General features: G+C 39.9%; 14 protein-coding genes, 1 long non-coding RNA gene, 1 other non-coding gene and 2 pseudogenes across 28 annotated transcripts in view; 5 read left to right on the top strand and 13 right to left on the bottom strand.

Moving 5' to 3' along the window:
* Positions 1–7,284: 7,284 nt before the first annotated feature.
* LOC126634119 (UDP-glycosyltransferase 83A1-like) lies at positions 7,285–9,490 on the bottom strand. The gene is made up of 2 exons (XM_050304606.1): positions 8,807–9,490; positions 7,285–8,297 (listed from the first exon to the last, which is right to left on the bottom strand). Exons 1-2 carry the CDS (start codon positions 9,294–9,296, stop codon positions 7,372–7,374), a joined length of 1,416 nt encoding a protein of 471 aa, XP_050160563.1. The 5' UTR covers positions 9,297–9,490; the 3' UTR covers positions 7,285–7,371.
* Positions 9,491–21,038: 11,548 nt separating this feature from the next.
* LOC126634081 (UDP-glycosyltransferase 83A1-like) lies at positions 21,039–22,429 on the bottom strand (annotated as a pseudogene).
* A 480-nt stretch (positions 22,430–22,909) lies between these two features.
* On the bottom strand, positions 22,910–25,232 carry LOC126634080 (UDP-glycosyltransferase 83A1-like). Its single transcript, XM_050304561.1, has 2 exons — positions 24,595–25,232; positions 22,910–24,016 (listed from the first exon to the last, which is right to left on the bottom strand). Exons 1-2 carry the CDS (start codon positions 25,079–25,081, stop codon positions 23,133–23,135), a joined length of 1,371 nt encoding a protein of 456 aa, XP_050160518.1. The 5' UTR covers positions 25,082–25,232; the 3' UTR covers positions 22,910–23,132.
* Positions 25,233–28,630: 3,398 nt separating this feature from the next.
* Positions 28,631–30,896, bottom strand: LOC126634079 (UDP-glycosyltransferase 83A1-like). The gene is made up of 2 exons (XM_050304560.1): positions 29,976–30,896; positions 28,631–29,827 (listed from the first exon to the last, which is right to left on the bottom strand). Exons 1-2 carry the CDS (start codon positions 30,496–30,498, stop codon positions 28,938–28,940), a joined length of 1,413 nt encoding a protein of 470 aa, XP_050160517.1. The 5' UTR covers positions 30,499–30,896; the 3' UTR covers positions 28,631–28,937.
* A 619-nt stretch (positions 30,897–31,515) lies between these two features.
* Positions 31,516–33,573, top strand: LOC126581889 (30S ribosomal protein S9, chloroplastic-like). The gene is made up of 2 exons (XM_050245819.1): positions 31,516–31,988; positions 33,155–33,573. Exons 1-2 carry the CDS (start codon positions 31,638–31,640, stop codon positions 33,440–33,442), a joined length of 639 nt encoding a protein of 212 aa, XP_050101776.1. The 5' UTR covers positions 31,516–31,637; the 3' UTR covers positions 33,443–33,573.
* Positions 33,574–34,454: 881 nt separating this feature from the next.
* On the top strand, positions 34,455–39,069 carry LOC126581885 (isoleucine--tRNA ligase, cytoplasmic-like). The gene is made up of 4 exons (XM_050245814.1): positions 34,455–35,071; positions 35,484–36,182; positions 36,563–36,898; positions 37,129–39,069. Exons 1-4 carry the CDS (start codon positions 34,538–34,540, stop codon positions 38,875–38,877), a joined length of 3,318 nt encoding a protein of 1,105 aa, XP_050101771.1. The 5' UTR covers positions 34,455–34,537; the 3' UTR covers positions 38,878–39,069.
* A 135-nt stretch (positions 39,070–39,204) lies between these two features.
* On the bottom strand, positions 39,205–40,094 carry LOC126582553 (UDP-glycosyltransferase 83A1-like; annotated as a pseudogene).
* Positions 40,062–42,079, bottom strand: LOC126581886 (UDP-glycosyltransferase 83A1-like). The gene is made up of 2 exons (XM_050245815.1): positions 41,444–42,079; positions 40,062–41,105 (listed from the first exon to the last, which is right to left on the bottom strand). The coding sequence occupies exons 1-2, from the start codon at positions 41,922–41,924 to the stop codon at positions 40,225–40,227; spliced, it is 1,362 nt and encodes a 453-aa protein (XP_050101772.1). The 5' UTR covers positions 41,925–42,079; the 3' UTR covers positions 40,062–40,224.
* A 1,066-nt stretch (positions 42,080–43,145) lies between these two features.
* LOC126581888 (transcription initiation factor IIB-2-like) lies at positions 43,146–77,512 on the bottom strand. Its single transcript, XM_050245818.1, has 3 exons — positions 76,656–77,512; positions 75,556–76,254; positions 43,146–43,259 (listed from the first exon to the last, which is right to left on the bottom strand). The coding sequence occupies exons 1-2, from the start codon at positions 77,473–77,475 to the stop codon at positions 76,118–76,120; spliced, it is 957 nt and encodes a 318-aa protein (XP_050101775.1). The 5' UTR covers positions 77,476–77,512; the 3' UTR covers positions 43,146–43,259; positions 75,556–76,117.
* Positions 46,041–50,970, bottom strand: LOC126581887 (transcription initiation factor IIB-2-like). Of its 2 annotated transcripts, XR_007609185.1 has the most exons (3): positions 50,111–50,970; positions 49,259–49,720; positions 46,041–46,080 (listed from the first exon to the last, which is right to left on the bottom strand). XR_007609185.1 is itself a non-coding variant. In XM_050245817.1 (2 exons), exons 1-2 carry the CDS (start codon positions 50,928–50,930, stop codon positions 49,584–49,586), a joined length of 957 nt encoding a protein of 318 aa, XP_050101774.1. In that variant the 5' UTR covers positions 50,931–50,970; the 3' UTR covers positions 49,219–49,583. The 2 variants fall into 2 exon arrangements, 1 of the variants encoding a protein (XP_050101774.1); XM_050245817.1 differs by lacking the exon at positions 46,041–46,080 and having other exon boundaries at positions 49,219–49,720.
* Positions 62,755–63,857, top strand: LOC126581890 (uncharacterized). 2 transcript variants are annotated; one of them, XR_007609187.1, is made up of 4 exons: positions 62,755–62,805; positions 62,889–63,167; positions 63,251–63,348; positions 63,524–63,857. It is a non-coding gene; the product is annotated as an uncharacterized LOC126581890 (long non-coding RNA). The 2 variants fall into 2 exon arrangements; XR_007609186.1 differs by lacking the exon at positions 62,755–62,805 and having other exon boundaries at positions 62,821–63,167.
* A 773-nt stretch (positions 77,513–78,285) lies between the features above and the next one.
* On the bottom strand, positions 78,286–78,930 carry LOC126582555 (transcription initiation factor IIB-2-like). Its single transcript, XM_050246689.1, has one exon. It carries the CDS (start codon positions 78,928–78,930, stop codon positions 78,286–78,288), a length of 645 nt encoding a protein of 214 aa, XP_050102646.1.
* A 1,428-nt stretch (positions 78,931–80,358) lies between these two features.
* Positions 80,359–88,423, bottom strand: LOC126582201 (uncharacterized). Of its 7 annotated transcripts, none has more exons than XM_050246247.1 (11): positions 88,158–88,423; positions 87,023–87,302; positions 85,106–86,821; positions 84,954–85,024; positions 84,565–84,815; positions 84,205–84,301; positions 82,505–84,069; positions 82,310–82,358; positions 81,962–82,203; positions 81,717–81,824; positions 80,359–81,289 (listed from the first exon to the last, which is right to left on the bottom strand). In XM_050246247.1, exons 2-11 carry the CDS (start codon positions 87,174–87,176, stop codon positions 81,061–81,063), a joined length of 4,482 nt encoding a protein of 1,493 aa, XP_050102204.1. In that variant the 5' UTR covers positions 87,177–87,302; positions 88,158–88,423; the 3' UTR covers positions 80,359–81,060. The 7 variants fall into 7 exon arrangements, with proteins under 7 accessions (XP_050102204.1, XP_050102203.1, XP_050102199.1 ...); XM_050246246.1 differs by having other exon boundaries at positions 82,505–83,322; positions 83,389–84,069; positions 84,565–85,024; XM_050246242.1 differs by adding an exon at positions 87,411–87,493 and having other exon boundaries at positions 84,565–85,024.
* A 1,852-nt stretch (positions 88,424–90,275) lies between these two features.
* On the top strand, positions 90,276–90,348 carry TRNAA-UGC (transfer RNA alanine (anticodon UGC)). The gene has a single exon. It is a non-coding gene; the product is annotated as a tRNA-Ala (tRNA).
* A 423-nt stretch (positions 90,349–90,771) lies between these two features.
* Positions 90,772–96,950, bottom strand: LOC126582689 (uncharacterized). The gene is made up of 15 exons (XM_050246861.1): positions 96,760–96,950; positions 96,069–96,223; positions 95,844–95,904; positions 94,254–95,751; positions 94,140–94,171; positions 93,834–93,966; positions 93,353–93,450; positions 93,008–93,052; positions 92,738–92,843; positions 92,293–92,419; positions 92,036–92,151; positions 91,819–91,895; positions 91,517–91,651; positions 91,287–91,355; positions 90,772–91,182 (listed from the first exon to the last, which is right to left on the bottom strand). The coding sequence occupies exons 2-15, from the start codon at positions 96,215–96,217 to the stop codon at positions 90,910–90,912; spliced, it is 2,919 nt and encodes a 972-aa protein (XP_050102818.1). The 5' UTR covers positions 96,218–96,223; positions 96,760–96,950; the 3' UTR covers positions 90,772–90,909.
* Positions 96,951–102,247: 5,297 nt separating this feature from the next.
* Positions 102,248–107,318, bottom strand: LOC126583271 (ribosome biogenesis protein WDR12 homolog). The gene is made up of 14 exons (XM_050247605.1): positions 107,042–107,318; positions 106,811–106,911; positions 105,979–106,085; positions 105,502–105,537; positions 105,299–105,384; positions 104,904–104,962; positions 104,715–104,825; positions 104,483–104,608; positions 103,812–103,955; positions 103,551–103,659; positions 103,283–103,419; positions 103,144–103,179; positions 102,948–103,043; positions 102,248–102,627 (listed from the first exon to the last, which is right to left on the bottom strand). Exons 1-13 carry the CDS (start codon positions 107,202–107,204, stop codon positions 102,951–102,953), a joined length of 1,308 nt encoding a protein of 435 aa, XP_050103562.1. The 5' UTR covers positions 107,205–107,318; the 3' UTR covers positions 102,248–102,627; positions 102,948–102,950.
* A 1,316-nt stretch (positions 107,319–108,634) lies between these two features.
* Positions 108,635–115,094, bottom strand: LOC126582029 (uncharacterized). Of its 2 annotated transcripts, none has more exons than XM_050245993.1 (10): positions 114,779–115,094; positions 113,832–113,926; positions 113,649–113,746; positions 113,479–113,528; positions 113,274–113,369; positions 113,087–113,176; positions 112,907–112,999; positions 112,684–112,779; positions 112,516–112,581; positions 108,635–108,813 (listed from the first exon to the last, which is right to left on the bottom strand). In XM_050245993.1, exons 1-10 carry the CDS (start codon positions 115,055–115,057, stop codon positions 108,685–108,687), a joined length of 1,092 nt encoding a protein of 363 aa, XP_050101950.1. In that variant the 5' UTR covers positions 115,058–115,094; the 3' UTR covers positions 108,635–108,684. The 2 variants fall into 2 exon arrangements, with proteins under 2 accessions (XP_050101950.1, XP_050101949.1); XM_050245992.1 differs by lacking the exon at positions 108,635–108,813 and adding an exon at positions 111,234–111,580.
* A 215-nt stretch (positions 115,095–115,309) lies between these two features.
* The window catches only part of LOC126582028 (protein RIK), a 7,202-nt gene continuing 524 nt past the window's right edge, over positions 115,310–121,987 (top strand). Inside the window, exons 1-12 of one of the 4 annotated variants that reach the window (XR_007609240.1) lie at positions 115,313–115,490; positions 116,137–116,377; positions 116,661–116,762; positions 116,874–116,908; positions 117,004–117,079; positions 117,467–117,571; positions 117,652–117,729; positions 118,193–118,286; positions 118,391–118,508; positions 118,884–119,412; positions 121,386–121,584; positions 121,754–121,979. Coding sequence is in view for 2 of the 4 variants with exons in the window: in XM_050245990.1 (XP_050101947.1) it covers positions 115,423–115,490; positions 116,137–116,377; positions 116,661–116,762; positions 116,874–116,908; positions 117,004–117,079; positions 117,467–117,571; positions 117,652–117,729; positions 118,193–118,286; positions 118,391–118,508; positions 118,884–119,412; positions 121,386–121,584; positions 121,754–121,878 (1,770 nt within the window). In the remaining 2 variants the exon portion in view is untranslated. Of the gene's footprint in view, positions 115,491–116,136; positions 116,378–116,660; positions 116,763–116,873; positions 116,909–117,003; positions 117,080–117,466; positions 117,572–117,651; positions 117,730–118,192; positions 118,287–118,390; positions 118,509–118,883; positions 119,413–120,433; positions 120,671–121,385; positions 121,585–121,753; positions 121,982–121,987 lie in introns of those variants that run through there. The other 3 variants (XM_050245990.1, XM_050245991.1, XR_007609241.1) reach the window with 3 other exon arrangements.

Raw genomic sequence — 121,987 nt, forward strand, 5'->3', positions numbered from 1 at the left:
CTCTTCATTATGAGAGATTCTTATATAAAACCCCAAAGATTCCTCAAATCTCTAAAATGAGCTATATCCACCACTTTTCCAGCCCTATATAGAGCCCGGAGATGCTCTAAGCAGTAGAACTCACTCAGCTCTCCTCTCCTTTCTATCATAGAAAGTGCAGCTGATCATGATCTAGAAAAAAAAAGAAGATGTTACATCACATCTCTCTTGATATAATTTGCTTTGTATCTGAAAACAAGTATTCTTTATTGCATTTCATCATCAGCATAATCATCTTGTCCCTCACACAAGTACACATATATTGGGTAGTGTTTATAACACACTTCCTACTTTTTACATATATTTATTAACTTTTGTTTATTGATCTTCTTAGTACATTTAATCAACAGATGAAAATTGTGAGAGATGTGTGAGAGGTAAAAATGAGTGTGTGGATAGTACAACCATATGTATATATGTTCATTCTCTTCTTCTAGTGATACTACAAAGTGAGAAATGTTTAGGGGACACTCTTCAAGTGGAATTCTCTTTGGATTCTCTGCCGCCTCACAATTTAACGCCAATTTCATATCAACATTATAAAATATTGTGTTAAACACATGAGGTGACATAGTCTATTAAAAGTTCCATTTTAAGAGAGATCCCTTAACATTTCTCTTGCAAAGTATGTGGGAATTTTGGATTGGACCATTCATATGATTAATTTAAACATATAAGCAATTAGCACAGGATGATCATCAAATTTAAAAGACCAAACCAAAGTTAACTTTTTACTCTGTCAAGGTTTTTTATAATTAACCCACAAAAATAAAAAAGATAACAAACCATTAGCGTGGGAGAGCGTGTGAAGACTATTCAACTTTTTACATGTAGAGAGGAGTTTATGCTTATTTACTCATAAAAATATAACTCACTAAAATCACGAAAAGAATTTATGTTCAAACATCAAAGTGTGATTATTATCAACAACAACAACAAACTAAAATCAGACACAGGAATACTTTGACCTCTACCTCCTCTTCACAAGCTAGGTATTCTCCTATCACTAGGCATATCCCATTAAATTGAGTTGGCTGTATAAATCATAGATCGTCACTGCACTCTATTTTACGTTAGTGATTCATAAAAAATTGCTAACTTTAGGGCAAGATACATAATTACAAATATATGATGGCTAAACCTCATTTCATTATTTTGAACTTGTAGTACACATCAATTGTTTTCGCATTAAATGGATAACGTTAATTATTTGTTGGAAGTTTGCAGTGGTAGCTCAACAAAAGTCCACCTACGAGAAGACAAGATCTTCTGTTTAGCATATTAAATTCAACAGAATGATACTTTTATTATTTTTAAATAATTGACAAGGTATATTATAGGAATGACGTCACTGCTCACACACCCGTGGTACGAGAGATATTTTAGTATGACAGTCACATAAAATGGTACACCACGTGTCTTTATATAAATAGTGAATTATGTGTGTTAAAGGGTTAATAACTTAAAAATTAAAATTTTTTACCACTTACATAAAAACACGTGATGTACTATCCGTACTTCATTCACAACTAAAAATTTATCTTGTACGTGCCCGATTGATCAACTAGCTTCTAAATCAAACCAAGTCAAAGCATGCATGTGCATAACAAGAACCAATTAGTAAACCCATTAATTAGTTACATGATAAGGGCAAAGTAAACTCTAAGGGCACATAGCATGAAAAGAAAATCCGATTTTGGTAAGACTTGATCTGGATTGTAGTTTAGTTTCGAATCAGTTCACTTTTACGAGTATCGTGATAACTAATTTTTCAATTTGTATGGTTTTTGGATCGGTCGCGATTTCATTGTAATTTTATTATTATATTTTCAAAAAGAAAAAAGGAGACGATGAGCATTGGCGCAATATAAATGTTGTTCTTTTGTGATCAAGAGGTTACGGATTCGAATCGTAAAAACAACATTTTTGTAAAGCGAGAGTAAAGTTGTATACGATATATGTTTCTTCCCTGACTGTCACAAAATGAGAAATCTTGTTGGCTTAGGTTTGCCATTTTTTAAAGGAAAAAAGGAAGGAAGGAGAGAGAGAGAGAGAGGAGAAAAGGTGCATTTGCTGCCGGTTGATCAGTTCCATGCAGGGAATGTGCAAAACATGCTGTACATTTCTTGCTTCCTCACTGTCTCTCATTTGTCACATGCCCTTACCCCTCTCCCAAACAACTCTCCAAAACTCCCTCTTCTGCATGTGCTTCCCATGTGCTCTCTTTCTTTCTCTCTCTCAATTAGTCTCTCAGTCACAGCCTTCAGATGGGGCTTTGCTGGCCCATAGCACCTCACATGCATCCTTTAGCAAAACCTCACTCCCACTCCCAATACAACTACCCTAGCTAGCTCACTCTCCAACTTTTATTTGTACCCCAAATGTCCATTTTGCCCCTTACTTAGTCTCACCATCTAAACAACCCAAAGACAAGCTTTGTTTTATATTAATGTGATGAAGAGAGAATAAGAGAAGGTTAATTTGTCTTGATATGATATACCTTCTAGATCACTCCCCATACGACATTTTCTGTAACTTGTTCCATTGGACCTTGGCATAGGATCATATTTGTCCTTGAGTAGGGTGGTGCTATCCACACATCATTTTTTACCTCCTACACATTTCTCTCAATTTTTAGCTTTCGAGTCGAGAGTTGAAGAAGATCACAGGTAGAAATTAACAAAGACTATGTGAAAGATAAAAATAAGTGTGTAGATAGCACCACCCAATAGTGTATTCTAATTGGTGCATTGAACAAGTACTATTTGATCAAATATTAATAAATTGGTTTGTTTCGAACTTTTGGATTGAATTTTTACTTACAATGAACAAAATCATTATGTACAGCTCATACGCATATTAACTACTAATCAGTAATCAAATGTCTATGAATGAGAGTGAAATTTTGCACCAATTGATCATTGTTGGGTCTAAAAGTCAACAAGTGGAAATTCCATCTACCTATGCAATTAAATTTGGATCCTTTCAAACTTTAGTATTCGAAGCCTAAGGACCAAAAAATCGGAATCCTTGTTTGTGTGGACGAGAAATCGAAGTTCCTGATTTGTGTAAGGTAGACCAGCAAAATAAGTTAATGGGAGACAGTCGAATTCAATTTGAGTGGTTCAGATTGCATGATTCTTAAACTCCAAAAGTAAAATCCGAAGTGGATCTATGTCCATGCATGTTGATGTTTATCACTCTCAATCACTAAAATCAAATAACCTAATATAAGGGTAATTTGGGAATAGCGGTATTTTACGGTCCCGCCCCTCACATGTGCCGTTACAGATGGGCAGGCTTTCTGCCTTGTGGCTCGCAAGTTGTGCCGCGTTCCCGCTTTCTTCTTTTAATTGAGATGCCAACTCTCTGTCAATGAAATTACGAAACAACCCCTTCTCTTCCCACAAACATCTCTCTATTTTCCTTTCACTCTCGCTCCTATTTTTTTCTTCTTTCAATTACAGCCCAATATAGAATCAAAATAAGGTAGACCGTATGGCTCACACTGTTCAATAATAACAATCAAGTCTTATTTCGCTAAATCGCACAATACAAAACTTATTTTTCTGTAAGCAAACTGAACAATGCACCTGATTTATCCGTTGAGCACAAGAATTTTTCATGTGTTTAAAATACTTTAGCACAATAATATACCCATTTCTTTGCACTTGAGTGCCAGTTTATTGTTCAACACAAGAACTTCTCGTGTGTTAGGCTAGTGAGCCTGATAATGTATCCATTTTTGAGTTCAAATTCACAAGTACCAATCACTTAAAGTAGTTTAAAACATCGTCAAAATCGTAAGGATCATAAGAACATGGCTAAATGACAAGGAAAAACCAGAAATGGCATTTTCGTAGTAACCAACAAGCCGCGTGTCTATTTCTCAACCCTCCATTACTTAAACCTCGTAAGACCTCGTCTTCCTCCTCACATTCTCTCTGCGACTCTGTTTTTCCATCACACAAAAACACCATGAGCTCTGCTCCTGGAAATTACCTCAAGGCCACCCTGGCCGGAAGAAGAAGAAGAAGAAGAAACACCTCGAGAAGAAGACTTATGCCGCGCCGGTGTCGAGCTCCGGTTAGAAGCTTCAACAGCGGCGACCGCAAACGGCGTTGTTCGAAGGCGGTCTCGGCCAAGCTGGAGACGCTAAAGACCCTCGTTAATCCGACCCACGTCGGAAAATCGCTAAAAGCAGACGAATTGTTCCAGGAAACGGCGGATTACATCGTTCTGCTGCGGACCCAGGTCGTGATTTTGCAGAGACTCGTCGAGTTTTATGGATCTAGTGAGAAGGAAAATGTTGCTGCTGTATCATAGTAGTTCAATATCTTTTAATTTGTCAATGCAAAAAAAGAAAAGGAAAAAATATGGGTTTTTTTAGGTTTTTCTCCTTTTATTTTTCTCTTAATTTTTGTTTGGAAGTTTAGATGTTGCATGCTTTGTTTGGTTGAAGTTCATCCGCCAAATGAGGCTCAACTTAATTAATTAATAGCTAATTTTTTTTTCCAGATCTTTCGTAGCAAAATATGCTACTTTGTTATAGCAGATGTGTGTTAGGCTAGTTAACAACGAGTTCGCATGTTAGATCTCTCTGTTTTTGTTGATCAGATTAGTTTAAAATATCGATCCGTTAAAAAACATCTTAGCTTAAGCAATTTATATCTTGAATAAGACTGAAAGTTTTATACTTTTCCCTCTTTTATCATCATTTTCCTCTGCATGAAATTGGTTAAATTTGAATAATTAATCATATTTTATTCCTGGGTTTTGTTTTTTGTGTCTGAATTAAAATGCATAAACAAAAACTGCAGGAATTCTTTGGCACCCAAGAGCTAGACATCCCTTCTGGCTCTCTCCATATATGTCTCTCTTGCAGTGTGCCTGCACACACATCATTTTCTAAGCACACAGACATGCATTGTAGAGAAAAGAAGAAGATATATACAAATATATATATATATATTACATTATATGTATGATGAATCTATATATTCACATAAATCCAAGGCATGGCATTTTCACAGAGAAGCCTGGAAACCATACGTCAGAATTAACTGTGAAAAGAGAGCACGGGGTGGTGGGTGGTGGTGGTGACAGTCATTGCAGAGGTACTATGCAAGAAATTAAAGGAATGGGGATGGATGGATGTATATAGTAAATTGAATGTGATAGGTAGTGAAATTCACATAACATCTCCATGAAATTGACAGCAGAGCCCCTTGTGGCATGCAGTGTTTTGTGATGATAGGGACATGTTTTTATTTCTCAGCACGGTCAAGAATCCCATGTGCAAAAGCCAAATTTGAGGGGTCTTTGCCTGGAAAAAAAATCTCAGTGTGACAGTCACACTGACATGAGAGACATTGTTGGTCCGAATGTTATAATATATATGGACGATTATGTTGATATTTCGTATAATATCACTGATTTATTCTTTTATTTTTAGGTAGAAGGAGAGATTCGAATTTTGGTACAAATGGTGGAACACACTACTCTAGTCAACTACTGTAATCCACAAATATTAGGATATAATATTATTAGACATATACATTGATATAACATGAGTAGATTGATCCCCGGCAATAATGTATGACATTCACACTGAAGAAATTCATCTTTGCTAGTTTAGATGTCTCGTGTGTTCTATAATTTCCTTGGTTTGGTGATCGTATCACCAATCCACCACGTGGTATTACTAATAATGTGATATGGTTGGGTGGTAAAGTTGACATTCTTGGACTTTAGAGTATAAATTTGCTAAATAGATAGATGTGATATAACATGAGTGGATCGGTAACACGACTGACGACAATGATGTCATGTTTGCCAGTTTGGATGTGTCATGTGCTATGCAATTAAATCTGTATGTTACTTAACGTCCTTTCTGCTATGTGTAATTATAAGTATGTTAAGCTTATAAAAGGAAACCATGTGCAAAAGCAAGAGCAGAGGTCCACAGCAACTCAGTATGCTGTGCTGGTTTTACTGGTTTAGGGAAAAAAATGAGCAACATATATTGGTGAATCTAATTTCGGTTGCTTTTCAATAAATTTTGTAACATGGAGTTCAGAGCTCGAATTAATAACTTGTTCATTTCTCCTTTTCGGGAGCAATTAATTGCCCAAATTTTAGTAGTTTTTGCATTAATTCTTATAGCTTCTTAACCTTCCATGCTCTTATTGGAATAGCGAGGGAGTGAATGCATATGCTAGCGTTTCTACGTGCATGTGGATGATTATCAGTTCTGGATACATTGTGAGGTTCGCTTGCATTAACAATTAACAGTCGTCTCGTTGAAAAGTGTACATATTCTACTAAAGCTAGCTCTAGCTACTAACTAGGGTTTTAGTTTTTAAGAATTAAGAAAGTGAGAATGGCTAGTTTGATATTTTATCTTCAAAAGTGTGCAGAATGATTTTTTTTTAAAATTCCATGTTCTTTCCTTTACTCAAAACAAGAAGGATACTTCGATGACCTTTCATTTGAAAAAAGGGCTCCGTACCTCCACAACCATGACTAGATACAAACATTATCTGTGTCACATCATCAGCTAGCATTTGTCCATACTTTTGAAGCTGGGAGAAAATATTGCCTCTCCTTTTCGAATAGCTCCAATAAAGTGTGTTTTTTTTTTTGCAGGTTCGCATATGGGGTTGTCCTCTAGTTGGATATACCCGCGTTGGCCGTCACTGTAGTTGAATGAACACGGACAAACTCTACCATTTTAAAATGTGCAGTACAAATGCCTATCAATCAGGTAAGATCCGAACTCTTTAATTTGATTCCTATTTCATCCAATTGGCTCTGCTAATCCACCAATAAACCATAATTCCATGATATAATTGTATATTTTCAATGTTAAACAAACAGTTAATATTCAATCATCTCAAATACAAATATGTATTTCTTGAACTGTCATTCATGTAATATTGTAGAATTTAAATGTGTGGATGATTAAATTTTGTGATCACCAGTTGCAGATCCAGGATTCTAATATCGGGTGATCCTAATCAAAGTACGCTAGGCGCTAGTCTAGTGACGGACTGACGTCTAGCCCCTAAATCTTTCTTCTGGCTTCAAGGCCTCTATTATAGTCATGGTGGTGGTCTCTCTTCCACCACTTGCCCAGACCATTGGGTGATCCTCGGAAGTCCTCACATGCGTTTCTTCGGACTTCCGGTGATCTGGGCCGTCATAAATGGATCCACCCCTGGTGATCACGGTTTACGGATATAATTAAGAAAAACATAGATTTCTAAATTTTATTGTATCACTGTATCAACTGAAGCATATAGTATTATATTAATTCGTAAAAACAGATGATTAGCACATTTTCTTGTTTGCTTCTTCCACTTGCATGCCCTGTGATTTCATCCATTCAATAAAATTCTTGAAGATCTTGTTAGATTGGCCGCCTTCTTCGACATTGGCGATGGCCAATTCCTTCAGTTTCAAAACTCTTTCGTTGAAATCTTTGTCTCCGAGCAGTTGTTCCAACTTGTTCTTGATTTCTCCTTTTGTGATGATGCCAGTTTCATTCCTTTCGAATTTCAATCCCACCTTCCAAACGTCACAAATGTAGCTCTCATTAGTGAACTGGTCTGCAAAGTATGTCCAGCACAAGAAAGGAACCCCATTGCTTAGGCCTTCTAGGGTAGAGTTCCAACCGCAATGGCTTAGGAAGCAAGCAATCGAAGGATGAGCCAGAACCTTCTGTTGAGGCGCCCAACCCACCATCCGACCGCGAGAGGCTACTCGCTCTTGATATCCTTCTGGGTAGGGATCACTTGTCGTGTCAGTGATATCTGGCCTCACGACCCAGAGAAATGGCCTCTCGGATAATTCGAGAGCCAGGGCCAATTCTTTGAATTGGGTTGGATTAAAAATTGTGAAGCTGCCAAATGCAACATAGATCACTGAGTTGGGTGGCTGTTGATCCAGCCACTCTAAGCAAGTTAAGTCTTGTGGCCAGAAGTGGCCTGCTGAATTCCCAAGCCGTCTGCTCGCCAAGAGCGGGCCTATCGGTAGAATGTCGGGTGCAAAGGTGAATGTTGCTGGCTCAAGATCATACGCAGAGTTGCAAAGAAGCCAGTCCGCCACTTGCACAGCCTTGTTGCTTTCTAAAATTGATTGAAACAAGATTTTCTGAGTGGTTTTATTACCAATACATGCCCAGATAAAGTTTTCAGGTTTCATGGTGGGCATGTTTGGTGCCAACTGAATGATCACCTGGTTTTTCAATATGGTTCCTGCCATGAGCGAATGAATTGAATGAGCATGGAAAGATGACCATAAAAACAGAACTTAAGAGTTGCATTTCCTATTGCTAATCATGGGGGTTTCAACTGTCTAGAGGATTAGTCACTAATCGAGGCTTCGATAATTGCTTACATATCCCAGATCTATTAGGTTACCGATGTGAGACTCAACACATGCCACACAACCTGAAGTTTCACTACAGTTACCAAAAATTTAGATCAAGCTCAAATAGTCACTAGCAAGGACCAAGTCTACATCCATCTTTGGTAGACCAGTTTGAAACAGCTTATGGCAACGTTAAAAGCATTTTCTGACAAATAAAAGCGCTTCTGATGATGTTTGGATAAAATATAATACTTTTGGGTCATATAAGTGCTTTCTGGACTTCAAAATCTTATCTATCAAGCAAGTGAGCTTGAACAAACCTAATTTAGAACTAGTTGGACTAAAATATTTGCATAACAAGTTAGTGATAGAGGATCTCACATTTCTCACTTACCATCATTGTCAATTATTCCTTCATCAATTAACTTGGGGATGCTAAACTTCAAGGCCAAGACTGCAGCTGATGCCGGCCAAAAGGCGACCACCTTGGTTTTCATCTTCACCGCAATTTCCAGAGCCCACCCGATAGTCTGATCAGCAATGACACAAGTGATTTTATCGCCTTCCCCTCGGTTATTAATCTTCTCTATCAGCTCCTCTAACTTCCCTGGCATGACTCGTCGCGCTGCTTCTGATAACTTTCCTAGGTCATTCCTGTCCTGCCCCGGTTCTAAGCCATCCGGTATTGAAACTAGATCGATGCAATCCCTCCTTATATGACTTTGGTCATCCCCCGAGGAGTTCGTGACGCGGTTGTGATTGAAGTCTGTGTTGACAAACGTGACCTTGAAGCCATGATTCACTAAGCATTGTGACAACTCCATCATGGGAATTACATGGCCTTGTGCAGGAGCAGGAATAACTAAAATATGTGGGCTGTTCATTGGTGTTTCTTATTTTTTTTCCGACTTTCAGAGTGTTCTTATCTTAACCAGATCGATTGACCGAATCTGGGAGGAGATCTGGGGCAGCTGTTGAGGAGCCACTATTTGTTGCTTTTGGTGTTTTGGTCTTGTTTTAATATTCACTGCTTGGATTTATTATGTTGTTGTTTTGTTTGATTTCAGTTTCATTACTTTGTTCTTGATATGTGTGTGTGTGTATATTTATAAATAAATAAATAAATAAATAAATAAATAAAAAAAAAAAATATATATATATATATATATATATATATATGTATATACGGCAAACTTCATAACCTTATCCACTGCATTTGGAGAGGGATCCATATGGAAAATATATCCACAAAAATACCAACTTGTTATCAACAAATATCAACGGAATCCCGCTGTGCCAAATAATTGATATTTGTCTCTTGTTTTTATTCAATAATTCATGGAACAAAGTGTTTCGCAGAAATAATTGTTTCCATCAGTTCATGTGTGATTTTTTTGGTAGCTACTAGTTGACTAAATGTTAGTAGTTGATGTGTGCTAGCGACAATCTTCTAATAATTGTCAGTTTCTTATTCATTATTGGTGATAGGATTTTTAGTACATTCGCAAATAAGTTAAAATTACACAAACACATAAAAGGCTTGCAAGAGTGCAAGATAGTTGTAGTATGAACGCTCATGCAAGGTTGTTCTTCACAGGAATTGAGTGAATAATCTGTGTTTAAACTAATCCTTAATTAACTATTTAAAAATAGATTTTAGAAAAGATTAAAGATTTTGTGAAATTTAAGATATGAAAATCACAAACAAAACAGTTTTAATTTAAGGAAAAAAAATGCAAAAACAGAAAGTAGTAAATAGATTTTAAGAAAATTACTTATGGGAAAGACTAGGGTTCAACTGGCGTTATTAACAATCCTCTATAATTTTACCAACTACATATGAATTTTCACATACATGCTTTGAATGTTATGTTTTCATAATGCATGTTTTCATCGTGATGTTCAAGTGAAAACTTATATCCAACATGCAATCCGTCTGTGATGTTCAGATCAAATATAATTAACATGCAAGACTCATTAAGTTCTGTGAAAACCCTTTCAAAACCATGAAACCCTTAAGAGAGTGATGTTCGCCTTAAGTAAAATTACAATTACTAATCACAAGAAACCCTTTTCAATTTCAGGATGATGTTCCACATAAATTGCTTATTTAATTACCCTGATGGTGGCCAATCACTAAGTCAATTAGATAGTTTATGAATGTGTGATAGCCGCAGTCGTCTACGTGCAAATGAATGATTGTCAGTTGTCAATACGTTATAAAATTCACTTGCGTCAACGATTAACAATCGCTATGTGTGAGCGGATAGTTGAAATGTGTGCATATTACATTTTCTACTAATTAGGGTTTTAGTTTTTAAGAATTAAGAAAGTGAGAGTGGCTAGTTGTTTTTTTTTTTTTTAAATTTAAAATTTTTGGTATAGCAACTTTCATTCAAAGAACTAAAATATACACAAAGCCGACAATATACACAAATCCCTCCTCCAAAGACCCAAACAAAAGGCATAAGCCCCGGCCCAAACAAACCCTAACACAACAAGCCAGAAAAAACAAAAATTCCCAAACTGGAATCCATAAACAGTAGCCGCTGGAACCCCATGGAAATCAGTCATACATTCCCAAGGTTGCCAAAAATGCCCCAATTTGCGCATAATCCGAGTCATCCAGATAAACTCCACACTTCCAGTCATAACATCGTCACCCAAGGTGCTTCCAGATCGAAGCTCAATCACCAAGGAGAACAGTCCCATCAAAACAGTTGCGGCGGAAAGTGGCAGTATGAAGACCCGAACCAAAGTTCTGCACACTTTTCCTTGCAGAATTGAAACTTCACTAGAGGAAATTTCACATTTAAACTGGGTATCGAGAACATGACTAAAAATGGGAGTTGAAACCGGAAGATCGGATAGATCTACACAGGGATCCAAGTCGGAAATACAAGCTATCTAGAAGGGACATAGGAGAGAAACCGAAGGAAAAAGGAGGAGGAGGGACTGGGGCTGCCACCAACACAAGCCACAACTAGGATCGGTAGCAGTAAAAGTGAGAAAAAACTATAGAACCAAGCTTGAAAACTAAAGAAAACTCTCACACGTTGAAGAGAAAACTCTCTCACAGAGAGAGAAGCTCTCACCAAAACGGGAGAGAACTTACAAGTATATTAAACTGAGAGTGGCTAGTTTGATATTGTATCTTACAAAAGTGTGCAAAATGGTTTTTTTCAAATTCCATGTTCTTTCTTTATTTAAAACAAGAAAACAAAGAAGAAGATACTCCCATGATCTTTCATCTCAAAAACATTATCTGTGTCACATCTTCGTCAGCAGCATTTGTCCATACTAGAAGATATTGCTTCTCCTTTTATGAAAAGCTCCAATAAAGTATATTTCTTTTTCTTTTCTTTTTTCAGGTTCGTATATGGGGTTGCCCTCTAATTGGATACTTGCGTTGACTGTCACTGTAGTCAGTAAGCACGAACAAACTCTACTACCCAAAAATCGAATCAAGGAGTTTTTTCAATTAGTTATGACGCAACATGAAACTAACAAGGGGTGCCAACGTAAGCTCTTGAAGAACAAGTTATGGAGTCCATCGGATTTTGGTTGAGAACATTTATTTGATTATTGATTGAAAGATGAGATTACATTTGAAGCTAACGGCTTAAATAACCTAATCACAATGCCATGGAAAAACTCAAGGGCCTTATGAAAATAAACGAGATTAATCAGACGATAAACGAAAAGTCTTAAATTATTAAAATGCAGTTTTGGAAGCCTAAACGGTCTTGGATGACCAAAATCCACCGTATATCAAACCAAAGTGGTAAATCTAAACTGTGACATTGTTCTCTTTCAAAAATGTATCATGAGCCTAAATCGGAACTCGGACGTCAAATCTGCAAATTCCTGATGCGTCCCTTTCACTTTCAGTTCATTTTCTCTTCAATCCACTCAGCCATCTGCTCTACATCAAGTTATATATATATATATATATATATATGTATATATGTATATATCGTGAAATATGCGTGGTACAAATGCTTACCTATCAGGTAAGATCAGAATTAATTTGATTCATATTTTACATGGCCGGTCCCAAGCCCGGATAAAGGAGGAGGGGGAGGGCGTCAGGTAGTCGACAGCCGGCACTCCATGATCACGTCGAATCCTTATGAAAATGAATCCAGAACAAAATCGCGCTAAAGCTAGGGCGTCACCCGTAAGTGGCGCGCTGTGTGGCCCGAGCACAGTGATAAGTGAGCAAGGGTCGCTGTATCTCCATCGGCACCCGGATGCAGTGTTAAATGAGCAAGGGGGCCATAGAAACTTCTTTTCGAACGACTCCACTCAAAGTTGTTTGGGAGCATATGCTCCTATCAACTTTACCCGGGACACACAAAAGAAGTACTTTGATCCTATTAGACGGGGGAGGGTGAAGAAGCTAGGACAGAAGGGTAGAGTTCAAGAGAGCAAAATGCGTTTAGGAACGTGGAATATAGGAACCTTAACGGGAAAATCTATGGAAGTAGTGGAAGTTATGGTGAGGAGAAGGATAAATATTATGTGCCTACAAGAAACTAAGTGGGTTGGTAGTAAGGCAAAAGATCTAGAAAACTCAGGGTTTAAACTTTGGTATTCGGGCACAAATAGAACGAGAAACGGTGTTGGCATCATCGTGGACAAGACCTTGGTACAAGATGTTGTAGATGTCAAGAGGGTAGGAGATAGAATCATGGCAATCAAGATTGTAATAGGACAAGAACTTATCAATGTGATTAGTGCGTACGCACCTCAAGTAGGGTTGGATACGAGTTCGAAGGAGAAATTTTGGGAAGATCTTGGAGACTTGGTGCAAGGAATTGCTCAGACGGAGAAGTTATTTATAGGAGGAGATTTAAATGGACACGTGGGCAGGGAGACAGGCAACTACGGAGGTTTTCATGGTGGCCATGGTTTTGGGGAGAGAAACGAGGATGGGGAAGCTATCTTGGATTTTGCAATGGCATATGATCTCTTCTTAGCCAACACCTTCTTTAAGAAGAGAGAAGAACATGTAATCACCTACAAGAGTGGGTCGTCAAAAACACAAATAGATTTTCTTCTAATGAGGAAAGGGGATCGTATAACTTGTAAGGATTGCAAAGTTATACCAGGAGAGAGCGTGGCTAATCAACATCGCTTGTTGGTGATGGATGTACATATCAAAAGAGTGAGACAAAAGAACAAGACTTGGAAGTGCCCAAGAACTAGATGGTGGAATCTAAAAGAAGAAAAACAAGCCATTTTCAAAGAGAAGGTAATCACCCAATGTGTGTGGGATAGAGAGGGGGAAGCTAGCCAAATATGGGATTCCATGGCTAGTTGTATCCGAAAAGTAGCAAAAGAGGTATTAGGAGAGTCCAAGGGCTTTGCCCCACACCAAAAGGAATCTTGGTGGTGGAATGAGGAGGTACAAACAAAGGTGAAGGCTAAGAAGGAATGTTGTAAAGCCTTATACAAGGAGAGGACCGATGAAAATGGTGAAAGGTATAGAAAAGCGAAGCAAGAGGCGAAGAAAGCTGTCAGAGAAGCTAAGTTAGCGGCTTACGACGATATGTATAAACGACTAGATACCAAAGAAGGAGAGTTGGATATCTATAAACTAGCTAGAGCAAGGGAAAAGAAGACAAGGGACCTAAACCAAGTGAGGTGCATCAAGGATGAGGATGGAAAGGTTCTTGCTACAGAGAACGCGGTTAAAGACAGATGGAGAGGTTATTTTCATAATCTTTTCAATGAAGGACATGAAAGGAGTGCTTCTTTAGGGGAGTTGAGTAACTCAGAAGAGTGTAGAAACTACTCCTTTTATCGTCGAATCCGGAAGGAAGAAGTGGTTGTAGCTTTGAAGAAGATGAAGCATAGAAAAGCAATAGGCCCAGACGATATACCAATCGAAGTGTGGAAAGTTTTGGGAGAGACAGGTATAACATGGCTCACTGACCTTTTCAATAGGATTTTGAAAACGAAGAAGATGCCAAATGAGTGGCGAACGAGCACTTTGGTGCCTATCTACAAGAATAAGGGCGACATACAAAATTGCATGAACTATAGGGGTATTAAGCTAATGAGTCATACAATGAAGCTCTGGGAGAGAGTCATTGAGCATAGATTGAGGCAAGAGACACGGGTTTCGGACAACCAATTCGGGTTCATGCCAGGGCGCTCAACCATGGAGGCAATCTATCTCTTACGAAGATTGATGGAAAGATATAGAGATGGGAAAAAGGATTTACACATGGTCTTTATAGATTTGGAAAAAGCGTATGATAGGGTCCCAAGAGACATTCTTTGGAGGATTTTAGAGAAGAAAGGAGTACGAGTAACATATATCCAAGCTATAAAGGATATGTATGAAGGAGCAAAGACTGCCGTAAGAACTCATGAAGGACAAACCGAAAGCTTTCCCATAACTGTAGGATTACATCAAGGCTCATCCTTAAGTCCTTACCTTTTTGCGTTGGTAATGGATGAGTTAACAGGACATATTCAAGATGATATTCCTTGGTGTATGCTTTTCGCAGACGATATAGTGTTGATAGATGAAACTCAGGAAGGGGTAAATGCAAAGCTTAACCTTTGGAGAGAAGTGTTGGAATCTAAAGGTCTTCGCCTAAGCCGATCAAAGACAGAATATATGGAGTGCAAGTTCAGTGCAAATGGAGGCCAAAACGAGTTAGGGGTGAGGATCGGAGATCAAGAAATACCAAAGAGCGACCGTTTTCGTTACCTAGGATCTATCTTGCAAAAGAACGGAGAATTAGATGGAGATCTCAACCATAGAATACAAGCTGGATGGATGAAGTGGAAGAGTGCATCCGGCGTGTTGTGTGACCGCCGTATGCCACTGAAGCTCAAGGGAAAATTTTATAGGACGGCAATAAGGCCGGCGATGCTGTATGGCACAGAATGTTGGGCGGTGAAACATCAACACGTACACAAAATGGGTGTAGCGGAGATGAGGATGCTTCGTTGGATGTGTGGGCACACGAGAAAGGATAAGATTAGGAATGAGGATATCCGGGGTAAAGTAGGAGTAGCCGAAATTGAAGGAAAGATGAGAGAAAATCGGTTACGGTGGTTTGGACATGTGCAAAGAAGGCCTACTGACGCTCCGATTAGAAGATGCGACTATGGGACAGAGGTTCAGGGCCGAAGGGGTAGAGGAAGACCTAGGAAAACTTTGGAAGAGACTCTAAGAAAAGACTTAGAGTACTTGGATCTAACGAAGGACATGACACAGGATCGAGCACAATGGCGTTCTAAGATTCATATAGCCGATCCCACTCAGTGACTTGGATTTTCCAAGTCTCCAACCAAGAAGTTTTCCTCACTCGGGAAATTAAGGGAACACTACCCCAACCTACATGCTCCACTCAGAAAGCTTCAACATACAAGCTTCAACAAAAGAAAATTCAAAGAACTTAGCGAAGAAGGCTTTGGTGTATTTAACACAATACGTTGAAATGAAGGAAAGCTTATTTATTGATATCCCCGATAAGCTACAAATATGTACATATACATGAGTCAAAATAAACACACAAGAGGGAGCCTTCACAAAGGTTGCTTAGGAGAAGTCTCAGCAGTCGGTAGAGCCCCAGAAAGAGAAGGCACCGGAGGGGGATCACTTGGAGCCTCAGTACTGGACAGAACCCTAGAAGGAGGAGGCATCAGAGGTTGATCATTTGGAGCTTCATTACGCGGTACAGCCCCAGAAGACGAAGGCAATAAATGCCTTTGGAACAAACCCACAAATCTCTGATGATCAAGTAAAACCTGACCATCAGTTTCCTTCATCTGGTCAAGCTTCCTCTTCATGTTTGTAGCATAGTCATGTGCGAGCCGGTGCAACTGTTTATTCTCATGCTTGAGCCCTCTAATCTCCTGTTTGAGACTCATCACTTCAGCCGCCAATGATTCAACTTGGCGGGTTCGAGCAAATAGGCGTTGGGCCATATTAGACACAGAACCTGCACACTGAACACTGAGAGCCAGCGAATCCTTAACAGCTAACTCATCAGACCGTTTGGAAAGTAGTCTGTTATCTTTGGGAGTGAGAAGGTTCCTGGCCACCACCGCAGCGGTCATATCATTCTTCATCACGGAATCCCCAACGGTAAGAGGACCAGTTGGGGAGACGAAGGATGGGCGCCATATGTTGTCTGGAGAAGGCGGGGCTGCCTCTTCAACAAGGTTCAAGTCAAAACGACGGTCGGAGGGGCCAGACATTTTCAAAGGTGTTGAAGAGAGAAGAGGTCGGACAAATCAAGATCTTAGAAGTGCAAGAATGAAGCTTCTACTGGTGGAGATTCAAGTGTGCTTTGGAACTTAATGCCAGCCTCTATAAAAATCTGCACTCGACGGAGCTTCAGAAATCAAAGAGGCGCCTAATCAGAAATCGAAGAGGCGTTTGCTTTCTCAAAAGTTGGGCTGCTTAGAGATCACGAGGGTTGATCTCAGAAATCGAAGAGCCGTTTGCTTTCTCAAAAGTTGGGCTGCTCAAAGACCACGAAGGCCGATCTCAAAAATCGAAGAGGCGCTCGCTTTCTCAAAAGCTGGGCTCCCTAGAGACCACGAGGGCCGATCTCAGAAATCGAAGAGGCACCTACTTTTCCAGCCTTGTCAGCACCTGTCACACGCACACTCAGCTTTGCGGAAATTATGGGCATTCTGTCAAAGACTTCTGGGGAAGTAGAAAACACATGAATCTTACTGTTCAATCACCCACTTCCCACACGCAACAATAGCTCATGGGTACCACAGATAACTTTGCCAAAGTTCTCTGCCAAAGTTGAGCACGTGAAGCTTGCAGCTCCCACTACATCGCTCTGACCAAGAAGGGTAAAAGAATAGCAAAGAAACAGCACTAACAAAGTTTAGACCCATAAATTTTGAAGGTCTAGCTACCATATTATTACCCACAAGGGTAAAGGAACAGTACCACTGCTGGATAATTGGAAAGTCCATGTATGTCAACCTCTGTGCTTCGTGGTAAGGTAGACTAGCAAACATGCCCAACCTTTACTCACATTCGAGAAAACACTCCCAATAAGATTGCTTGCTCCAAAATCGAAGAGGCACCGTCCTCCGAATCTAAAGAGCCAGACTCTCAACATGACTACTTTCTTAAAAATCGAAGAGAGGGTAAAGGAACAGTACCATTGCTGGATAATTGGAAAGTCCCTGTGTGTCAACCTCTGTGCTTCGTGGCAAGGTAGACTAGCAAACATGCCCAACCTTTACTCACATTCGAGAAAACACTCCCAACAAGATTGCTTGCTCCAAAATCGAAGAGGCACCGCCCTCCGAATCTCGAGAGCCACTCTCCCAACATGATTACTTTCTCAAAAATCGAAGAGACACTGCTCCCCGAATCTCGAGAGCCAGACCCCCAGCATGATTGCTTTCTCAAAAATCGGTGAGGCACCGTTCTCCGAATCAATCGAAGAGGCGCTCGCTTTCTCAAAAGCTGGGCTGCTCAGAGACCACGAGGGCCGATCTCAGAAATCGAAGAGGCACCTACTTTTCTAGCCTTGTCAGCACCTGTCACACGCACACTCAGCTTTGCAGAAATTATGGGCATTCTGTCGAAGACTTCTGGTGAAGTAGAAAGCACATGAATCTTACTGTTCAATCACCCACTTCCCACACGCAACAATAACTCATGGGTACCACAGATCACTTTGCCAAAGTTCTCTGCCAAAGTTGAGCACGTGAAGCTTGCAGCTCCCACTACATCGCTCTGACCAAGAAAGGTAAAAGAATAGCAAAGAAACAGCACTAACAAAGTTTAGACACATAAATTTTGAAGGTCTAGCTACCATATTATTACCCACAAGGGTAAAGGAACAGTACCACTGCTGGATAATTGGAAAGTCCCTGTGTGTCAACCTCTGTGCTTCGTGGCAAGGTAGACTAGCAAACATGCCCAACCTTTACTCACATTCGAGAAAACAGTCCCAACAAGATTGCTTGCTCCAAAATCGAAGAGGCACCTTCCTCCAAATCTCGAGAGCCAGACTCCCAACATGACTACTTTCTCAAAATCGAAGAGAGGGTAAAGGAACAGTACCATTGCTGGATAATTGGAAAGTCCCTGTGTGTCAACCTTTGTGCTTCGTGGCAAGGTAGACTAGCAAACATGTCCAACCTTTACTCACATTCGAGACAACACTCCCAACAAGATTGCTTGCTCCAAAATCGAAGAGGCACCGCCTTCCGAATCTCGAGAGCCAGACTCCCAACATGATTACTTCCTCAAAAATCGAAGAGACACTGCTCTCCGAATCTCGAGAGTCAGAACCCCAGCATGATTGCTTTCTCAAAAATCGAAGAGGCATCGCTCTCCGAATCTCGAGAGCCAGATACCACAGACCACTTTTTCAAAGTGCTCTGACAGAGTTAAAACATGTGAAACTGGCAGCTCCCACTACCGTGCTATGACCAAGCAGGGTAAAGGAATAGCATTACTACTTGTTGTTAGGGAGACTCCTATATATGTCGACCTCCATCCCCAACGGACAGGCAGACCTGCAAAAATGCTCAACCCTTCATCATATCTGAGAGGGCACTCCCAACAAAGCCTTTCGAAATATTCAGCTTTCTTTCCCCCCGATAATACCTCTGCAAACAAGCTATACTAGAGCAAGAATATCTCATATCATCAGGGTTAAAAGCAAGAGTATCCCATATCATGCTTTTTCCCTGTTTTTTCTTTTGGCCTTGTTTTTACCTGCAAGACAAGGAGAAAGAGAGCAATCAGTCAGCACTTGGAATCAAGCTTCCAGCCAGGAACTGACTGCCTGGAACCCCTTACCTGATTACTTACCTGGCATTGCTCTCGAGTACTCATCTTCATCATCTTATGTTTCCAGGGAAGATTCCGCATCTGCTTGAGGAACAGATAGGGCAAGTGCGAAGGATACAAGGAAGCATGTGGAGACAAGCGTAACAGCACACGTGCCGATACATCCATTACTCTGTCAAAAGCAAAAGTATCCCATATCAGCAGGGTGGAACGTACTCTAGATTTGATGGACTTGTTTTGACCCTCAAATTCTTCAGTCGGCCTTATACTCTGGAGGAAACCAGAAAACCCTCCAGCTCAGTTCAAGAATAAGCCTGTGGAAAGTTACTTCTTCAAAAGCAAAAGTATCTCATATCATCTCTTCTCATCTTTCTTCTCTTTATCCTTCATGCTGCTGCAAGATGGGGAGAAGGTGAACAATCAGTCGGAGCTCTGATTGCTTACCTTGTCTGTCACCTCTTTCAGCAGACCCCCTAGCTCGGCGACTTGGGGGACTCCTACTACATGGTTTGTATCGCGCTTGACCAAGCCTGAAACTACAAGTAAGCTTCAAGTGAAATTGATACATTACCTTGTGCATCTCCACCAGTTAAAGATACCACCCCTGGATGGAGGAAGAGTACTTCCAGAGAAGATGCCACATCTACCTATGAGACAGATAAGGCAAGTCAAGACGACACCACACTCCGATACTTAGAAGTTTCGTGATTACGAGATCATTCTCCCACAATATTTCCTAATGTCATTTGTACTAAATCATTCACTCGTACTCACTAAAGGAGAGCTTGAACCTATGTACTTGTGTAAACCCTTCACAATTAATGAGAACTCTTCTATTCCGTGGACGTAGCCAATCTGGGTGAACCACGTACATCTTGTGTTTGCTTTCCTATCTCTATCCATTTATATACTTATCCACACTAATGACCGGAGCAATCTAGCGAAGATCACAAAAAGCGACCGTTTTCGTTACCTAGGATCTATCTTGCAAGAGAACGGAGAATTAGATGGAGATCTCAACCATAGAATACGAGCTGGATGGAAAGAGTGCATCCGGCGTGTTGTGTGACCGTCGTAGGCCACTGAAGCTCAAGGGAAAATTTTATAGGACGGCAATAAGGCCAGCGATGTTGTATGGCAGAGAATGTTGGGTGGTGAAGCATCAACACGTACACAAAATGGGTGTAGCGGAGATGAGGATGCTTCGTGGGATGTGTGGGCACACGAGAAAGGATAAGATTGGGAATGAGGATATCCGAGGTAAAGTAGGAGTAGCCGAAATTGTAGGAAAGATGAGAGAAAATCGGCTCTGGTGATTTGGACATGTGCAAAGAAGGCCGACTGACGCTCCGGTTCGAAGATGTGACTACGGGACAGAGGTTCAGGGCCGAAGGGGTAGAGGAAGACCTAGGAAAACTTTGGAAGAGACTCTAAGAAAAGACTTAGAGTACTTGGATCTAACGGAGGGCATGACACAAAACCGAGCGCAATGGCGTTCTAGGATTCATATAGCCGACCCCACTTAGTGGGAAAAGGCCTTGTTGTTGTTGTTGTTGTTGGCTCTGCTAATCCGACCTATTAACCCTAATTATATATAATTGTATATTTTCAATGTTGAACAAATAGTAATGTATTTAATCAATTCAAATACAAGTATATACACCTTGAACTGTCATTCATGTAATATTGTAGAATTTTAATGTGTGGAGACTAAATTTCGTGACCACGATTCACGGATATAATTAAGATATAAATAGATTTCTGAATTTTATTGTATCACTGTATCAACTGAAGCATGAATCTTATATTAATTCTTAAAAACAGATGATTAGCACATTTTCTTCTTTGCCTCTTCCACTTGCATGCCCTATGATTTCATCCATTCAACAAAATTCTTGAAGATCTTGTTAGATTGGCCGCCTTCTTCGACATTGGCGATGGCCAATTCCTTCAGTTTCAAAGCTCTTTCGTTGAAATCTTTGTCTCCAAGCAGTTGTTCCAACTTGTTCTTAATTTCTTCTTTGGTGGTGATGCCAGTTTCATTCTTTTCGAATTTCAATCCCACCTTCCAAACGTCACAAACGTAGCTCTCATTAGTGAACTGCTCGGCAAAGTATGGCCAGCACAAGAAAGGAACCCCATTGCTTAGGCCTTCTAGGGTAGAGTTCCAACCGCAATGGCTTAGGAAGCAAGCAATCGAAGGATGAGCCAGAACCTTCTGTTGAGGTGCCCAACCCACCATCCGACTGCGAGAGGCTACTCGCTCTTGATATCCTTCCGGGTAGGGATCACTTGTCGTGTCAGTGCTATCTGGCCGCACGACCCAGAGAAATGGCCTCTCCGAGAATTCGAGAGCCAGAGCCAATTCTTGAATTGGGTGGGTTTAAAAATTGTGAAGCTGCCAAATGCAACATAGATCACTGAGTTGGGTGGCTGTTGATCCAGCCACTCTAAGCAAGTTGAGTCTTGTGGCCAGAAGTAGCCTGCTGAATTCCCAAGCCGTCTGCTCGCCAAGAGCGGGCCTATTGTTAGAATCTCGGGTGTAAAGGTGAATGTTGCTGGCTCAAGATCATACGCAGAGTTGCAAAGAAGCCAGTCCGCCACTTGTACAGCCTTGTTGCATTTTAACATGGACTGAAACATGATTTTCTGAGTGGTTGAATAAGAAATTAGTGATAGAGGATCTCACAGTTCTCACTCACCATCATTGTCAATGATTCCTTCATAAATTAACTCGGGGATGCTCAACTTCAAGGCTAAAACTGCAGCTGATGCCGGCCAAAAGGCGGCCGCCTTGATTTTCATCTTCACCGCAATTTCCAGAGCCCACCCGATAGCCTGATCAGCAATGACACAAGTGATTTTATCGCCTTCCCCTCGGTTATTGATCTTCTCCATCAGCTCCTCCAACTTCCCTGGCATGACTTGTTGCATTGCTTCAGATAACTTTCCTGGGTCATTCGTGTCCTGCCCCGGTTCTAAGCCATCCGAAATTGAAACTAGGTCGATGCAATCCCTCCGTATATGACTTTGATCATCAGGCAAGGCGTTAGTGACGCAGTTGTGATTGAAATCTGTGTTGACAAACGTGACCTTGAAGCCATGATTCACTAAGCTTTGTGACAACTCCATCATGGGAATTACATGGCCTTGTGCAGGAAGAGGAAGAATTAAAATATGTGGGCTGCTCATTGTTTTTTCTTTGTGTGTGTGTGTGTGTGTTTTTTTTTTTTTTCCCACTTTCAGTGTGTTCTAATCTTAATCAGATCGATTGATCGAATCTGGGAGGAGATTTGGGTCTTACTTTAATATTTTTATTATATTGTGATTTTGTTTGCATTCTTTACTTTATTCTTCAAACGTGTGTGTGTATATATATATGTATGTATGTGTATATGACAAACTTCATAACCTTTCCACTGCTGTTGGAGAGGTATCTATATCGACAACATATCCAAAACAATATCGATAATTGATACAGATCTTGCCTTAGCTACAGTGAAGCTGGATCTCGCTCAAGCTACAATGAACGGAATCCCGCCATATCAATTTGATATTTGTTTCTTATTTTTATTAAGAAATTCATGGAACAAAAATTTTCACAGAAATAACTGTTCCCATCAGTTCATATGTGTGATTTTTTGGTAGCTACTAGTTGACTGAATGTTAGTTGTTGACGTGTGCCAGCGACAATTGTCTAATTATTGCCAGTTTCTTATTCATTATTTTCACTTATATCAACGACTGACAATCAGTGTGTTTGAGTGGCTAATCGTAGCATTACTCTTTGTTGAAAAGTGTCCATATTCTACCAAAGCTCTAGCTACTAGCTAGGATTTAAGAATTAAGAACGTGAAAGTGGCCTAGTTTGAGATAGTATCTTATGACTCTGAAACATTGATCTTAGATTGCTTCTCTATGATTTCATCCATTCAATAAAGTTCTTGAAGGTTTTGTTAGATTGGCCGCCTTCTTCAACATTAGTGATGGCCACTTCCTTGAGTTTGCGAGCTCTTGCTGTATAAATTTCGTCACCGAGCAGTTGATCTACCTTGTTCTTGATTTCTTCTTTCAGGACGATTCCCGTTTCATTCTTTTCGAATTTCAATCCCACCTTCCAAACATCACAAATGTAGCTCTCGTTAGTGAACTGGTCTGCAAAGTATGGCCAGCACAAGAAAGGAACCCCATTGCTTAGGCCTTCTAGGGTTGAGTTCCAACCGCAGTGACTTAAGAAGCAAGCAATCGACGGATGAGCCAGAACCCTTTGTTGAGGCGCCCAACCCACCATTCGACCGCGAGAGGCTACTCGCTCTTGATATCCATCCGGGTACGGATCACTTGTCGTGTCAGTGATATCCGGCCTCACAACCCAGAGAAATGGCCTCTCAGATAATTCAAGAGCCAGAGCAAGCTCCAGGAATTGTGTTTGATTGAAAATCGTGAAGCTTCCAAATGCAACATAGATCACTGAGCTGGGCAGCTGTTGATCCAGCCATTGCAAGCAAGTTGAGTCTTGCTGCCAGAAGTTGCCTGGTGAATTCTCAAGCCGGCTGCTCGCCAAGAGTGGACCTATTGGAAAAATCTCGGGTGCAAAGGTGAATGCTGCTGGCTCGAGGCCGTATGCAGAGTTGCAAAGAATCCAGTCTGCTACTTGCACAGCCTGGATGCTTCTTACCATAAATTGAAACATGATTTTCTGAGTGGTTTCGTTACCAATACACGCCCACACAAAGTCTGCAGTTTTTATGGCGGGCATGTTTGGTGCCAACTGAATCGCCTGGCTTTTCAATACGGTTCCTGTAACAAGTGACTGTATGAATGATTACGAAAATATAAAACATAAAAAGAGAACTCAATAATTTCATAGCCTATTGCTAAACACATAACTAATTAGTCTAATTTATTCACTAATCGAGGCTCCTGACAATTTCTTACATAACTGGATCTATCAGTAGATTACCGATGTGAGACTCAACACACACAACAGAATCCGAAGTTTCACAATAGTAACCAAAAATTTCGATCAAGTTAAAGTAGTCACTAGCAAGGACTAGGCCTACATATTCAGCACATATCTGCCGGACCTATCTGGGACTGCTTCTAGCATAATTTTCTAACATCCATAAGCACTTCTAAGTTCCAACCATGTTTGACTTAAAAATTAAAAAGTGCTTCTGAGTTGTAGAAGCTTTTTTTGGGACTTCAAGAAGCACTTGAATTTCTAGTAAAAATTCCAAGTGTGTCTCAAATCAAAATTTTACGTTTCAAATGAGTGAGCTTGAACACATTTAACTAGTTGAACTAAAATATTTACATAACATGGTTGCATAATATTTCACAGGTTCGTGATAGAGGATATCAGAGTTCTCACTCACCATCATTGTCAATGATTCCTTCATCAATTAACTTGGGGATGTTCAGTTTCAAGGCCAAGACCGCAGCTGACGCAGTCCAAAAGGCGACCGCCTTGATTTTCATCTTCGCCGCAACTTCAAGCGCCCACCCGATACCCTGATCAGCAATGACACAAGTGATTTTTTCGCCATCCCCTCCGTTAATCTTCTCTATCAGCTCCTCCAACTTCCCTGGCATGACTCGTCGCATTGCTTCCGTTAACAGTCCTAGATCTCTCCTGTCCTCCCCCGGTTCCAAACCATCCGGAATTGAAACTAGATCGATACGATCCTTCGTCATATGACTTTGACCATCAGGCAAGGCGTTCGCGACGCGGTTGTGATTGAAGTCTGTGTTGACAAATGTGACTTTGAAGCCATGATTCACTAAGCATTGTGAGAGCGCCATCATGGGAATTACATGGCCTTGTGCAGGAACAGGAATAGCTAAAATATGTGGGCTGCTCATTCTCTTTGCTTTCTGTTTCTTCTTTTTTTTCAGAGTTTCAGTGTGTTCAGGTCAAATCTGGGAGGAGCTTTAGGTGTTGAGGAGCTACCCATTGCTTCTTGTTTACTGTGTTGAGCTTACTTTATAAGTCATTGCTTAGATTCATTATCTTGTTGGTTTGTTTATGTTTTCTTGACTGACTATTTGAGTCGGTTAATACTGATTAAATTAATCGAACGTTTAATGATGTATCGGATTAAAAAACAGACTATTTAAAAAGACAAGAAGAATGATACTTGCATGATCTTTCATTTCAAAAGGGCCCCATACTTCCACAACCATGACTAGATACATACATTATTTGTACCACATCTGACTAGACACAAATCTTTATCAGCTAGCAGTTGAATTTATATTTTTGTCGTATTCTTAGTATATTTTAGTATTTATTTTGATGAAATTTTGATACTATTTATAACTTGTTCATTTGTTTCCTTTTTTTTTTCAGGATCAACTAAAGGCAGGAATCTTTATTATAGATACAATCTTTATTATAGATACAACACAAATTTACAAACTATTGACCTATAGACAAAATAAAGAAACAAAAAAGGACCAATAAAAAAAAAAAGAAAAAGCCCAACCACAGTTTGTTTGTTCATTTGTTTGCCTTTTTTGGTAGCAATTAATTGACCAAATTTTAGTAGTTTTTGTGAGGGAGTGAATATGTTCTCGCGACAGTTGTTTATGTGCATGAGAATGATTGTCAGTTGTCAATATGTTATATGATTCACTTATGTTAATGATTAACAGTCGTTATGTGTGAGCGACTAACTATAGCATTACTCTCGTGGACAGTGTCCATATTCTACTAAGGCTAGTTCTAGCTACTTACTAGGGTTTCAGTCTTTAAGAATTAAGAAAGTGAGAGTGGCTAGTTTGATATTCTATCTTACAAAAGTGTGCAAAATGTTTTTTAAAAATTCCATGTCCTTTCTTTACTTAAAACAAGAAGAAGGATACTTCCTCCATCATCTTACATTTCAAAAAGGGCCCCATACCTCCACAACTATGACTAGATACACACACTGTCTGTGTCACATCTTCATCAGCAGCATTTGTCCATGCTATTAAAGCTGGGACAAAATATTGCTTCTCTTTTTTCTAATAGCTCCAAGAAAATATGCATGTTTTGCAGGTTCGTATATAGGGTTGCCCTCTAATTGGATATTTGAATTCTGGCGGATTCAAGATTTGAATCTTGAGATTTTAGTGTTTGAGGTTGAAGTTTTTATTAGAAAGAAACAGACCGCGAAATGCGCAAAAAAAAATATTCAATTTATTCACCGAGGTATTTCGTCGAATATTTGGTTGGCGTTTTGTCGTCAGCTGAATCAAGTTGCACACATGTCAAATATTGATAGGTGTCAAAGCAATCTAACAAGTGTTTTTGTAAGAATTTGTCGAGTATTATCGATGCAACTTGTGCAAGGCATTTTGTCAAACACTTGGTGTACACAAAAGAACTTGTACCAAACATTTGGAGGGTTCTTGGAAGATCTTCACATGTATATTTCTCTGACTCCGAGTGGTCCTAGGACCACCTTACTTCCAATGTGCATCCACATTTGCCCCCATTGGCTGTCATTGTACATAGTTGAATGAACAACAACAAACTTTACTACCCGAAAGTCATATGAGTCCTTATTAGTTATTTATAAGATCGTGAAATATGTGCGGTACAAAGGAATTAGATCCTTTCATGAGCCCAAACTTAGGAGCCTCCTGACCAACACATAAGGGCCGTTCGATTTTGATCTAACGACTACAAACATGATGACTCTTTAAAAGTTATAATAATTATAACCATTAAATCAAAATCCAACGGCCTTTGTGTGTTGACCAGGAGGCTCCTAAGCCCAAGCTCAAAAGAGGATCCAATTCCTGGTACAAATGCTTACAGTCAGGTAAGATCAGAACTCTAATTTAATTCATATTTCCTTTTATTGGCTCTGCTAATCCGCCCTATAAACCCTAATTATGCAATAATATAATTGTATATTTTCACTGTTGGGCAAATAGTTATGTATTTAATCATTTCAATACAACGTTGTTGTCGAGATGTTACTAATATCGATCTCGCATATTGAGGCAGGATCTCGCTTAAGAAAATGCTTTAAAGTAGGTATTAAATATCGGTAATATCGGAAATATCGGTAGTCCGAAAACACGGAAATATCGATGGAAATATCGGAATAATATCGATATCGATAAAAATTACATGGAAACCACGGAAATTGTAAGAAAAACTTGGAAATTTTTATTGAAACTTTGCAGGATGTTTATTTAGTCAATTATCTATTAGTTTATCATAAAAAATTGGAAGGAAATGCATTGCATGATGGATTTAACTGATTTAAGTTGATTATATAGCGAGCTGGCAAACATTGTGAGTGTAGAAAATATGTAGTAATTAATGAAATAATTTTAAACACATCATAATCATTTATATATAATGAATTAGTACAATATTTTACATTTTATACATTGCATGGTAAGATACATGAGTGACTTATTACCTTTTATTTTTTTTATTTAAGAATTATATGTTTGTGGGGGTTTTATTTAAAATTTATATTGAAGATGCTCTTAAATTATGTAAAATTGTGATTGAAAACAATATTTTATTTTATTTTATTTTCAAAATGCAAAATGGGCATTAAGAAAATTGCAAAGAAAGAGTCCACTTAATTCCCAAAAGTGCAAAAAATCCCAACCCATCATCTTTCTTCATAACCTATCAAAATCCCTATTGCCGTCAGACTCTTTCCCTTTTATTCCCACTTTGCCTTTTAGTCGCCTATCTCTCTCTCTCCATCCATATTCTCTCAAATTCCTCACTCTCCGCATGTCCGACCCCTCCCACCCTCCTCCGTTATCCCTCCCTTCCGCTAGATCTCGGCACCCCCACCTGTGAAACCACCCCCACCCACCCACCCAACTCATCATCATCTATCCTTCTCCCACTCCCACACACACGCACAGAGACCCACATCGGCAGATCGGCTTCTGCTTCTCCCTTGTCGCCGCCGTCGTCTCTCTCCTTTCTCTCTGCACTGAGGGTCCGAGACCCACATACACACACACACACCCATCATCATCAGCAACCTCGTCTTTCTCCCTCTCCTTCTCATCTCTGCAACTCGGCGAACTCCGGCGAGGCCGTGCGTGTCGACTCACTTTCCGAACACCTCCGACGGTTTCACGGCAAACTTCATATATAAAAACGTTCATCTCGTCTTCTATTTCATTTTCATACCTAGATCGGAGTCTAGGGTCCTGTTTTACAGTCGGCCGGAGCTTCTACAGCTCCGACGTTATTCTCCGAGTAGGCCAGTTCCGATATTATCCCAAAAACCATTTGGACATTGAAAAAAAAATCGGTTCCCCTAAAAACCGATAATATCGGCATTTCGGACCATGCTTTAAACATATACGATTTTCTCTTGGGTATATTGTTTTATTTTTTATCCACTAGTTTTTTATTTTGTAAAAATGGATTAGCTTGTGGCCAAGCCTAGACGGTCTATGTTTTTTTAAGGCTGCGAAAACTCACAACTGCATTTCAGCCTCCTCTGGCCACATAGTGTAATTAACCAGCATCAAGAATCGAACCCAAACAAGTCGTATGAAATACGGATTAGGAATTTGTCCCAACCATTGTGCCACTCGGTGATGGAACAACCTTTCATTCTTTGTGGAAGTATTGAAAGAGTTGAACATGTAAACCTGGTAAATTGGTTGATTGACATTGAGATGGCGAAATTTTGTCATATGACGTTTGATGAATCACCACATACTTCAAATTTGACGTTGCCTATGACTGGAGCCATTCAATAAAATTGTTAAAGTTCTTGTTAGATTGGCCACCTTCTTTGATACTGGTCATGGCAAATTCCTTAAGTTTGGAAGCACTTTCTTTAAATTCTTCAACACCAAGCAGTTGTTCCACCTTGTTCTTGATTTCTTCTTTCGTGATAAGCTCGCTTTCGTTCCTATCGAATTTCAGTCCCGCCTTCCAAACATCACAAATGTAGCTCTCATTGATGAACTGATCGGCAAAGTATGGCCAGCACAATATAGGAACTCCATTGCTTATGCCTTCAAGGGTGGAGTTCCACCCGCAGTGACTTACGAAGCAAGCAATCGAAGGATGAGCCAGGACCTTCTGTTGAGGTGCCCAACTGACCATCAGGCCGCGAGAGGCTACACGCTCTAGATATCCTTCCGGGTAGGGATCACAAATACTGTCAGTAGTATTAGTATCTGACCTCACGACCCAGAGGAATGGCCTCTCGGATAATTCGAGAGCCGAAGCCAATTCTTTGAATTGGGTTGGATCGAAAACTGTGAAGCTGCCAAATGCAACATATATCACTGAGCTGAGTGGCTGTTGGTCCAACCACTCTAAGCAGGTTGAGTCCTGTGGCCAGAAGTTCCCAGCTAAATTCCCTTGCCGGCTGCTTGCCAAGAGCGGGCCAATTGGCAAAACCTCGGGTATCAGGGTGAATGCTTCCGGCTCGAGGTCATGTGCCGAGTTGCAAACAGCCCGTTGTGCCAGTTTCTGGCTGCTGTTGAGTTTTAACATCAAATCAAATATCATTTTCTGCATGGTAAAGTCACCTATGCATGCCCACACAAAGTCTTTAGTTTTCATGGTGGGCATGTTTGTTCCCATGTCAACATTCTGGCTCTTCAATACAGTTCCTGAAAAATTAAATGGTTACAAAAAGATCAATCGATAATCTGCTCGAAGAGCTCCCCCATCTTTGCAACGAATTGCTACTTGCGGAAGTATGAAAACTTAAAACCGAGTTGATCTGCTTAAAATGAAAAGTTGTGACAGAGATCTTACCATCGTTGTCAACGATTCCTTCATCAATGTACTTTGGTACACTGAGAAGCAACGCCAACGATGCAGCTGCTGCAGGCCAAAATGCAACTGCCTTGATGTTCATCTTCTCTGCTACTTCCAGGGCCCAGAAAATATGATGATCAGCCATGACACAAGTGACATTTTCGCCATCCCCTCCGTTGATCTTCTCTATGAGCTCCTCCAACTTCCCCGGCATGATCCATTTCAACGCTTCGGATATCTGCTCTAGCTCGCTCTTGTCCTCCCACGGTTCTAACCCATCTGGAAGCGAAACTAGATCGATAAGACTCTCGCCAGCCAAGGCTTTCACTATGCGCTTGTGGTTATACTCCGTGTTCACAAAACTGACCTTGATGCCATGGTTCGCTAAGCTTTGCGAGAACTCCATCAAGGGAATTACGTGCCCTTGCGCCGGGTAAGGAATCGCTACGATATGTGGCCTGCTCATTTTTCGCTCTCGTTTTTTTTCTCTTTTCTTTTCGATTCCTAGATGTTTTCTCATGCAGTTTCTTCACATATCTTATACAGGAGGCATTTGAGGCATGGAATTACTGTATGTTTTGTCTCCAAGGGCATCGGTTTCATCTGAATTCGGAGTTGGGGAATCAACCTTTTTGTGTCTCTTTCCATTATTTATGCGTGCATTTGTTGTTGAGTTCATGCCTGTTTTAGTTCATTCTTTTGTTTTCTTGATGATGCTTTCGGCGAACGGCTTTGGTTACCGCCACGCCGTTGTTTTATGTTCTTGTCTTGGCATTGATGGAACTGCCTTTCATTTTCCAAGTAGACGTGGCTTAGGCCGATTGACTAGGGTTGGCCGTCTCTTGTACTTAGGTTGGAATCTCATTCCTTATAAATTAAAATAGTTTAGAATATGGTTCTGTTGGATTCATTTTACAAACAATAGGAAAAAAAAAAAATGTTACCACATGCCACCATCTTTTCTTGTTTGTGCACTTGTGCATCCTCTTAGCCTGATCCATTTTACACTATCACTCATCAGTTACCGGTTAGGAGGATGCTCAAAACTCGAGCAAACTTGCACCTACGAGAAATTCTCTCGTGCAATTAAGTTTTATCATAGTAGTGTCACAGTTCAATAAATGTTTGTCACATGTTTAAAAACGGTACAACTTGTCTAATAAACGATTGTCACGTGTTTAAATGGTGACATGAGAGAAACTATTTTCTTTCACACTTTCTCGTTTATTTTTATTCAAGTGATAGCAGTCAAATTAATCTAAATATTGGGAGGAAAATTCGGATTTAAGTGCAGAGGGAAAAGCATGCTACAATGTTAATAGTTTGGTGACTTTTTCAAAATCTTCTAGATAAAACAAATTGAAATTTTGAAGGACCAAATAAAATAATCGCAAAAACTCGGGGGAATATTTGTAATTAACACTTAATTTTACTTTGATTGACATTGTTAAATCCTGTTTTATCCTGGGGTTGCAATTCGAATACCCAAATAGTCCAGTTGCTACTCGTGCAATTTTACCAAATAATAAAAACCCAAACTTTCGTTATCCGCTCAATCCCCCCATTTCCGAACGTTATCCCCTTTCATCTTCTTCATCCTCCCACCAGCTGCTCGGTGCTGGCGGCAAAATCCAAATCCGCAGAAACCCTAGGGAAAAAATGGCGGTCTCCATAACAGCTCTCACATCGTCCCTCTCTTCTCTCTCATTTTCCTCCCACGTAGCTCAGAAGCCCAGCATTGCCTCGTTTCCCGGCTCCAAATCAGTGACTTGTTCGCACGTGTGCGGAACCGCCACACGTGCCCCTCGTCTGGTGGTGGCTTCTGTTGCGGCGGCTCCTCCTACAGAAGTGGTGGAGACTGAAAACCTCAAGAAATACGTGAAATCAAGGCTTCCCGGCGGTTTTGCAGCTCAGACAATCATCGGGACTGGTCGCCGGAAGTGCGCGATTGCTCGTGTTGTACTCCAGGAGGGCACCGGTAAAGTCATCATCAACTATCGCGACGCCAAGGTCTCCTCTCTCTCTCTCTCTGTGTTTCCACAAGTAGTTAGGGTTTCGAATTGGGAATTGGGAATTTGGGATTTCCATGTTCATCCTGTTTTACCTTTCTGTTAGCTACATAATTTATTTATTTATTAAAAAATGTAGTTGATTTTTGAATAATTGCTTGTATGATTTTTGATGCATTTTTCAGCTGATATCTCTCTGTGATTATGCAATGTCGTGCTCAAAGTGTGCTTCTTTGGGCAGCCAAAGATGTTTGCTTTTCTTTTTACTTTTTGCATTTTTCGCTGAGTTTATGCGCAAGTAATATAAATGTTGAATGCCAGAGGACATGAGGAATGTTGCGGGATGTGAGTGGCAGGCATGCGGTCTGCTGGTTGATTGGTTGATTTTCGCCGGCTATTCACATCCTGCAATTATCCCTCATCGGAGAATGCCCCCAATAATATTACGGTAGAAAATGCGGTTGTGGGGATGTCCTTAATTTATTTGCTGTGATGTTCTTAGTTATTTATGTTTTACTTTGTTTGTTCTGTTCTTTTCATTTTTTGCTCGAAGCGGCTAGTGATTTTAACTTTTTTCTAGACAATTGTATGTCTGAAACTGTTGGTGCTGTTAAACTAATAATCTCTACGAGGCCTATTCGTCTTCAATGTAACTTTTGTGTACCTCTGTCCGTTATTTTGAACCCATATTTGCCTTGTACAAAATGCCTGACTAGTCTCCTCAATGTTTTGAATTCATACGTTATTCTGTGGATATATTTGTCATGATTTTAGACTTGTATTTATGATGAAAGATTAAAGTGTAGTGGCTAATTAGTTCATCTAATCTTGTAAGAATTTTGATCTGTAATCTGTTTCAAGATATAATTCTGAGTGGACTGCGATGACTTGTGTTAATGGTTTCGTTCATCGTTGCCAACTACTGTGATATTTCTTATGGTCCCATTCCTTTACAGCTTTCAGTATCAGCAACTCCTTGAACAATACTTTCTTTTTTTATATCTCCTGGTCTACGAATATGTGTCTCGTCTGTCATGAATATCATGGTCATGGAACAAGTATAGCAGTAGTTGGAGTACAAGCACCAAAGTTACTCGTTAGGGAATTTTGTTTATTTGTAGACAATATTAACGAAACCCTTATGATTCTGTATTTAACATTGTGTAGGAATATCTGCAAGGCAACCCGTTGTGGCTACAGTACGTAAGAGTACCGTTGGTTACTTTAGGATACGAAAGTGGATACGACGTGTTTGTGAAGGCTCATGGCGGTGGCCTTTCTGGTCAGGCGCAGGCGATTTCCCTTGGCATTGCCCGAGCTTTGCTAAAGGTCAGTGAAGACCATAGAAGACCTCTCAGAAAGGAAGGGCTGCTGACCAGAGACGCCAGAGTAGTTGAAAGGAAGAAGCCTGGTCTCAAGAAAGCTCGCAAAGCCCCTCAGTTTTCAAAGCGTTAGACTTGTCCTTCCTTTTTCTATGCTGTGAACATCGCAAGCCATACAAATATCTTCTTGTGCACTATATGAACAGGTTTCATTTGGAAATGTAAATGTAGATTTAAAGCAAGGAATTTGGTTTTGATTGCTTAGTTTGTTTCTTCCCATACCATGATTACTAGACATATCTAACTTTCTAGTGTTATCCTCTGAGTTATCGGGCATAAATCCAAGTACCGGGCAGAAGGTAGCTCGCTTGCTGGAAGCCTTTTTTCTCTGCAATTTCCGGCCCCGTCTAAGACTCGGATCAGCAAGAACGCAAGCGAACTGATCCCAATTTTATCCATTAATCTGTTCGATAAGCTCCTCGAGTTTCCCGGCCATAACCAGCCGGATTGTTTCAGACAACTTCCCTGGTAATTACTTGGGGTGCATTTCACTCTATACACAAATGTAGCCATGCTACCATGTAAGACTTGTTATTACTTCTCTAGTTGATAGTTACCAACTTACCATCATGACTTGGTGACTACATTGTACACCAAATTAGCTAGTGAAAAATGCTCTACATCCCAAAATTTTCTTTTCCAACCTAGGCATCAAGTGATATGCACCAACTTGAGAAGGACAAGAAAATTGAAACAAAAATTTATGCCGGTTTTCAAGTGAGATAAAGGTCGTTTGAAATTCAAGAATGAAACTTTAGAGCTTTTCGAGAGCGGAGCAAATAAGGGGAAAATTGGAGATATAGTTCGGCTTTAAGGAGAGAGTACCAGAGGTGAGACTTTGAGAGTCACAAACCAGTAAGTGAGATGATATAAGAGTTAGGGCTTTTATATGTCAAATCGAACGAGACATCTAATTTGAATGCTGGTATTGGAAGTTTTTCCAGCCCGTATTTTAGATAACTTTTTATAGATTTAGTATCATAGTTTGACCTATTTTGATAAGTTTTGGATCTAATATTGCATCCTTTTGTGGTACGTTTCGAGTTTTTCTCTAAACCCTGAGGCCCCTATAAATATTTGTTCAACGTAAAAAAAAAAACATTTTCATCGCGTTATCTTCCTTCATTCCATACCAAAAAAAAGGAGCTTCCTTTGCTGCAACTCAGCCATGGAGGAAGTGTGCGAGGGCAAGGACTTCTCCTTCCCCAAACAAGAAGAAACCATCCTCAAACTCTGGTCCGAAATCAAAGCCTTCGAAACCCAATTGGCGCGCACGGAGGGCCAGCCGGAATACGTCTTCTATGACGGCCCTCCGTTTGCCACCGGCCTCCCGCACTACGGCCACATCTTGGCCGGAACCATCAAAGACATCATCACCCGATTCTTCTCCATGACCGGCCACCACGTCATCCGCCGATTCGGGTGGGACTGCCACGGCCTGCCTGTGGAGAACGAGATCGATCGGACTCACGGTATCAAGCGCCGGGACGACGTGCTGAATATGGGGATCGATAAGTACAACGAGGCCTGTAGAAGCATTGTGACGCGGTACGTCGGCGAGTGGGAGAAGGTTATCACTCGGACGGGGCGGTGGATTGATTTCCAGAACGATTACAAGACGATGGACTTGAAGTTTATGGAATCTGTGTGGTGGGTTTTTGCGCAATTGTTCGAAAAGGGGCTGGTTTATAAAGGATTCAAGGTTGGTTTTTGATGGCATTGTGATTTCCTATGAGTTTTGCTCAATTGGGTAGTGAGAATTTTTGGATTTTAACATGTTTTGATCATGTGTGGTGGGAGATGGTAAATGGGGTTTATTAACATAATGCATGATCGAAAACAATTTCGGTTTCATGAATTACTGTTTTGTTGCTTTTTGATTATGCAGATAGCTCATGTCAACTCCAAAAGCTTGTAATTTGATAGAAATGTCTGGTATTGATTTCTAGTTAGGGTAAAAACTCAATGCTAAATGTACATGGAATTCTATTGCAGCTTAAATTCGGAAAACCGAGAAGAGAGGGAGAGAGGGAGGATAAATGTTCTGTTTGACTTGTTGAACAAAAGAAGGATATGTTGTGTTTCTACTGACATATTTTGTTTTTTGTTGGTAGGTCATGCCATACAGCACTGGTTGCAAGACACCACTCTCAAATTTTGAGGCTGGTCAAGATTATAGGGATGTGCCTGATCCCGAAATTATGGTGACTTTTCCAATTGTGGGAGATCTGGAAAATGCAAGTTTTGTGGCTTGGACAACTACACCATGGACCCTCCCTAGTAACTTAGCCCTCTGTGTCAATGCGAACTTTACTTATGTGAAGGTTCGCAACAACTACTCGGGGAAAGTTTATGTTGTTGCTGAATCTCGGTTGTCAGCTCTTCCTAGCGAGAAACCTAAAGAGAAAAGTACTGTAGTAGAAAATGGGTCCAAGTCTAAGACCAAGGGAGGAGCTGGGAAAAAGGAAACTGTCGACAGTTCATCATATCAAGTATTGCAGAAATTCTCGGGGGCTTCATTAGTGGGAAATAAGTATGTGCCACTGTTTGAATACTTTAAGGAGTTCTCTGATGTGGCATTTAGAGTTGTTGCGGACAACTATGTTACTGATGATAGTGGGACTGGTATTGTTCATTGTGCTCCTGCCTTTGGCGAGGATGATTATCGTGTTTGCCTCGAAAACCAAGTAATCAATAAGGGAGACAACTTGATTGTAGCGGTTGATGATGATGGCTGCTTTACAGAAAGAATCACTGATTTCAGCGGGTTCTATGTCAAGGATGCCGATAAAGATATTATTGAAGCAGTGAAGGTACAAGTGAGACTACACACAATCACATACACACACACACACACACACACCATAGTGGGGTGATTTACTTGCGCAACCCCCCACTCAATAAGAAGAAAATATAGAGCCATGCCATTCTATGTTTCAAATAAATGTTCAGTTTTAACTACGTGTTCTAAACTTAATGTTTTGACATCAAATAATATGTAGTCTCATGCGTTCTGATGCTATTTACTATTGTTGCTCTTCTTGTTGTCATCGTTAGTTGAAAAGAATTTAGGAAAAAGAGAGTGGAAAGTAGGAATATGTGTCCCGTTTGTGATGGATTGTTTCTGTACTTTATGCTATGTTGGTTTGTATTTGTATCCTTTATTCTGATATATTTCTTCATATTTTCTCAGGCAAAAGGAAGGCTAGTGAAGTCCGGAACTTTCACTCATTCTTATCCCTTTTGCTGGAGATCTAAAACTCCACTTATCTACAGAGCTGTCCCAAGTTGGTTTATCCGGGTGGAGCAGTTGAAAGAAAAATTGCTAGAAAATAACACACAGACTTACTGGGTTCCTGACTTTGTCAAGGAAAAGCGCTTCCACAATTGGCTGGAAAATGCAAGAGATTGGGCAGTTAGTCGAAGTAGGTTTTGGGGAACTCCTCTCCCTGTGTGGGTTAGTGAGGATGGCGAGGAGATACTAGTCATCGATTCTATTGATAAGCTTGAAAAGCTTTCCGGTGTTAAGGTTCGATTCCTCTTTGTCTACTTTATTTTGTGCAATTATATGTCATGTGGAATATTCCTTGGTGTTTGAATGTCCTGCTTAATTAATTATTATTTTTCGTGATTCAATCTTAGGGGGATAAGACTTTGTTGTTGTTGTTTTGTGATTCAACAATCCAAAATAATACGGTTCTTTTTTTTCCCTTGTGATTTACAAATCTAAAATAATATTTCTTATGTCGATTTAAATAGGTTTTTGATCTGCACCGGCACAATATCGATCATATCACTATTCCATCTGCTCGTGGTCCGCAACATGGTGTTCTTCGACGTATAGATGATGTGTTTGATTGCTGGTTTGAGAGTGGATCCATGCCTTATGCTTATATCCACTATCCTTTCGAGAATGTTGAACTTTTTGAGAAAAATTTTCCTGGGCATTTCGTCGCGGAAGGGCTAGATCAGACTCGTGGGTGGTTCTACACTCTTATGGTGTTATCTACTGCGTTATTTGGGAAACCTGCTTTTAGAAACCTGATTTGCAATGGACTTGTCCTTGCTGAGGATGGAAAAAAAATGAGTAAAAGTTTGAAGAACTATCCTTCACCAATGGAGGTTATTGATGACTATGGTGCTGATGCACTACGATTATACCTCATCAACTCTCCTGTTGTGCGTGCGGAGACATTACGTTTCAAGAAGGAAGGAGTTTTTGGTGTGGTCAAGGATGTATTTCTTCCTTGGTACAATGCATACAGGTTCCTTGTTCAGAATGCAAAGAGACTTGAAGATGAAGGGTTTGGCACTTTCCTCCCTATTGATCTAACCACTGTACAAAAATCGTCTAATGTGCTTGACCAGTGGATCAACTCAGCCACACAGAGTCTTGTGCATTTTGTCCAACAAGAGATGAATGGTTATCGACTTTACACGGTGGTTCCATATCTTTTGAAGTTTCTTGACAACTTGACAAATATTTATGTGCGGTTCAATCGCAAGAGGCTAAAGGGTCGTACTGGTGAAGAAGATTGTAGGATGGCACTCTCAACTCTTTATAATGTCCTCTTGGTGTCCTGTAAAGTGATGGCACCATTAACGCCATTCTTCACTGAGGTGCTTTATCAAAATTTGCGGAAAGTTTTGAATGAGTCTGAGGAAAGCATTCACTTCTGTAGTTTTCCTAAAGCAGAAGGAAAGAGGGATGAACTCATGGAGCAGAGTGTTAGAAGAATGATGACAGTGATAGATCTTGGCCGTAACATTCGTGAGCGTCACAATAAGCCTCTCAAGACTCCCCTTAAGGAGATGGTTATAGTTCATCCTGATGCAGACTTTCTTGATGATATTGCTGGAAAGCTAAGAGAGTATGTGTTGGAGGAACTTAATGTACGATCTCTTGTCACATGTAATGATACATTGGAGTATGCTTCGTTACGTGCAGAGCCTGATTTTAGTGTACTGGGTAAGCGGCTTGGAAAATCGATGGGAGTTGTTGCCAAAGAAGTCAAGGCCATGTCCCAGGAAAGCATTTTAGCATTTGAGAAAGCTGGAGAAGTTACTGTTTCTGGTCATTGTTTAAAGCTTGCTGATATTAAGGTGGTTAGGGATTTCAAGCGTCCTAATGGAATGACAGAAAAGGAGATTGATGCAGCGGGAGATGGTGATGTTTTGGTGGTTTTGGATTTACGTCCAGATGAGTCCTTGTTTGAGGCTGGTGTTGCTCGCGAAATTGTTAGGAGAGTTCAACAGTTACGGAAGACAGCTGCCCTTAAACCTACTGACGTGGTAGAGGCCTACTTTGAATCTTTAGATCAAGATAAATCAGTCTCACAACGGGTTTTGCAATCCCAGGAAGAATACATTACAGATGCCATTGGTTTTCCATTGCGTCCTTCTCATGTGATGCCATCAGATGCTGTCCTTGTCGCAGAGGAGAGTTCCCATGGGGTATCTGGCATGTCATTTGTTATCAGATTGGTTCGCCCGACCAGTTCCAAGTAGAGTTTCTAGAAACGATCGAGTATATTTAGTCAAATTTCATTAGCTAATCATTTAGGTTTAATCATGTTGTTACCTCGTTGGTGCTTTCGGGCAAACAGCATTAGTTTCATCACGCCTTTGTTTTATGTTCTTGTTTTGGCACTGTTGGAAAACTATTATTTGTGGAAGTAATGAACACAAGATTTTGGATTACCGTTTACGTTAGCTTTGTCTCAGTTGAATCAATCAACTGAGCTATTGATCTTATATTATTAACGCTCGAACCAGATCCATTGCTACATTTTCTTTGCTGCCTATTTCCTTCTGTTTATTCCGAAGGCGTCTCGTCTAAGACTTCATCCATTCAATAAGCTCCCTTCTTGAAGATCTTATATGATTGCCCACCTTCCTCGATATTGTTCATGGCCATTTCCTTCAGTTTTGAAGCTCCCGATTTGAATTTTCATCACCGAGAAGTTGCTCCTCCTTATTCTTGATTTCTCCCTGTGTGATCATCCCGCCTTCATTCTTATCGAATCTCAACCTTCCAAATATCGCAAATGTAGCTCTCGTTGAGCAACTGGTCAGCAAAGTACGGCCAACACAAGAAGGGAAGCCCCTTGCTTAGGCCAACACATGAAACCAAAGGAGTTCCAACCGCAATGGCTTACAAAGCAAGCAACCAAAGGATGACCGAGAACCTTTTGTTGAGGTGCCCAACCGACCATCAGACCGCAAGAGGCTACTTGCTCTTGATATCCTTTGGGGTAGGGATCACGTGCCAGTGATAACAGCTCAAGAGCCAAAGCAAGCTCCTGCAATTGTGTTTGATTGAAAACTGTGAAGCTGCCAAATGCAACGTACATAGATCACTGAGCTGGGTGTCTGTTGATCATGATCCAACCACTCTAAGCAAGTTGAGTCTTGTGGCCAGAAGTTGCCTTGTGAGTTCCCGAGCAGGCTGCTTGCTGACAGCCGGCCTATTGGTAAAATCTGGGGTGCTAGGGTGAATGCTACTGGTTCAAGATTATATGCCGAGTTGCAAACAAGCCAGTCTGCCTCTTTCAGACGTATTGTTTCTTACTATAACTTGAAATACGATTTATCCATTTTACACGTGATTTTATTGGTTTTTTGGTTTATATCATGTTGTTTTGCTGATGCTTTGTGAACGGCTTTAGGTTCATCACTCTATTGTTTTATACTTTTGTTCTATAACTGATGAAATTAGGTTTCATTTTTTATTCTGGAAGCACTGAAAGATTTACACACGTAAACTCGGTTTTAATTTTTGTAGTTTACACCAGCTTGATCTCAACTCCTTGCAAGAAGTAAGTCAAGTATGAAAACAATGCTCGAAGAAGTCACTTATCGTTTCATCCAATCAACAAAACTACTGAAATTTTTGTTTGAGCCGCCACCTTCTTTGACACTATCCAGAACCTTTTTCTTCATGTCTAAAACCCTGGCTCCTATTTCATCATTTCCTAGCAGCTGCTCCACCTTGCTTGAGATTTCTCTTCGCGCGACGATACCACTTTCATCCCGTTCGAACCCCAAACCAACCTTCCAAACTTCACAAATGTAGGTTTGGTTTAAAAACTGGTCAGCAAAGTAAGGCCAGCACATAAAAGGCACCCCGTAACTTACACCTTCCATTGTGGAATTCCAGCCACAATGGCTCACGAAACACGCGATTGACGGATGAGACAGAACCCTCTGCTGTGGTGCCCAAGCTACTATCCGCCCACGATCAGCAACGCTGTCAAGAAATCCTTCCGGGAAGGCTTCATTTTTTGTGTGTGCATTATCATCCCTGACCACCCACAAAAAAGGCCTATTGGAGTGTTCAAGCCCCCAGGCCAACTCTTCGAACTGTTTTCGATCAAAAACTGCGACACTACCAAACGCAACATATATGACTGATTGTGGAGATTGTTGGTCAAGCCAATTCAAGCAAGAGTCATCCGGCAAGATGTTTCCGGCAGAGCTTTCGAGTTGGTTGCTTGCCAAAAGTGGACCTATTGGTAGGATCTGTGGAGCCATGGAAAACGCCGCCGGCTCAAGGTCGTAGGTTGAGTTGCAAAGTAACCAGTCTGCTAATTTTGTTGATTGGTTGTTTCTAACCATAAGTTGAAACACATTCTTCTGCAGAGCCTTGCTGCCAAGGCATGCCCACACAAAGTTTGATGTGTTCATGCCAGGCATTTCTGGTGATAACTTAATTACTTGTTTCTTTGTGGGAGTTCCTGCAAATACAAGTCATAGTTGAAGGTTTCAATACAAGGTATATTCTACTTTACACTAATCTAAACTGCATCAAGGAGGATCCAAACTCGGGTGCATAGAGAGAGCACATCTACTCTAGCCAATATGGTACGCCCACGGCTACTAGTCACAATTATGTGCAAATGTGGAAGAGTGGATGTGCTATTGCTATGTACCAGAGTTTGAATCCCCTCTCTATTGTTTTGATTAGTTTAAAATAGAACATATCGTGATTTTAAAAGAAAAAGAAAGATATATTTCATAACTTTCATTTGCGAGTGTTCTATAAATTTAGACATAAAAGAGTGTTACTCCTCACCATCATTGGCAACAATTCCCTCATCAATAAGCTTTGGGATGCTAAATCCAAGCACCAAGAGTGCAGCTGCTGCTGGGCAGAAGGCAGCGCGCTTGATCGCCTTCTGCTCGGCAATGTCCAGGGCCCATCCAAGACTCTGATCAGCAAGAACACAAGTGATCTGATCCCCATTTGATCCGTTAATCTCTTCGATAAGCTCCTTGAACTTTCCGGGCATAACCTGCATGATTGCTGCAGAAAACTTCCCTGGTATTTTCCTATCTTCCAAGGATTCTAACCCATCAGAAACAAATACATGATGAATTTTACTCCCTATTTCATCCTCCACTGCCAGTGCATTTTTCATTTGCATGTGAACATGCTCTGTATCTACAAACGTGACCTCGATGCCGTGTTTTACAAGGCATCTTGAAAGCTCAAACAAAGGAATAACATGGCCTTGTGCTGGATAAGGAATCACCAAAACATGTGGATTGACCATTTCTCCCTCTTTTGTTTTCTTTGCTAGGTTTTTCTTTTGAACACAACGATATCTAAAATACCTTAATTTATAGGAAGAAAAATTCGAACTTAGGTATAAGGAGACAGACACACTACCTTGATTAATTGGTCTAACTCACATATGTTGTTGAAATTCAATCTCAAGTTTGTATCACTTTTATAGAGAGGTTGGATGTATGGACCAAAACATCAAGAATTTGTCTTGATATTAGTTGGAATCAACAACAAAACTAAACCTAATCTTTCGACCAAAAAAAACTAAACCTAATCACTACCATTTTCTATTGTTGCATCATTGTCCTTGTTAATGGTAATTAAATTCATTATTGTCCTTTTCTTTTGTTGTTACTTTACTGGTTTACATACTTTTTGAATTATGCTGAGGTATGCTGTGGATTTATTTGTTTTCTTCCCTTTTTTTTTCTATCTAAATTGCCATCTCTTCCTAATGAATTTACTTATTTTTAGTTACGCCCCCTGGAACTTGATTTTAATCTCGCTTTACTTCCTATAATTCAAAAGTCGTCACTTTACTCCTTGAAATTCAAAGTTTGCTTCACTTTGCCTCCTGAAAGTCGATTTTGTTTCCATTTTGCCCCTTAAAACTTAATAGTCATCTCTATAAAACTTAAAATTGGCTCAACATTGCCTTAGATTTGTTAATTTCTTATGTGGGTTTGATTTGAGTGCGCCAGGCTAATCAATTTTTTTTTTTTATCATCTCTTCAATTTCTTTTAAACTTAACATTCTCCGATTGTTCAATGTCAACGCATAATGAAGATTTACAATTGAGTTTATTGCACATGTGACATAGTCTTATTGTGTGTTGGGTCTCACATACGTTTTAGGAGGCAAACTATAAGTTTTAGGGAAAATAGAGAGTTCACAAGTCAAAGTGGAACGAATTTTGAGTTTCAAAGAGTAAAGTGATGATTTTTTAGTGATAGGAATGGAGTGAGATCAAAATAGAGTTCTAGGAAGCGTAGCTAAGAATAAGCCTTTTTCATATGCTAGCGGAATTATTGAAAGCTTGAACTTTCGAAACGGGGCTTGGGACATACTTTTGAAACTCTGGGTTGGTTCCCATAAACTGTTTGGGCCAACAGAAACTGGGATGGCATGGTGGGGATTAGCTATGCTCCAAATCCACTTCCCTTCCCATCTCGTCTTCTGACGCAGCGAGAAACGGGATAGAAAATGTCAACAAATGTCAAATTTGATAAAGAGACAAACATAATTTCTCCACTTCGAGAAAAGTCTCACATTGATTAATAATACGTAGAAGAATCAAATTGCAACTCCTCCAAACTTGACCTTTCTGTAGGTTTCAAACCCTATCTGTTTGGGTTAAAACTTAAACTTTGGACTTAGAAGGGAGTTGGCCCAAAAAGAGAAGGAAAAGCCCGAAGCTCAGCCCAAACCCAGAAAGCAGAGAAGGCATTTCCCGACTAGGTGAAGATCATTTGCACCACTTGCTCACCTACCCAAAGGCCAAGTGGTATCGACCAGCAAGCTATACAGCCCATAAAGTACTTTATAGTGGCAGTACAAGTAAAATAGCTGCATTCGGGCAAGTTTGTTGCTACAGGAGGCCAAGCCAAGGTATCTATAAAAAGAGAAAGAGAGGTCAGAATCGAGGACACTCAAACAAACAAATACAAGCACAAACTCTGCTCAAAAGCCAGATTTGCCTTCAAAACGAAGCTGTAGTCAGCCCAAGCCTTCATCCCTTTCGGGATAAACCTTTGTAATAGCTCTGCTACCCTGTTCAACTTTTGTTGTAGTATCGATCTCTTTCTTTTTGTAAACTCACTTCCCAACCCTTTTTCTAAGCTTTCAAACCTCTTGATAAACCACAAAGATAGGAAGTTGCAAGACGATCAGCCTTGCCCGACCTTCTTTGTTTTTGTCTTTTCATTCATTAGCCTAGCAATATGTTGTATACTACAAGCTGTATCCAAGTTATTTCTAGTAATATGGCTATTAAAAGACTCTCTCAGCACTTGAATCCGATTTGAATATGTCTTCACAGTTCAAGCCAGATCTAAGTTCTAAGCCCTCGGGCATATAAGATTTGATCATTCTAAAAAGTCCTTGGCCTCAAGGCATAAAAAAGAACCTGATGTGGACTTAACCCATCCACTACAAGCTTTGATAAACAAGAAGTCCGAAGTTACTTGGGGCGCAAGTAATCGACCTGTCACTTAGTTTTATTGTTGTTATATTATGATTACTATATAACGTTCGAGGACGGGATGAATTATGATGGGAAACCTCAAGGCCTACACCTAAGGCCCCACAAAGGCACCTATTTGGATTCATCCTGTTTCTTGGGCAAGAACATTGAGTATAGAAGGGGTTCTGATGGGAAGCCTCAAGGCCTATTCAATGCCCCACAAAATCACCTATTTGGATTCATTCTGCTCTTTGTGCTCTGGCAATCAGAAGTATGATGGTTATAAGACCCATATAACCAAGAAATGGAACTGTATGTGTTCGAGTACTAAGTTAGTTATTTATGGGAAGCCTCAAGGCCTACACCTAAGGCCCCACAAAGGCACCTGTCAAATAACTAATATAGTCTCTCGAATATATAATTAAACTCAAACATCCGTTCTACATCTGCCATGCTGAAGATGGCAGTGGCACACCTGAGCACTTAAAGGTTAATCTTGATTGTGAGCCTCAAGGCCTATACCTAAGGCCTAACAAAGGCACATTTCAAAGTTAACTCTGTCCTTCTCTTTTAGCCTTGCCCGACAAGCTCGTCAGTAAAGCAGGAGCCCGACAGAAAGCATCAACCGGCGCCAACCTCTCGGGGAGCTGTGTGCTCGTCGAACAGGAAGCATCCCCCACGGAAATTCCCGCCACGAACACTATCTCTACTAGAAAATGGAGGTCGAATTAACAAAGGATACTTACGAAAAAAGTCCTCCTTAAATCATTATTTCGGAAGCGCACTTGATCGACCAACAAATATTCAAAGCTGACTTGTTGCCTCTTCTTGCCGAAAGTTGTTCTTGAACGCGTGTTTTCCTTCTTCGTATTTAGCTTTTCTAATCCAAGAGTACAACCATTTTTTAGTTAATTCACAATTTTAAGTTTTGTAACTATGTTCCTCCAAATTTCCTTTCCCACCTTTGGTGTCAAACGATGTGCAACCCACACCAGTAATTGCATTCAAAGGCACACCAATTTGTGAGGAGGAAAAGAATGTTGGAAGAACAAGTTGGCATAAGCGATCATGCCACAAACTTCAGAATACCAGTTCAAAATCTGACTTCAAAATTTGACAACTAGTCAAATCATAATCCCACAACTAGTTGAAAGGGGAAAGCCAAATTAATCATCCCAGCTGTTTGCACTCAAAATATACCCATTTTTACTTATTTGGACAATTTGGGTAAAATATGGCATTTGGAGGATTAATGAGCAAGAAGACTAACTTCGAAGATATTTAACTATCAAGTGGGATAGGTTGGCACTATAATATTGTTTCTCCCATTTGTTTTGGTGGTGGAGGTTTGCCAAGAGAGTTGTTTAATCAAGATAAGTGCATGCTTTTTCATGCAAGTGGATGGAAAGATACCATGCATGCTTTCGGGTAAGAATGTGTAGTGAAAGAAGCTAGTTTGCTTCTTTTAATTATTTTATTGCAAGTGGGAAAAGGCATGTGGTGGAGATGCAACTTGCTTCTTTTTTAATTGTTAGTTTATTACAAGTGGGGAGACATGTGCTAAAAACATGTGGTGGAGATGCAAGTTTCCATTTTAATATTATTTCTCCATGCAAGTTGGCAAGTGAAATACAAACTGCCCAAGTTTCTTTCGGGCAAATGCAGTGTTTTCAGCAGGGGGTTTCTTCCAGATCTTTATTTAAAGGAGCCCAAACAGAAGGATTATGGACACTCAAAACAACCAATCAAAACTCTACTCAAATTAGTTCATCAGCTTCCTTGTAGACATTTATTTTTAGCCAAGCATCCTTTGCTTGTCTTGTTTATTAGCTCTACTACTCACTTGTAGTATCGATCTGATTTGTAGCCTTTATGTACAACCCTCTTTCAGTCATTTAATCTACAAGCAATCTGCAATATATTAGTCACTTTCCTCTGTCATTTATATTTCCAAGCAACCTTGTCATTTACATATTGTTCTATCTCTCCATATAAGTAAAGTCCTTATTTTTAAGGCAAAGAAAGAACATTAATTTGAGCAACTCCCACTCAAATGGCACAATCTCTTGATTTGAAGTCAAAAGGCGCAACCTCAATCATTCAAATCCCGTCTACTAGCGGCATCTAGTAGTGGCACGCCCACACCCACCAATCTCGTATATGAAGTAAATCCCCGGCTTGCCCGCAAGGCACCATGGCGGATTTAGGAAGCGAACATATTTTGGCACGCCCGGTGGGATCCTTATATGAAGATAGATCATGAAAAATCCTTATGTTCATGATTTTTCTACTTTTTCGGAGGATGACGGTGTAGAAGAGTGCCCAAGCTATGGCTATCACATAGAGCCAACCTATGAGTTGCCAACTTATGGGTACATGGCTGGAGAGTACTCAAGTCCCATGGAATGATTGTCAGCCAACTCATGGCCATCAAATAAATAATAATCTTGAAGATTGGCCAACTTATGGCTATGATGAAGGTTATTATTTTTGAAGACAATCGCATTCATGAATACTATGATAGGCCAACAAATGGCTTTGAGTATCAAAATGCTTCCAATGAGTACATAGAGCCAATATATGAGATGCCAACTCATGATCATCCGGATGAAAAGCTCTACAAAGAGGATGTCGGCAAATTGGAGAAGGCGTCCAAACTCCATATGGCAAGCATCGAATATGGTGAAGAGGTGACTAAGTGTTTTAAAAGGGTGGAGGAAAGCTATACAACTTTTGGAGAAACTTTGAGAAAGTTGATAGATCAAATGTGTCAAATCCCCTCTACAAAGCACACTCACCCTACTACAACCAAGGAAGAACAAATCATACATATTGATGAAGGCCAAACAATGGCCCCACCCAATGAAAAATCCATGAAAATGGATATGGTTGTAGAAGATCAAGCCATTGTAGGCCAAACACCAACGCTCGGGGGGCTCGAGCCCACACCTCATGTGGAGCCCGAAGAAGAAGAAAAAAGCTCATACACTCCTCCCTGCCAACACAAGCATGTTATCCATATCGAGATCTCAATGAGGGCAAAGCTCGGGATCAAACATGAATGGTCACCTCCTATGGTTCCCAAGCTACATAGCATGACCAATTTAAATGGTGGGTTTGATCTCTCTACACTCAATTTAAAAAAAAAAAGGAAAAGATTTGAGTGTTGAGAGAAAAATAACATTTGGGCAATGAAGGGGTTTCATCCAATATGCCCGAATATACCCGAATAAGGCTCATTTTTGTTGTTCCTCTTTGACCGAAGTGAGCTTTCCTTTATTTTCCCTTCTTTTTCTCTTTTCTCTCTTTCCTTTTCTTACTCTCGTGTCTTTCTGTTGTCCTCTACCCGAAAGGGCTATATATATTATATGTTGGGCTAAATATATATATACATATTTATATAGTATTATAATATATTTTATAAAAGTATTGCCCGAAAAGGCTAGATATATAGTATTATATAATATATTATAAAAGTGTTGCCTGAAAGGGCTTTTTATATATATTTATAATATATATATTATATTATATAATGTGTAAGTAAATAAAAGAAGAAAAGATAAAAAATAGGGTTGTTTTTCGCAATTTGCCCGAAAGATGCTTCTCTCTCCCTTTCTTTTTACCTTTTTATTATTTATTTCTCTCTCATTCTTGTCTTTTCTCTCTTCTTTCTTTCTCTTTTTCTTTCTTCCTGTTTCTCCCTCAGTTTTTGTCTACCAAAAAGTTCACATATATATGTATTTTATTATATATTATACTATGTGTTCTACCATATATATGTAGTGTTATATTTTATATTATATGTATGTAATTTCTTTGCCCAAAAGGGCTAATATTTTATATATATATATATATATATATATATATATATATATATATATATATATTATATATATGAAAAGAGGCAAAAAAGAAAAAGAAGAATAAAAAGGATAGTTGCCCAAGTTTATTCATCTCTTATCCCTCTTTTCTAGTTTGTCCGACTTCGGGCATTTGTCCAGTTTATTATCTATGTAACCAATAAGGTTGTTCCCATGTTTTTTGGTATTAACAAGAAGGAATACAAGCCAGACAACATTATTTCCAATACTAGTTGTACTACCAATTGCCTTGCTCATCTTGCCAAGTTTATCAACGACAGAAGGACCGAAGAGGTAGACGTGCCTCTTCCTTTCTAGCAGCACTAAAGCCACCAAGGCTTTTTGGGAAGTCATAGCAAACAAAGTTGCCATTTGTGATCAAGTGTTCTTCATGCTCAAATGTCTCTTATGCCTGCTATATCATCAATCTTCTGGAGGAGCTTATTGGAGTTGTAAGTTTCACAAACTTTGCTCAAATTTGTAAAACTTGGGGGGCACTGTTTGCACTCAAAATATACCCATTTTTACTTATTTGGGCAATTTGGGTAAAATATGGCATTTGGAGGATTAATAAGCAAGAAGACTAACTTCGAAGATATTTAACTATCAAGTGGGATAGGTTGGCACTATAATATTGTTTCTCCCATTTGTTTTGGTGGTGGAGGTTTGCCAAGACAGTTGTTTAATCAAGATAAGTGCATGCTTTTTCATGCAAGTGGATGGAAAGATACCATGCATTCTTTCGGGCAAGAATGTGTAGTGAAAGAAGCTAATTTGCTTCTTTTAATTATTTTATTGCAAGTGGGAAAAGGCATGTGGTGGAGATGCAACTTGCTTCTTTTTTAATTGTTAGTTTATTACAAGTGGGGAGACATGTGCTAAAAACATGTGGTGGAAATGCAAGTTTCCCTTTTAATATTATTTCTCCATGCAAGTTGGCAAGTGAAATAAAAATTGCCCAAGTTTCTTTCGGGCAGATGCAGTGTCTTCAGCAGGGGGTTTCTTCCAGATCTCTATTTAAAGGAGCCCAAACAGAAGGATTATGGACACTCAAAACAACCAATCAAAACTCTACTCAAATTAGCTAATCAGCTTCCTTGTAGACATTTATTTTTAGCCAAGCATCCTTTGCTTTTCTTGTTTATTAGCTCTACTACTTACTTGTAGTATCAATCTGATTTGTAGCTTTTATGTACAACCCTCTTTCAGTCATTTAATCTACAAGCAATCTGCAATATATTAGTTACTTTCCTCTGTCATTTATATTTCCAAGCAACCTTGTCATTTACATATTGTTCTATCTCTCCATATAAGTAAAGTCCTTATTTTTAAGGCAAAGAAAGAACATTAATTTGAGCAACTCTCACTCAAATGGCACAATCTCTTGATTTGAAGTCAAAAGGCGCAACCTCAATCATTCAAATCTCGTCTACTAGCGGCATCTAGTAGTGGCACGCCCGCACCCACCAATCTCGTATGTGAAGTAAATCCCCGGCTTGCCCGCAAGGCACCATGGCGGATTTAGGGAGCGAACACCAGCGAACTCCATATATAAGCTGGAAGGATCAGGAATTAGGAATTGCAGTGTTGTGCCTTAGACGTTCAAGGAGTGATAAGTTTCTTGAGGTCCTCCAACCTGCAAAACCAGGTTGGTATTATCTGTGAAGCATAGGGATAAATATCCTTGTATGTCCTTTTAGTTGTCCCTACAGCAACACCATCAGCTGCCTTTGAGACATCTGCAGATCCACATAGTTTAGATCAAATCCATGCAGACAAATCAAGCATGATTGTAAGATAGATTACAGAAATAATCAAATATACAGACCAAATTAATCTCAAAGTACAACAAAAACCGACATTTATTAATCAATGGGAAGATGTTATTAGCACTGTACAAAAATCATAATGTTCTACTCCCTAATGAAACGATAAGGAAGGTATCGAATCCTGAATCTCTAGCCTAGTCTACCCATCATCCTACCCATCTTCCCCAGTAATTAAGTTCTAATATATGCTTCTTAATTACTAAGATTAAGAAGTTAATCATATATAAATTATAGATCCATGCATGCTTAATTTGCTATAAAACATGCATAAATAAGCATACTAGAAAGAGTTTAAAATACCTTGAACAGAACAGTTATTCCCATTAGAAAGCTGAACTACCATGTACATAACCGCTGCCACAACAGAATTAGGGTTTCTCCTAATATCAAAATTTGCCAAATTCTTCAGGGCTCCTTCCACAGCCTTCTTATCTTTACTACTCATACCAAGATTCGAACAATGTCGCGGCCAAAGGTCCATGGCGCTTTTGATCTTGGAAGCAATCCCTAGGCTTCTCTTCAACTCTTCTTTCATCTTGCTGATTTCTTTTTTAGATGGCCCATTGGCAACCATGGTGATTTCCTTTAGTGTTCGCGTATTTGGGCTTTCTTCAAACGCAAGCAAGAGGCAAGCAGCCATTATGGGGTTAGAATTTCTCCCCTTACAGAAGTTCTTATCATCGGCCTTCTTGTATAAACCTTTGGCATGATCCAGTATGCATTTCGGAACGCCTTCGTATATGTCTAGCCGGTCGGCCATCTCTTCGAGGTACTTGAAAGATTTTAGGAGAGAATTGCTAGGGTTTACAGCCCTGTTGGTCCATTTATTAGGAGGAAAATTACCATCGGCATCAGTACCCTTCTTGTTGTTTTTCTTCTTTTCTTTGAATATACAAGTGGAAAGAACACCATTATCCAGCAACGGATCGGAGGCTTTTCCGACGCGAGTCCGGTCTTCTTCAGGGTTCTGATCGGCAAAATTTCGCCACTCGGCTCTTTCATCGATGTAGCGGGCTTCGAGGATCAAACCACAGAAGGTGCAGATTGTGTCACCCGACCTGTGGTCGGACACGACGTCTGTCTCTTGCTTGCAGTCCCTACAGAACTCTTTAGCTTCCATGATTTTCAGAGAGAGAGAGAGATTTGCGGAATAACTTATGTTTTGTATTGTGGGATGTAGAGCCAGGGTATGCCATATTTATAGAGAAAAAGCTTCGGTTAACCGACTCCAATGTGACCGACTATTTCAAATTCAAACACTACACAGCGTGTAGTGCAAAGGGAAAAGGATTCCTAAAGGTGTAGAACCGTGTCGACTGGGGTCCACATTCCACGAGGCAGAAATATATGGACGCAATACAACAAATAATACCGTCCGATACGTCACGTATTGCAAAACAGATAGTTAAAAAGAAAATTTGTTCAAATATTCACTATTATGATAGTTGTGTTTTTTCGGTATATTGAAAAAAAAAATTGATAAAAAATTGGCAGTCTTGTTCTCCAGGACCAGGAAAACTCACAATCAATCCCAGCTGGATTAAATCTAACGGTGAAGCAAAAATTATTATTTAAAAGTACTTCCCTTTCGCTTGCACTTTCTCTCTCCACATCAATCGCTAGCAATTTCTCAAAATCCCAATTAAATACATCTTTAATTTCAATTTCTTAGTGAAAATTACATCAAAACTCTGTAAAATTACTATAGTCTAAAGAAAGCATGGGAAATAGCACTGTAGAAATGAATAGTATCAGTTTAATTACAACAATGCCATTGCTCTAAGGATTTTGCCTGGGTTTTTTTTTTTTTTTTTTCAGGTTTAGTTGTATGGGCTTTGCAGGTTTGGGCTGTGATTGGGTTGGTGGGTTTTGTTTGTAGTTGGGTTTTTCGGATGATGGCCGACACGGGTAGGCCTACCTACAACCATGGCAGAGAGAGGAGAGACGGGTCGTACGATGCCAGAGAGAAGACAGAGAGGATGAGTCGTCAGATGGCAGAGAGAAGAGAGAGGGGTCGTGCGATGCCGGACAGAAGAGAGAGGAAGACTCCTAGAAGGAAAAATTGGAGGAGAGAGGGAGGATACACAGGCCCTGACAGATTGGAGAGAGATGGGTGCTACGGGTTTGGACTAAGTGAGAGAGAGATTTAGGTAGGTGCTCTGCCAGGATCTATGGGATTTTCTCCGATTTTAGAGAAAGAGATGGGCAGGGAGAGAGATACAGAGCGAAAAGCATGAGTGTGTGCAGTCTTTAGGGTTAACGGGTTACACATAGAGGCGGTGAGGAGGGGATGGGTGAGGGACCAATGGCAAGGTGTGGGTTTTCAGCTTTCTCCCTTGATTCAAAAGGTAATGCACTGTATTTCCTTAATTGTTTAGTGTCTAATTTGCCATTTGCTTTGTTAGAATTGCCATTCATATTTGGTTCTTTCATCCAAATTGCAATGCATGTTAATAATATGTTCAGTTGGGTGCTAGGATTAAGACTCATTTTTTGTAAATTAGGGCCTTGCACTGATTTAATTTATTTCTTTCTTGATAAATTTTTGTATGATTCATCAATTTTCTGTTGGCAATTGTTACAAATTTTGTATTCTTTCATTAAAATTATCATAGATCTTTGTATATTGTTTAGGTCACCTTATGGTTAACTCTATTTCAACTTATTGTTTTAAATTGTTGTTCACTGTTTGCTCTGCCATTGCATTTATTAAAATTGTCATAGATATTTTTTTCTATCATTAATGCTCTCATAGATATTTTATATTGTTTAGTTAACCATTAGGGTTTCCTCTTAGTCATTTGTAGGTTGTTTAGTTCACCTCTAGGTTAGCTGGATGTCCAAACTTATCCTACAATTTAATCCATTGTCCTAATAACCATAATGTACATTAATTTCTGGTGCTCCATTGCATATAGGTAGTTGTTACCTGTTAAATACATCAATTTTTGCATAACAAGAACCAACATTTGACAAGTATAAGCAGCTTGACCAACACAGAGAGAAAACACTTGAATTTACAGCAAAATGAAGGGTTGACGCAAAAACAAAAATAATTTAAGTAAAAAAACACCTTAATTTACAGAGTTTATTGTTTGAATTTTGCTGTTCACTGTTTGATTTACCATTCCCTTTATTAAAATTTGCATGGCTAATTTTTCCTTCATTAAAGCTGTCTTAGATATTTTAAAATTGTTTACTTACCTATTAGACTTTCCTCTTAGTCTTTGCAAATAAGGGGAGTACACAGTGTTGAAAATTCTGATATTTCTGTTTTTCAGAATTTTATTTTCCTTTGCTTATACAACAACAACAACAACAACAAAGCCTTTTCCCACTAAGTGGGGTCGGCTATATGAATCCTAGAACGCCATTGCGCTCGGTTTTGTGTCATGTCCTCCGTTAGATCCAAGTACTCTAAGTCTTTTCTTAGAGTCTCTTCCAAAGTTGTCCTAGGTCTTCCTCTACCCCTTCGGCCCTGAACCTCTGTCCCGTAGTCACATCTTCGAACCGGAGCGTCAGTCGGCCTTCTTTGCACATGTTCAAAATCACCGGAGCCGATTTTCTCTCATATTTCCTACAATTTCGGCTACTCCTACTTTACCTCGGATATCCTCATTCCCAATCTTATCCTTTCTCGTGTGCCCACACATCCCACGAAGCATCCTCATCTCCGCTACACCCATTTTGTGTACGTGTTGATGCTTCACCACCCAACATTCTGTGCCATACAACATCGCTAGCCTTATTGCCGTCCTATAAAATTTTCCCTTGAGCTTCAGTGGCCTACGACGGTCACACAACACGCCGAATGCACTCTTTCCATCCAGCTCGTATTCTATGGTTGAGATCTCCATCTAATTCTCCGTTCTCTTGCAAGATAGATCCTAGGTAGCGAAAACGATCGCTTTTTGTGATCTTCGCTAGATTGCTCCGGTCATTAGTGTGGATAAGTATATAAATGGATAGAGATAGGAAAGCAAACACAAGATGTACGTGGTTCACCCAGATTGGCTACGTCCACGGAATAGAAGAGTTCTCATTAATTGTGAAGGGTTTACACAAGTACATAGGTTCAAGCTCTCATTTAGTGAGTACAAGTGAATGATTTAGTACAAATGACATTAGAAAATATTGTGGGAGAATGATCTCGTAATCACGAAACTTCTAAGTATCGGAGTGTGGTGTCGTCTTGACTTGCTTTATCTGTCTCATAGGTAGATGTGGCATCTTCTCTGGAAGTACTCTTCCTCCATCCAGGGGTGGTATCTTTAACTGGTGGAGATGCACAAGGTAATGTATCAATTTCACTTGAGGCTTACTTGTAGTTTCAGGCTTGGTCAAGCGCGATACAAACCATGTAGTAGGAGTCCCCCAAGTCGCCGAGCTAGGGGGTCTGCTGAAAGAGGTGACAGACAAGGTAAGCAATCAGAGCTCCGACTGATTGTTCACCTTCTCCCCATCTTGCAGCAGCATGAAGGATAAAGAGAAGAAAAATGAGAAGAGATGATATGAGATACTTTTGCTTTTGAAGAAGTAACTTTCCACAGGCTTATTCTTGAACTGAGCTGGAGGGTTTTCTGGTTTCCTCCAGAGTATAAGGCCGACTGAAGAATTTGAGGGTCAAAACAAGTCCATCAAATCTAGAGTACGTTCCACCCTGCTGATATGGGATACTTTTGCTTTTGACAGAGTAATGAATGTATCGGCACGTGTGCTGTTACGCTTGTCTCCACATGCTTCCTTGTATCCTTCGCACTTGCCCTATCTGTTCCTCAAGCAGATGCGGAATCTTCCCTGGAAACATAAGATGTTGAAGATGAGTACTCGAGAGCAATGCCAGGTAAGTAATCAGGTAAGGGGTTCCAGGCAGTCAGTTCCTGGCTGGAAGCTTGATTCCAAGTGCTGACTGATTGCTCTCTTTCTCCTTGTCTTGCAGGTAAAAACAAGGCCAAAAGAAAAGACAGGGAAAAAGCATGATATGGGATACTCTTGCTTTTAACCCTGATGATATGAGATATTCTTGCTCTAGTATAGCTTGTTTGCAGAGGTATTATCGGGGGGAAAGAAAGCTGAATATTTCGAAAGGCTTCGTTGGGAGTGCCCTCTCAGATATGATGAAGGGTTGAGCATTTTTGCAGGTCTGCCTGTCCGTTGGGTATGGAGGTCGACATATATAGGAGTCTCCCTAACAAGTAGTAATGCTATTCCTTTACCCTGCTTGGTCATAGCACGGTAGTGGGAGCTGCCAGTTTCACATGTTTTAACTCTGTCAGAGCACTTTGAAAAAGTGGTATGTGGTATCTGGCTCTCGAGATTCGGAGAACGATGCCTCTTCGATTTTTGAGAAAGCAATCATGCTGGAGGTATGACTCTCGAGATTCGGAAAGCAGTGTCTCTTCGATTTTTGAGGAAGTAATCATGTTGGGAGTCTGGCTCTCGAGATTCGGAGGGCGGTGCCTCTTCGATTTTGGAGCAAGCAATCTTGTTGGGAGTGTTGTCTCGAATGTGAGTAAAGGTTGGGCATGTTTGCTAGTCTACCTTGCCACGAAGCACAAAGGTTGACACACAGGGACTTTCCAATTATCCAGCAATGGTACTGTTCCTTTACCCTCTCTTCGATTTTGAGAAAGTAGTCATGTTGGGAGTCTGGCTCTCGAGATTCGAAGGACGGTGCCTCTTCGATTTTGGAGCAAGCAATCTTATTGGGAGTGTTTTCTCGAATGTGAGTAAAGGTTGGGCATGTTTGCTAGTCTACCTTGCCACGAAGCACAGAGGTTGACACACAGGGACTTTCCAATTATCCAGCAGTGGTACTGTTCCTTTACCCTTGTGGGTAATAATATGGTAGCTAGACCTTCAAAATTTATGTGTCTAAACTTTTGTTAGTGCTGTTTCTTTGCTATTCTTTTACCTTTCTTGGTCAGAGCGATGTAGTGGGAGCTGCAAGCTTCACGTGCTCAACTTTGGCAGAGAACTTTGGCAAAGTTATTTGTGGTACCCATGAGCTATTATTGCGTGTGGGAAGTGGGTGATTGAACAGTAAGATTCATGTGCTTTCTACTTCACCAGAAGTTTTCGACAGAATGCCCATAATTTTTGCAAAGCTGAGTGTGCGTGTGACAGGTGCTGACAAGGCTAGAAAAGTAGGTGCCTCTTCGATTTCTGAGATCGGCCCTCGTGGTCTCTGAGCAGCCCAGCTCTTGAGAAAGCGAGCGCCTCTTCGATTGATTCGGAGAACGATGCCTCATCGATTTTTGAGAAAGCAATCATGCTGGGGGTCTGGCTCTCGAGATTCGGGGAGCAGTGTCTCTTCGATTTTTGAGAAAGTAATCATGTTGGGAGTCTGGCTCTCGAGATTCGGAGGGCGGTGCCTCTTCGATTTTGGAGCAAGCAATCTTGTTGGGAGTGTTTTCTCGAATGTGAGTAAAGGTTGGGCATGTTTGCTAGTCTACCTTGCCACGAAGCACAGAGGTTGACACACAGGACTTTCCAATTATCCAGCAATGGTACTGTTCCTTTACCCTCTCTTCGATTTTTAAGAAAGTAGTCATGTTGGGAGTCTGGCTCTCGAGATTCGGAGGACGGTGCCTCTTCGATTTTGGAGCAAGCAATCTTATTGGGAGTGTTTTCTCGAATGTGAGTAAAGGTTGGGCATGTTTGCTAGTCTACCTTGCCACGAAGCACAGAGGTTGACACACAGGGACTTTCCAATTATCCAGCAGTGGTACTGTTCCTTTACCCTTGTGGGTAATAATATGGTAGCTAGACCTTCAAAATTTATGGGTCGAAACTTTGTTAGTGCTGTTTCTTTGCTATTCTTTTACCCTTCTTGGTCAGAGCGATGTAGTGGGAGCTGCAAGCTTCACGTGCTCAACTTTGGCAAAGTTATCTGTGGTACCCATGAGCTATTGTTGCGTGTGGGAAGTGGGTGATTGAACAGTAAGATTCATGTGTTTTCTACTTCCCCAGAAGTCTTTGACAGAATGCCCATAATTTCCGCAAAACTGAGTGTGCGTGTGACAGGTGCTGACAAGGCTGGAAAAGGCTGGAAAAGTAGGTGCCTCTTCGATTTCTGAGATCGGCCCTCGTGGTCTCTGGGGAGCCCAGCTTTTGAGAAAGCGAGCGCCTCTTCGATTTTTGAGATCGGCCTTCGTGGTCTTTGAGCAGCCCAACTTTTGAGAAAGCAAACGCCTCTTCGATTTCTGAGATCAACCCTCGTGATCTCTAAGCAGCCCAGCTTTTGAGAAAGCAAACGCCTCTTCGATTTCTGAGCAGGCGCCTCTTCGATTTCTGAAGCTTCGTCGAGTGCAGATTTTTATAGGGGCTGGCATTAAGTTCCAAAGCACACTTGAATCTCCACCAGTAGAAGCTTCATTCTTGCACTTCTAAGATCTTGATTTGTCCGACCTCTTCTCTCTTCAACACCTTTGAAAATGTCTGGCCCCTCCGACCGTCGTTTTGACTTGAACCTTGTTGAAGAGGCAGCCCCGCCTTCTCCAGACAACATATGGCGCCCATCCTTCGTCTCCCCTACTGGTCCTCTTACCGTTGGGGATTCCGTGATGAAGAATGATATGACCGCTGCGGTGGTGGCCAGGAACCTTCTCACTCCCAAAGATAACAGACTACTTTCCAAACGGTCTGATGAGTTAGCTGTTAAGGATTCGCTGGCTCTCAGTGTTCAGTGTGCAGGTTCTGTGTCTAATATGGCCCAACGCCTATTTGCTCGAACCCGCCAAGTTGAATCATTGGCGGCTGAAGTGATGAGTCTCAAACAGGAGATTAGAGGGCTCAAGCATGAGAATAAACAGTTGCACCGGCTCGCACATGACTATGCTACAAACATGAAGAGGAAGCTTGACCAGATGAAGGAAACTGATGGTCAGGTTTTACTTGATCATCAGAGATTTGTGGGTTTGTTCCAAAGGCATTTATTGCCTTCGTCTTCTGGGGCTGTACCGCGTAATGAAGCTCCAAATGATCAACCTCTGATGCCTCCTCCTTCTAGGGTTCTGTCCAGTACTGAGGCTCCAAATGATCCCCCTCCGGTGCCTTCTCTTTCTGGGGCTCTACCGACTGCTGAGACTTCTCCTAAGCAACCTTTGTGAAGGCTCCCTCCTGTGTGCTTATTTTGACTCATGTATATGTACATATTTGTAGCTTATCGGGGATATCAATAAATAAGCTTTCCTTCATTTCAACGTATTGTGTTAAATACCCCAAAGCCTTCTTCGCTAAGTTCTTTGAATTTTCTTTTGTTAAAGTTTGTATGTTGAAGCTTTCTGAGTGGAGCATGTAGGTTGGGGTAGTGTTCCCTTAATTTCCCGAGTGAGGAAAACTTCTCGGTTGGAGACTTGGAAAATCCAAGTCACTGAGTGGGATCGGCTATATGAATCTTAGAACGCCATTGTGCTCGATCCTGTGTCATGTCCTTCGTTAGATCCAAGTACTCTAAGTCTTTTCTTAGAGTCTCTTCCAAAGTTAATTAAGACTCCTTTTTAAGTTTATTGCTTTAAAATTTGGGTGTTTAGGCTGTTTAGCTCACCGTTTAGTTCACTGTTAAGCTGATATTTCTGTCTTTATAAGCAAAGGGGTTGCACTGTTTTCATTTTTTGTGTTTCTTCATACTTTCCTACTATTTGCTTCTCAACAAATCATCTTCAAGTTCATTTTCCACTTCACATCTTTCGAATATCCATATGTTGCTAGGTTGTTTTTTCATTTCTTGCTTTCTTATATATTTCTGAAATTAACTTTTTATTTCATTCTTGATATGCATGTAGATCCAACACAACCATACAGATCAAACCATCCATTCACACAGCAGCCACAAAACAGACTGTTGATGCACAAAATCAGCGAAGACTTTGGTACAACAGAAAGTGTCAGGTTTTGTGACCTTCGCTTGGTTGCTTGGTTGCTTCAATCACTAGTGAGGATAAGTACGTAAATGAATAGAGACAGAGAAGCAAACACAGGATGTACGTGGTTCACCCAGATTGGCTACGTCCACGGAGTAGAGGAGTTCTTATTAGTAGTGAAGGGCTTACACAAGTACAAAGGATCAAGCTCTCAATTTAGTGAGTTCTTGTGAATGATTTAACACAAAATGGCATTAGGCAATATTGTGGGGGGATGACCCCTATTTATAGAAAAACTTGTAGCTTTGTCACATTGACATGTGTCATGTTATGATTGGTTCTTGATGTTGACACGTGCTGCGCTCTGATTGGCTTCTAATCTTGACACGTGTCGAGTAGTGATTGGCCTCCTGGTCGGAGGGGAACTCTTCTGGGTCCTTGACAGTATAGCGTTGGCCGGTGCTCGGTAGTTTCGGGATTGGTCAAGTATGGTACAAACAGTGCTCCCCTAAGTTCCCGAGTGAGGGAAACTCCTCGGTTGGGGACTTGCAAGATCCAATCCCTTGAGTAATCACGAAACTTCTAAGTACCGAAGTGTAGTCTGATCTTCATCTGCCCTTCTCTAGAAGTACCTTTCCTCCATCCGGGAATGGTGTATTTAGCTGATGTTGACGCACAAGGTAATGTATCAATTTCACTTGAAGCTTAGTTGTAGTTTCGGGCTTAGTCAAGTGTGATACAAACCCTATAGTAGGAGTCCCCCAAGTCGCCGAGCTAGGAGATCTGCCGAAAGAGGTGACAGACAAGGTAAGCAGTCAAACTTCCAAGTAAGCAACCCAGGATCAGAGGTTTGACTTCGGCTTCCGGTTGATTGTTCTCCTTCTCATTGTCTCTCATTCAACTGCCAGGATAAGGAGAAGCAAATGGATAAGAGATGATATGAGATACTTTTGCTTTTGAAGAAGTAACTTTCCACAGGCTTATTCTTGAACTGTGCTGGAGGGTTTTCTGGTGCCCTTCAGAGTATAAGGCCGACTCAAAAATTTGAGGGTCAAAACAAGTCCATCAAATCTAGAGCATGTTCGACCTTGATGATATGTGATACTTTTGCTGTTGACGGAATAATGAATGTGGTATGGAAAGGTGTCGTGCTGTAGTGATCTGTTTCAGCTCACCGTTGAACCTTCTGCTTCAATCTTTTGCATGGCAGAAGTGGTGTGCAACCTTTGCATTTAAATGGTCCTTCAGAACATTCCTTCATAGTGACTCATCCACGCTTGGCAGCTTCAGTGTAAAGAGCCAATATCTGATCAACTGTCATGAGGTATTTGCCGGTGGAATTCGTGACCTTGACAGCAGTTGAGGATGAGTACTCGAGAGCAATGCTAAGTAAGCAACCAGGCAAAGGCTCCAGGCAGTCAGTTCCAAATTGGAGGTTTGATTTCAGGTTCCGACTGACTGCTCTCTTTCTCCTTGTCCTGCAGGTGTGGACAAGGACAAAGACAAAGACAGGGAGAAAGCATGATATGGGATACTCTTGCTTTCGACCCTGATGATATGAGATACTCTTGTTCTTGGTGTGGCTTATTTGCTGAGGCATTATCGGGGGGAAATAAAGCTGAGTATTTCGAGAGGTTATGTTGAGGGTGCCTTTTCGAATGCGAGAAAGGGTTGAGCATTTTTGCAGGTTTGCCTGTCCGTTGAGGAGGGAGGTCAATGTATATAGGGATTTCCCAATAACAAGTAGTAATGCTATTCCTTTACCCTTCTTGGTCACAGCAATGTAGTGGGAGCTGCCAGCTTCACGTGTTTTAATTTTGTCAGAGCACTTTGAAAAAGTGGTATGTGGTATCTGGAAAGCTGATGTTACGTGTGAAGATTACAGACAAGCTTTATCTAAGGAAATCTGGCTCTCGAAGTTCTGAGAGTTGTGCCTCTTCGGTTTTCGAACAAGCAATCCCGTCGAGGATCTGACTCTCGAGATTCGGAAAGCGGTGCTACTCCGGTTTTTTAGAAAGTAATTATGTTGGGAGTCTTTTCTCGAATGTGAGTAAAGGTTGGACGTTCTTGCCAACCTGTCTTGCCGCAAAACACGGAGGTCGACACACATAGGGACTTTCCAGTTGTCAAGCAGTGGTGCTGTTCCTTTACCCTTATGGGTAATAGTAGGGTAGCTGGAACTTCGAAATTCTCGTGCCTAAACTTTGTCAGAGATCTTTGACAAAGTTATATGTGGTACCCGAGGAGTTGATGGTGCATATGGAGAGCGGTGATTGAACAGTAAGATTCACGTGCTTTCTACTTCACCAGAAATCTTCGACAGAGTGCCCGTAATTTCCGCAAAGCTGATTGTGCATGTGACAGGTGCTGACGAGGCTGAAAAAGCAGGTGCTTCTTCGATTTCTGAGATCGGCCCTCGTGGTCTCTGAGCAGCCCAGCTTTTGAGAAAGCAAACGCCTCTTCGATTTCTGAGATCGGCCCTCGTGGTCTCTGAGCAGCCCAGCTTTTGAGAAAGCAAATGCCTCTTCGATTTCTGAAGCTCCGTCGAGTGCAGATTTTTATAGAGGCTGACATTAAGTTCCACAGCACACTTGAATCTCTACCAGTAGAAGCTCATTTCTTGCACTTCTAAGATCTTGATTTGTCTGACCTCTTCCCTCTTCAACACATTTGAAAATGTCTGGACCCTCCGACCGTCGTTTTGACTTGAACCTTGGAGAAGAGACAGCCACGCCTTCTCCAGACAACATATGGCGCCCATCCTTCATATCCCCTACCGGTCCTCTTACCGTTGGGGATTCTGTGATGAAGAATGATATGACCGCTGCAGTGGTGGCCAGGAACCTTCTCACTCCCAAAGATAACAGACTACTTTCCAAACGGTCTGATGAGTTGGCTGTTAAGGACTCTTTGGCTCTTAGTGTTCAGTGTGCAGGTTCTGTGTCTAATATGGCCCAACGCCTATTTGCTAGAACCCGCCAAGTTGAATCATTGGCTGCTGAAGTGATGAGTCTCAAACAGGAGATTAGAGGGCTCAAGCATGAGAATAAGCAGTTGCACCGGCTCGCCCATGACTATGCTACAAACATGAAGAGGAAGCTTGACCAGATGAAGGAATCTGATGGTAAGGTTTTACTTGATCATCAGCGGTTTGTGGGTTTGTTCCAAAGGCATTTATTGCCTTCGTCCTCTGGGGCTGTACCTGGTAATGAAGCTTCAAATGATGAACCTCCAATGCCTCATCCTTCTGGGGTTTTGTCAAGTACTGAGGCTCCGGATAACCACCCTCCGGTGCTTTCTCTTTCTGGGGCTCTACCGACTGCTGAGACTTCCCCTAAGCAACCTTTGTGAAGGCTCCCTTTTGTTTGTTTATTTTGACTCATGTATATGTACATATTTGTGGCTTATCGAAAATATTAATAAATAAGCTTTGCTTCATTTCAACATATTGTGTTAAATACACCAAAGCCTTCTTCATAAAGTTCTTTGAATTTTTGCTTTTGTTGAAACCTGTATTGTTGAAGCTTTGTGAGTGAAGCATGTAGTTTGAGGTAGTGTTCCCTTAATTTCCCGAGTGAGGAAAACTTCTCGGTTGGAGACTTGAAAAATCCAAGTCACTGAGTAGTCACGAACTTTTGAGTACCAAGGCGTAGTAGCATATGGTGGGAGTCCCCCAAGTCTCTAGTCGAGGGAGTTGACGAATGAGGTGTCTTGCTAATAGTCCATGTCGTAAGTACCAAAACTTCATTCTTTTGTTTTCTAAGTGGTAGCCCCGGACTTTTTCTTCATAGATTTTGTTGATGAAGGTTGCTAGGCCCGAATAAGTGGAATTGCAGAAGGTGTAACCGTTGGTGCATTAACATCATAATGGAAGCATCACAATGATGGAAGCATCACAATGATGAAAGCATCATAATGATGAAAACACCATAATGATGAAACATCATAATGATGTTTCTTTGGTGGAATTGTTTTTCATTTCCCCTAACAACCGGAATTGTTTTTCAACATAACACCATCATCTGTAGGTCGAATCACAAAGTTGTATTCATGAAAGTTGTTCGTTAATTCCTTAACTACAACATATCCAAATTAGAGAGCCATCGGAGCAGTACAACTCCAGAAATCCAGGTATGATGAGTGACTGTTTATCATTTGTCTGTCAACCCGTCAGATTTGTTGTGAGCTTTGAAACTCTATTTTCTCTTGCTCAGATCAGCATGCTTTCTTCATTGAAGTTGTTCCTCAGCTTGTGAACTACAACATATCCAAATTTGAGATCCCTCGGAGCTGTATAACTCAAGAAACTCAGGTATGATGAATGACTGGTTATTATTTTTCTGTCAACCCGTCAGATTTGTTGTGAGCTTCGAAACTCCATTTTATCTTGTTCAGATCGGTATGCTTTCTTCATTGAAGTTGTTCCTCAGCTTGTGAACTACAACATATCCAAATTGGAGATCCCTCGGAGCTGTATAACTCAAGAAACTCAGGTATGATGAATGACTGGTTATTATTTTTCTGTCAACCCGTCAGATTTGTTGTGAGCTTCGAAACTCCATTTTCTCTTGTTCAGATCGGTATGCTTTCTTCATTGAAGTTGTTCCTCAGCTTGTGAACTACAACATATCCAAATTTGAGATCCCTCGGAGCTGTATAACTCAAGAAATTCAGGTATGATGAATGACTGGTTATTATTTGTCTGTCAACCCGTCAGATTTGTTGTGAGCTTCGAAACTCCATTTTCTCTTGTTCAGATCGGTATGCTTTCTTCATTGAAGTTGTTCCTCATCGACTCTTTCATAACATATCAAAAATTCAGGATGAACTAACGGTTAAATATTTCCAGATCTTCGAAACATCACAACAGCTTCGAAATCTGCAAGAAGCCGACTATCATGTTTGGAGCTTCAACACTTTAATTTCCGTCGCTCAAACAGAAATGGTTCCTTCTTGAAAGTTGTTCATATGCTCAAGAACTATAGGGTGTCCAAAATTCAGCTTCATTGGAGAAGAGCAGAGGTTGCAGAAATTTGATAGATGAAAGGAGGCGGAAGAGGGAGAGAGAGAAAAAGTCTCTTGGGTTGGATTTCTATTTTGGGGCAGATTCCAATTTTTGTAGCACCTTCATTATTGATGAATTGCTTGTACTTTTGTCCATTATGAAATTTGGGACTTTGGCTTGTTGTTGGATCTATTATAATATGTTTGGGAACATATATAAGTGAATAAATAAGAAGGAAAATTTTGGGCCCTTGTGGGTGTAAAACAAAAAATGTTTATGTTTACCCAAGTGTTTTTGTACAAGTTCAAGGGCATCTTGGGTTTTGTGAACAAAATTTGTTTATTTGGAGCAAGGTTTTGTGTTGAAGCTTTGTAGGTGAAGCTTTGGTGTTGAAGCTTTGTGGGTGAAGCTTTGGAGGTGAAGCTTTTCGGGTGAAGCTTGTTGGGTGAAGCTTTTTAGGTGAAGCTTTGTGGGTGAAGCTTTTTAGGTGAAGCTTTTCGGGTGAAGCTTTTTGGGTGAAGCTTTTTAGGTGAAGCTTTGATGGTGAAGCTTTTTGGGTGAAGCTTTTTAGGTGAAGCTTTTTGGGTGAAGCTTTTTAGGTGAAGCTTTGATGGTGAAGCTTTTTGGGTGAAGCTTTTTAGGTGAAGCTTTGTGGGTGAAGCTTTGGAGGTGAAGCTTTTCGGGTGAAGCTTTTTGGATGAAGTTGTTTTTTTTTTTTTTTTTTTTTTTTTTTTGGCGCTTGACACGGTCTTCATTTGCTTGTTTTGTAGTGACTGTGGAAGACAGATTGCTTTCTGATTGAGAAGGGTTCCGGCATCGCTTGCTATGAATGTAAAAAAGTGAGGGCTGAGTTGGCTAAATTACCTCTTTATTGAATTCATTGCCAAATGGCCTTCATTACATAGGATGCCGAACGGCTATAGCTCAACACTTGTACATCGTGAGTCTATTTGTAGTAGTACTTCAAGTGATCAGCGTTCCATGGATGGCCAAGGGTCTTGCCATCGGAGCTTCTAAGTGTGTAAGAGCCAGGGCGACTGATGCCAATGACTTCATACGGTCCATCCCAGTTTGGACTAAGTGTGCCTTCACTCGGGACTCTGTCGCAGAGTAATCTTTTCTTTAAGACCCAGTCTCCTATTTTGAAAGAACGAGGCTTGACCCTAGAGTCATAATAGTTGGAGATGCGCTGCTTGTAGGCGACATTCCTCAAGTGAGCTTGGTTTCTGTGTTCCTCGACTAAATCCAAGTTGAGGGTGAGTTGTTTGTCATTTTCACTTTGAATGTAGTTCTGGACTCGGAATGTTGCTTGCTCGAGCTCAACAGGGACAACCGCCTCTGTGCCAAAGGCAAGTGAGAATGGAGTTTCTCCTGTTGAAGTCCGATATGAAGTGCGATATGACCAAAGAACTTGGGGTACAAATTCTGGCCAACAGCCTTTAGCTTTGTCCAAGCTGGTTTTCAAAGTGCGTTTGATTATTTTGTTGATGGCCTCAACTTGTCCATTAGACTGGGGATGAGCTGGAGAGGCAAAGCATAAGTTGATGTTGAACTTAGAGCAGAACAACCTGAACTTCTTGTTGTCAAACTGTCGCCCATTGTCAGTGACTATCGCATTGGGAATGCCGAATCTACAAAGGATGTTCTTCCACACGAAGTCTTCTATCTTTGCCTCAGTAATGGTTGCCAAGGGTTCTACTTCGGCCCACTTTGTGAAGTAGTCCACTGCAACGACTGCGTAACAGACTTTGCCCTTCCCTGCCGGCATTGGGCCGATCAAATCAAGTCCCCACTGGGCGAAGGGCCAAGGGCTGATCATAGGAGTAAGAGGCTCTGGAGGGGAATGAGGAATAGCCGCATATCGTTGACATTTGTCACATGAGCGGGATACTTTGATGGCATCCTGGTGGAGTGTTGGCCAGTAATATCCTTGGCGAAAAGTCTTGTGTGCTAGGGACCGAGATCCAGCATGATCTCCACAGACTCCCTCATGTATTTCCCGAAGGACGATTTCCGCCTCGGCAGGCGTAAGACACCTTAAGTATGGCAGGCTAAAACCTCGCTTATAGAGTTGATCATTGATGATCAGGTAGCGAGTAGACTTGTATCGAATTTGCTTAGCCTGGACTTTATCATTTGGGAGGGTGCCATGAGCAAGGAAATTATAGATCGGGGTGATCCAACTATCCCCCCGTTGTAAGTTGCATACTTCTGCGGCCATGGTGCTTGGTGTTGCCAACAGTTCGACATGAATTTTTCTTCCAATCTTGTCTTCCACAGCTGAGGCGAGGCGAGCCAGGGCGTCTGCATGACTGTTTGCCGCTCGAGGAACTTGGGTGATCTGGTAGTGGAAGTGCTTGAGCAAAAGTTGTGTTTGCGCAAGATATGCTGCCATGGAGCTGTCCTTGGCATCAAAGTTGTTGGTAACCTGGTTGACCACTAATTGGGAGTCACTGAAAATATCAATTTGTTTAACCCCGAGGTGTTTGGCCAAACGTAATCCTGCTAGAAGGGCTTCATACTCGGCCTCATTGTTTGATGCCTTGAATTTGAAACGAAGAGCATACTCCATTGCTACTTTGTCGGGCGTAGTCAAGACTAGTCCCGCTCCACAGCCCTGTTGGTTGGATGAGCCATCAACATACAGACTCCATGCTGAGGTCGTTGATTCTACTTTCTGAGCTTCCGATGGTAATGAAGCTACTGCTTCAGATGTAGAAGCAATGTCAACAGGATATGTGAAGTCGGCGATGAAATCTGCTACTGCTTGGCCCTTCTCAGCTGGCTTTGGTTGGTAGGAGATGTCAAACTCACCCAACGCTATTGCCCATTTGATCATTCGCCCTGAAGTGTCAGGACTTTGGAGTATCTGTCGAAGAGGATAATTGGTAAGCACGATGATGGAGTGCGCTTGGAAGTAAGGGCGGAGTTTTCGAGCAGACATGACCAATGCCAGAGCCAATTTCTCAATGTTAGAGTACCGTGTCTCCGCATCTTGTAAGGCTTTGCTAGCGTAGTAGACAGGTCGCTCAATATTCCCATACTTTCGAATGAGAACGGAACTTACGGCTGAAGCTGATACCGATAGGTAGATAATGAGAATGTCTCCTACCTCGGGCTTGGAGAGTAGAGGGGCTTTACTCATGTACTCCTTGAGGTTTTTGAATGCCTCGGCACATTCATCAGTCCATGTAATGTACTTCCTACTTCCCTTAAGTGCTTTAAAAAAGGGAGCACATTTGTCTGTGGCCTTAGAAATGAACCTGGTTAAGGCTGCCACCTTGCCAGTAAGGCTCTGGATGTCCTTTGAAGTTACCGGTTCCTTCATGTCGAGGATTGCTTTGATCTTCTCGGGATTAGCTTCAATGCCTCGTTGGCTAATCATGAAACCTAAGAATTTGCCAGAGCCTACGCCGAAGGCACATTTATTGGGGTTTAACCTCATTCGATACCTCTTCAAAATAGTGAAAGTTTCATATAGGTTGGTGATGTGTTGGTCAGCATGTTTGCTCTTGACTAACATATCATCAACGTAAACTTCCATGCTCTTCCCAATCTGCTCGGCGAACATTGAGTTGACTAGTCTCTGATAAGTCGCTCCTGCATTCTTTAGGCCGAAAGGCATGACTTTGTAGCAGTATAGTCCTCTGTCGGTAGTGAAGGCTGTGTGTTCTTGATCCGAAGGGTTCATGAGGATTTGGTTGTATCCTGAGTAAGCATCCATGAAGCTCAGGAGTTCACACCCGGCCGTAGAGTCTATAAGTCTGTCAATAAGAGGAAGAGGGAAGCTATCTTTCGGACACCCTTTGTTTAGGTCGGTGTAGTCAACACACATTCTCCACAAGACCTTTTGAAGCAAAAGACTTTCTTTGGTCGGATTTTTCTTAACAAGGACCACATTTGCTACCCATGTCGGGTAATTGACTTCGCGGACAAAGCCTATGCCTTTGAGTTTTTCAACTTCTGCTTTCATTGCCTCGTATCGTTCAGCGTCATAAGATCTTCGCTTCTGTCTCACCGGCTTGATCTTGGGGTCAATACTCAAACGATGACAGATGACATCGGGAGAGATGCCTGGCATGTCCTCGTATGACCAGGCGAAGACTTCAGTGTTCTCTTTCAAAAAAGATATCAATGCTAACCGAAGGGGTGGTGACAATGTGGTGCCAATCTTCACCATGCGATCTGGATAATCTCTTGAGATAGGTACCTTCTCCAACTCTTCAGCAGGTTGGGCTTGCTGGGTGAAAGAGTCATCTCGAGGATCATCGGGTTGATTGTTGCTATCAGGAAGATCCAAGTTCGCTTCATCTAGGCTGGTCTTTGTGACTTGGTCATGTACAGACAGGGTTTCCTTGGGTCCGGGCAAGTGTTGTTGCTTAACTGAAGTGTTGTAACATGATCGTGCACTAAGCTGATCTCCTCTGATGTAGCCGTTGCCATGGAGGGTTGGAAATTTCATCAACAGCATATGCGTGGATACCATAGCCTTGAGATCATTGATGCCTGTGCGCCCAAAGATGACATTGTATGCCGTTGGGCAGTCAACCACTAGGAAGTTAGTGGTAATGGTAGCCGTGTAAGGGCCTGTACCAATAGTAAAGGGTAAATGTATGCTCCCTAAGGGTTGCACGATATCACCGGAGAAGCTTATCAGAGGAGAAATCGAGCGATCGAGCAAGTGTTCAGCTACACTGAGTGCCCTGAAAGCTTCGGCAAACATGATATTGACCGAAGCCCCTGTGTCTACGAGGATTCGTCGAACATCAAAGTTGGCTATGTGAGCCTCCACGATCAATGGGTCGTTATGAGGGTAGATGATGCCTCTTTCTTCCTCAGGGTAGAAACATATCGGATCCCAGTTAGGCTTTTGATACTTCCCTCCCCTGATGTCTTCCACGTGAAACACTTGGTGACCAGGCCTCAGAATTCGTTCACTGTTTTTCATGGCCCTATTGGAAGATTCAGATATGGGTGTGCCGCCGCTTATGGAATATATGACATTCACCTGGCGTTGGTTACGGTTATCCCTTTGAGGGTGAAGGAGGAATTGATCAATTTTTCCTTCTCGTGCCAAAGCTTCAATACGATCACGGAGGATGATACATTTCTCGCTATCATGGCCGTTATGCTCATGGTAGCAACAAAACATGCCCGCGTTATTCGGGGGCGTGTAATCTGGGTGCCTCGGCTTTGGCTTTGGTATCAGGTGAGCTATGCTGGGGTAAATGGCCGCGCATGTGGCATTCAAGGGCGTGTATGTCTCATACCTTGGGGTAGGGGGTATCTTGACGCGGGTTTGACCCACTGCATTGACTGCCTGGGGGCGAGCGTTATTGTGGCGATACCCTTGGTTATCGGGATAGTGTCCCTTACTCTTTTTACTGAAATGAGAGTGGTGAGGATGGAAATCCTTCCTCTTGCCTTGAAATTGATATGTCTGTTGATTCGGCGAAGCATTATGCAAGGCATGGGGAGGTGCCACTGCTGTTTGGAAAGTCGAGGTCTTCTCATTTAGGTGAGTCTGGCTTCCACCTCCCACTTGTTGATAAAGGATGGTTGTAGGGGGTTTCTCCTGATATGTCTTTGCCTCGGCGGAGGCATGGTTATAAGCCTGCGCCATCACCTCAGAGTAAGTCTTCCAAGTATTGGCATTGATCATGTATTTAAATAAACAATCACGTAGGCCTGCTGTGAAGGCTTTGAGGGCAGTCTTGTCGTCTGCCTCGGCACACCGGGAGTATTCATGGCTGAAGCGGCCAGCATACATACGTAATGACTCGTCTGGCTTCTGGCGGATAGTGTACAGGTCATCTGCAGAGTGCAAGCGATCGGTTTGGAAAATGTGTTGGGAAACAAATAGTTTCCTCAATTCCTCAAATGAGTCTACCGTCTCAGGTGTAAGACGACAATACCAATTTAGAGCTCCGCCAGAGAGGGTGGAGGGGAAGAGAAGACATCGCTCTTCGTCGGTGTGCATCCGGTATGCCATGGTGGACTCAAAGAGGTTAAGGTGCTCAATCGGGTCCTCTTTTCCAGTATAAAGTTGCAAGCCAAGCTTTTGCTTTGTCTTTGCTTGAAGGGGGGTGTTGAGGATCCTCCTTGTAAGAGGGCCAGGCCTGGGTTGGTTCCAGTCAGGTATTTCAGCCTGACGTTCAGCCTTCAACTTGTTTACTTCCTCAAGAAGTTGTAGGACAAGGGGGTCCTGAGCGGAGTTATGTGTCACTGGAGCTTTCTTTCGTAAATCTCCATCTCCTCTTGGAATTAGGAAGGTTTGATCAAGGGGATGTGATTTTTCCCTGGACTCGCTGTACTGGCTTCCAGGGTATGTCTGTCGGAACACCTCTGAGTCCCCTGTACCCTCATGTCTCTCTGGGACTTGTTGCCCCTTCCCCAAATTGGTGGCCGGCTTGGGCCGTGGCAGGGGACCGAGTCTCTCAGAAATCCTTGGGTCATTAATCTTTGAGCTTATATGGATGGAATTCTCTCAACGTTGCTTCAGGAAATCCCGACAATCGCGAAAGACGGCTTTCGATCCTTCTGCCCCTTCAGCAAAGAGGTGTCTCCCTCCACTTCTCATGGTTCGGGTCGAAGCAACTGGGTTAAGAGAAGCCTCATGTTGATTATCAAGTCGAGGGGTAATCTGTTCCCTATCAGGGATATCTATGTCGAATGCATGTGACCCTCCATGTTGGAGGGCACCCAGTTGATGGTTGACTTCCACGGGGGCAACAAGCTCGCGTGTCTGAGCTTGCCTAGCTTCGTGGAGTGTCTCGAAGAGCTTCTCATATTGCTCCTGGAGGACCTCATTCCTCATTGCTATTTTGTTGTTCTGAGCTTCCAACTCATCGACTTTAGCTTGAAGAATAACTCGTTTTCCTTCCTTCTTTCGTTGTTTCGCACTATGTGCAAGGGGGATGTCATTCTGTGTGCTGTGGCTTCCTTCGCTTCCCATGCTGGAGAGGGATGCCTGGTCAAAAGAAAGTGTACGAATGATAGAAACCAGCTTGACACAGCTGAAGAGAGTAGGAATAAGTGTCGTTTCCCACAGACGGCGCCAAATGTTGATGCACAAAATCAGCGAAGACTTTGGTACAACAGAAAGTGTCAGGTTTTGTGACCTTCGCTTGGTTGCTTGGTTGCTTCAATCACTAGTGAGGATAAGTACGTAAATGAATAGAGACAGAGAAGCAAACACAGGATGTACGTGGTTCACCCAGATTGGCTACGTCCACGGAGTAGAGGAGTTCTTATTAGTAGTGAAGGGCTTACACAAGTACAAAGGATCAAGCTCTCAATTTAGTGAGTTCTTGTGAATGATTTAACACAAAATGGCATTAGGCAATATTGTGGGGGGATGACCCCTATTTATAGAAAAACTTGTAGCTTTGTCACATTGACATGTGTCATGTTATGATTGGTTCTTGATGTTGACACGTGCTGCGCTCTGATTGGCTTCTAATCTTGACACGTGTCGAGTAGTGATTGGCCTCCTGGTCGGAGGGGAACTCTTCTGGGTCCTTGACAGTATAGCGTTGGCCGGTGCTCGGTAGTTTCGGGATTGGTCAAGTATGGTACAAACACAGACCATTAGTGAGGTATCTATCTATCCATTTTAAATTTTGTTTATACAAAGTTTTCCTTCTAATTTTTTGTTGATACAACAATGATTGATTTATGAATACTTGACTACATTTTATGAATGAGTTTAACAACCAAACTTAACTTTTTCTGCTTAAAGCATTGAATTTTTGCTTTTGGTTTTTTTGTTGTTGCTTTGATTGTGGTCATCAAAATTTGTTGTATGTTTGTGTATAGATGTATGTGCAAGTATATGTATCAATATATACCTAAGTATATATCTAAATATATGTATAGCTATCTGTATAGCTATATGTATATGTGTGCATATATGCCTGTGTATGTACATATGTATGTATGCATCTTTGTTTGTATGTACATGTATATGTAATGGAATAAAAGGTATTGTTGTTTTTTTATTATCTTTATTGTTTGAGTGAGGAATGTAAAGTTTATACAAATTGCTTCCTGATGATGTTTATGACTGGTTTCTGTCAATTGGTGTATCTTTCCCAACTTTGGTTTAACTTAATAGTAACAATTTTCTCCAACTTGAAACCCTTTCCACGAAGAAAACTCCCAAATCTTCAGCTAGACCATAAGATAAAGTGAGAGCCTTCCATTATTGTGCTTTGCAAAAAGAAAAATTGTGGAAACTGGAAAGGTATTTAAATTCCCCTCGAGACTAAGTAATCGAATCAGCGTCCAAGCTGATGCAATTGCCAATTAGCCAGTCTTCTTTTCTTACAAATTCCACCACTAAATATTTACCACTACATGTTTCCTTTAACTTTCTTATTTTACAAAAGTTTGAAAAGAAAAACAAACACAATTTAATAATTCAATTGAAATAATACAAAGTCTTTGCTTTTTGTATAAAGCTTACGCTCATGCACTCATCGATTATAATTGGTTATTTTTTTTCAAATGTCATATAAACTAATATACCTTTTTTTGGAATTTTTAGGCCATTTCAACACTTCACTGCCTTTCTAATAAGTTGCATTCGACAAAAAAATTATTCCAGGGTTTCTTAAAAAACACAGAAAAAGGGTTGATCTGGAAAACAATATTCTGAGGAGTTTTCTTTCAAATAAAGGGAACGACCTACGCTCTCTTCTCTATGTGTCATTTTCAAGATGACTAATAAATATAATAATTGGGCCCTCCAATCTATAATATTTTGGATGAAGAAAATGTTGTGAACTTTAAGCAATCTTTTACCATATTTAGTGCCTTTGATTTTGAACATGATCAAACAATGGACTGATATTTTTGATATGATAGCAATAAAATGAATGAGATTGCCATAATTGACCACATTTTATTGTGTGTACATGATTGAGCACGTTGAATTCTCAAAGTTTGCAGTTAACCACAACTCCATGTTAGTGAGTTTCATATACTCTTTTAATAGTTCACATAAGCTTTTACAAGAAACACAACATGTTTTTTGGCATAATTAGATTGTCATCCTTGAATAGGATGCGTTTCTCATTCAAACCAGGTGTATAAGATTGAATATTGAATTTGATCATGTAATTTGTGGTGCTCCATTGCACATAGCCAGTAAGCTTCATTAAAGGTGTCACACATATTTTTAAATTATTTAGTTAACTATTTGAGTTTGCTCTTGCTCTTTGTGAATTAAGGGACTACACTGTCTTGATATTTTTGTTTTTCAAATATTTTTATTCCCTTTGCTTATAGGTAAACAAAATTGAAGCTCCTTTTTAAGTTTATTGTTTTTAAATTTGAGAGTTTAGGCTGTTTAGTTTACTGTTGAGTTCACTGTTAAGGTCAAATTTGTGTCTTTATAAATAAAGGGGTTGCACTGTGCTCATTGTGTGTTTCTTCGTACTTTCCCACTAATTGCTTCTCACCAAATCACCTTCAGGTCTTTTTCCATTTGACATCATTCGAATATCTCTATGTTGCTAGGTTGTTTTTCCATTTCTTGGTTGCTTCTGTATTTGTGTGATGCACTTTTTAATTTTATTTTTCATATGCATGCAGATCCAACACAAGCATACAGATCAAACCTTTCATTCACACAGAAGCCACCAAATCAACCATTACTGACGTATTTGTCTATCCATTTTAAAATTTTGTTAAGTTTTCTTAACTTTTATAAAAACAAAATTACATCTCTATACTCTGTTTGAAACTTTCTAACAACCAGTATGGACAGCAGGTTTAGATGTCTATTTTTTGTTTTTAGGAATGGTATTTTTTCATTTAACTCAACTTACTATGCATCACAGACTATTACATCACAATAGATCTCTTTGTTCCATCCTTTCTCAATGTTCTGCTACAAAGTTTTTTGACTTGGTCAATTTAGAAAGTTGGAGGGTTGTACACCTCATTTGCTTTGTGCTAATTTTAGTTCTCATCTGTTTTTCTCATTCTGACAATCTTATTTTGAATGTATACTTATTTGATTTGTGGCTTTTGTGTGGTATGTTGTGTAATCCTCACCATCATTGGCAACAATTCCCTCATCAATAAGCTTTGGGATGCTAAATCCAAGCACCAAGAGTGCAGCTGCTGCCGGGCAGAAGGCAGCGCGCTTGATCGCCTTCTACTCGGCAATGTCCAGGGCCCATCCAAGACTCTGATCAGCAAGAACACAAGTGATCTGATCCCCATTTGATCCGTTAATCTCTTTGATAAGCTCCTTGAACTTTCCGGGCATAACCTGCATGATTGCTGCAGAAAACTTCCCTGGTATTTTCCTATCTTCCAAGGATTCTAACCCATCAGAAACAAATACATGATGAATTTTACTCCCTATTTCATCCTCCACTGCCAGTGCATTTTTCATTTGCATGTGAACATGCTCTGTATCTACAAACGTGACCTCGATGCCGTGATTTACAAGGCATCTTGAAAGCTCAAACAAAGGAATTACATGGCCTTGTGCTGGATAAGGAATCACCAAAACATGTAGATTGACCATTTCTCCCTCTTTTATTTTCTTTGCTAGTTTTTTCTTTTGAACACAACGATATCTAAAGTAGCTTAATTTATAGGAAGAAAAATTCAAACTTAGGTGTAAGGAGACAGACACACTACCTTGATTAACTGATCTAACTCACATATGTTGTTGAAATTCAATCTCAAGTTTGTATCACTTTTATAGAGAGGTTGGATGTATGGACCAAAACATCAAGAATTTGTCTTGATATTAGTTGGAATCAACAACAAAACTAAACCTAATCTTTCGACCAAAAAAAACTAAACCTAATCACTACCATTTTCTATTGTTGCATCATTGTCCTTGTTAATGGTAATTAAATTCATTATTGTCCTTTTCTTTTGTTGTTACTTTACTGGTTTACATACTTTTTGAATTATGCTGAGGTATGCTGTGGATTTATTTGTTTTCTTCCCTTTTTTTTTCTATCTAAATTGCCATCTCTTCCTAATGAATTTATTTATTTTTAGTTACGCCCCCTGGAACTCGATTTTAATCTCGCTTTACTTCCTATAATTCAAAAGTCGTCACTTTACTCCCTGAAATTCAAAGTTTGCTTCACTTAGCCTCTGAAAGTTGATTTTGTTTCCATTTTGCCCCTTAAAACTTAATAGTCATCTCTATAAAACTTAAAATTGGCTCAACATTGCCTTAAATTTGTTAATTTCTTATGTGGGTTTGATTTGAGGCCGCCAGGCTAATCAATTTCTTTTTTATTTTTATCATCTCTTCAATTTCTTTTAAACTTAACATTCTCCGATTGCTCAATGTCAACGCATAATGAAGATTTACAATCGAATTTATTGCACATGTGACATAGTCTTATTGTGTGTTGGGTCTCAAATACGTTTTAGGAGGCAAACTATAAGTTTTAGGGAGAAGAGAGTTCACAAGTCAAAGTGAAACGAATTTTGAGTTTCAAAGAGTAAAGTGATGATTTTTGAGTGACAGGAATAGAGTGAGATCAAAATAGAGTTTCAGGAAGCGTAGCTAAGAATAAGCCCTTTTCATATGCTAGTGGAATTATTGAAAGCTTGAACTTTTGAAACGGGGCTTGGGACATACTTTTGAAACTCTGGGTTGGTTCCCGGAAACTGTTTGGGCCAACAGAAACTGGGATGGCATGGTGGGGATTAGCTATGCTCCAAATCCACTCCCTTCCCATCTCGTCTTCTGACGCAGCGAGAAACGGGATAGAAATGTCAACAAATGTCAAATTCGATAAAGAGAGAAAAAGAATTTCTCCACTTCGAGAAAGTCTCACATTGATTAATAATACGTAGAAGAATCAAATTGCAACTCCTCCAAACTTGACCTTTCTGTAGGTTTCAAACCCTATCTCTACTGGAAAATGGAGGTCGAATTAACAAAGGATACTTACGAAAAAAGTCCTCCTTAAATCATTCTTTCGGACGCGCACTTGACCGACCAACAAATATTCAAAGCTGACTTGTTGCCTCTTCTTGCCGAAAGTTGTTCTTGAACTCGTGTGTTTTCCTTCTTCGTATTTAGTTTTTCTAATCCAAGATTACAACCATTTTTTAGTTAATTCACAATTTTAAGTTTTGTAACTCTGTTCCTCCAAAATTCCTTTCCCTCTTTGGTGTCAAACGATGTGCAACCCACACCAGTAATTGCATTCAAAAGCACACCGATTTGTGAGGAGGAAAAGAATGTTTGAAGAACAAGTTGGCATAAGCGATCATGCCACAAATTTCAGACACCAGTTCAAAATCTGACTTCAAAATTTGACAATTAGTCAAATCATAATCCCACAACTAGTTGAGAGGGGAAAGCCAAATTAATCATCCCAGCGAACTCCATATATAAGCTGGAAGGATCAGGAATTAGGAATTGCAGTGTTGTGCCTTAGACGTTCAAGGAGTGATAAGTTTCTTGAGGTCCTCCAACCTGCAAAACCAGGTTGGTATTATCTGTGAAGCATAGGGATAAATATCCTTGTATGTCTTTTTAGTTGTCCCTACAGCAACACCATCAGCTGCTTTTGAGACTTCTGCAGATCCACATAGTTTATATCAAATCCATGCAGACAAATCAAGGATGATTAATTAGGATGATTGTAAGATGGATTACAGAAATAATCAAATATACAGACCTAATTAATCTCAAAGTACAACAAAAACCGACATTTATTAATCAACGGGGAGATGTTATTAGCACTGTACAAAAATCATAATGTTCTACTCCCTAATGAAACGATAAGGAAGGTATCGAATCCTGAATCTCTAGCCTAGTCTAACCATCGTCCTACCCATCTTCCCCCGTAATTAAGTTCAATATATGCTTCTTAATTACTAAGATTAAGAAGTTAATCATATATAAATTAAAGATCCATGCAAGCTTAATTGCTATAAAACATGCATAAATAAGCATACTAGAAAGAGTTTAAAATACCTTGAACAGAACAGTTATTCCCATTAGAAAGCTGAACTACCATGTACATAACCGCTGCCACAACAGAATTAGGGTTTCTCCTAATATCAAAATTTGCCAAATTCTTCAGGGCTCCTTCCACAGCCTTCTTATCTTTACTACTCATACCAAGATTCGAGCAATGTCGCGGCCAAAGGTCCATGGCGCTTTTGATCTTGGAAGCAATCCCTAGTCTTCTCTTCAACTCTTCTTTCATCTTGCTGATTTCTTTTTTAGATGGCCCATTGGCAACCATGGTGATATCCTTTAGTGTTCGCGTATTTTGGCTTTCTTCAAACGCAAGCAAGAGGCAAGCAGCCATTATGGGGTTAGAATTTCTCCCCTTACAGAAGTTCTTATCATCGGCCTTCTTGTATAAACCTTTGGCATGATCCAGTATGCATTTCGGAACGCCTTCGTATATGTCTAGCCGGTCGGCCATCTCTTCGAGGTACTTGAAAGGTTTTAGGAGAGAATTGCTAGGGTTTACAGCCCTATTGGTCCATTTATTAGGAGGAAAATTACCATTGGCATCAGTACCCTTCTTGTTGTTTTTCTTCTTTTCTTTGAATATACAAGTGGAAAGAACACCATTATCCAGCAACGGATCGGAGGCTTTCCCGACGCGAGTCCGGTCTTCTTCAGGGTTCTGATCGGCAAAATTTCGCCACTCGGCGGTTTCATCGATGTAGCGGGCTTCGAGGATCAAACCACAGACGGTGCAGATTGTGTCACCCGACCTGTGGTCGGACACGACGTCTGTCTCTTGCTTGCAGTCCCTACAGAACTCTTTAGCTTCCATGATTTTCAGAGAGAGAGAGAGAGAGATTTGCGGAATAACTTATGTTTTGTATTGTGGGATGTAGAGCCAGGGTATGCCATATTTATAGAGAAAAAGCTTCAGTTAACCGACTACAATGTGACCGACTATTTCAAATTCAAATACTACACGGCGTGCAGTACACGCAAAGGGAAAAGGATTCCTAAAGGTGTAGAACCGTGTCGACTGGGGTCCACATTCCACGAGGCAGAAAGGATCAGGATCCTCTCCTGAGCATGGAAAGGATCCTCCTGACCAGGCCCATCAGGCCATTTAGTTTTTTATTCAACGGCTATAATTATTATAACTTTAGAGGAACCTCCTATTTATAGCCGTTGGATAAAAAATAAACGGTCAGATGGGCTTGGTCAGGAGGATCCTCTCCATCTGCCCAGGAGAGGACCCTGGTCCAGGCAGAAATACATGGACGCAAGAGAACAAATAATACCGTCCGATACTTCACGTATTACAAAACAAATAGTTAAAAAAAAATTGTTCAAATATTCACTATTATGATAATTGTGGTTTTTCGGCATATTGAAAAAAAAATTAACATAAAAAATTGGCAGTCTTGTTCTCCTGGACCAGGAAAACTCACGATCAACCCCCGCTGGATTAAATCTAACGGTGAAGCAAAAATTATTATTTAAAAATATTTCCCTTTCGCTTGCACTTACTCTCCCCACATCAATCGTTAGCACTTTCTCAAAATCTCAATTAAATACATCTTTAACTTCAATTTCTTAGTGAAAATTACAACAAAACTCTGTAAAATATAAACTAATCCAAATATCAAACTCTAACACGGATCTCTAGCTCTTTCTCCAAGACTTTTACCATTTTGTTAATTTCTTTCCTAGAAGGTCCGTTGGCAGCCTTGGCGATTTCTTTGGGTGTTCGCGAGTTATTGTTTTCTTGGCAAGCAAGAAAGAGGCAAGCGGCCACCATAACCTCAAACTTTCTCCCCCTACTAAACTTTCTCCCACTACGAATCTTCTTATCAACGGCCTTCTTGTATAACACTTCAGCATCATGTAGAACCTCATCGGGAAGGCCATGTTTGTCTAGCCAACAAGCCATGGATTCGAGGTATTTGGTAGCTTTTGCGAGAGACTTTTGGGGGTTTGACACTGCGTTGTTCAACTGGTTACTAGGTGGAGCAATGCCATCGACATTATCCTTCTTCTTGTTTTGCTTCCTTTCTTTGGAGTTACAAGTGGTAAGAACACCATTATCCAGCAAAGGATCCAAGGAAGCGCCCACGCGACTTCGGTCTTCCCCGGGGTTCTGATCATGAAACTTTCGCCGCTTGGGGGTGACATCGACGCAGTGGTCTCCAAGAACCAAACCACAGTCGGTGCAGACTGTGTCACCCGACTGGTGGTCGATCACAACTTCTCTGGGTTCCTTGCAATCCACACAGAACTCAATTTCCATGATTTTTCAGAGAGAGAGAGAGAGAGAGAGTGTGTGTGTGTGTGTGTGTGTGTGTGTGAGAGAGAGAGAGAGAGAGAGAGAGAGAGAGAGAGAGGCATTAGCTAGCTTTAGTTGTGGTAGTGAATGTGCATACTGTGCAGTTACTAGTTTATGTTTTACAGTGCGAGAATTTGGGGTTACGATTAAGAAGACTAGCCAGCCTGGATGTGCGATATTTATAGGAGCAAATGAAGTTTATATTTATCCCAAAACTTTCCTAACAAGTATAATAAAGGAGGTCCTTACATTACACCTTCATTTGTTCTCACTGGGACCCACTACTGCCACATAGACAGTTGAAGGAAGACCCTTGGATTCTTTGACAAAGCTAGAAAGTTAGTGGGCTGAGGATATTTGTCCTGTGGCTTTCATTGGGCCACGTCACCATTGACTAACAGCCACAAGAAGTAAACCTTCCCCTTCCTCCTGAAGGTTTGATTTGATACTTGCTCGTGCAGGTCTGATACTTCCTCAGGAAGTAACCTTCCTCATGAAGGTTGATTGGTATTGATTCTCCGATTACTGTTCTTCTAAGTTTGCCCCAGTAAAACTCACTTACCTAAATCTTCCAGTTGAATCACCAATTACTGCATCAAAAGTGGAAACAAAACATGTTCCTACGTGATTTTTAATTGGACCAAAAATGCCATTTTTAAAAGAGACTTTCTCCCGAACAAATTAAGCTTGAGAGAAACTCCGTCATTTGCTCTTACAGTTTAAATTTGGATTAAAATATCGGTCTAAAATGATTGTTTGTATGTAATGTAAGAGCAAATGTATGGCTGCAAAGAACACTGCCCCAGGAATTATCCATCCCCAATTCCATGAGCAATCTAGGTCTGGCTAACCAGGACAAGGACAGGGACCTTGGTGATTCAGGTCCCATATTCCACGTGGCAAAAATCCCATGTTCCAAGCCCACGTGGACAACAGAAAATGATGGTGAAAACTATAGTGCTTTTCCAGAAAAACAAACACCAAATCCGTGATGTTGTCAGCTGTCAAGTAACACCACAGAATTTTATCATCATTTTTGTCAAAAGAATCAAAAAATAAATAAAAAAACTTCGGTGGATCATGAACGGATCAGATGCTGCTCTGCTGATGCAGACAGACAACGAAAGTACTTATCGGATCCCATGAATTCCAAACCCCTTTTTGTCCTATCAAATGAAGCATTTCCTTGTCTTTTACTCCATTTGGAGGGGACACAGAATCAATGTCTTGAATCTGAAACCTTGTACTTTTCAAGACGACAACAAAAGACAAACAAACGGTTTTCAAAGTTCCAATGGAGTTGGAAGCTTCGGTAACCTTTTCAGATAGATCTTATGTGCTCCCCCTTACAAAAATCCAAAGGCAAACGTTCCAGCATTTACACGTGACCAATCAGAAAAAAACAAAGGATATTATCATTAATGGCAGGAATAAAATAAAAAATAAAAACTCACCCATGTTTTTGGAGGTGGAGTGTTTGCAGAGTAAGCAAAGCATCTGTTGGATCATAAAATTACAACCTTCATAATATTATTCAATTTTTCCTAACTAACTTAACTGTTTTTCATCTTCAACATCCCAACTCTCTCTTCTGGGTTCGGCCAGCACAGCTTCATGCAGAAACGACCTGTTAAAAGGGCGAAAAACGCGGAGGAGGGGAAAAAGAGAGGAAATACGATAGTGACAGTGCTCGTAGCTACTGGATATTCTTGTATAAATTAGGTATGGCTAGATTAAAAACTAATTTATGCAACAACTTAGGGCCACTAAGAGACACATTCATACCAACGACCATCCTCCTGCTGCTTCAGGCACTCTACCTATTCTCCTTTGCAACTTCTTCAAAATATACAAGAGAACAATATGTACTTTCCCAAAAATGACAACAATAGGTGTTGGTTCAAAAATGAACGAGCAGCTTTCCTTACTTGGGGTTGACTTCCTGCATTCCATTTTTTCAATCTTCTTTCTTCTGTGCTAGGCTAGCATATGTGTCAGTAAAAAGTGATCATAAACAGGTGCATGAGCGGGATCTGGAATGCAAATGGATGAAAAGGGGAGAGCATTCAGGGGGAAGGAGCAATCAATTCATAATCATAGTGACAGACAATGAACACCCTCTGGTAGATGTCTTGGCAGCGGCTGTCCAGTGACATATCGTTGGGGGAATGGTTTTGGTGCAGTTGGAACTGTACCGGATGAAGAAGTGGTCCCAGACGTAGCTGTTTGGGGGATATGGAACCTGGCAAACCGGTTGATGACCGAAAATCTTTCCAACTCCTGGCATTCTAGTCTTAAGTCTAAAATTGAAACCTTGTCTAACCTGCATCATTAAAAGACATCATGATACAAAAGAAATTGAACTAGATGGCCGAATTCTGACAGATTTGCAAGGCATAATTCTAAGGATTACCCAATTTTCGCACTTTCTAAAAGACATGTAGTTCTGAATTCAAAAGAACCTTTTTTTTACCATTGGGAACAGGGTAAGTAGCTGATTTCTGACAATAACTAATATATGTGACTATACCAAAATTTGGAAAAATGTATGAGTACCCCCCATGTAAACTTCTAGCAGAGTTGCAGATCTGGTTATTAAGGAAAAAGCATACTCAACTGAGCCTTAGTCCAACTGCTTACGGTCAGTTGCAAGAAACATTTTTCTACCTTTTGTTCCCGAATAAGACTGAATGAGAGTGTAGTTACTAGAAATGTCAAAAACAATTCCTGAACAAAAAACTTTGGCATACCTCAGTAGGTCATTTTCCAGCTTCTTCGATCTATTAGTGAAATCTTCCACAGCTTTTGATAAATACTGCATTTCAGTATTTTCAGAAACTTTAGGCTTTTCCCCAATCCTACAAAACAATTGCAGAGAAATTAATTCTTAGAAGGCCAAACCTCGAACCATACAACTTGAAGCACAAGAACTTTTTATAAACTTCAAATTTACAATCTCTCTGGTTCTCTCAAAAAACCATGAAACGTGACTTACGTATTACTGTCGTTCAGTGGCGCATCAGTACTGCTGCTGCAGGTCAGGGTGCACGCATCCCCTAATGATAATTTAGCAACAAAATATGTCACACTATCATAGTACAAAGCAGCGTCTGCTGAGAGAATGGATGCTGGTGCAGGGCCGAGCAATTGCTGCAGAAACTGTGTTGTGAAGATAAGCCTTCTCTTAGATCGAAGGATTGGACGTCCATCTTCAATCATTTCAAACTCATGTCCAACCTGCCATTAAAAATGAATAATACATAAACACCTGGATCCAAAGTACCTGGGATTTTTTTTAAAGTAGAATGAATTGCTGGTGTGACCCATTTAACTAGAAGCTCACTTTCTCAGTCAGCCGATTGCATGACAAGGCCCATTCTTGCTCTGCCAGACTGCATAAAAAATGCAATCCAAAAGTTAACGAACCAGCATAAACGACCTGAGGATTAGCTGTGCACTTTCGTGAACAAAGGAATACCTCATCTTCTACATGCCAAATTTGACATAAAGAAAATAAACGGGGAGCAATAGTAAATACCTGACATCTTGAACCCTTTTGGAACCTTCTGTCACTTTGTGCCATGGTAGAAGCTCTGATGTTTCAATTTTGCGTTTCTTTGGTCTCACGATCGCCATAGTTTCATCAATGACTTCTGAAGGTAACACATAAGGGGCTACAAAGGGTTCGCTTGTTACCAAATTGGTAGCTGTACTTGGCCATACTCTGTTAGCCTCAGAAGCATCTATCTGTTCCACAGAAGAATGTATGTTTAGGCTTTGCGAAGGCTTCACAAGCGAGGTCTGCCCTGCAGAAGACCTAGCAAGCCTTGCATCATACGTTGGTTGCATCTGCCCATTTCTGAAGGTCCCATACTGTTTAAACCAGTTCGATGCCATGCTTAGATTGGGCTGAGAAGTTTCAGCATAATTAGGTAACACATCATTGCCAATAGATGGACTCTGAGAATCACTTTCACCAAATGCAACCATGCCTTGGGCTTGGAAGGCAGATTCTGAAGAAGTTTTTACACTTAGACCTTCTCTTGCATCCGTCAGGAAATTTGTTGCGTTGGAATTTCCAAGTGGCGATAACTTGTGAGCTGATGGAGAATTCAGTTCACCATCCTTGTTATGACCATAAATTGACTGCTGTCCTGCCATAGCAGTTACCTGTTGTACATCCAGATCCCTCCTACTTGGATCAGCCTCTTCATTCTTCGTACCCTGCACTTGGTGCAGCCGGGAGTGGTCATGACGAAATCCATGTGAATGTTTTAAAGCATGGCCAAGAAATCCAAGATTTCTTGCAGAGGGAGCCAGGCCATTGCTGTCACTATGATGTATTCCACCAAGATCCTGCAGGTGCGAATGATTCAACAATGTACCAGAGGCAAAATCACTAGGATCGGAGACATTCCTTACCCCTGTCTGTGAAGCATCAAACATCCTCTCTTCCTCCTGTTTCTCTTGTGCAGAATTGAATCCTTGTAAACTCGTATGGGAATGGCCAAATTCAGATGACCTATATCCACTGTCCTGGGTATTTAGACCATTTAGCTCCTTTGAAGCCAACGAAGTAGTTTCCATGCCAGAAAGATGTTGCTGGCTTTGGTTATTTGTCCACAAACTCTGCGGCTTCACTGATACTCCACCCCGTGCAGGCATGCCTGACATAAAAGGAGGCTGAGAAACTGGAACAGCTTCAAGAACAGGGAATTGTTGACCACCAGAGTTGACAAAAATTTGCTGAGAAGTATCTTGAGATAGAGCAAGGTTGGAAGGTGCATGCTTTGCAGAAGAACCAGGTAATGTTGTTTGATTAGATGGACCAGGTACATTAAACAGATGTTGTGTTTGAAGCTGATTCCTTGAAAATGTAGGACTGGATGTGCTTTCTGCAATAGAGTTTCCATGCTTATAAGACGTAGGGCTGCTCGATTGTCCCCCGATACCAAATTTATCATCCCAACGGGATCTCGGTGATGATTCATGTGATTGGGGCAAAGGTTGAGAAGGGGACAGAGTGGACCAGGTCTGATTTTTCCCTCTTAAATTAGAATCCATTTGCATTTGATTTGGATTACTAGCTGGATGGATCATACCCTGAGAAGAGAAAAGAGTGTTTGAAATGGATTGTCGTTGAGATGGAGAAGCCAATTTCAAAGCAAAACCTTGAGAAGCAGAAGACTGATTGTAGATATGAGAAACAGAAGCTCCAGGAGTTTTTGCCTCAGTTACCTCAGATAGTGGGTTAAATCCAGGATGGCCAAACTGTGCGATAGAACTATTCTCCTTCAACTGATCAACCCTGCTAAGAAGATGAAGTATATTTTGACTGTTGTGGTTAAGCCATCTAAAGATTCCACGAGAATATACAAAATAGAAGAGAGAATGTTTAATGCCCATATACTACCATACATAAGGTAAATAATAAGGAAGGCTGCAGAGAGAATGTTTAATTTCATATGCTAACGAATGCGAATACGTATGGAAAATAATAAGGAAGGCTGCAGAGAGAATGTTTAATGTTCATTAGTATTCAAAAGAAATATTAGCCATTCGGAACTTTCAATCCCTCATTATTCTTAAGCAAACTACCTTGTTTGTGCAGTCAAACGCATGCCGCTAGAATCCTCTGATTTCCGGCCATACGAGTTGTCCCTCTGGTAGCAATTTTGCTGCTGCTCATATGTTCCACCTTCCCTCCCATAAGAGTTTTGCATAACATGAGAGCTGTTACTCATTTGATGATGTTTTTCTCCAATGCCCTCATTATCCTCCTTGTTGCTAGATATAAAATGTTTCCCGTAATCAAGCTTATTATTATCTTGGACTTGGTGACTGGTTTCCTGATGGACATTAGTCATGTGTGAATTTTGCAGGGAATGAAAGTTAAAAATATTGGAATTTTCTCTGTTCCTAAGAATATTCTCTGAACCAAAATGTACTTGCTCCAATTGTCCAGTTGATCTGGAAAATGAAGTTACCCTGGAATCACCATCCCTATTCCACATATGGTTCTCAGAGTTCCTATTGTACATGCCTTCGTTAATATCACCTGTTCAACAATCACCCACAATATCAGGGAAACGAAAATTAGCATCATTTCCATTAGAGGATTGAAAATGAACATTCTTACCTTCTGGTTTACTGCTTTGACTGGTCCATGTGTTGTCCAAACGCATATGTGGCTGAACCTGTTGAGAGTTACGATCCAACCACTCGCTAGAACTTTTGGGAGACTTCTGAATGGATTCATGAGATTCATCCTGGTGAAACCCTTCTCGATGCTCAGGTGTGAATTGGATGCCTGGCTGTGGAAAGCCAGGGAAGCTAGAACTAACACTTGAGTCATTAAGCATGGGAAAAGGTTTTGAACTTAAGGAAGAGACACTCTGCAGATTGTTATCAGCCCAACTTCCTTGGTTCTCATTGTCCACGATGTTTGAAGGCTGATTACCAGTTGACAGCTCGGTATTCTGAAAAGTCAATCCACTCCACTCCTCCTGTTGGCCGGTATCACTACTAGAAGCTTCTGCTACAGCAGACTGCATAAGCGCGCTCCAGCTTCCACTTTGGAGAGAAGGAAATGAACTTTCGAATGCATTTCCAAAGCCTCCAGCCCCAATATCACTCTGCTTTCCCATAGACGAATCCCAAGTACTATCATCCATGTCAAACAAAATCTTCTCTTCCATTGGATCAAGGGGAACCAAACCCTGGGAAGGGCCATGCTGCATTGTTTTTTGCTGGAAGATTCCCGGCCAGCCAGCTTGATCTTGCTTTCCACTGAGCTCCTGTGGTGATGTATTTGTTTGCAAGGTATCCCCTTGTTGGAGGTTACCCAATGTGGATCCACAATTTGAACCTTGAGTAATAACTTGTCCAAATACATTTTTTCCCTGAAAGCCTTGTTGGGATACAAACGCCCCTTGAGGTGAGCAAACCTGGTCCGGAGAAGCAGTCGTACAATGAGCACCTACAAATGAGTTATTGAAGGCTGATGGCTGCATAGCAGGCTTCTGCATTTGATCATTAGCCTTGGCCAACAAATTTTCAGAATCATGAGACATCACCGGAAGATGGGAATACTGATTCATAGTCCCTCTTCCACTAGCAACAGGAGTACCATATAAAGATGCATCAAACTGCTGAGGAGCAAGACCCATTGAGCTCAAAGTTTGACCTTGCTCTTGAGAAAAAATAACTCTATTAGAAACATTTTGTCCTCCCAGAGATCCACCCCTCTGCACCCAGTTCATAAACATTTGTGGCGTATCATTAACGGGTGTTCCATTGATTAGAGGTGAAAACTGAACCCCTGAAGTCTGCTTATTAATTGCAGAGAGCTGATTTACTGCATTATGTTGCCTTGCATCACCGAACTGTTGTAGTTGCTGCTGCCTCTGAAGTTCTTGCAGTTTCTTAAACATCAGGTGCTGCTGCAACATCTGCATGTCATTGTACCCAGACTGCTGCATCGAGTGAATCTGTGGAATGCCTTGTTGTTGTCCCCTCACAAGTTGTGGCTGCCTTCCAACAAAGTTAAACTCACTGGAAGCTTCAGTAATTTCAGACCTTTCTGAATTGGTTGTCAAAGTGGGACTATCGCACGATGCATTTTCTTGCTCTGATTGAAGGATAGATAAGCCTCTCGAAGTTAAAGCAAGTGGAACCAAAACTGAGCTATCATCGAAAAACTGGCTTTCCTGCAAATCCTGCCATCCAAGCATAAACCCATTCGTCTCCAGATGTTGGTTTCTAGTTTGAATATGGGACAATTCCGGTTTCTGAGCCAACTGTTTATATGTTTTATCAAAACTCAAAGACTCACCGCCCCGTCCTCTCCCAAAATCTGCAAATGCCACAACAGATACATTAGGGCATTCAAAAACACAAACTTGGTATTTTACATTATGCAACTGTCCTGGGGGAAAATTCAAAGATTTATCCACTATTTGGGAAACAAAAAGCAAATTCCAATGCAGTCATGACAACCAAAACATAGAACTTATAAAGCAATCAAGAAGAACAAAGAAAATGAAGCCACTTGTACCTAGTTGTTGCACATTACTTGTCTCTCTTTGTTTTCCATGCCATTGATTATAAATATCAACAGGCCAATTATTGTCTGCAACTTGAGATTGACGGGAATAGTTGTCTTGTTCATAAAAATTGTGGATCCTGCCTTCAATTTCGTTACCAGGCATTAAATTCCCAGGCACCAAATTTCTCAGCTAATTGTTTCTGTGAAAAAGAGCTACGACTGTTTATGAGACCATTATGCATAAGATACCCTGATCCCTGCAATTCTGCCAGGCATTCTCCAACTTGTCCTGCATATTTCATTGGACAAATTGAGATTAGAAGCACTGACAGACAGTTTTGACAAAATATCAATTAATACAGCTGGTAAAATGTCGAAAATTTAATCATGGAAAAACCTCGAAAATACAGCTACATCAGATTTCAAACTCAAGCCGGTCTCATTTATGGAGAACCGCTAAAACAGTTTGCCAATTGGAACCTACGACAGCAAAGTTACAAATTCCAATCATGTGTCAAACAACTAGTATTATTCAGTTGTTTGCAAATATAACTTCTGAGAGAGAGAGAGAGAGAGAGAGAGAGAGAGAGAGAGAGATACACATATTAGGGGCTTGGGTGCCCAGCTACAAAATTCAAACTTTCCTAAATTCTTTGAAATGAAAAAAGTTTCAAACTTTTCGATATTCACAGTAATTTACGAATTTACAACTCTTATGAGAGTATTTGAGCTAATACCAAAAGATGGGAAAGAAAATAAACCCCCGAAATTGCAAATTCAGCAGAAACTTAAGCTTAATGCGAACTCAGGATTTCGAAAAACAAATCAAAGGCTAAACAAAAAGCACTTAAACACTATCATTAAGCAACAGAAACCAAAATTAAATCACAAGCAAAACTCAAACTTTACACTCAAAAACCCTAAAAAATCCAACAAAATCTCCACCCACAATCAATGAAACCTCAATTCTCCCAAAACTACTAACAAACCACCTGAATTTAACAATTTCCGAGGTAATTCGACTAAAATTAGAAACAGAAAACCTCAGCGGCTCCAACTCTAATGTCTCACTCTTACAAGCTAAAGCAACAGAGTGTGAACACAGAAGGGCAAACCAGCAAAAAGCGGAGAGTTGGGAGCTCACAGTGTGATCCCAATCCAGGGGAATTAGGGTTCTTCAAGAGCGCGGACGGTACGGCGTCGTTTCTGCTTCTTTTGCAGCTCCCAATTCACACCTCAGTTGTTTAAGCTCCAAAACGGCGTCGCAAATGGCTCCTTCTATCTCTCCGGCACTGAACTTTCTCTCTCTAGGACCAGAGGAGTGAGAAACCGCAATCCATTTTTCGGACCCGAAGTCGACGATAAAGCGATCCAACCAAAACACCGCTCCGAGAAATATGTTTTCCAACAAACGCACAGAGTCTCGGAAGAAAACGCTGCCTCAGGCTCGGACTCCGAACCTCAGATTCGGGTATTGTTGAGTACCCGAACCTACGGCACGGGGATAGAGGGGCTAATGTGCTTCGCGTGAGTTGGTGTGCCCTCCAGTTATGGACGTCGGATGACGATATCTGGGAGATCGACGGTTGATATGGTAGTGTGACGTAGGCTCTAGTAAGCGTGCGTCATTGCTTGTGGCTCGAAAGGAAAAAGTGGACGGGATATTCGGACGTCACGCGCTTTTGTCCACGCGTGGGGCGGTGCACTTTATTTTTCAAGCAGAACTTTGGAGCTTTTTCTTTTCTTGTCTTTTTTTTTTTTTTTTTTTTTTGAGAATTTTGTATGTGCTTAATAAGTTAATATTTATTTCTTTTCTTTTTTTGGGTTTATTTTCCCGCCGCCGGTTTAAGCAAACGATTAGGGAGAAGTGGGTGGGTTTAAGTGCTTAATTGTCTAGGGTTGTTCTATGTTTGGGCCAAGCCACCTAACTTTCAAGGCCCAATAACATCTGTTGAATTTAGGTTTTGTATTAGCTAAATTTACGAGTTTGAGATGAAAAATGCTTAAACTGCTGACATTCGTTCCAGTGTAAATCATCATCTTTTAGGCTCCCGATTGTTTTTGTCATAAAGGTTAAGGCTAGACAATAGCATTCCCTTAAACGGAACTTACAAGTGGATTTTTGTAATCGTTCATGCGTATAGTAAGCGAACTCAAAAGGGTTATATCTACCACAAAGTAATTAACCGACAACAATTTTCTTTTAAATACAACTTACATGTGACAATTTCAAACCATTAATGTATATATGTTCGTAATTTATGCACAATGCATGAACGGTTGAAACTAATAGCATCTACATAACCAAGTTGTGTGATTGTAATATGAAATAAGATGTGTTTATGTAGTGTAAAGATAGAAGAGTGTAGTAGGGGTTGGTGATAGAGTTTTTAATTTTCCTTCCCCAAAGTCCTGCCATTTATTGCCCTATGTTTCTGATTCTTGGTACACGTGTCATGCTCCCAATTAATTCAACAAAAAACTATGGGGTACATTTTAGTGCAGAGAACAGGATACATCATTATTTTTAATAATATGAATAAATAAAGATCTAAAAATTAATAATATTGGTGGTAAGGTCGAGAATTTGACTTGGGTCGTCGTTTTTGCTTTGACTTGGGGATTTGTGCAGCTGAGACTTTGACTGGAGTTGTCGTTTTTGCATACATACACAGTAAGTAACACTGATGTGGCGAAGTTGGTGGGTGCATTCGTACATTTTTAAATTGCCCTGATAGGATTGAAATCGCTTTGGATTTCTGTGTCTAGTGTCCCTAGATAAAGAAATTTCAGACTGTTTAATTTTAATTCTATATTTTCATTAACTCATTTCATTAATTCGCCACATTAAAATTTAAAAACTTGAATGATTCAGATTTTTTATTTTCTCATGAACGGTAAGGATGTTTAGGTCCATGCTTCGGCACAGATTCGACCTGGATCTCATTCCGCCTAGAGGATGAGGATCCTTTTTGGATTCTTTTTATCAGGATTTTAGAGATTCTCACATCTTAATCGATCATTGTATATCGTGCGGTCTGTTTTCGTTAGTTACTATTTGTGTTTAATTTTAAATAATAAAAATCAAATGATTTCTGATCGCACCATGTACGAATAATGGTTAAAATGTGAGGATCTCTAAGATCACGACGAATTTGGATCCGATGGTTCCAAATCCCCACCCAGATAGAGAAAGAGGACATGATTGATGATTTTGTAAAAGACAAATAGTTATATTTGGTATGAGAAGAATTATCAAGTTGGGGATGTAGCTCAAATGGTAGAGCGCCCGCTTTGCATGCGGGAGGTACAGGGTTCGATCCCCTGCATCTCCAAAACAGCTATTTTTTAAGGTTTTTTTAAATTATTGTTTTTCTAACCCGTTTTGCTGCCATCGCATCGTCGCATGGCAAGAGCGATTGGGTCGCATGGCAAGAGCGATTGGATGGTTATCGACACGTTATTGATAGAAATGGTCTTTGAGATTGTCCACCGTCAATCATTTTGATCATTTTGTGAAAATTTTCCGTTAAATTGGAGAAACCACATGTTCAAGTGGAAGTGTTGATTTGACAAAAATACCTTCAAATTAAGATATATTTTTTTACAAAATGACTAAAATGATTGACGATGGACAATCTCAATGACGACTTCTATTGATTTTAAATCTCAGGTACCAAAGTGACGAATTATATCAACCTCATGATCCACTTTAGCTAAAAAGCCTTCTTTATTTACAAAGAAAATTATAAAGAAAATTGTTGCAAAACAGTTTTTTTCTTTTGCATTATATTTGCAGTTATTCCTGGTGCCAGGAAGTTACAATTATTAATTAATCCCAGGTGTTACAAGTGTGTGTATATATATATATACGTTTCCATTTAAATCGTACTAGACTACTGTCGTACCCACAGTTTGTAATCCGATCCTTTGTCAACAAACGTCTGCCAGCTCCCCTCCAGATGATTCTCCTTCGACGGGTTCCAATCGAAATGTCCAAGCTTCATCACCAGTGTATCACCTATCTGTGCAACGTAACCTTCGTTGTTCGCGTGGTATATCTTCACCGAGCTCCGGCAATGGATCCCGGCCCTTCTCCGAGCATCGATTAGCTCGGTTAGGATGTCATGAAGACCAAAGTCGTACAAATGGTCATAGAAAATGACAGGCTGCACAACAGAGGTAAGAACGTAAAGATTGCATATTGCGAAGTTTAATAGCAGCTAGTCGTACAGTAAGTAAGAAATGGGAACTGGGGGGATTGGGAACTCACTGTTCCGGGATGAGTTAGGATGTACGCGTATCCCTGTGTAAGCTTATCTCGTGGAAACGGCCAGTGACCCTGACATAAAAAGAAAGTTAGGATGTTCACACGTTAGGAGTGTAGCAGTAAAAAACCAGTGACGGGCTTCTTGTGCTTCGTTAATGGTAATGTGACATCGTTAATGGGGATATTTGCGTTCAGTGCTTGTGTGAGCGTGCATGCAAGTGTGAAAGAGAGACCTGTGTTGATCCTGTGTCGTGGTTCTCCAAAAACGTGACAGCACGAGAGGGCCACCATCCCAAAACTCCAGTCGGTTTACCCTGAGGATCTATTAGCCTCCAATATTGGTTATGAAGAGCAGAGTGGAGTATTCCCTGCAAAATTGCAATACTAAGTACGCATTGGGCGCAAATATGCAGCCACACAACATAAATTTCATCAGACTACATTTCGATTTTTCCCCAGTCCTAGAGACATTGTTCTTAGCCTAATTTATGTGAGTCAAACTAATATAGGATGCAGCAGATGCAGTCTAGAGTACCTTTGTTGTGACATCAAATGCCGAGGAAGTGCCGCCTGTGGCATTGATCCAATTGACAATCCGTTGCCGGTGAGCATCTAGAGAACCAAAAAATTTAACATTGTCACAAAAGTCCATAATGAGCAAAACAGTAGCCATATCATTGTTTCTGGCCACAAACGAGTTTTACTATGTCAAGGCGGTGTATAATCGAGTCTTGCAGTTCACAAGTTCGTACCTTGATTGTAACACAAATTTCCATGTTCATAAGCTAAGCTGTCCCAATATTCTCCAATAGCAAATGCAGGAACCGAAGCTTCAATATATTCTTTTACATAGGTGCCAGAGAAGCCTCTGGAACAACACAAAAGGAGTTAATTGCATGCTATGGATTAAAAGGAGAAAACAATTTCTAAAGATTCAGACATCTGAACATTGGGTTAAACTAAGAAAACACCTTGGGCCTTTGGCCCCCCCAAAAGAAAGAACTTTCACCTTACGAAGTCAAGGCGCCATCCATCAAAACCAATATCATTCCGAAGCCAGTTTAGCCACTCCTTTATATCATTTCTTACAAATTCCTTCGAATGATCAATATTGGGTGCCGCATGGAATATATCCCCTACACACAGCATCAACAGCAGATGGGTACAAGGGTAAGCTTAAATTTCTGGTAGTCTCTAAGACATGCATATGTAAACTTCATGAGGTTATCCCAACATTCCCGCACTGATGTGGGGTAGTAAATAGCATGTCTTGCTCAAGTCGGAACTGTTTTACGTAAACTAAATCAAACAATCAAGAGCAGGAGTGAAGCTCAGATTATGTCTCAAAAAATTTACAGAATATTTGCTTCCTTAATTTCTGAATGGTCACGTGGGGCAAAAAAGGAAAAAAATGTTTGTGTATCACCCAAAAATCAAAGAAAATAATAAAGTACCACTTGAAGGATTTCCTTGGCCCTGAAAATTTGGATCATCACAAACAATTGCTTCAGGCCCCCAAGCAAGCTTCCCACCAAAAATGTTCCAAATGCCGTTTGGACTCTGAAATCGGGAAGAATGTGAGTTTTATCAAGAGGAATGACAACAAATATGACCAACTGAGTTAGCAACATGAAAGTTGTGCTCAACGAAAAGGTGTTTCAGAAAGTTTTTAATGTCATAAACAGACTACCATGAAGTTTCGAAACAGGAAATCAACAGTTTACCTGTTTATGAGCACATCTATGATTTAGGACAACATCTCCCAGAGCCTGTTCACAGGCAAAATACGTTACTAATCCAACACGATTATTCACATATGATAATTAAACAAAAAATAAACGTAGATAATATTCTTATACATATGCATAGCATTATTCTGAATCGGGCCCTATGATCTGATTAGCCAAAGATGATTTCTGTTTTGAGCCTATGACGAGTGAATTGCACTTTCTCAACAACTTTCCTTGTTTGAACAAAGACAATAAAAGATAATATCGGAAACCTCTTATCATACAAAAGTCCATTAAATAGTTCAAGAATTGACTTTCGATGCCTAAGATTATACCTACCAGAAGATCTTGAGAATGCATTTCCTCAATGCAGTGTTTAAGTTCATCCACAGTACCATATGCTGAGTTCAAATTGTAAAGGTCCGAAGGCATATAACCTGTGAGTCATTTCATATTGGTAACTGGTTACAAACTCTATACAAAATTACTGAAGAGCCGCAAACTTCATCAAATCATGTTTTTATGCTACTAAATATACTAATGCAGGTCCTAACTCCCTTAGTATGATTCTACATATAAACACACACACATGGAGGTGGCATGTGAATACCATATAAATATTAAGAACATAACAAAAGAAAAGTACTTCAGATCAGGCAACTTGTTAGGTATGCAACAATAACACCTAAACGATATCATTGCCATCCAGAATGATTATATGCATGCACAGGAATGTCTTAAAAGTCATTAATCTTGCTGTATTTAATTTCGTTAACAAGAGAGATCAAAACTAAACAAAATAGACGAGGAAGAGATGAACCTTGAGGAGCGACAGATTCTGTTGGTGGTGGGAGCCACACTGCCGTTACCCCAATTTTAGATAAATCAGCAGCTTTAGGAGCTAAGTCTAAGTACCACTGCCTTCTCCAGCTTTCCCAATTGAAGCCTTGAAACTTCAAAAGCAAAAGAATAAGAGTCAGTAGAGAGAGGGGGAGAGAGAGAGAGAGAGAGGTAGACGGCATATTTTGATCAAAGTAAACTTGAAAATCTAGTCTTGCATAACCAATCTTTACTACAATTAGGATGACATATTACTATTTCAACCAATTGGTAAGAAAATACGTACCACGATCTCACGTCCGGTTCCAGTTCCTGGCTCTGCATTGAAGTCTCAAGTCAGATACAGGCCTCATTTTTTCTCAGTAACATTAAGCAATTTTGGGAACACAAGAAAACTAACCTAACTTTGTTTGTTCCTGGGTGCTCTGCCATTGTATGGTCTTCCTCTGAAGAACGTGCTCCAGAGCTTTTCGTTTCTTTTCTATTGTTTCTCTCTCACGCACATGCTCAATAAGTGTATCGCCCTCCTTTGGCTTTTCCTTAGCTATAGACCATACTTCATCAGGTTTGGGCAAATTCAAAGATCTGAACTTTGAACTCGAGGCTTCAGCTACATCGATCTTTCTTGGAGGGAACCTGGGACTGATAGTACGAATTTTCCTAGCCATCCATTGAGGTATCTCCCGGCGAGGGCCATCGCTTAAAAGTTTCCATTTCTGTGAATCATCGTCTGTCAAAAGGTCTATCCGCCCACCATTAACAACATAAATAGAATCTTCATCCCCTTCACCCAGTGATCTGTCCTTCAATAATAATGATTCTGCCATTTCTGCTCTCTGTCTCCACATCTTTGTAGCAGCTTCAGATGCCTTCAGTGATCTTCGCAGTGCTTCACATCTTCTCAAGTATGCATCATCTTTCGTACGTGCCATTTCTTTGGCAGCTCCAATAGCATCCCTAATGCTTTGCAACTCAGCCTTGAAAGCCTTAGAAGAAGACTTCATTCTTTCTGACGTATCTTTCTTCATTTTCTCTATCAAAGACATAATTTCCTCCTCTTTCTGGAGGGTATTTTTCCTACTGGATTCCTGAAATTCAAGCAATGCTTTCTCAGCATCATTAGCTCGGACCTCAAACGCATTTGCATGTGCAAGGGCCTTTTCCAACTCCAACTTCAACCTATCAACGTCACTTCTTGTAAGCAACAACTGAGATTCTAAATCATTTACGGCACCCTGTAGCATAGTATTTTTTGACTGAAGGGAAGCAAGCTCATCCAGTGGACTCACACCTTCAGTATATTCTAATACTGCTTTTGATGCATGCTCACCAGATTTTTCCGCCGCATCCAGTGCCTTCTCTATTGCAAGTTTTGACTGTTCCACAATTAACAATATACTACCTTCAGTCACCTCCTTAATTTGTTTTTCTATCTGATAAGCTGCTTCAGCAGCTGTAGTTTCTGCTGCCGAAACCCTCATCTGGGCATCTTGTAGAATGTGAGATGTGGCCTGCTGGAAAGCAATTTCTGCTAACTTTTCTACTTGTACCGCAAGTTCAACTGCATCCTGTTTTGCAAGAACTAACTTAGACTCTAAGCTGAACTTCTCTTCAACTGATTCCAGCAGCTTCTGATGGAACAGTGACTTGGCTGCCTCGAGTTCTGCGATAGCCAATTCCTTGTCGTGCAATATGGTCGCAACATATTCCTGTTGTTTAGCCTCGGAACATGCTAACTCTTCAAGCAATTGATCTCTCTCTTTCTCAATGGCTCCTTGTCTAGCTTGGGCCTCCAAAAGAGCTTTCCTAGCGGTCATCATTTCATCTTCTTCTATATTCAACACTTCACTACTACCCGAAGTGTTAGCCACGTTGGTAAAAGTGTCAGTGGAATCATCCTGTAAAAAAATAAATCAGAAGCCATGAGTCGCAAAAGCTGTGAATACTATGAGGAGAAATACATCATTCCTTTAGCATGAAGAGACATTACCATGCTTGAAAAAATACTAGTTCTTGATTTACATAGCCAATGTGGCGTGTAGAAAAGGTTCCTGCACGAATTTCGTTTTGGTCATCATACTGAAAACGCAACCTTCAAATAACTTACAACAGTTTCCGCCACATTTAAAAGAAAGAAATATAGTAAAATGTCAACAAACAATGTAGGAATGAAATTATAAATTCACAGGCGCATCAGCAGAGAGAAATTACACACTTTTTTCTATTCGAATTAGTTCTGAGGACAAGAGGACGCCGCCCCAGACGGCATACACTCCTATCATACTTGCAATGTGGACCTGAAGATGCAATGGGGCAGTGGTGAATAACCCCAACTGCCATTTCAGGCAATGAAATTGTACCCATCTCTTCCTGCAAGGAATTAAAAGTTTTGATCTTTACCAAGATATTAGGCACACAAAAACATAAAAATAAATAAATAATCTTGTTCCAACAAAACCCAGATTCTATAATTTAAGTTCCACAATTTTCAGTTACAAGTCAAATTTAAAAAATTAAACAATGCGAACCCAGAAAGCTTTTTTCATCAAATTAAAGAGTATTTACATAATTTTTACTTCAAATTGTTTATTTTACAATAAAATATTACAAACAACAAAAATAAAAATATTACTTTTCCAAAAAAAAACCCAAATTCTACGATTTCAAGTTCCACAAAATTCAACTACAAATTAAATTTAAAAAATTCAAGCAATAATAACCCAGAAAACCAAATTCATCAATGATCAAACTAAACACACATGCACGTCTACATTAACGATCACATCACATGACATTTTGCAGAAATTCAAACACTTGATCAGATGATCCATATTTCCTTGAGATTCCCAAAAAAATCATTCACACAGAGGAATATAATTATACAGAAAATGTATAGATATAAAAACCTGGTGGAAAACGGTGGAGCTACTCTGAAAGGAGCTGGAGAGACCCCATGATTCTGGGAAGGATAAGAAAAAATGTGGGGAATTGTTAGTGTGGACGGATTATTGGATTAGGATGAGAGAGAGAGAGAGCAGAGAAATAGGAGGAGAAGAAATGCAATGGCGCAGGGACTCAAAGGCCTAAAGCTTTTTTGTACGCGGCGTTAAATTGGCAATGGTAAGCGGCTTCCACTCAAGTTCAGGGGCACTCTATTGTGTTTGACCATCCATGTAATGACTTTAATACCCCTCAATAATATCTATGCACCGTCATTTTTATTTTTTGGAAACTCACCATCGTTTTTCTTTCATAACAATAAAAAGACATGAAACATTGAAACTTGTTGGTGAGGGAATTCGAAACCAATGCTTTAAAAGACGCTAGACGTTAGTCGAGCTGTGGGTTGGGGTCTAGCATTTAGGTGAGGCTTATGCAGGTTAGGCGGATTTAAGTAAATTTATTATACTATTGTATAATAAGTATCTATTTGACACACCCCGACCGAAGTCAATAAGTGTTGGGCGTCACGTGAGAGTAACGTAACCATGAGCGCAAAGCGGAAGCTATAAAGAGTAAGAGAAATACTAACAATTTAAAACCAAGCAACTAACAATCCCAATTAAGAAGGGATACTAGTGAGAGTTTAAGTGTATAAATACACTTTCAGAGCAATAAGAAAGTCTAGTTACAGTCAAGTAGGACAATTACTAAGATACAACACCAAATGATGAATCCTACTTTTTCGAAATCTGTCAGAACACCGTTGAATTCCTTGTGGCCACCAAACTCTGCTAACTAAAACAAGGAAGGGCGAAAAACAAAGTTGAGTGGGTCAGTAAAACACATTTACATATAAACCTTATTTTCCTTTGAATATACTAACCCCTCGCCGTAAAACAAATATAATTTTTCCCATAATTAATATATACGAATATACAAAATATATATGTGTAATTATATCATTTCAATCTTGCTTCACATAATCATAAACATATGTATGTCATGTCACGATATAATAGAGTAAGCAAATCAGGTAATAATGATTTCATAGAAATATAACATGTTAGCCGGAACCCCTGAGGTAGTCTATACGGCTAAATTTCATAGCTAAAAAGTCACTCTAGCCGGAGTCCCTACAATAACCTATACGGCAACATACTGCACAATAGTTGAAACCAAATGCAAGGGTCTATATGACGATAATGGGTGTAATATAATTATGCTCAATACTCCTCTCACATAATAGCCGGGCGATAAATCGCTAGTTACCTACGAGTCGGAACCATAAATAAGGTCTATACGACAAGACTGTGCACCTAAATTGGATCCAATGTGAGTATATGGTGCGGGAGGTGACATAATAAACATACCTGTATCATATCTCTGGCTAAATCACAATCATCCTAGGTGCAGTTTTATGAGCTCAACATTATTCAATCACATATCACATCATTGACAATTCACATAATCAAAACATAACTCACCTAAGCTTACTTGGGCCTCCACAGCACAATGCGACAATATGCATAATTATGATAATGCATATACTAAAATTAAATATAGGCATTGGTATAGCATGGCATTTAAATCACATTTCCTTTAAATACGTTTTCTGGAAAAAACGCCAAGTGTGTATATATATATACTGAAAATAATTGCCTACTCACAGATATGTCGATGGGTCGTAGCCCCCGAGCCTCGATTGATTACGCACATCCTGAGAATAGGTCTCACATATAGTCGTAATAACCGAATTAACGTTATTTAACGCACATAACCAACAATAGGTAATAACTTCTCATATATTGCTCAACTTGGGTATATGAATATACCACAGTGACCTACGCAATCTCAGGATCATCCCCAAATTTTTAGAATATTTTTCCTAGCTTCCACGCGCCGTCCAAGGCACGGCCAGACGTGCCCCCCACACACGGCCATGTGCTAGGCACACTGACGGTGTCAACTGACGCCGTCAGGTATATTCCGGAATATTCCGTTTATTCCTTAACAAAACTTAACGGCGTGACCTAACGCCGTTAGAATATTCTGTTAAACTTAACGGAATATCCTCTCATCTTCTACCTTCAGCTTCGGCGACCGTCGCCGTCGTCGGAAACCAGGAAATTTTCATTTCCTTATATCTTCTTTGTTTTTAACCCAAAATTTATGAAACTTGAACCATTTTAAAGATCTCACAACGACGAACAAAATCATACCTGATTCGAGCTCTGAAACCACCGGAATCCCGCCGGAAAAAGCTTCGATAATCCGGCAAACCTTAAAACTCATCGTTCTCACGATTCCGACGTCCAATTTCTTCAAACGAAGTACTACGAGCTTCGTAAGGACCTCCTTAAGCTCCCTATGTCCTTTAAGTTCCCTAAAAATCAACATTTTACTTGAGCATGAATAGTACCCCAAATCGGGTTTTGTGGTTCGACGTGAAATCGAAGGTAATCTTACCTGTAATTGGTACCTTTGAACTCGTGAGGACCTTAGGAACACAATGGTACCATTTTTCTTCTTCGATCTGTCACGTTTACAAGGTTTTCTGGTTGTGTCCGTACAAGAGAGGAAGAGAGGGAGAGTGTGAGTCTGAGAGAGAGAGGGCACGGAAGTGAGAGAGAGAAATTTAGTCTTTCTTAGTTCCTAAGTGGTTCCAAAAACTTAGGAAATCATAATTAAATCCAACTTAAATACAAGTCATGCACCACACAACTTAATGTCCAAGGGTAAACCAGTAATTTCACGTCAACGAAAATTATTTTCCGGAATGGGCTGTCACACTATTTATACTTAAAAAAACATATAATTGTATTAGGATACATAAATTGCAAAATAAAATGATATATAGATTAGAAAATATTAGAAGATATTGAAAATATGGAGAACAAACATTTAATGAGTGTTCATCCAAGTCTTATTGACAAAATAAAATGCAAAATAAAAAGTTATCAATTTTATGTCTAAGTGGAAGTCACGACCTAGTTGGGTTAGGTGAATGCCTAAGTGACTCTATGACCACTTTCTTAATTTTAAAATGCGTAAAGACTAATCAGAGAGTGCTAGACGGAAATTTTTAGAACGATATCCGAAACTATTCAATTTAGGTGAATGGGTTTCGAACTTGGATTTAAATAAACAGGCAAATTTTCTTGGGTAATCGACCTTTCAAAGAATTGAGGATGAGTCGGAAATTCGGAGTCTATCAAGGGGATGAAATTATTAAGGGTGTTGTTACACACCCATTTTTACTATTCATACACCCTCTTAATTTTTAACTGTCGAATCAAATGAATTGAACAAAATCAATGAACAAAAATTTAATAAGGATGTGTGAAAAGTAAAAATAGGTATGAATAGCACTACCCAATATTAATTCTACAAAAGTTGTTTTACTAATGCACGTGAGTCTGAATCGAAACCAGTATTATTAAAATGCTCATGTCCTAAATAAATTATTATTGACTAAAATTGGACAAATTTAACGTTTTAAAAACAGTATAAACGTAAAATGAACTCAAAATACAAACTTGAAATGAGTTTTTTCTCGAGCAATTATAATGTTACTTCCCAGCTTAGGGATCCAATTCATTTCTTTAGAGGTCGAATTCTTGATTTCGTGTGAGCTTCGCTTGAGAATCTGAGATAAGTAGACATGTTATTAGGGTTTAAATTTTTAAGGTATTTCTTTGCTAACAAGAAAATTACTTATATTATCACTCGTTAATGGTACTTTAGTCATTTTGTAAGGGTAGTTCGGTCATTTTAACGGTTGGCTCACACTCACGGGATCTCGCACGAGCACACAGGCCCACCTGTAAAAGGCAGCTCACTTTTCCCAACTCTGACTTTTCTTTTAATAAACTCGTAGAAAGCAATATGGAAGACAAAGGCAGATCTCTCGCTGAAAGAAAATTTGGGATTCGCTGTCCAGATCACGTGTCTGTGCGATTCTAAGGGCGACTCGTAAAATTGTGTATTCAACCAAAATATCTCCTCACCATGCATGCACCTTCTTGACCTCGCGGAAAATACAACAAACCCTAAGCCAAGCCTAGCCAAGCCTAAGATCTCGCGGAAATTAAAGAAACAATCATCAGAGGCCTCCCCCTCCCCCTCCTCCTCCTCCTCCTCCTCTAAGGCTGACGATCATAAGAGTTTCATGTTATCGTTGTCGATGTCGATGGTGAAAACAAAGTACAGAAAGACTGCGATAACAAAGGGTACGAGGCAGCACGTATCGGCGACCTTATAATTAGTGTCGTGACGAGTAGGAGGAGTCTTGATGGGGCGGACGATCAGATTTCGATTCCTTCTACCGCCGACCCTCTCCATCATACACAGGTGTGAGTAACCGCTGGAAATGAATCCGCTCAAGTTGTTGAAGCCCAAGGAACGGTGATCGATTTCGAGGCCGCTCGCGTGACGGAAATCTTGTTTAAGACGCGCCAGTGGATATCCCATGGTCCAAATTCTTTCAGACTCGCAGAGGTGGTCGAGCAGAATGAGAAACCACAGATCAAACTGACGCTGCCATTCCGGTACGGCGGCGGCTTCCATGATGTGCAAGAAGCACGGCAAGAAGAGAGAGCGAGAAAGAGAAAGAAAGGAGATGAGAGAGAAAGAAAAAGAAAGAAGATGAGAGAGAGAGAGAGAGAGAGAGAGAGAGAGAGAGAGAGGCAGAGATCTAGAGGGAGTTTTGGGAAATTCAGAGAGAGCAAGTTGAAGGCCAGTGTGCTATGAAAAACTATGAAGAAATGAACTAGCTATGCACGGCTATTTATAGTCTCTCTCTCTCTCTCTCTCTCTCTCTCTCTCTCTCTCATTACACTGATCAGTTAAAACTGCCTCTAACAAACTCATCAACGGAATTCAACCGCCCCTAGCAAACTCATCAACGGAGGTCGCAGGGGTAAAATAGGAACTGGAAAGTAATTAACCGAATTCTCGCGCCAAAATCCATTCCCACAGTTAGGGGTGGCAACTTCAACCCAACCCACTAACCCGACCCCAAATTTAAATCAGCATTTGGGTGGAGACTTAACAAGTTGTTGAATTATTAACGGTTAGTAGATAATATCGTTTGTTATAAAAAAAATATTGTTAACGGTTGAACCTGTTAATCATCCACTTTTTTTTTTCGGTTGATTTCGGGTCAACCTGCAAATTCTTTGGGCATCTGTTAACTAAGGGTGTTTTTTTTTTAATTCGTTAAGACAAAATTTATTCTCCTCTCCCGTCCATTTGGATTCTCAGCTTACACAGTAGCAATCCTCAAGTCATCCAACGCACATAAAGTTTTCAACTTTTCAATGTGTGTGGAATACGGAGCAACACCCTATACAAGTAGAGTGGAAGGATTTTTTTTCTTTCAAACATCCCTCCACTTGTATAATGAAATATAGCGTATATGTTCGCATTCTGGACAAACGCACGCCAAAGAACAACACTAAATTTTAAGACATAAAATTAATGATAGGATCACCGTTTAGAGAATTCAAGCAAACCTCCAAAAGTACAAAGTTACCAAAAAAATATAAGATATAAATCATGCAATTGTACATCGAGCACACTTCTAAAGAAGTCAGTCAATTGCTACTGCTTAAGCCATAGTCTGCCTTGGACCAAAAAATAGCTCCGAGACTATATATTCTCCGGCCATGTGAGGCACCAAAGTCACGGCCAAACATCCCCATAGACACAATACTCAGATTGCCCCCATTCTCGCGACCAATTTCCACAGGATCATGAAACATGTAGAGATTCAAGCACGTTGTAAGCGATGCAAAAGTCCTTCCATCTTCAAATCACTCTTCTGCTTATGGCTGAAAGCAATGGCAGAAATACTGAAATTATCATCACGCAACAGAACAAACTAAAGCAAAACGTTTTGAGACAGAATCTTTGAGCTTTTAATGCCACATATGAAGTATAACAGAAAGCAGGATTATCAAATCAACACAAACTTTTAAGGAAAAACTCATCTATGTCGAAATGCACCCAGATGGACAAACAAAGGTTTAAAAGTAATAGATACGTTGTCATGTTCCTCTAATGCGCATGGTTATACGACAAGTTTCCGTGCTTTGATAGTCGGGAGGAACATTGAATTTTCCAAATAACCTATAAAAGTGGGAACTTTTACCTCTCACAGCACAGAAACCCCGGAAGTCATGCAAAGCTTGGAATCTGCACCACCACTAAGCACAGTATCACCTTTCCACCAGTCAGCGCATAGCGCCTGAGTTACAGCAAAGTTCACAGTTAAAAAATAGATTGAATTTTAGAACACTAACGAAAAAAGGAAATTAAAATGATAGAAAGAGAGAATAATGTTGTACCTTGTCCTTGTGTGAATCAAAGACAAACAAGGGCCACTGCAAGAGAAAACACTATTATTGAGTAACAAATTCATCTCAAGGTCATGCTTGGCAGAAGCGTGAACTATTGTAAGAAAACAAAAACAATGAGGAGGCATACAGCAGTTCTCGTATCCCACAGCATAACTTTTCCGTCATAAGATGCAGAGACTAAATGAAATGGAGACTTCTCATGCCACTTGCATGCCGTAACCCAGGAAGTGTGAGATGAGAAAGTTTTGATAGAAGCAGAAGTTCCTAGGAAATAAATAAAACCTCCATGTCAGATGTTTGTGTTCTTTAGTTTGTTTGTGTGTGTGTGCTGAGAGAGAGAGAGAGAGAGAGAGAGAGAGAGAGAGAGAGCAGAACACTTGAGTCGTCTAACGGACCTGGTTTACGAGGATCCCATACCCTAACAATGGGGTCAGAACCACCAGCAGCAATCAAAGCAGAACCTTCACCTCCAATATCAATGCAGTTGAGTACTTTATCATGATACTGTCACGAGGAGAATGTTACCACATACACATTTAATAACTCTGAGAGAGCAAATGCCAGGATGTTGTGTGATTTGATGCCACAGAAAGCATATAAGCATGATTGTCAAAAAAGACTTCAGACAACAGAATGCTAAGGCTATTTGCACTTACTATTGTCGACGTGGCTGTGCCTCTCTCGACATTCCACTCTTTAATGGAATGGTCCCACGATGCAGAATAAATTGTTTTAGGCTCTGGCCACTTCACAGTAGATACGCATTGTGTATGGCCTATTAGAGAAGAAACAGCCTCCCCCTGTGACGTATAATTTATCATAACCATCAATTACCAGGGAAAACAATCTGGCTCATTACCACAACCATAACTATCAATTACCACAATCATTGATGCAATAATCTTTTAAATCTCAAAAAAGTAAACACTTCTTTGATTTCTAGCTGAACAACTCTTTAATACATAAATAAACCAGTTAGGCATCCCCTTCAAAGAAATAATTGATCTATATTTCTTACATAGACATTTCCTTTAAATGAATTAATCTTTCCATTACTTCTACATTAGATCGAAAAATATTGTTTTGTGTAACATTATGAGATTTAATTCATAGGCAGAAACAAAGAAACCATCAAGAATTCCCTAGTGCAAAAATTTCAATCAATAACAAAGTGATGAGCCATTTGTCAGGGCTTAGAAGTTGTACATACCGTGTGCACCCTGAGTCAAATATTTAATAAGCCTGTCCCCACTTAGTCAATTGAACGTCACCCCAAAAATTATCAAACCCCTCTATATAAAATTTAATATATAAGCATATCACATACCTCCCACTGCGATTCCTTTTCTTGACCAGTCTTTTTTCTCTTCTTCGTTGACACAGTATCACCTTCTGAATCAGGCTCATTTGTCTGCCATAAATTGATAGTAGAATCCCAAGAGCCTGAACAGACCTAATCATATGTAAGAAGACAAAAGAAAAGGTAAGTTATAGACAAAGCCCAATCTCATATACACTACTTATCAAATTACATATTGGAAATCAGAAGTAGACAAGACCATGTTTCCAGAGGTCTGAGCAGCAACACTTTGAACAGCTGCTGTATGTCCACGTAAAATTTTGAATGCTCTTATCTTCAAAGGATTTTTTCGGGTCTCTTCTGCATTGAACTTCCCCAAAAAACAAATAATAAATATTAGTATACACATCATACTACCCTTGTGATAACAGTATGGTCATCCAATTACCTTCCACAGTCTCAGTGTCCGATCTTTCGAAGCAGTAGCTACGGTAACACTTTCTCCACCTGCAATAGAAAATGAATAACAGCTTAAGCACTTGCGACAAGATAATATAGATATTGGGAACTGCACTACCTAATCAGCTACCAGGTAAAAAACCACCTCCTAACACACAAAAATTCATGCACAGAAGTATCCCAGTAGACATTAAAAAAATTTCAAATCCAAAAGCAAAAACAATGAGGATGCCATAATAAATTGGTCCTCGAAAACCCAGAATTGAAAAAATGCAAGTAGTTGGCAGTGCCAATTGACATTCACTAAAGAACTGATTAAAACAGTATCGTGGCCATATTCAACAAGGAATAAGCCAATTATCAACAGTTAGATCTTATAGCTACCTTTTGGATTGATTATACTAACTGAAGTAACAGGTTCACTGTGTCCTTCCAGAACATGTGTACATGCTCCGGCAGCTTTCCATACCCTAAAAGAAGACCAAATTCAACAAAAGTAAATATTAAGCTTCCTTATTTTGGGTGTATCCACATGAGAAATCATGAGGTACACAAGAAATGAAATCAAAACTTTTTTGAGGAATTACCTTCCCAAACCATCATAGCAGCCTGTCAAAAAGAACCTGCCATAGAATACAAATTACAGGAGTTTCAAACTACTTTAGGGCCAAAACAAGAATATCAAATTTAGGATAATGTTTCAGAAATAACTTCATATTGCACCACGATGCAAGTTAACATATTAAATGAATACCAAACATTCCGAGAAATGACAATTGAAGGTTTCCCCTTAAGAGACTTGGAGTAGAACTGAAAATAATACTTTTCAAGCTAGCTATTCCATGCCACCTTTCTTAATAAGAGGACCTAACTACAAATCCTCAGCTCAAAAAAATTACTCTAACTTCACACTTTATTAGCAACAGATATATCCTTATTGTTTACATACTGCACCCCAAGCCATGTAGGATAAGAGTTTATCGCTACACACTTTTGGAGCAACCAAGTATTTATAGACTTCCATGAAGATATGTAGTACACATTACAAATTGTGATGGTTATACCTGGGACTAGAACCATCAACTGCACTGACCCAGTCATTATGTAAAGAAGGTTCTTCTTCTTTGCGTGGGACCACAGCCCGTATATATTCGATTTCCAATATCCTCTCCTGTAAAAGTCATAAACCTATCATTAGATATTAAATAAAAAAGGTGGATAAAATGACAATGATGAAAATAAACTTACATCAAATCAGCTCGTAAAGCAACATATGCAACACTAGACCCACTCCACTCTAATTTAGAAGATAGCATCCGCACTTGACAATAAATAATAGATAAACTCAATTTTTCCTAGTTGTGGAACCAAAAACATAATTGTAAAACCCATATTATGTGGCTAACTGAAGTAATTAACCCAATTAGCTTAACTCTTGTTGGTTTCTCAAGTATCCAGTTTGGAGACTCTGAAACAGACTTTACAAAATTCCGAGGAACTTGACGACGGAGCTTGAAGCAATTAAAATCCTATGCCCAAAGTTACGCCTAACAAGGTGTAACTTAGAAATCCCGTCTAATGAACAAAACTACGTTTTGTTTTTCAAATCCTATGCCAAAGTTACGCCTAACGAGGCGTAACTTAGAAATCCCGTCTAATGAACAAAAACTACGTTTTGTTTTTCAACTTCACTTTATCTCGTATTAATCAAGCTGATAACACTCTAAATTCCATTGTTCCAATCCCGTCACTTTTAACCAATCTCTCAGCATTGCTTTCTATTTCCATGTTGCTTGCAATTGCATAAAAGTTACACACAGCATTTTATCAGAAAACTTATGCACACAATTCACGCAACAAATTGCAAATTGAATCCGAAAAATCGGAGATACGCACCGCAGAAATGTTCTTGGCAAGAAGGAACTTTTCGAGCGACATCCGAACCAGCTCATTCTTGATAAGAAAATCGAAAGGCTCCGATTCCCAATCGGGGTTTCCTGATCACAATCATCAATCATAGCTTCAGAACACCAAAAAGCAAAATCCTTTTTCTTTCCCCTAAGGGCAGCAGAGTATCAGAGAATCAACGGAGGAGGGAAAAACACGTTTAGGGATATGAGAGGTTACCTGATTTGATGAGGTTGTTGACAACGGTGGAGAGGCCGAAGCGGGTGAGATTGGCGGGGATGGAAATGGAGGATTCTGTAACTTTGTAGGGGTGGCCGAGGTCCGTTTTGAAGCGGACGAGGACCAGCCGCGACGGCTCTTCGGTATTTCCGTCGGCGTCCATCTCCTTGCTTCTCTGTGAAAGAGATTGTAGAGAGAGAAAGAGGAGGAGGAGGAGGAGGAGAGAGAGAGAGAGGTATTAGCAGGCCAGCAGCAGGGTTTAAGACGGAAGGGATGGAAGGAAACTAGGGTTTAGAAACAGAAAGAAACAAGAGGCGTGCGGAACGCACCGTTTGGATTTAGAGACAAATTAACTTTTTCAATAATTATATGTTAAAAAAAATTATTCTTACTTTAATACAGTTAAGCATCGTGAAATTCGCACTTTGCTATCCTTAGTTTTTTTTCGTCTCATTTTCATACTTAAGATTTAATTTTAGTAGCACCTTAATACTTTCGTTATGTTTTCAGTTAAGTTATTAGTTAAATAATGACGTCACATAACTTTGGCCTAGCATATTTACTAAGAATTAGCACTAGACATGGTAGCTTGGATTTACAAGAGAATTTCTCATCCATGTGGTAAATATGGTGAACCTGAAAACGTTGAGGTTCCACCATAAAACCAAGTGGCAATATGGAGAGTAACTCAACTACTTATAAGTACATACAATATTCATTCTCTCATCAACATGGAATTCAATAAATTTTGCACGAAAAATATATTTTGAAGAAAATGAAAAAGATAGTTTGTTGTTATGGTAAGTGAAGCAAAATTTTAACAAAAATATAAAAATAAAAAATAAATTTTATTTTGTACATAGCTTTATTTGAGTAACCACTGTTAGTTTCAAATATTTTTAGATTTATATCATTTATTTTTTATATTTAATGATCTGGTTCATAATTTATCATTTTATTATTATTATTATTATTATTATTATTATTATTATTAAACATTGCAACGTCTATGTGTATTGACCAAAATATTATATCTATGTACAACTAGTAAATATTTTACGTTAGATCTTCGGGTAGTGGTATTTTACTTTCTCATGTGGAAAAGATAACCGAGTTCCCCTTCCTTATTTTTCAATATAAGGAATATTAGAGAAGCGGAATTTGAACGCATTCTAGTGCCACACATTTTAATCATAACTACATCTCGTCTCTAATACTCAGAATATTTCTTTGCTAACTGTTCCGGAACACAAATTAGAACTATAAAATTAAAGAAAAACTAACGAAATATCCAAAAAAAAACTTTAGTTTTTAATAAAAATGACAAATAAGAGTTTAGTAAATAGTGCCAGAAAAAGATAAAAATATAATTTTTCGTTAAAAATGAACAGTACCAGAGTGTTTTGTTAAAACTCCCTAAAATTAAAGAAAAACATTAGTATTGCCAAGGAGAACAATAGGCCTCTTAGCAATGAACAAGTCTCATAAGTTATGCCGCAGTCCCCTTCAGTTGTTAAGAGTTGGCCCACATCGGTGAGGGACAAGGTTTACTATGTGCTTATATGGTCTTAGGATGCTCTACATATTCTTGGACTACTTTTCATATTGTCAATTGGTTTTATGGTAGAACCTCAATTTCATCATCAGCAACGATCGTTCTGAGCAAACTCTGCAATTAATTTCGCAACAGAGGCGGGATTCTCGACGTGAGGGAGATGACCAGTATCTAGTAATAGCCGCATGATTGCAAACGGAAGCTCACAGCGTAACCTCTGCATTTCATTTACAAACGAGACTGAATTAAGTATAATAAGGAGTGTATAATGAGATTTTTGGAGTACCAATAATAATTTTTATTCAAATATTTTTAGATTTATATCGTTGATTTTTTATATTTAATAATCTTGCTCATAATTTATCACCTTTTTTATTATTTAAATTTTAAACCAATCTTATATACGTCGCAACCTCTATGTATATTGCCTAAATATGATGTCCATGTATAGTTAGTAAGGCCATCTCCAACCGACCCGACAAAAGAGTTATAGGGTTAAAAATAGTTCGGAATGACACGAAAACCGTTTCCAACCAAGGGTTAGGCTAAAGGGCTTATGGGCCCTACCGGGGCCAAACCCCCAAATCAGGCCAACGACCTGGCCATTTCCAGCCAATCAGCCCTACAGCCTAGCCCTCCAGCGCCAGAATGTCAAGCTTGACATTTTGCCAACCCTCTAGCTTAGCCCATTTGAATGACAACGACTACCTAATGTCAGCATAATGCTAGCTAGCAATGGCTAGCTAACGTCAGTTACCATTGGAATTTGATTTTTTTTTTTGGACGAATTAAAAAAAAATCTAATTGTTTTTCGTATAAATACCTACATCATTGAAAGCTGAAGATAAGAAATGCCACATAAATTTGCACAACCAATTACATCTTGACACGTGACACTTGAAATCCTATCCGAAAATTTATTAAGATTACATAAAGATAAGAAATCTAGAGAGTTACTCACTTTAGAGACACGTATCACTCGAATTCTTATCCGAAAAATTATTGAGATTACATAAAGATAAGAAATCAAGAGAGTTATCACGTTAGCAACACATGTTACTTGAAATTCTATAAAAAATTATTGAGATTATATAAAGATAAGAAATTCCGAGACTTATTCATTTGACAAGTGACACTCAAAATATATCCGAAAACATTATTTTAATATTGTATAATTTAATTAACCATATTAATGAAATTAAATTAATAAATTATGTTTGGCCTATGACCCTTTGGAGATGATTTTTTGTCAAAAGGGTTATGTTTAGCCTATGAAGTTTTGGCTCTCTCGGTTGGAGATGATATAAAATAGGGTTTTTATCACAAATAGTCCCTGACATTGATCAAACACATCATTTTGGTCATTGACATTGAAAATCAATAGAAATGGTCCCTGACATTGATCAAACACATCACAAATGGTCCTTCTGTTAAAAACTTTTTGGGCAATTTTCAAAACTTTGTAACTCAATCGTTTCTTAACCAAATTCGACCCATGATATATCAAAATGAAGATAGGAAAGTGTAGAACAAGATTATACCTATTTAGAAGCCCAATGGTTGCCGGCAATGACCGGAAAATAGCCTCAAATGTGATTGGTCCGCGAAAAAACTGGAAAACTTGCCTGAAATGGGGTAAACTTTAAACATTCATAACTTCTTCAATACTCAACGAAATTGAATGATTCAAAAATGAAAATCATACTTCTCAACGAGACAAAGAGAATGATACCTTTATTGACTGCTAATTTATGATGGTTTGACCGAAAAATGGCTCGAACTTGGATAACCATTTTTGAGTTAGCCAATTTCGAGTCGTTTTCCGGACAAACTATGACGCGTTAGCCATCAAGAAAGCTACCATTCTCTTAGTCTCGTCGAGACGTATGATTTTCATTTTTGAATCACTCGATTTCGTTGATTATTGAAGAAATTATGAATGTTTAAAGTTTACCCAATTTCATGCGAGTTTTCCAGTTTTTTCGCGGACCAGTCACATTTGAGGCTATTTTCCGGTCATCTCTGGCAACCATTGGGTTTCCAAATAGGTATAATCTTGTTCTACACTTTCCTATTTTCATTTTGATATATCATGGGTCGAATTTGGTTAAGAAACGATTGAGTTACGAAGCTTTGAAAATTGCCCAAAAAGTTTTTAACGGAAGGACCATTTGTGATGTGTTTGATCAATGTCAGGGACCATTTCTATTGATTTTCAATGTCAGGGACCAAAATGATGTGTTTGATCAATGTCAGGGACCATTTGTGATAAAAAACCTTATAAAATATGGCATAACATTGTTCATTAAAATATAATTTCTTGCATAACTATATGGCTAAAGGGAACCTTTTGATCATTCTTCGATTGGAAATGGCCTAAATATTTTGTGTTAGATCTTAGTGTAGTGGTATTTTTTTTTTCAAATGTGGAAAAGATATCCGAATTTTCCTCCCTTATTTTTCAATATAAGGGATATTAGAAAAACGAAATTCGAATACAAAACTTCTAACGCCAAACATTTTAGGAAACTTTAATGAAAAACTCCCAGTATTGTTCACTTTAATGAAAAACCATATTTTTACACTAAAAAATCAATCCTGATACTATTAACTTTATTCTTTATTTTGTCCCTATCGTTAAATCTCAAAGTTTCAAGCTCTTTTCATTACTCTTCTAACATTTTAATCATAACTGTATCTCTTCTCTAATATTCATTAATTTCTTTGCTAACTGTTCCGGAACTACGAATTAGAACTATAAAAAGATGCGTTTAAAGAAAAACATGGGTATTGCCAAGAAGAACAATTGGCCTCTTAGCAGGGAATTAGTCCCAGAAGTTCTGCCGCAGTCCCCCTCAGCAACGATCGTTCCGAGCAAACTCTGCAATTAGTTTTGAAACGGAGGCGGGATTCTCGACGTGAGGGAGATGACCGGTATCTGGTATTAGCCGCATGATTGCAAACGGAAGCTCACAGCGTAACCTCTGCATTTAATTTTCAAGGAACAAGACTGAATTAAGTAGTGCATGAATGTTGACGTTTAAGCATGTCTTCCAGTTTCTACTTTCTACATTCTAGCACGCGGTAAAGTCAGCGGTCACACATATACATTTAGAATCAAGTTCTCCAAAATGCTTCAAACAGGCCGATCGATTTTGAAGTAGGGTTTGCAAAATGCTGCAAACAGGCCTATTGAGTATTTTGGAACGATTTCAACAATCTCTCGTGCGCTTTTTAAAATTAAGCAATGTATTAAAAGCTTAAGGTGTGGGCGAGGCGTCCGAGGGATAGCCCAGCCTAGGCGTGACGCGAAGCCTCATGGGACCTAAATTTTTTAATATATACAATGAGCGTACACATATATTATATTAAAAATAAGAAGATTATTAATCAATAATCATTCTGAGCACACACATATATTATAAATACATATACACATATATATACATATATTTATATATATATATATATATATAATAGAGGATGAAAAGCACAATGAGCACATATATAACAATGCACGTAGAAGACACACACATCCATTGTATAAAAAATAAAAATCAGAAAACAAGGCAGAGAGATGATAGTGCAAGGAAGATGTATGAGGTAGTTAAAACCCTACCCAAAATTTGGGTTTGGGAGTATAAAAAAAAAAAAAAAAAAATCCCCTGATGCGCGCCTAGGCGGCTTCGGCGACGCCTTCTGGCGCCTTCCGCCCACTCCCTCAAAACAGAGACGGCAAACCTCAAGCCCAGCCTCACAGGGCGCTTAGGCGCGCCCTGAGGCGAGCCTTTTAAAACATTGAGATTAAGAGAATAATTTTAAGTCCTCTGTCTTCAAATGATAGTAAAAATATCGTAAAACATGCTCAGTTTAAGTATGGCAGCAAAAGTTAAGTAGCAGGTAGCGGCTCAAAACTGACCAGTATTTGTTTGTAGCTGATAATTTTATCCTGCTCGCTGCAAATCACAAGCACTTTCTGCTTCACCTGTAAAATGCGGTTTCAGAATGTTATTGCCTGCCCTGAATTGCGGAATTCTGTTTACCACTTGTATACCGTATTCATTAAGATGACGAGGCGAGAGTTTACCTGTTTTATTTGGGAAATAACGTTATAGCCCCCACTAGTCATAAAACTGATTGTGGCATCTTTCCACCAAGGCTGCAGACAGTGTAAGCGCCCGACCTGAATATAACACGATCTCTGTTAGCTTATACGACAAATATGCCAAGATAAAAGTTCCGGCAATGCACTATCTGTTCCAATCGGAGTGTGAACAAGAAGTATTATTTGCATAAGCAGAAAATCTTACATTAGTCCAATCAAAGGTTGTAGCTAATGAAATGCCGTTAAAGGCCAGCATATTTGCATAGAAGCGTAGAGGGGTGCTCTTCAATAAAGAAACCTGGTGAATAAAAAGATCAGACGATAGGCAAGCGCATTAAAAGAGAATTCACGTAGGATTGAAATACCGCTGTTAGTGGACACCCACCCCAGCATAGGCTACAGCTTTCGGTAACTTTGCCATGTCTCCGGTGCCTTCTGCATAGACGCTTGCATTGATTAAAACCAGCTTTTCGACCTGTAAATAAAAGATAAAATCAATCCCTCAAATACACACTACATAATTTCTTCAACGACGATCTAGAGCTAAGGAGCTCAATTTGAAAGAGACTCACAGCTACTGGATGGTGGTATGCAAAGTCAATTGCAACAGAACCACCGAGGCTTGGTCCAACTAATATCATCGGTCTTCTGATGTATGACTTCCAAAACTGCAATTGAAATGTGAAATCCAGTTAACATAACAAAATAGAGAGGCCGAAACAACATTTACTGGACCAAAGAAAGAACAAAAAAAAGCAAATCGCATTGCATAAACACCTGATAGAGGTGATCACGCTTGGATGCCGCACTGCATGGTGGACGCCTTTCTAGTACAGATAACAAATGATCAAACGGAATTAAATTAATCACTTGTGGCATGAAATAGACATGAAGTATACAACTCAATCAAGTCGAAAAAAGAGAGAGGAAAAGGCAGGTAAATGAACCTAAATCAGAGAAGCCCCATCCAAGAACATCAACAGCCCAAGCCTCCAACCCAGCCTCTTCGAGCAGGGGATACGCGCACCTCCATTCTAAACAAGAACTAAAAAAGATACAAACATGACGAAACATGTTCAACACGACTTCACATTGTAACGGTCAATCTGCAATTTGCAAGCATTACAGACCTGTCAAAGCAATGGAGGAGAACCACCGGATTGATCTCACTTTGTTTTAAAGGCCTTACACAACTACTCATAATACAACTTTCGGACGACCCTATCTGCAATTGCAACCGGCTTCCGCCATTAGTCAATGAATAACTTCAAAGTGGATGAGAAAATTATGAATCATTTCATCACACGCTAGACACCAGATACAATTCCAATGAATATTTCAACTCAACCACATACTAAAAATCCTGGAACTGCCATTGATCGCAGCTAAAGTTAACCAAATTTACTACATTGTAAAATTTGAACTGAAAATAGTAAAGTTTCATCTTAAATAAAAACTTGGAAAAAGTACCTTTGGCTTGGTTATTTTGTGAGTTTTTTTTTTTTTTTTTTTACTGTAAACTAGAAATAATTTAGTAAATAAATATTCAGAAGGCATACTTTATGACATAGAATATTCCCACCTTACTGAATTGACTATTATACCCTTGTATCCAGTGAGTTCCACCCTCACAAAAATGGCAAACGGACGTTCCTTTCGTTGAATGACATCGAATCTCCTCCAAATTTTTTAAAATATTTGTTTTTGACTTTCGAGACAAAGACATTCTCAAAGAAGATACAAAGATGGCAAAAATAAAGGAAAATGGGTCCCCTCCGGATCCCTGCCTCATGATTTTAGGGATCCGAAGTCATTACAATTTTTAAAATGAATTTTTATTTATAGTCGTTAGGTGAAATTTCAAGAACAAAATTAAAAAAATAGTGTGCGAAAATCATTTCTTGATGAAACTATCTTGTGACAAAATAGACGCTAAACATACATTTTAAACGTGGACTAGACCAGTTTCCCTTTCCCCGCATCAAACTCTCTCTCCTCGTAAATTAGTGTATCGTTTTCGTAAAGAAAAGAAATGAGTGACATTAACAAAAAAATGATAAAGCGATTAGTGGGTTACCGGCACAGGGAGCCTCTCCATCCTCCGAGCCAACGTTCTGGCGTACGGGTCCTTAATTTTGTCAACCTCCTTTGGAAGAAACGATGGGAACCCATTGTTTGTACCTGCACCCTTCGCATTACTCACCACAGCCCTGCTGATCAGACCCCTCAAGCTTCCACCTTTCTTACCCAGAGGCGGCCGCGACGGTGGCGCAGCACCCCACATTAGCACTACCATTCTGATTCTTCCTGTGATCTTTGCAACTGGTTTTGCTTTCCACTGGAAGTGAGAGGACATAGAGAGAGAGCGTGCTGTCAAATAAACGAAACTGCAAGCGGTGGGATTGCCACTTGGATCGCTGGGATGCTCGACAGCACGGCAGGGTACGGTGGTCAGAAAATTGTCAATTTTTTTTTCAGCCGCACGATTCTATGAACGGCTTGGATCAGTTTGAGGATCTGGACCCTGATTGTGTGTGGGCTTCTTTATATTTATTTGGGCTTTTATCTAGTTTATTGGGCCTTCCTCCAAAAGGGAAAAATAAAAGAGAAGAAATTAAACAAAAAAAAAAGGAAAGGAAAGGGAAAGGGGAAAAGAAAGAACCAGACATTGATAGCGGACTCTCTCTCCGCCGGAGACTGTAAAACCGAAAATCGGCAGCAATGACGGAGGAGAGTGGCGCTAGGGTTTCCTCCGACGTGCCCAGCGATGATTCACAAACAAGGCAAAGGTACCGTCTTTCTTGTCCCGCTAAAACCCTAATTCCTTTGTCTAATTTAAATTTCGTATTTTTATTAAACCCTAGTGATTTTTCTCTCGATTTTCTTCCTCCGCTTCAAAATTTTATTATTTTAGGGTTTTGTTTCATGGATTGTAGATTTTTTTGCGCTTGTTCTGGTTGCATGGAGGGGTGTTTTAGGGTTTTTATTATCTTGGGAACTTTCTCATATTTGCAATTTTGGTGTTGCTTGTTGTGAAATTTGACTATCAATTTATTTATATTTGTAAAATGTTGGGGAAAAATAATTTTAGGACATTTGACTTGAGCTACATTTTTGCTTAATTTTTTTAACTGGTATTGGAATTGGAATTTGAAGGATGGAAGGATAAAATTTAAAGTTCATTACTTGAAATAGTTTGGGCATGATGTCTTGGCTTACTGATAAAGTTGCGTGGCCAGTAGCGTTGTCGAAACCATTATCTCCATTGCCCAAAGTTACTAAAGATAATTGAGTTTCATTGTGTAGTTCAAGATGTCTAATTGCGGGAATTATGTTTGGGCGAGCTTGAGCTCGATCTTGTGTTTGTGTTTGTCTATTTGTGTTTTAAATCATGTAGTTCACGAAAATATGTTAAACCTTTAGCACTTGGTACAGGAAGAAAAGAAAGTGGGATCAACCTGCAGCATCCTTGGTTTCAGCCGGTTTAGCAGTGCCTGGGGCTCTCCCAATGGTAAATGTGGGATTTCTTGGTGGGATTACAATTCCTGGCACAACTCTGGTTACTGGTGCTGTTTCAATGAATCCATTTGTGGCCAGCTATGCTACCATACCTCAGCCGTATCAGGTTCCTCTGATCCCGCCACAGACTGCCACGGTCATTCAGAAATTAATTCAAGTGAGTTCACTTTTGGGCATTTTTATTTACTTTTCATGTCTTTAATAGACCCATTTTGCTTGAATTGTGCTGCATTTAGTTGGTTTATGTGCATGAGGATTGGGAGAAACCATGATTTCTTAATTCTGGGGTATATGTGTTGTCCGCTGCCCCCCCCAATATGTTTTGGTTTTTGAATCTAATCCACTTATGATTTTAATGTTCTTTTCTTGCTCATAATTCAGTATTCCGATTGATTAGTTTCAAATTTCGTTTTTGTTTTGTTCAATGATTTGCAATCTAGCCGAAGATTCAAGATGAGTTAATAATAGCACGAGAAATTGTTATTAACGATGCAGAGTCTTCAGTTCGCTACAAGTTGACAAAACGCCAAACACAGGAGGAGGTGTTTTTTGTTTTTCTTTTTCAAAATTTGTATTTCCTAAGATACTTTATTTATTTTTGTTTGAAATGGATGGTTCTTTTCTTTGAGATTGATGGTGTATATTACTCGCAGATCCAAAAATGCACGGGAGCTGTGGTGATAACAAGGTTGGTTTGCTTTCAATGTCAGTTCGGTGCATTTATATTTGTTCTTTTTTCTTGCTCATAGTCATAGATACTCATATAATGAATTGCCTTTACAGGGGAAAGTATCATCCACCAAATTCATCAACTGATGGTGAAAAGCCACTATATCTTCATATATCTTCAGGGGCTCATGTAAGTCAATTAGCTTCATCTTCATAGCATAAATCGTTGCTGTTGAAAATCTTTCTGTTTATGGTACTTTATAATGGATGTTTTTGTTTGCTTATAAAAGTGTGCAATAGATTTGGTTGTTCTGAGAATTTCTTTTTGTCCATCCATGATTGGATTGTTTTTCTTAAATTATGTGGCATCATCATACGCAATTTCTTTTAAATTTTTCTCATTTGTGTCAACTGTCAAGATTATATAGTTAAACAAAGATCACTATAATCGTAAACTGTAGGCCATATCCCCTTTTGAAAAACCTCCTATCTTAGTTATCTGTTAAAATGTCCATCTTTAATAGAAATTTTCATGGACGAATTTTGATTTGGTTTCATCATAATCATGGCTTGCCAGTTAAAAGAGACAGCAGAACGTATTTTAGCAGTTGACCGTGCAGCTGCCATGGTTGAAGAAATGTTGAAACAGGGTCAGAATCCAACTATGAGCAATGGAGTGATGGTATTATTGCATTAAATGTCAGCTTTTATGTGGTATTTAAATTGATGGCATAAGTTCTCTAATGAAATTTGATTACTCAGGCACAAGGTACTTGTGTATATTTGGGCTTTGACGCAGATCCATCATTGAACATTGCAGCTCGTATACGTGGTCCAAATGTAAGTTATTTTGTTCCTCCCCTTTTCACGTCTTATCAGTAACCTTAAAATTCTCTGGGTTCACTGTGTTCTTCGTGGTTGATACTTTTCAACTCTCTTTCCATCTTTTCTTTTCCTTCCCATCACGCCTTCTCTTTTTCTCCATAGTGCTTGAATTTTGTTAGAACCGGATTTCAGTTTAGATTCTATAACCCTATGTTAGTAAGTGTAGCTCATTTAATTTGTGTCATTATAGATATCATGTTGAAATTGCTTGTTTAATTGTGTGTATTGTGCACATTTATTAATTATAACCTTCATGCTTGTAAGCATGATTGATTTAATTATTTTGAGCAATTTATTTAAAGTTTATTTTGCACATGATGGAGATACGTGATTCTAATGTTTGAAGCTTTCTCTGACATCTCCATACAATTGGGAGAAATTGTTTTTGTGTTGGTGGTGGTCCGTTTTGTACTTGCAGGACCAGTATATAAATCACATTATGAATGAAACAGGAGCAACTGTCTCACTCAGAGGGCGTGGTTCCGGAAATATTGAGAATATACATGACGAAGGTATCACCTTCTTTATGCATTATAATCTTATTGCAAGCCTGTTGTTCCAGCATCGGGTTATTTTGTTGGTTATTGTTACGTATTTTCTCTTATTTTGCTTGCAGAAGGACAGCTACCGTTGCATTTATTCTTGTCAAGTAATAATTCAAAAAGTCTTGAAGATGCTAAGCTTTTGGCTGAAAATCTTTTAGATACAATCAGTGTAGAGTGTGGTGTCTCCAGGTAATTATTTTAATTGTTGGGCATTGCATGGTTAGAAGTGTTCAAGTGTTCTGACTTCTTACCTAATGTGACAAAAGGCATGCTCTCTCCCTGTTTTCGTAATCTGTTACATTCATTTTGGGAAATGTATAGTGTGGTTTACCCGTATTCACAAACTTTTCATTATTTATCAAATAGACATATTCTTCGTTTCTGCTTCTTATAAATACATATTTGTTTCACCCAATATGTAGAAATTAAATTTGTTATGGTAACAACTTTGAGTGTAGGATTCGGCTCATTACATGAATATCCGGTTTCCATTAGCTAGTTCGTTTTCTGCTGTAGCTTGTTCTTGGGTATTGTACATAACGTTTTTGCCATTTTCTGTCATAGGGTTTCATCATCTAAGGTTTATAGTGCTGTTGCACCCCCACAGCAGGTATATAGTGCTGTTCCACCACCGCATCAGTTGGCCGGGGTTCAGAGTTCTGGAATTGAGGTAAAAGCAATTACAAGTTCGGTGTCTCCAACTGTGGGTGCTACACCAGCTTTGCCAGTTTCCTCTGCTGGAACCCCTGGTGTCGCTACTGTCTTTTCTCAAGGGACAGTCTCTCAACCTGGAGGATTGTTGAACTGTGCACAATCTCAGGCGAACATTGGTGGTTATCCCCAACCTCTATTATCTAGTGGAACAAGCTACAATGGATACGCAGGGATATATCCTCAAGTCACACCTTTGCAACAGGTTGCTCTGGCCCTTAGACAGCCATCTTCCCCTATCACTTCTACAGTTGCTCCCACAACATCAGCCCCAAGCACTGAACCAAAGGTGAATGTTACCTCTGGTTCTGAGAAGGAGAAACACCCTCCACAAAGGCGGAAGTTTCAGGAGTTACCAGTTGGTCCTGCAAAAGTCCATCAGGTACGAGTGCAAGCTCCTTGGTTGTTTGTCTTATTTGAGGGCCACCCTTGTAGGGCTCACTCCGCATTGTATTTGATCCGAACTGTCTAGGCTTTGGGTCTTCCATCAATGACCATCATTGCAAAATCTCACTAAAATCCTCATCATGCGGCCACTCAATTAAATGGTTATCATTTTAGTGTTTCTTGAAATACCGTGTTCATATATTTCTTTTGGCTAAACTATGCCATAATGGTTTTGGTTTGTCTAATTTTTTGTAAAGATGATCTTTGAGGGAATACCTAAAAAATAGACAGTTTGGATCATTGAAATAAAATTTGGAGCATGCCCCATAATGTGTCCCCTAAATAAGGTTATTTAAGGGATCCCCCAATAGAAAGGGACCTTAAATGTAAATATGTAATTATACATGTACATATAATTTACTAAACTTGGTCTAGTCCAAGTTTGTAGAATATAATTGCAGATAAATAAGTCAGAACAGGAAGTATTTCTTTAGGAATTTTCGTGAGTCGGGAAACAAGTGGCCTCTTTTCTTTATTTAGTTTTCATAAGATTGGCTGCTATGTGGGGAGTAGTATTTCATGTTGATTGCATAATTTTTTGTTGAAAGCTTCTTCAACTTTAATTAGTTAAGAAAACAAAGACAATTTGTGCTCACAGAAACACTGCTAACTCTAGGTTGAACTTGTTAATGCTAGGTCAATGTAAGGTCTCTTGCTTAGCCAGTTAACTGTCCATATAATATATCTATATCTTAGCTTGGTCACAAGATAGACTAATTTGCCTGACATGACAGTGGTCATTGGGTGGCCTTCCCATCAATTTGACTAAAGATACCAAAAATGACCATGCAATTTTCCCCATGCATATATATACTTTTTAGTCACGTTGTGTTTTCTTCAGCAAGAGCATGGTCATTTGGATAGATGGATGCTGATAAATGTTGCTTTTAGTTAATATTTTTTGTCACTGTAATGTAGTTGAATCTTGTACTGACTTGCAATGCTCGCTATTCCAGGTATTTTCTCTGACTTTCTATGAGGCCGATACTGAACCTCTCTATTGGGCCACTGGTCTGTATTTTTCACAGGGTTTTCATTTCGGTGGTACCATTGGGGTTCACTTGTGGTTGGAGCTTTATTCTGCGGACAACTTAGACTTGCTGTTTAGTTTAATGTCATATACTTAGGTCAAGTTACAAGAATATATTTTGTTTTCTATTTGTCATAAGTCAATCCAGTGTTGGATTTCTTCATTTCGTGACGAGCATCCTAGTGTTTCCTTCTTGTGCTGTCACCAGCAGCATGCACAGCCAAACTCCTAGAGAAGAGGTACCCCATCACAACCATTGCCAGCTTCACTTGGATTTCATGAGAACTCCATGGTTTCGATGATTCAAGAGTTTGAAATGCAAATTCTGAGCTACTGCTACTTCCAGTTGCATTGGAATAAAAGTGGCATTGGTGTTGATGGTTGAAAATTGGCTGTGGATGCTGGTGGGTGCCACTCATGGAATGCTTTTTTTTTAAAGCAAAAGGTACTTGTACAGATCAAATTCCATGGAACCATTATTGATCTGTACTTGCTCATGGAATCTGTGGAGCAAGTATAGCTCTATACTTGCTCATGAACATGATATTTACAACCACCTTTTTTATCCTTTTCCTTCGGTACTCTTCCTAGACGGAGTTCACAACTAACCTTCAATTTCTCCTTTATGAACTTAGCCATTTAGAAATGTTAATATTACTGTGCCTTTGAAACTTGATACGCATGTGGTTAAGCTATAGAACAGTTTGTAAACTTGTTCGATGATATGAAATCATTTTTTGGATTAATTTTCTTAGTTGCAACTATTAATCTTTAGATTATTGCTCTTTTTTTTTTTTTTTACATAAACATTCACAGTTTTCTGGTTATTGAGCTGTTAGTTTTTGTTTTTGGTTTCTTTTCTCCCTAACTGACTGCAGGATTTGGGTGTGAGAAATGTATCCACGATGCCAGCTCCAAAGAAACTGGTCCAGCAGGCATCAAATGGAATGCCACCTCCCCCACCTAGAGCCATGCCTCCAGCTCCACCTCCACCAAAATTTACCTCATCAACACAGGCTGTTAAAGTGCTTGACAAGAACATTGCTCTGAAGAAAACAAAACCTGATAATGTTCCTGGTAAGCATGAGCTATGAGTTGATGGGATTAGAAAGGTTATTCTTGTGTGTCCATGGGCGGGGTTGGGAATTAGAAAAATGGTGGAATTGTTTGTTTTCTGCTCATTTCTTGAATTCTGTTTTGATTAACTAATGATGTATGGAGATCTGAAATGTTTTGGGTTTTTCAGATACTCTGGTCAAGCTAATGGAATATGGTGATGATGAAGATGATGACGATGAGGAAACTAATGAAGAATTACCTAATAACAACTCCGGTCCAGTGACAGCTCGAAAGCCTTTCTGGGCCTTATGAGTTACCAATTAGCGTAAACTGGTCAGTTCTCGGCAACAAACTACTCGGGGTTTCTGAAAATACATGCCAATGAATAGACTATCCACCAGTGCGGTGGGCTAATATAGAC

This window comes from Malus sylvestris, chromosome 9, assembly GCF_916048215.2.
Source record: "Malus sylvestris chromosome 9, drMalSylv7.2, whole genome shotgun sequence".
Taxonomy (NCBI): Eukaryota; Viridiplantae; Streptophyta; class Magnoliopsida; order Rosales; family Rosaceae; genus Malus; species Malus sylvestris.

What these genes read in the sequence shown, in the direction of transcription:
- LOC126634119 (XM_050304606.1), bottom strand. Translation starts at nt 9,296, where the DNA reads ATGAACAGCCCACATATTTTAGTTATTCCTGCTCCTGCACAAGGCCAT. An exon ending in AGGAATAATTGACAATGATG is followed by an intron (nt 8,298 to 8,806) that starts GTAAGTGAGAAA and finishes CGCTCATGGCAG; the next exon opens with GAACCATATTGAAAAACCAG.
- LOC126634080 (XM_050304561.1), bottom strand. Translation starts at nt 25,081, where the DNA reads ATGAGCAGCCCACATATTTTAGCTATTCCTGTTCCTGCACAAGGCCAT. An exon ending in AGGAATCATTGACAATGATG is followed by an intron (nt 24,017 to 24,594) that starts GTGAGTGAGAAC and finishes CACTTGTTACAG; the next exon opens with GAACCGTATTGAAAAGCCAG.
- LOC126634079 (XM_050304560.1), bottom strand. Translation starts at nt 30,498, where the DNA reads ATGAGAAAACATCTAGGAATCGAAAAGAAAAGAGAAAAAAAACGAGAG. An exon ending in AGGAATCGTTGACAACGATG is followed by an intron (nt 29,828 to 29,975) that starts GTAAGATCTCTG and finishes TTAATTTTTCAG; the next exon opens with GAACTGTATTGAAGAGCCAG.
- LOC126581889 (XM_050245819.1), top strand. Translation starts at nt 31,638, where the DNA reads ATGGCGGTCTCCATAACAGCTCTCACATCGTCCCTCTCTTCTCTCTCA. An exon ending in TCAACTATCGCGACGCCAAG is followed by an intron (nt 31,989 to 33,154) that starts GTCTCCTCTCTC and finishes AACATTGTGTAG; the next exon opens with GAATATCTGCAAGGCAACCC.
- LOC126581885 (XM_050245814.1), top strand. Translation starts at nt 34,538, where the DNA reads ATGGAGGAAGTGTGCGAGGGCAAGGACTTCTCCTTCCCCAAACAAGAA. An exon ending in TGGTTTATAAAGGATTCAAG is followed by an intron (nt 35,072 to 35,483) that starts GTTGGTTTTTGA and finishes TTTTGTTGGTAG; the next exon opens with GTCATGCCATACAGCACTGG. An exon ending in AAAAGCTTTCCGGTGTTAAG is followed by an intron (nt 36,899 to 37,128) that starts GTTCGATTCCTC and finishes CGATTTAAATAG; the next exon opens with GTTTTTGATCTGCACCGGCA.
- LOC126581886 (XM_050245815.1), bottom strand. Translation starts at nt 41,924, where the DNA reads ATGGTCAATCCACATGTTTTGGTGATTCCTTATCCAGCACAAGGCCAT. An exon ending in GGGAATTGTTGCCAATGATG is followed by an intron (nt 41,106 to 41,443) that starts GTGAGGAGTAAC and finishes TTGTATTTGCAG; the next exon opens with GAACTCCCACAAAGAAACAA.
- LOC126581887 (XM_050245817.1), bottom strand. Translation starts at nt 50,930, where the DNA reads ATGGAAGCTAAAGAGTTCTGTAGGGACTGCAAGCAAGAGACAGACGTC. An exon ending in GAATAACTGTTCTGTTCAAG is followed by an intron (nt 49,721 to 50,110) that starts GTATTTTAAACT and finishes GTGGATCTGCAG; the next exon opens with ATGTCTCAAAGGCAGCTGAT.
- LOC126581888 (XM_050245818.1), bottom strand. Translation starts at nt 77,475, where the DNA reads ATGGAAGCTAAAGAGTTCTGTAGGGACTGCAAGCAAGAGACAGACGTC. An exon ending in GAATAACTGTTCTGTTCAAG is followed by an intron (nt 76,255 to 76,655) that starts GTATTTTAAACT and finishes GTGGATCTGCAG; the next exon opens with AAGTCTCAAAAGCAGCTGAT.
- LOC126582555 (XM_050246689.1), bottom strand. Translation starts at nt 78,930, where the DNA reads ATGGAAATTGAGTTCTGTGTGGATTGCAAGGAACCCAGAGAAGTTGTG.
- LOC126582201 (XM_050246241.1), bottom strand. Translation starts at nt 87,176, where the DNA reads ATGCCTGGTAACGAAATTGAAGGCAGGATCCACAATTTTTATGAACAA. An exon ending in TCAAAGCAGTAAACCAGAAG is followed by an intron (nt 85,025 to 85,105) that starts GTAAGAATGTTC and finishes ATTGTTGAACAG; the next exon opens with GTGATATTAACGAAGGCATG. An exon ending in GCAATCGGCTGACTGAGAAA is followed by an intron (nt 82,204 to 82,309) that starts GTGAGCTTCTAG and finishes TTTTAATGGCAG; the next exon opens with GTTGGACATGAGTTTGAAAT.
- LOC126582689 (XM_050246861.1), bottom strand. Translation starts at nt 96,217, where the DNA reads ATGGGTACAATTTCATTGCCTGAAATGGCAGTTGGGGTTATTCACCAC. An exon ending in CCAAGGAAATCCTTCAAGTG is followed by an intron (nt 92,420 to 92,737) that starts GTACTTTATTAT and finishes TGCTGTGTGTAG; the next exon opens with GGGATATATTCCATGCGGCA. An exon ending in TGGCGCCTTGACTTCGTAAG is followed by an intron (nt 92,152 to 92,292) that starts GTGAAAGTTCTT and finishes GTGTTGTTCCAG; the next exon opens with AGGCTTCTCTGGCACCTATG.
- LOC126583271 (XM_050247605.1), bottom strand. Translation starts at nt 107,204, where the DNA reads ATGGACGCCGACGGAAATACCGAAGAGCCGTCGCGGCTGGTCCTCGTC. An exon ending in GGACACTGAGACTGTGGAAG is followed by an intron (nt 104,826 to 104,903) that starts GTAATTGGATGA and finishes TTTTTGGGGAAG; the next exon opens with TTCAATGCAGAAGAGACCCG. An exon ending in AAAAGGAATCGCAGTGGGAG is followed by an intron (nt 103,956 to 104,482) that starts GTATGTGATATG and finishes TATACGTCACAG; the next exon opens with GGGGAGGCTGTTTCTTCTCT.
- LOC126582029 (XM_050245993.1), bottom strand. Translation starts at nt 115,057, where the DNA reads ATGTCCTCTCACTTCCAGTGGAAAGCAAAACCAGTTGCAAAGATCACA. An exon ending in AAGCTGTAGCCTATGCTGGG is followed by an intron (nt 113,000 to 113,086) that starts GTGGGTGTCCAC and finishes TTTATTCACCAG; the next exon opens with GTTTCTTTATTGAAGAGCAC. An exon ending in TTATTTCCCAAATAAAACAG is followed by an intron (nt 112,582 to 112,683) that starts GTAAACTCTCGC and finishes CGCATTTTACAG; the next exon opens with GTGAAGCAGAAAGTGCTTGT.